This window comes from Hetaerina americana, unplaced genomic scaffold (assembly GCF_022747635.1).
Source record: "Hetaerina americana unplaced genomic scaffold, ioHetAmer1.1.p SCAF_10, whole genome shotgun sequence".
In the NCBI taxonomy this organism is placed as follows: Eukaryota; Metazoa; Arthropoda; class Insecta; order Odonata; family Calopterygidae; genus Hetaerina; species Hetaerina americana.
The window spans coordinates 32,506,341-32,650,519 of NW_027286070.1; the positions used below are offsets into that span (position 1 = coordinate 32,506,341).

The 144,179-nt window shown below is 40.4% G+C and overlaps 2 protein-coding genes across 3 annotated transcripts; both read left to right on the forward strand.

Annotated features, from left to right (window-relative positions):
* Positions 1–61,099: 61,099 nt before the first annotated feature.
* Positions 61,100–90,559, forward strand: LOC139700302 (protein dachsous-like). Its single transcript, XM_071598942.1, has 10 exons — positions 61,100–61,297; positions 62,446–62,818; positions 64,918–65,166; positions 68,447–68,792; positions 69,730–70,050; positions 74,368–74,653; positions 84,086–84,385; positions 85,131–85,428; positions 86,157–86,285; positions 86,695–90,559. Exons 1-10 carry the CDS (start codon positions 61,132–61,134, stop codon positions 89,591–89,593), a joined length of 5,367 nt encoding a protein of 1,788 aa, XP_071455043.1. The 5' UTR covers positions 61,100–61,131; the 3' UTR covers positions 89,594–90,559.
* A 5,374-nt stretch (positions 90,560–95,933) lies between these two features.
* On the forward strand, positions 95,934–109,022 carry LOC139698462 (pleckstrin homology domain-containing family A member 3-like). 2 transcript variants are annotated; one of them, XM_071597345.1, is made up of 7 exons: positions 95,934–95,962; positions 96,660–96,751; positions 96,966–97,082; positions 97,578–97,721; positions 100,194–100,328; positions 106,897–107,066; positions 108,260–109,022. In XM_071597345.1, the coding sequence occupies exons 2-7, from the start codon at positions 96,712–96,714 to the stop codon at positions 108,404–108,406; spliced, it is 753 nt and encodes a 250-aa protein (XP_071453446.1). In that variant the 5' UTR covers positions 95,934–95,962; positions 96,660–96,711; the 3' UTR covers positions 108,407–109,022. The 2 variants fall into 2 exon arrangements, with proteins under 2 accessions (XP_071453446.1, XP_071453451.1); XM_071597350.1 differs by lacking the exon at positions 95,934–95,962 and having other exon boundaries at positions 96,642–96,751.
* The last annotated feature ends 35,157 nt before the right edge of the window (positions 109,023–144,179 follow it).

Consider the following 144,179-nt stretch of genomic DNA (forward strand, 5'->3'; position numbering starts at 1 on the left):
CGAGCTATTTTGCAAGTTCTAATAAGTGCATGTCCCGTCCAGAGAGTCAAAGAGGGCAAGACTTTCAAATGGCAAAGTCTTAGCGTTGTTATTCGGCATGGCCGGACTGGAATGTATGCACCAGACGCCATTTGGCATTCCGACGATGCGGACGTTTAAGTCCCTGGTCGTAGGGACTTGAACGCCTGCGACTGATTCGTTACTCATTCACGACTTGGGCATTCACTCCGATAAAACCCACACCCGTGACAACTCCGCCATCATTCAAGGGAGACCTCTTCTTCTCCCCCCCCCTGCTCGTTGAGTTTCGCGGGTGGGGGGAGGGTGATGTCGAGGGAAGCCTGCAGTAGGGGAGGGGCAGGGCAGCTTGGCTCCGCGGGTGGCCTAATTCACGCCGGCGGCGGGCGGGGCGACGGAGCCGCTGTGCCAGCGCTCGCTGTGCCTTCCTTTTCGGCGTTCCCGGATCTGAGGCTCTCGATTGGCCGGGAAGGGAGGTGGTGGGCCGTCCCTCGACGGCCGCACGCCCTCAGCGCCACTTCCTCCCACCCACCCACCCTCCTCCACCACCATTCCTCCCTACCAGCCCACCCTCCCCCCGCCCCTTCCGCGGCACCTGCCCCTCCGACCGGAGGAATGATCCGCCGAGCGTGGCGATATCGTGTTTCTCGGCAGAAGAAGCTGCCCTACTCGCCCCCCTTGGCCGGTCCCCCGTTTCCTTCCTCCATTCCCTCCGTCGGTCTTCTCCCTCTCACCCCCCCCCACCCCTTGCCGGCGACACAAGTCCTGCCAGATAAGGTAGCGAGCGGACGAGAGAGATTAGTGGTAACTATGAATCCTCCATGGAAATGTGTCCGACCTCTTTTTTTTAATGCCTTAAATTGAGACGTTTGTCCTTTTTTAAATTCATCTCACCGGTGCGACTGATGGTATTTTAGTCAGTACGAATTAAGACTAATTTTTCTTTCATGAGGGAGGTGAAGAATCCTTTAGGAGAAGTGATTATATCATGGAGAAAGTTTCAATTGGCCGTTTTTTCTTTGTCGTAAATGACCGCATGAAAAATGGCTCGAGTTCAAGAGATACACTCATATGGAAGACTGTTGATAGAGACCTGTACTTATCATAAATTCTGAGAGTTTAATTAGGGCATTCGAAGTGCGCAATATTCATGAGTGACGATTAAAAATTTGGAAATGGTACCATTGTCTATTCAAATAGTTTTCAAGATCAAATGGTTGAATACCGTAGAAATACTATATGGTTTATCAAATAATCAGTACCTTAGGTCGTTGAAACGTATGCATGTAATTTTGTTCGTTTTTAGCTGAAGTGTAACATATTTTCACTTATCTGATGAGCTGTCAATCCCTCGCGGACTTTTTTACATCGGATTTTTATTACGGCCAATTAATCTAATATATTGCAATATATACTTTGAGTAAATTGAAGAGAAAACTTAAAAGACATTGACACCCGTTGAATAATCATAGTTATTTTCGGCAGGTTTTGATTAATAAATAATTAGTTGGTCATGTATTAGTTGAGATATGCCTTATTATTAATTGAAGAATTTCGAGATTTACATCGCTAATAGAAGACTTTGAATAATTATCCCCGGTTCTCCCACCATCGATATTACCATATCGGCCGGTATTCCTAGTCTTCTCTCCACTTTGGGTCGTTCATAAATTTTACATGCCAAAAACAGCAGTGTGACTTTTGACGCAGTAGGGCACTAAGCCGCTCCCAGTAGTAAGATATGTTTTTAATAAGCGTATTAATTTTTTCTTGGTGTTTTATCTCATTGGAAGTATACACACGGGAGGGTTACAATTGGATTAATCCATGTTAATGCAATTAAAATTGCCAAACAATACTTTACAAGAGGAATTTTTTCTGGTAAACCCTGGAGTCACGAGAGGAAGGCAGCTGAGATCCCTGGTGCCTGTCACGGACGCATCATGACACCGAACGACTTTGCCCTTGCACTTTCGAAGAAATTTAAATAAAGAAGTCTGGCGACCTTTTCTTTTGAGACTCCTATGGTCTTCGCCTCTTTGGAGTGACGGCGTCTCTCTCTTTTTCTCCAGTCTCTTTTTCTTCATCACCCTCTCTGAACCAGAGATTCTCTTTTGCCGCCCACCCCCCTTTGAGACCATTTGGTTTTCCTCAGGACAAATGGAGCAACGGAGATCGGCCTTGGCCCTTCTCTCGCCACGGATCACAGATTGAGCCTCAAAGGAGGTGGTTCCTTTCCATTGTTTGTGTGCTGCCAGGAAACGTACAAATTGTAGGCCCTCAACTCTGGAGATAAAGGCTTATGACCATCTGGTCTTTGTATTTCTGCCCTCAAACAACAGCTCTTCTAGCAAGAGGTATCTTTTTCCTTATTATCCTCCGCCACTTTAAGGCGATTTCTCCTCCTCCCCACCCCCTCCTCTTCTTCGCGAGTGCACATCTGCTGGCGGTGCATTAGCTCTCCCAAAAATGTCGCCTCTGGATCCAAATGATATCCCAGTTTAAAATGGAATGATCGTGAAGGATTATGAGAAAACTTGGATAAAAAACTGCTTGGTCCTTTATAGTTATGAGTATTAAACGAGTTCAGGACTTTTCGGACTAATACAAATTTTATGAACGGAAATAGTGGAGAACAATTTTGAAACTTCGGCCATTAATTAGGTTATTTTTACGTTTTCATACCACATGGTCTGGTGTTTTATTCGTTGTCCTGCATTTTTTGCGCATTCAGAGGCGTTAAATGCCCAAATGTAGACAGAGCGTCGGGCAGTTTTTCTTTAAGATTAATTATATCTCATCCTCGGTCTCTGAGTCAATTGAGAGGTGTGAGAGCTCAAAATTAGGATGATGTGGGAACAGCAATAATTGCAATGAAGTTTGGAGAACGAGTTCTTTCTGCTTACTTTTTAGCATCTTCGTCAAGTTCACTGTAGAAAACTGCGTTCAAAAGGCTAAAGGTCAAGCCATCTGTCGTCTCTTCCCAGTGACTGGCGGTTCAATAGAAATCATTGAAGCTTTTATCGAGGAAGGTTTTGAAAAAATTCATTTACATTAACAAGTGCGAGAGAAATGTCGTCCTTGCATCCTCGTGGTCTCTGAAAGTGATGGTTCTACGAGTCCTAGTCAGACAGCAGTGTTAGGATCATGAAGGTTGCGGGCAATGTGTTCCAGTCACGTGAATTCTCCCCAGGGCCTGGAAGGAAGAATAACGCGCGAAAAAAACCCACCAGCAATGGGCGGTTTAAATGCCCATTTTTTAATTAGTTCGTTGGCACATTACTCATCCATAGCATTGAACTACCAACCGTGATAGTTCGCTTGTTTTTTGCGGATCATAACGAAGAAACATGAAAGAATATATTAACCTTACCTCTCCAGAAAACACAAATTTAAGCTGAAATCTCTGCCCTTGCTCACAAGGGTTCTAGCTAATATCTATATTTCTTCATGCTTATAACGAAAAATTGTCGTTCTCGGGCTAAGAATATTTGTTGACAAATAAAAAGTCCTTTAATAATATTTTCATGAGGTTTAAGCAAGTTCGATTACATATATTAAATTCCCCAGTTTCATAAACATAACATCACCCAAGCTCATAAGTATGTCTTTTCTAAGTCGGGTATTTACATTCCAAATGTTATTTTCTCTTGGTTTTCGTTTATGCGCGTAACGGCTGAGATTTTCCCTCGGAAGTATTTTTCAACAAGCTTTGATACTTTCATATTCTTCACGTAAACGTTCTCCCAGCTTTTTTTAAGTTTACTATATATTTTGGGTTGAGGGAATCCCAATCGATGATCCACCCCCATTCTCTGGAGATGGTAATCCTTCGTCCACAACAGTGGTAAAATTGTCTCTTGAATGTGCTCACCTGCTGCACTGACCCTTTCGGTCGACCGCCCCTTGAGTACGACATTAGAGGCTGCCCCTCTCCCCCTCGACCGTTCAGAAGTCATGTGCAGAAAACCAGTCAGCCCACCCTCCCATCTCGACACTCCCTTCAAGAGTCGATGTGTTTCTGGTGGCCCCATATTTTTCGTCCACGTATTCATTTACGGGGGCCTCCTCTCCCCATCCACGCCATCCTCTTAATGACCGCGCGGGCGGGCTGGGACGAGGGGGTGAGAGAGGCGTTGTGTACGGGTGGGGGGTTGGGGAGTGTCGGGTCGGGAGGGTTTTCTGGTGGGTGGGAGAGGTGGGGGTTTATATGCATACAAGTGGACCTTCTCCTCCCAACCCGATTGCCTACTTGGGCTCACGTTTTTTCACCGGTCTCCCCGGAGAGCGAATAAACCGAGGAGCGAGGTGGATGTAATTCCCCCTCCCCTACCTACCGAGGGTGGTATTTATAATTTTGGGGACTCATTCCTTTTTATAAAGTTTCCCCCCTCCCCTGCTCCCAAAGCCCTCCGGGACCATATGCACAGCATCACGTCCTCCTTCGGCGGCCCCTGTGGTAACTCCCTCGAGAGCTACCCTCGGGAACGCCCCCGGTCCTTCGATGCTCGCCCACCCCTCAGCCCCTCACCTCTCCCTCGAGCGAGGCCCGAACCCTCCTCACCTCAAGTCGCTTTCCATTTTCCCCATTATCCAATTTAGTGCCTCCGGGGGCTCCGATCATCCGCGTTCGAGGGGTTGGCAGGGAGGGAGGGGAGAAATGACGCCATCACCTTCCACATCCCCGCCTTACCCTCCCTTCTCCGCCCTCCCCAGCTACTTCTCCACTGTCCCTCTCAATTTCCGTTCCCTATCTTTGCCCCCGTCCCTCCATCACCCCTTAACCCTCTCGCTACTCACCAACTCACCCACTCTGGCTCCGCCGGGGAAATTATTACTTCCAAATTAGACGCACCGCGTACTCAATTAATGCTCCTAAACGTCGCCCCTCCGTTGATAACAGTGCCGGGAAATGAGACAGACTGAGGGCGCGTTTCATCACGTCCTACCTTTCCCAGCCAACCTCCCTCTCCTTACCTCTGGCCCTCCTCCTTCTTTCCCTCCCTCTTTCTCACTCCCCTGCCCAACCCTCCTCCTTCCCTCCCACCCGAGCTTCTCCGACAGTACCCGCCCTATTCCCGATGCCTGCTTCCGCGCGCAAGATGGCGATGGCCGTTCTGAGATCTCTGACATGGCCCGTCTTTTGCGGGACGTCTCCTTCTCGTTTGATTGCGTCACAGTCTTCGGGATGGAGCGACCTAACGCCCTCCTCCAAGGAAAAGGCTTCATCCGTTGGTGTGGTTTATGCGACTGCTGTTTATCAAATTCTCGAGAACTATTGTTATTTACCTTAAGCATCTGAAATTGATGACCAGATGGCCAAGAGGGTCACTTGGTCCTTCAATATTGCCCAAGGGTTTCTTGAAATCACTCGATACGACGAAGAATCCAATAACTGGTAGCAATTGGGGAAGCACAGTTATCGCATAAAAATTTTTAAATTTCACTTTACTTCGATAAGCGTTAAGCTTGCCACAGATTTAGATATTGATGCTGGAATATTGAGCGTTTTTGCTAGGAACCAGCAAACCCATTATTCTTCATATGTTGTACGAGTAATTATATTTACCTTTCCCCATGCCATACCGAGTTGGGATATAGTTTTTTTAAACTCACTTTTGGTCAAGTTTATAAAGAAAACTCCTGATTTCCTGCTACGTCGTTTTAATTGACCTTTAACACTATTTGTACATTCTTCGTATTTGGAATTTCAGTGGTCGTAAAAAAAATTATAATTCTTGTCATGAACAAAGCCCCGAGAGAAATTTTCTGGACTAAATATGACATAGAATTAGGACTGTCAAGATGACGTAGAGCTAGGCTTTAGTGGTTTCTCAATACCACGCGGAAGATAAACATTCTCTATCCTTGCAAAATCTGCAGTGTCTTTAAGTCACTTCAGGTTATGTTATCTTTAATACTAATATCTTAAAAATCAATTTCAGGAATCATTTGCATGCGTTAATAAATTCTGTTAGGTATTTTAATTTGCTGGAAACACGGGCTTGGCTCTCAACGCCGTACTCCAGTCTGCCTTAGCCTGGTGCGTAATAATAGGGTTAAATATGTTGCAAGATTTATAATCTTATTTGAAAGTGTACACAAGATTTTGTTCAGTCTCGTCGACGCTTGCATACATTCTTCTGTTATCTCAGAATGATGTATTAGAAAGCACAGTTTTTGTAGTTTATTCTTAGTGACTTAAATGCAATACTGTATACGAGAATACTCGCAGGATACTATTAAGCTGCTAGGCCCGTGTTGCAATACAAAATTCGATTTACTCGGTAGAATTCGTTTACTTCATGACGTAAATCAATACTATAAAAAAAATATATGATTGAAACGAAGAGAAGTAGTAAAATAAAAAGAAAAAACACCAATTTCTGCAAACTAAATAATAAAAGGTATAAATGAACTTCTTCGAGCGATGTACGTATTTCTTGCGGAGGACAATGCGATGGGCACTAATAAAAAAAAACTAATCATTACGGATGATGCTGAGTTATTCAGCGGCTATTGATGCTTATTTTTGTTTTTATTTAAGGTCACAAAGGTATGTGAAAATATTTCCTATGTTCTCGATACGCTCAAACAAAATGGACTCACAGAAGGCATATATTTTGATCGCAGAATGAGGGTAACTTTGGCCCCTGTAATTTCGTGGGGTGTGTGCAATCAACCTATCCTGAGACGAGGCAGCGGACCACGACCAAGAAAAAAGTTTATTCCCTTGCACTTTCAATTTATTCCATGATTCCATGCAATCATGGTTTTCCTGGGATGACTGACAATTGAATGGCTCCAGTCAATTTGGAAGACCTCAGTTTTGTTTCACTTGACCTTCAAAGGATGGCAATATTAGGAAATTACCGTTTCCTGCGGTGGATTACGAACTGCAAGGCACCAGCACTCAAGATTTAAAAGTAGAAATATTTTTTTAAGTGAACGAGGATATTAGAACATGAGAATCAGGAAAATGAGAGTTAATTGCTAACAAGAATTCGTTTTCATAATTGATGTTCTGGGAATATAATAATGCGTTCATCAAAAGGAACCTCCTTGAGACGTTGGTCGCTTTTCACATTTTTGCTTTCGTTGGTCGAAGTTTAGGGCATATCATCCCGTCGTAATTAGAGTCTCAAACGCTTAACGCTCGCTGTCATGATTGCTGTGCTTCCTATTTCAACTTTTTTATCGAGATGAAATCTTTTTCAATTCCCGTCGGAGTAATGATTTCAACCTTTCCATAGAAATTGTAATTAACTATACAGCCGTTTTATTGGGCCTCTTTATCTTTGAGCCTTTATAATGCGTGCCCCTCACTGACTCCGGTGAGACCTTCCGTAATCCCGATGGAGCGGGCAAAGCACCTGCCACGGCCACTGTCCGGGATGGAATTCCATTTGGGAAGCACCTCGGAAACTGGTTAGATGTATTGGATTGCGAGGTGTATTTTTCCCTCATAACTGCTAATTGATCAAGATAATGATTACATCATCGCTTGTCTTTTCAGACAAACCATTGACTTGACCATTGCGACATCTTGTGCATTTCACTGCAGTACGGTGAAACAGAGAGCCATCCTAAAGCACTTAGCCTCAGTGAACAGAAATCATTTAACGTGCTAGATTCAACTCTTGTCTCTCTCTCTCATATACACACTCTTATTCGCTGGATACTTGGAGATAACATGGTTGTGCGATAAGTTGCTAACTAAACGGTAATCGGGGTGCCTAATAAGGCATTTAATTTCAATGCTCATCTCAATATGTCTCTAAGAGTACAGTCAAACCATGCAATAAACTTGAAATATAATACATTTATGTACTACTGCAAACGAAAAAGCTCACGTGCAACAGCGTGATGAATTAAAAGTTCGCCACGGACGTAAAATGTACTGTATTTGATCTTTCAGATAATCCTCCGGTTAATATTAAAATAGTGCCTATTATTTAGGTTGAGAATCAAAGTGAAACTCGAAACGGAATTTGATAATTGAGCAATTTGAGGTTGATTCTGTATTCGTCCGCCTTGGAAATAAATTTTGCCACCTTAGATCGATCTGTCATTCATAATATCTTTGTTCACTGTGCCTCCTGTCTTTATTTTTCATTTCGCCTTTTGTGACTCCATCGGAAAGCCATGAAGCTATTCGGACTCGTGTGTTAATCTTGTTTTGATGAACCTGTTTGAAACACCTTTCTTTATCAAGAAAAAAATGTTTATTATATTAAATATATTTTGATATTAACCAATATCCAATAAGACCATACGAGTCAAACTTTACGCACTCTGGTCTTGTCATAAGGAGTAGACTCAGTTTTCTTATCACTTATTTTATGTAAGCATAGCTATGCTTGTACATGTCACATGCTAGATACAAATCACTTGATTTTAACTGGGCAGTAATTTTAGCGCCTCAAAAGATTGATAGGCGTGATTACAATAAGCTTTTAGGAAAATTGATTGCCTCAAAACCGATCTAAGAAATCCTTTTTTCCCTCACAAAATTCGAGACCGTAGCATTAGGAAAAAAATGACAATTAAAACTCTCAAATTTTGAAATCATACTCATTGTTAATAATCACCAATTATCCTAATGGCTGTTGTCATGAGACTCCCTCGTACACGTCCTCCTGCCGGCTTGCGATATGAGGTGTTGATATATACGAGTTGATATATCGTAGTTGTACCCTGCAAGCCAGCCTTTGTTTTCTTGAGTCAAACGATTTCGTAGTTAAAGCAGGCTAATATGGTGAAGGTTTAGATTGTCTTCCTTCGACTTAAATTTTGTAATTTTTACTTTGTTTTGTAGTTACTTAGGTTTAAGTCCCACACTGATAATATGGTAATCGTTTCAAACTCTGATATCTTTATTAAATTCGTTCTATCAATTTAAATTGAAAATGAAATTTTTTTATTCAGACATAAATTTGTTAAGTGTAATAACGTCTTTAACTACACATTAGCTACGTTAGCGCTCGACACTGTCTTTCTATTTTCTCTTGGGATAGTAATTTTAGGATAGCGTTGAATGTGGGGATGATTCCACTTGGTTATATGAATTTTGCATGCTTAAAGCTTCGGAACTAATTGGAAAATGTGATGAAGATGATGGCAGTAATTGCGATTATAAGCAGCTTTACATAATATTCAGTAGTTAAGTTTAACTCTATACATGCTAGAAACCCTCTTAGTAGTCTTTGTAATGCAATAATAGCAACGGTTACAAAATAGGTTACCAAACTTAATGGGTTCTTCTTAAGTTATTTCGGTGAAAACTACTTCGCATACTCTGGCCCTTGTCGATCGTGGCCGTACAGAGCGCATAGCATTCTTGTGGAAGGCGAGGCAAGCAAGTCCCAAGATGGCGGGAAGACAATAAGGAGATGAGCAAAACGGTATTCAGTTCATACAACGAATGAAGGTACTGATATATTTAAATACTCGTTCTTGCCTTGGACAATTCGCGATCCCATCAAAACCAAGGCGAGGCAAGTAGTGTTGCAATCAGTAGTTTTGTAATCAATAAACCTTATTTTCATCTCCCATTCCGTTCAAAAACGATAAACGTTTGGTTGTAGTGTTGTCATAAAGGCTGGTACCCTTCAACACCAGCTACAGGATTTCATATTGACTTTAAGGAGATGACGTAGACGTAAATTTAAGCTGCGCATACGTTAAATCAATCAAATGTTTACTCGAAGAATTTTAACCCGAAAATTATTTTAGTAGTTGACACAATGAGTATAATGAACCTAAGGCTTAGCGCCAATCGTGACACCAAATACTGCTGCAATGCATTATGAGCCAGTTTGTAGTTTTCGTCTCCTCTAAGCGTCGCATCCGCAGATTTGGGCGCCGATCGCGGACATCCCTCGTCGAGGGCCCCCAGTGTCCTCAGGAAACAGTGAAGGGGGACGAGGGGTGAAGTGGGTTGGGAAATGCGGTTTTATTTTTCACCCTCCGATTAGAGCGCGGGCGATGTGATGCAACGCGAAATGCATGGCCGACGGAGGGAGTGTGTCTGGTTGTCGGTGGGCGACCGCTACACGCTTCTGCACTCTGGCCTCGGCGTGCCACGAACACCGTCCGATCGATGCAATTGATGGCGGTCGAGGGCACCGGGGCTGCCCGTGTCCCAATCCCGCCCCTACCCCCGCCGGGCGAGAACCCTTCGTCCCCGCCCACGGATCTTCCCCTGCCGCCCACGCGCGCGTTCAAGTCTCCCGCGGGTCTGTCCATGGTGCACAGGTACATCGCCACTCTCCCCACACCCAAACCCTCGACCTCAGGCCACCCGCCACCATCACGGAGGGGGAGACGGGGCGTAATAGGGCATCTCCATATTGTTTCGGTCCGTCCCATTTTAATCGCGGCAACCGACCCCTTTTAAGGCCTGTCTTTATGCTTCCCGGCGGAGCGAGAAACGGCTCTTGAAAAATGGAACATCGTCGTCCATCGCTTGGCGGCCGTTGAACGCTAAAGGAAGAGACCACATAGGCCCACCCTTGTGGTTACTTGTTTTGTGAGTTACGTAGTTAATACATGTCAAACGACTCTGGAAGCCTCTATCGCCGTGCGTGTCAGGAAAGAGGTAGTAGCCTTTGGAAGGGCGAATTTTTGTGCAGTCGATTAGACTTATACAAAGCGTTTTTGCATTAAAATGGTAAGATCCTAATTGTGAAATATTTGTTCATACATATCTTATTAAATGAGTAGAACTACATCCCTTAGGTTTGGCCGGTATGCCTGATGTCAACATAATCTCTAACAAATAGTTATTAAGGCTTTTGTAGCTTTGAAATTTACAGCGGTGATAGAATCCGTACCATTTATTGCTCTTTTTCGTTTAGAGTAACACAGAATAGATTTTTATTTGTTTCTGTCCTCACCTAGCCGAGGACTCTCAAATCATTCGAGCAATTTCCGTAAAACCTAATATTTAATTCAGTTGAATTACTTCCTTTCATAGCTTTTCTCTCTTAAAATTAAAAGATAGAGAAATAGTGGATGAATTGGCACTGTTCACTTTTTATAATAATGTTAGCATATAACACCAATGGAAAATAGTTTTGAGTACTATGGACATGCTTATTTTCAATCTTAAAATGTAACGAGCATTCTAAAATCAGCGATTCAATATCGACGGCTATAAAGCGAGCAGCTCGTAAATGAAAAGTATTTGAAACTCTTATTTATTTATAGTATAGTATAGTTTTTATTTATATTAATAATTGTTTCCTACGTAATGACTTTTCACCGCAGTTATGAAATCCTTAGACTGAGGAGTATTTTTCCGTTACGAAAATGTCGCTTGGTTGCAACCTTAACATCCCAACTTTAATTGCAATGGAGATTTTTCAGAGGAGAATATCTACGGAATGCCTTCGCAGTGCGCTAATGTTTTTACCTTTTTCTTTCTCTTTTCGCAGGCTCCTTGATGACTCGCGAGCCACTCGACCGGGAATCCAAGTCCGTGTACACCATGTGGGCGGAGGCGCAGGACGGCGGCGACCCGCCCCGAGGTGCCCGCGTCCCCCTCCGCGTCATCGTCACCGACATCAATGACAACTCGCCGTTGTTCGCGGAGCCGGACGAGGACGTGGTTGGGGTGCGGGAGCAGCAACCGCCTGGTACCGAGGTGACGAGGGTGCGGGCCGCGGACGCCGACGAGGGAAACAACGCCTCCATCAACTACTCCATCCTCAAAGGTGAGTGCGACAAACCAAACTATCGAATCTCGGCCGCTGAAACGCGGGCGGAAAATTTTGCTGATGGAGATGAAGTAAAGATGTTCTTCCCGTAAGCCACTTACTTTTAAGGGTTTCTCCTTTGCTCAACGGGACTTTTTGATTTGTAGTTCTCATTGAACTTTACTCAGATCCACAGGACTTTCATGGAAAATAATCATGCAATAAAGGTTAGGAAATTGCGACCGTTCTTCTTTATAGCGCTTTTTCATGTTGATGTCAATGAACAAAAATGATGACTTGAACGAGTTGTGGTGGAAGTAGCGGACTTATTTTGGCGCAGGAGGATATTTCTGAGAAAATAATATATAAAATAAACGGCGTTATGGCCGCTTGCTTTATCAGTTGTTGGATCGGTAAGCAAATAACTCGACTTTTATGTAAAACATATAGTTTGCGAATAATAATCACAAGGTCAGTTTTAACTAAGAGCACCAACTTGACAAATTATCGCGCTGATGTTTGCGTAGTACGTCTGCTGGCATACAAACTTCCCCCAACAAGTTTTAAAAAGGGGGAAATATAAGCAGGCAGTTAGTTACGCAATTTCGATCCGTTTTAAAATTTGAATGGGATGAACTACCTGTATGGATGTGCTTCTGATTACAGAAATAATTCCTTGCTCACGAAATGCCACTTTCATTTAATTGTATGGGAATTCCATACCGATGCTAATGGTTATAGACACTCGGCTCAACGTGAATATTTTTTCCCACATTTGTCCGCCGAAAATTAATGAAAACCCTAAGCGTCTTCAGCAACTGTCTTTAACAGGGAAGAATAAAATGCCACGTATTAGAGGAAAACCCTTTTCGACGAATAATATGTAAAGAAAAGGCTGTAGGATATTTTCCCATATTTCCTTATCGTAATCTCCCTTTTAATAGCCAATTTCCGATGCTTCCTATATTACCTACTACGATAGGAAATAATAATTTTGTTCATATACATAGGCAACCGTTATCAATCGCGAAGCAGTCAATGTCACATAACATCGATGCAATTATACACAGGAGTGTCCTTCAAATTTCTCTGGGCTCAATAATGAAAACCCGGCTTATCGGAGTGAATCAATTCAAAATTTATTTTGAAACCCTGAAAAAATGTTATGGACGGGAATTTACGTTATAGTTATACGTATGCCATATAAATATATATCCTAATGGTCATTAATGAATAGTCCTGACTCATGCTCACCTTATTTCCACGTCGTCTCCCCATCCTGGCTATTTCATTGGAATTACCTCACAGAAAATTCATTTTCGGTTATTCACGCGGAAATAAGTCATGCTATCAAAATACTGCGATGATATTCAATGCCGGAGGAATGGAGGATACCTCACTGAAAATAATACTTGTTCAAGGGGAAAGGAATTGAACGACGGTGATGGCAATGCCAACACATTCGTGCTGGCTGAAATTTTAGACGAAGGAAGATGGGTGTTGCAAAGTAATAGAATTATCCAACAGCTGATTGATGTTGGCGGCTTGTTAAAAAATTGAACTCAACTTCTTCTAAAGGTTTGCGATTCAAAGTAATGGACCGGAATCGGAGAGAAGATGGATATCTTCTGCCGTCCACCCATTCTGTTATATTTTTATGCGCCCGGATGTGATTTCTCTGGTTATCTTTTGCCCTTCCTCGAGGTCAGGGAAAAAATTGTCGGTATTCTGAAATGAGTGGGCAATACCTTCTCACCGGCCGTTCACTTGGGAATCTCTGTTCTTTCGCGCCTATAAATCATTCCCCGTCTCGTCACTTGCACACGTCTTCGCAAAGTTTAAGACGTTCACGCTCTCTCTCACCCTCTTTCTCTTTCATTCTTCTTTCACCCCTCTCCTCCTTCCCATCGCCGTCTGATTCTTTGACCTTTTTTTGTTTGCTTCAAACCCGACTCCTTCTATCGTCCACAACTTTCAACAGTCGGGTTTGCCGGTTAAGGCTCCGGTGGAGAAATTCATTTGGAGCAGTGTTGTGGGTTCATATTTGTGTAAAGATAGTGAGACAGCGCAGTTATGGCAGCTATGCTAACTAATTTTTGTTGAGAAACACTCGAGCAAATGCTCTTCTCTCTGCGGTCAAATTGTTGCGACCATTGTATGTACCTTATCACGTTTTGTATTATCACACGGTATAGTAATTTATAAATATGAAAGTATTCTAAGTCCAGGGGTCAGGAACATTTATTGGTGCCTCCTTTTAGCCATTCACTATTTATGTCCGACCCTTTCCTGTTGCTCTCTGGTTTTCCCTATGCCTACATTTTTTAGTATCTGCCGCTGTTCAACAAGGTTTTTCTCATTTTATTTTCTCTCTTGCCGTCTCTCACCCTTGGGTAAAACTTGTCAAAATCCCTTTGACTTATTGCAGGAATACGCCGTTTTGGTATTTTTAGTTAAAACGTCTTCCTCCCATTAACCATTTTCGCCCCCATTAACCATTTTCTCCCCCGATGTCCTCTGCCCTCGTGTTTTCGTATCTTCCGCGCTCCCCATCGCCACGCCGACCCATCGCGCGTCCTCTTCGACCGTACCGCCTCCTCGACCCTTCCGCCTCGAACCCTCTTTTCCAACCCTCTCGCCCTCTTTCCCGTTCCTCATTACATCCCCCTTAACTTCACCCGCCTCTCCTTAGACACTTCCTTCCCTCGCTCTCTCTCTCTCGGCATTTGACTCTTTTTAATGGCTTCTCACCCCTTGGCCTTTATAAGTGGGTTTGGACGTGTATGGACGGAGATTGATTGAGGGAGAAACAGGGAAGGTAAGAAGGGAAAAAGGACGATGAGAAGAAGAGAGTTTAGGAGGAATTAGGAGCCCAAAAAGGTGAAAGGGCTAAACGAAAAACCTTGCTCTGTTCTATGGATCTAGGGAAACCTTGATCCCTGTCAAAATCGGCGTTCTTTCACGTTGAGAGGTAATAAAGTTTCGGAATCGGGATGGCAATAGTTACAGTTTCATCCTGCGTCCATTCAACCGATGAACTTCAGGAGTCATTATTGAAGTTTGCATATAGTTCGTATTGTCGTGGTAATTGAAAACATAAAATATTTCAGTGCTTCAGGATGAGGTGATAATGGTCTGAAAGAGGGGAAATTATTATGATGATGTAATATTTGTTCGCTATTGTATCTCATATCTCTTTCCCTCCTGAAAATGGTTAAAAAAATAAAACTTGTGATACAGATAGGAGCTACTTATATATTCTCTGTATCAAACCAGGGAAATATTGTTGAAATAATTAATTCAACTTTCTGGAATGTTACTTCCTATTCTAATGCGGAAAATGTTTAATGTACACCGCCATTTTATCAGAATGAACTATCCTATTGTCTCTTTTGCTCCAGCTTTTACGTAATTTATACCTATTTGGAGAAACTGCCATTTGTAGCCCTAGATCACAGACGGTGTGTTCTTCTTTCAACCTTTGCAAGTCATTTTTCAATAATATATTTAGGAAAATGGAGTATTAACTAAAGATTTTATGTAATTCCTGTTACGGAACTGAGTTTACGGCAGCTATCCCGAGGCCAAGGTCATACTTAGATGTATTCCAATTAAGAACTACTGGAATCCGGTTGGATTTGGAGAAATCCTTTCATATTATAAAAAGTGATAATTGTTTATGAGCAACCTCATTTTTATTTTGGTTCTACCAGATTACAAAGTTGACTGTCATAATCTAGGTTCAAACAAAACTGGTGTCCTCGCAATTATACATATATACAGGTATGAATGCCTGCTAGTTGGAGAAGCATCTGTATCGTTTCCCTCCCCAGGCCCAACCCCTCCAACAAGTAGGCACGCGTTTGTGTGTGTGCTGGCCCAAACATTTGTTTGTACCTTGATGATGACAGTCAACCGTCAAAGAAGGGTAATACGCCTTTATAATATCATATAATAAGCGAAATTTCTGACGAAAAATGACTAAGCATGGATTTTTTCTTTAATACGTATTGAGGTAATTTTTTTATTGCTGGATATGAGGGTAATTGAGGAGTCGAAGGGGAAAAAGGAGAAAATACGGCTTGTATCCTGAATATTGCATTAGCGAAGGGTTGCAGGAAGTCTGATTTAAACCTCTTCGCCGAAGAACGGCGTGTTGTATCAGATTTTTATGCATAAAACCGTATTAAAATAGCCGTAGTAACCGCCTGCCTACTGATAACTAATTCTGCCATATTGGAATGCATATTCAGATTGGCGGCAAGGTGATGATGATGTCCCATAGTAGGCAAATGTGGTGAGATGCTACTGTTAGCTGCCGATTTTTCACTCAGATGAGTCGTGGTCAGCAAACCACATGTCTGGAAAATTTGGATTCCAGGTCCCGAAACCCTCGAAATGTTCATAGAAAATTTGTAAAACCAGAAAAGCATGAACATTTTTTTCAGTTTGAGCGAGCGAAATGTGGAAAGCCATTTAGAGTTGGATCAGCAGTGTGCCCTATGCATATGCATGCATATGAGGCGGAAGTACTGTCCTCTCTCCCAATTCCTCTCCACCCTTCTCCGTCATACATCCCCATTCCCTCGCCTCGGCCACCTCTCTCATCTTCCGAAGGAGGTGGGCACATGGGGTGGCTGCTGCCCCTCCCACTCCACCCTTTTAAGGCCGCCCTGCCTTAGAAAGCAATCAATCACTGCCAATGCGCTTCTGCCCATTCCCCTCGTCCTCCCCAACCCCCCGCGCCCCCTTCACTCCGGCTTCTCCCTCACCTCGCCTTACTCTACTCCTCAAGTGTTTTCGGAAATGAGGGACACCCCTCCCTTGACCCCTTTCCTTCCCCCCTTTTTTCTAACGTCCTCACTGCACATTCACATCCCTTCCGAATATTTCCCGCCCTCTGCTCACCATAACAGTTCAACTCGGCTGGGTTTTTGTTCTCATAATCCTTTTTATTTTTGTCACCCGATTAATTTCCACGAGAGGCCTCTTACTCTTATACACACTCTACGCCTCCCCGTAGGCTCTCCCGAATCTTAAGGGTTATCGGTTATGACTCTTATTTTGATCTCAACCTCTTCATCTCACTTAAAATATTGAGCGATATTAATTATTAGCATAATTAATTCCCAAAGAAAAATAAGTTATGCCGTCTGTTAACTCGTATAATTGAGAATCCATGTTTTATTTATATTTATCTTCGATATTAAAGTCGGGATGTGAAAATCCACAAGTTGAATACCTATATTTTTAAGTGGTTTCTGTGATTATTTCTTTTTAATTTAACCAGGGATTGGGACATATCTGTATGTTCAATGAGACTCGCTGGCCAGCTAACCTGAAAGTCTTTTATTCAAATTCAATCTCAGTATCTAAGTTGTGTTGTTTAACTTTTTTGTTTATGACAATAGCCATCATAGATTCTAAAGAATAGTAATAATTAGTATCAGGAGTTTATTAACGTTTCCTCCGAAATATGCTGAAATTGCGGGCGTTTAGCTTTCCGTGTCCGAACGCTATTCTTATAATGGGCACTGCAGTGCTGTGAGCGTACGTGTTTGTGTGTTCTTACAGATATGAGGCTGAATTTTTCTACAATCCGCCAGCTTTTTAGTTATTTTTTGGCCGTTGTTGGTTGCCGACGCTCTATCATTGAGAACAAGGAGCTAGAGGAAATGATGCTCATCCGTAATTTTAAGAAGCGACATCCGTGTATCCAAGAGTATCACATCGAATTTCGTTACATAATGGTGTTTTTCTTATGAACAACACTGATTACCTATAAAATTAATGGATCCTTCTATGTAAAGAAAAAATAAAATATCTGTTACAATGCGGGTTGATTCTTTTTCTCTGAATATATTACTATATTTATAAATGGAAATCTTTTTAAATCATGTTTTTGTATTATTTATTTGGGGGTCGAAATTATTTTGTCTCTCTTTACTTCAACTGTAATGCCTCGAGCATTCACATATTTCTGTGTACGGAGTATCAAGTCAGTGTGGAGAAAATCTTGCTTTCATCGTTCAAGTAAAGTTATATGACTATAAAGCATTATATATTGATTAGTTCATCGCTATTGAGAACAATTTTCTTCGTTTATCTTAATTTTCGGTGTGCATCTGTCGGGAAATCCTTATGATATGTATCACTTAAGTGTCCTTTTATCTAAATTACTTAACAGCAGTAGGTAGTATTATTATATGGCAAGATGTCTCATTAAATGAATGAATTAAAAATGATGAAAGTGAAAGGCGCCTGAGAAATCATTTCCCATCCGAATGAACCCTGGGCGAAAATTATAGTGGGCACCGCTGATGCAACGGAGACGACGGAAGTGGCCATCTATGAGGCGTTAAGCAAATTAAAAATACACCTTTGGCAGATTTGAATGTTGAGCCTCTAAACGTATTCAGGAAATGAACGCTCAGGTCTCCTCCGTCCCTTGGACACACTCCTGGTTTCATCCAAACTATTATTGGGGCAGGTGTGGTAGCACAACTTAGGTGCATGGGAGCGCCGAAAGCGATGCTAATTCGGAGCGACCCTTTACTAAATTAATTATGCTCAGGCGCATCTGCCAATGCAAGTCTGGCTTCTGCATTTGCCGCCGTAGTTTTGTATTTTCTCGGCAGGAGTGTCATTAGTGAAGCGTGCCCCTAAATGTAAAAATTAGGTAATAACTTATTTTTTTGAATATGGTGACCCAAGATTACATTTAATATGGCATTTCATTATAACTTATGGCGTATCCAATATTAAATTCTTCGTAATTTACAAAAAATAATGTTTTCACGTAAATGCGTTGAAAAGCTTTCGGAATTCTCTCAGTGAACAATGATGTTAAATCAATTATTCTTGGTTGACGGTCATGTCTCGCCTCGATTACAATGTCATTATCATAAGAATGTGTCAAAAACGGATAGATGGTGTACATCTATATGTAATTACTTCTGTTACTTCTCGTTATTCATTACCGATTGAGAGTGAACCACCTTCTGTCTATATCTGTTTCGTATTATCATCAAGGCCTTTGTACCTATCGTGAGATTGACCATCTCAGTTTCAGGTTTTCAGTTTTAGTTTCAGTTTTAGTTTATCTTTTATTGTAAGATTACTTTCGCTGAAATAGAACATTCATTAGCTATTCCTTTCTTTTAATCTCATAGGTTTATTTGGTGGTTGGTCGGTACATGTATTTATGTATGTATGATCCTACTTTATTTTTACTGATTCGTCCTGTTTATGCATGACACCATTATCTTTTTGCAGGCAAAGATTCAGACGGCGCGGGAGTGTTCACCATCGACCAAACGAGTGGCGTAATCCGGACGCGGGTGTCTTTGGATCACGAGGAACGACCCCTGTACAGGCTGGCGGTAGCTGCTACTGACGGCGGAAGACCTCCCAGGACTTCCGTCAGGTTACTCAGGGTGGAGGTCTTGGATTTTGACGACAATCGACCAACCTTTACGTCCTCCAGCGTAACAATGAGGGTGAGTGATTCAAGTCTTCCCTTTCATCAATCCAGAAATGTTTTGGCTAAAATAAAGCATGTCAATATGGAATAATTACTTTTAGTCGAGCTTCTTATCAACATGAGACCGTTTTTTGCACCTATTTATCCATGCAGTACATTTTCTGAGATCTGCATGGTAATTGGGAGTGTCTCCGTAGCATTTCCCACGCTTTGCAATGGATATCTAGGTTTCGTCATCTCCAGGAGTATTAGGAACCTCTCGTCAAGTTTTAAAGTTTCCCTGATTAAGTTAACATGTAACCCATCAACGAGCATTATTGCAATTTTCTAGGTGTTCTTCAAGTAGATACATTATTGCAGACACTCGCTTGTACGTGGAATTTTAATTCCCATACGATTCCCTCCTTTTCATTTCTTCCCTTTAATTTGTTGAAGGTTAATAATAATGCAAAAATGAAAATAAACATTGATGAGAGCATCATAAAACATCCTAAAATTAAAGTGAGGGAAACATTTTTGGTATGATGCATAAATGTATCATTAAGAGACGAGAAAAGAGGCTGCATTGTCTACGAATGCGTATCAACGTCTTTATTCGTGCAATAAGACTATTTCTCTAGATTTTGTACGTCCAAATTTCAATTTAATCATAAAGATTTTATAAAAATACACATATGGGCTCAACAAATATTTTATGAAAATTAGTGTGAGATACTTTTAATATAAATTTCTGAAAATATTAATCATGCACAAAGATAGTGAATAAGTAGACCATCGTGCAGATGCATTTTTATTTTCTCGGGATATCATTCGATATCAAGTATATATAAATTCGGAGATCACAGAAATCTTCAAGCAAGCGAAAATTTCAACGGCACCGTGTGTTTTTAGCCATTTTAAAAGTTTTTCCTGCAATATAAATGTGCGGTAAAAAAAATCGAACACGCCCATTGAACTTTTCTTCTGGTATGACCGTGGACTTCTGATCACACGATAGCTTAGTATTGCGGTGTCATCCGTCGTCGTATCGTGTATTGTTGTTTTGTCAATGTCGCGTCGTTGTTTTTGTCGCTTCCCGCGGTTTGGCCGAGTGCGCACGACCCTCCGGAATTCGAGTGACGGAGGGGAGTGTGCCCGCTCGAAAGGGGGGTGGGAACGATAAGGCCTTGGGAAGGTCCGACGACCCTCTTGGGGGCCTCGCAAACTGTTTGACGAGAAAGAGAGAGCGGTAGACGGGATGCGCGTACTGAAGGGAGGAAGAGCGCGGCCCACCACGTTGGTGTTGGGAAAATACACGCGGGGTGGGGGATGGGGTTGGAGGGGATGAATGCAAAGACAAAAATCATTTGTGGAGCTCGCTCGCCAACGATTCAGAGGAAGGGAGGGGACGATCTGTGCGGGGCGGAAAGGGGAGGGAGGGATCGTGGCGACTTCACCTTTTCATTTCAGGAGTGGAAATGAGTTTCAGTCCTCCTCATAATTGAATGGAGTGGGAGGAGAAGGGCGTGTGTGCGTTCTGAGCGAGTCATTGGCTGTGCGAGGTTTGCCTCAATAGCACTCCACTCCGTCTCCTCCCCCCTCCTTAACACCACTCCCCTGCATCCTGTCATTCCGACCCATACCACTCTTAAATTCCCCGATCTCGTGCCAGCAAAGCGACACCCGTCTCGCTTCGTACCTGCATATCGTTCGTTAGCGTTTTCGTCACTTTGGCGTAGATCTTCTCTTTCAAAGAGGGTCTGCCATCCAGTAGAATAATGACTCATGTTTAAATTAAGGACCATTTGTTTAAACCCATTACACTGATGAGTCGTGCAATCTCAGGATTGTGTTTTTGTAGCTTTCACACCAGAGTTTTTCGTTCTTTCCTACCCCTTTTGGATTTATGTCAAAGTCTCCCTCGCACTATTTTGCCCAGGCAAGAATATGTTTCAGACCCGTGGAAATATCATCCAGTGATCAACGGCGTTATCCAATATAAGTGATAGGAATTTTGATAGAAAACAAATTGAAAATTAAATGGAAGCAGTACTCATCTCGGTGGGCTGCTAGGAAACATTAATACTCACTGACGTATTAATTTTAAGCAAACATATGGGAGATCAAAGTTCTAATGCAAGTTAGGAAAACGTACCCTTCTTTCTTCTCTGTCTTTGGTATAATTCATAATTTTGTCAATGAAAAAATTTACGATAGCCATCTTAAAGAAAATTAAATTTAAAATGAAAATATAATCTAAACAAAATAATTGTGGATCAGATGAAATGAAAACTTGAGATTTTTATACCATAGCTGACTTTCTTCAGTATAAACCGAATTGGAATGCGTAAGATTAAAATATATAGCCTTGGAAGGCGTTAACAACAAGGAGGAAATAAATCCTTTGATCAATGGTTGACGCAGACTAGCTTACTGAGTACACTGATGGTGAATACGGAAAGTAATAACTATGGAGGAGTATTACCATTGAAGTAAACAGCACGGGTTTCGGAGGGTATCCGAGCAAGTAAAATACGGAGACGGCAAGAAGATGTTGGATTAGTAGGCAGTTTTATTCTTTATTCCTCGCATTGATGATCTGTTGTGAGGCATTGGCGGGTATGCAGGATGAGGACAACGTGAGAATTGGGCAATCGCTCGCACGAGTATTCTTTTACAATTAGGTCGGTGAGGTCATCGAGAGAGCTGTCTTGCTATTTCATTTATCTCAATTGAATCATCCTCTAGAAACAATAGCCTTCGTCGATAATATAAAGAAAAGAAGAATGAAGATCATTTTCACGAATTTTCAGTCTTTAGCCGAAGTTTTTTAAAGACTAGAAGCCCTCGAAACCTGGTGCTGGAGGAGGATGCTCAAGATCAAATGGACGGATAAAATTAGAAATGAAGAAGTATACAGAAGAATAGACGAAGAACGGACCTTATGGAACACCACAGAGAAAAGAAGAACCTGATGGATTGCCCAAACCCTGAGGCACAAGGGATTCCTGAAGTACATAATAGAAGGAAAAATAGAGGGAAAAGACCCAAGAGGAAGACCCAAGGGATAAATACAAGGGGAAAAGAGGGAAGAAATTATATTGCAAAAAATACCAGGAAGTAAGCCAATTAGCATGAGATAGGATGGGATACAGGGCTGCAGTCAACCAATCTTAGAATTGAACGACCAATGATGATGAGCCAAAGGTTTGGTTCCTAACTGTTTTCAGGTAAATCACCTTCAATCTGAAAGTACGTGATACCCTGTAAACCACCACTGTGTGGATGATTTTACACAAGAAATTTACTATCTGAATTGAATTTTAGTGAAAGGTTAGGATGTAAGAGCCTAAGGAATTCAAACGATGACAATGAACTTCTCGAACTCCGTTCCTTACAGTACCCGAGTGTCAATACTTTAAATACACAATCCTCCCCGCAAAAATGTGTACATCCATGCCTGGGCTCTTCAGAGTGCACTGTATCCAAATCCCCAGTGTTTAATAATAGTTATTGGGGGTGAAAACCGAGAGATTAGGTCATTTAAGCATCCTTGGGATATGTGGGTAATTTGGTAGGGGTTGGAAATCCAAGGAATGGAGGAAGGGTGGAAAGGAACCCGGCGTCGGTCTTACCCTACCCTTAACGGATGGCTCCGAGGGGTCCACATTTTAACGTCCCATCTGACGGTTGGCCTACTTCACTTGAAACGCTTTCCACTTAGCATCCCAAGCAGGTATCGGGGCGCCTCTGAAACATTCTGCCACATCCGGGATTCGAACCCGGACCTGCTAACGTTAAATTAGATGGCCGGAGGAAGCCGGAGATGGCGGTGTGGCAGCATCGTGCATTTTGCTCCTCATAGCAGACGAAAAGGACGACTAAAATGCGGCCGGGAAGGGTTGGGAGGGGGAAGAGGAGCGATGGGGAGTGGGATCGGGGGGCGTGGATGTATGGAGGGAGTGATGGAAGGAGAGGGGTGAGAGTGAGAGATGGGGAGGAGGAAGGAGGGTTTTTGTGAGGTGAGGGGGTGAGGAGGGATGGCCGACCGCCATCCGCGCATAAAGCTGTGAATTTATGAACACTCTTTGGGTTGGCTTATTCATTATTTTTTAATGCCCCGTCCGGCCCTTTCGCACTCCAGCTCCTCTTTTCTCTTTCTCTCTCTCTCCATATCTTTCTCTCTCTCCCAGCGGTCGTGGGAAGTGACCACCGGGTAGTTAAAGCGGTGGATATTCCTCGGGCGACCTTGCGATAAGTCCCCACATGATTCCTCCTCTCCTCCCAACCTCTCCCCCTTCCCTAACTTCCCTCCCGTCTCAAGCCAACACCACCCTTCGTAACCAGCCGCGCATCTCTGTGCGTCTTCTTGCTTCTTTGCTTTATGTTCGCGCCAACCGAGTGGAAGGAATGGAAATGCGGTGGGGGAGTGGGTTTTGAGGGGCGGGAGGGGATGGCGAACGAGAGAGAGGGTGCACGATATAGCGAGAGCATAATTATGCAGGAAAAAATTCTCGCGCGTTCCTAAAATGATGCAGGGACGTCTGAGGAGCCGGGAGATGCCCCGTCATCCAATTAGCAGCGCGTTATATTTTTTTTTACTAATTGAGTGGTTTTCGTGGTGACGTGGGTATTCTGCGGAGATCCATCTCGGTCCCCCCTGCCCAGTGCATCTCTCCGATACCCCGCTCTGGGTCCCCGAATCGTGGGTATTCGACGGAGGGAGGGTGTTTCTTCCGCCGCCCTTCTCGTAAACGCCCCACGCATTCCTCGGCTGCCAAATGCGAGTCGTCGCCTTTTTAAAAACAACGGTGAGATAACTACATCGGCGTGAGTGTCGCTTGAGGCGAAAAAACGCGTCCGCAATCTAAAAAATACCGATAGGAGTAACAGAGCACACATTGACGGACCTATCGAGTTGCAACGCACAAGTACTGATATAAATAAAGTGAAATTAAAACAGGGGCTCTTTAGTTTCACTTAGAAGGTTTATTTACGGCGCGTTTCGACGTCATAGCCTCAGCATCAGCTACAGACTTCCTTGACTTTATTCTGTATCTAATGGTGACGCTGACACGTTGAAAAGCATTGTATATAAACCTTTTCTGCGGAAAATTATGAAAGAATTTTTTTGAATCGATTGAATCATAAAAAAGTTTCGCTGTTTTACCCGACGCAGTTTCATTCAGTATTAGCTTAAGGAATAGCACCTTATTAAAACAGGCCTTGTCGATCCCCTTGATATTTGTTCATTCAGTGCCTATTTAAAAATTTTTAATGAATTTTTGTGCTCCACAGTTAACTTAATTTGATTAAATACCTTATTCATATATACATAGCTCGTTTTCTATGAAACGAAATAACGAGAAATTTACTGATGTAATTGATTAGATTAGCCATTTTTCCGTAAATTATTTTGCTTGATATTAACTTAAATCGGATCCTCACTTTTTTCCCATTATATCTAATACCAATTCTTATTCAAGTAATAATAGATTTGATTTGGGATAGAGTGAGTACGTGGAGATAAACAACTCCCAAAGACTATTAAAGGGAAAAATTTCTGAAAAGCTTCTACGGACACTACTTATAAAGTTCGATAAAATGCCTCTGCAAAATACTAGTTGGTTGCCTATCAGGCTTCAAAAGTCTTTTGCAGGCAAACAACCATCTTGTTTCTATCTATCAACTATCATGTTTCTGCTTAAGCGATTGTCACCCTTAAAAACTTGCCTCGTCATTTCCCGTCCACTGGTGGGAAAGATTATCTCAACAAGAACAAACGATTTCAAAATATAAGTATGTACGTCTATTCGTGAATGAAGTGCTCGCGGCTGCGAGTTTCCTAATTACCATTTCGAAACGTTCTCGGTTTATAATGTTCTTCAGGCGTTGTCATCACCTTCAATTCTACGATCCTGGAAAAGACGCGGAGATGTCAACTCTTTTTTTTATTTACTTGCTGACCAAAGGGAGCCGCTCCCCCTGTCTCCAGGACGTCCATTTTAATTGGCTCGGAACGGCTTGCTGTCTAGGAATTGCGGGGTAAATGCGAGGTGCGCTGCAATGCGTGGCGGAATTGGAGTCTTGTCGTTCAGGGTTTGCCTCGGGAGGCGAGCAGAAGATGGCCTCGCGTCTCATGTTCCTCCAGCCTCCTCCGCCTCATCTCCCTGTCGACCGACCCCGGATATCCTAGAGTTCCTCCCTACAGTTCGGCATCCATAGAAAAGATCTTTCAGAACATTAAGTGAAATACGTTTGATGTTTCTCCGTGTTTTAATTTTATTTGATAGAGGTTCCCCGGCATCATTTCATTTCAGCCCAACCCAAAAACTTGGCCGTATGATACATACAGATACCAATTTTCTGAGATTTACTTTTGTGCTACAGTTAAAATTTTAGTTTAAAAATGAAACCATGATCATCAACCTTCTTTGACCCCATGCATAATCAAAATTCTCGTTCACTTTAATTGTATCTTGATGTGAAAAAACTGCTCTTCACCGGGAATGAATTTGTTTCGGAAAAATGTTTATAATAGTTTATGACGAGCTAACTAAAGTGCTTTGAGCCGAGATTCCATTAAAAGAGATTACTCAAGTATAAAGACTTTATGGTGACTTCGTAATGTCCCTCGAAAATGGATTATTTTTTTTATCAATGCCAACAATCAAGGTATACTTTCGCGACATTATGTCGCATGCAAATCCTTCGCTAAAATATCTCTTTTTCCCAGAAAACTTCATATTAAAAATGTATGTGATTTTAATTTTTCGGATGAATATATGTATTATAGTTTTAGTCAGCAATGTTACTTTTTCATACAGGTCTCACCCATAATAGGAGCTTAGCCTATGAAATGATAATACTCAAATAACAATGAGTCAATAAGGCAGTGTTAATTTCTCGCTGGATGGTATTCAATTTATTTAAACGAAAGGGAAGTTTCTAAACGTTCATGTAATCCATCACGCGCTTAATAATTTTAAAATTTGAGATAAACCCAAGACAAAAAAAAATAATCGAAAAAATACCTAATTTTGCAGGACTCTCGCTATTTATAGTTTTTACTAATGTACTAATTATTGCGATACCCTAGCGTCCTGGGTCACATCATTTGTGTAGTACTCAGACAAGAGTAAAAATAGCAAACGACTGTTCAGATGGTGATGTTGATTTCGTCAGGAAGCACATAACTGCTGCTCCTAATGATAACCTGTCCAAGGGGAAGAGTAACTTTGGCGATTCGGCTCCAAAAAGACTACAGATGGAAATCAAATGTGAAATTAAATACTGCCAAGCTGGTGGCATTCCCCATTTACCGATTTTCCGCCTCTTTGCCATTGAAAAAAATATACTGAGCCCACAATATGTTTCCTTCGTTATCACTGCACAACCCTTCTCCATTGTAGCCAGTTAGGGACGACCGCTACGATGGATTCCCGCAGTTGGTCATCGGATGGCCGTGCGCATGTGAACGCCAACCACTACGTCATTCTCATTGGAGAAACATCCCGCCCTTCCCGCCAGCGCCGCATTCCTTCTTCCCCTGGGCACACATGCTCCGAGAACCACGGACTAGTTCCTGCGACAAAACCTCAGATTCAGAATGGATCTCATTTTATTTACTCGGTCTTTATAACCAACTAGTGTTTGCCGGAAAGAATAAACATCGTTAAGTGCTTTCTAGAGAGCCTATGGGAAAAGTTATTTGAATTTAAACCTTTGGAGAACTTCTGCAAACAACGCTTAATGCATCTGGTACTCACGGGTAGAGATTTCTTGGAAGAGGCAAGAGGGTCGCGACTTCATAAAAACACAAGTTATGTTTAGCTTCATCATTTTGGTTTAGCTCGGGCAAATAACGACGTTATGTCACTGGCCATAGCATCTGAATCACCGATCATTTTTTAGTCATTTTATTTTGAATGCGATATCCTGTGTACCTTATACGTGTAATTATTTCTCGGAAAATTTTTTCTTCTCTCCGTATTCATTTACTCACCATGCTTTTAATTAAATTTCCCTTGAATACGTGTACTTGTTACTTAAGACATCCTCTGACCATGAGAGGTTCAAAGTCATTGGCAGTGGTTGTAATAATTGCTCAAAATATCTTCACTACCGATTTAAGTTTAGGATCCACGCAGGGTCCGGAAACTTTAATGATAAAATTCCTAATGTGAATCCTCTTTAGTTGTCAATCCTGCGGGCAATCTTATTTATTGTCGTAATTTTCAAACTGGGAAGAAAAGTTTTTCAGCTCAGTTGATGCCTCGTTTTGTGGTCGATCGATATTTTAGTTATGTTTATCGTTAATAAGGTAGTGTGATTTCGATTAAGTGCTTTGAATATCTTAAAATGTAACGTCATCTAAGAAAAATTAAGTCGATGTTGTCTACGTTGAACATGTTTGGTTTTTTCCCAAATAAAATTAGTACAATGTTTATCAATTCTATTTATTCCCAAGTTTTATTGGTGGAAACTAATCAAATATAATTGAAGAAATAGCAGCAAGATACCTAAAACATTTTTGACTTGAAACTGGCTGAAAATATCGGATTTTGTACGGTAATGAATGATAGTTCTCCAAAGTAGACGTGTTTTCTGCCGTACTTAATCCTTAACTAAGTTTTTGTATTCAAGAAAATGATTTTTCTCATAGATGCGTTTCTCTGTTAACTCCCATCAACCTCTAATCAAAGAAAACGTCTGTCGATAAACTTTTGTTACCGTCCGTATTCAAAATACTGCATGCCTTTAGACGACAATTTCAATTAAATAGTATCGACCCCCGACGCCACCTGTCTCCATGCAGCCTTTTGATTTTGACACCTCCTCAGTTCCACTTTCGTCCATTATTCAGCTACTTGCTTTTCTCCCTCTCTCACCCTCCTCTCTCCTCACTGGATGCTTGTTTCACGCGTAGGCACAAGTGGACACCCTTCCTCGCCCCTCCCGTGTAAGATTCAAAACAATAATGGCCGGCAGCATTGATTTTTCCAAGCTACGAATGTTACAATTCCCTCGAGTTTCTCTACCGGCGACCTCATCTTCCATTCCCATTCCCAGCTCTCCTTCGCACTTACCTCTGCGGAGAACAGTGCAAAGCTCACCTTCTGTTTAAGCACGCCCCGTATATAGTAAATCTGCTCAGTTGTCATTCGAGTCGATATGGGATGTGACTAAAAAGAACCAAACTCGATCTTGTTCCTCGATTCTTCTTTGGTGTCCCCTCTTCCGCCTTTCGGTCTTATAGATCCTCATCTATCGAATCATTTTCAAACTCCTCTCCTTCTAATTAATAGCATGTCATAAATTTATGATCTGGGGTTTTTTTCATTAACGAAGTCTCAGCGATGAACATCCAAAACTTGTATACTTGTGCGTGAATAATTTTATGCCAGCCATTTATATCCGTCCATTCTGTCATGATTCCTAATTTTTTGTCCCGTCTCTGCATTTTTAAATAGTATGTCCATGTGAAGTTTCAAGAGTTAAAACAAATAACTTCCTGTCTGGTGTGGCGTGAGAAAATTAAACTATGTAAACTCCCATTGAAATATGGTTGATGACATACTAATACGCTCATCAGTATCATCTCATTTCATCGTTTTGTCTTAAATTAAATGGATTAGCGTGAGATGCGGTGAAAAATTTGCCATTAATTTATCATTCATTCAATATAAACAAAGTTGTCCTTTGAAACACTCTATGGCATCAATCTTGTATTGTTTCTTGTGATTTGTAATCCTTTCCCGATTCTTGTCCTTCCTCCTAACTCCCTCCAACCATTCATTCCTTTCCCTCACGTCTCCTTCAACCGCGTCCGCCGCCTCTTTTCAACTCCACCCTTACGCGCCTTCACCTATGGTTTCTGCGTCCTTTTCGTTTTTCCTTCTGGTAATTCCGTCTCTGCTCCCTTTCCCCATTTTTCTGCGCCCACGGTCGTTTGGATTTTCTCAAGAAAAAGAATCTCTCGGTAATTTTGATCGATTCATGAAATAAAAGAACAGATGATATCGAGCGAGGCGAAAGAGATGGATGAAAGCGGTTGAAAAAATCACTGTCGAAAACTCTCGTGGAGGTTGAAGGCAAAAGTTGCGTGGGTTTTTGTTTTGCACTGACAAGATTCTCTCATGAGAGACGTTTCACAGTTAACCGAGCATCAGTATCATGCTATCTTCATTTCAGAGGTGTGCGGCGTGTGTTAATTAGCAAATAAACGTGAGGGGTTGTTGAAGACGACGAAAAAGAATGTAAATTTATTAGGAAAATCTGGTTAAATATAAGATGCAGGAAATATAAAAATTGCCTAGGAAAAACCGTACTTGTTAATGCATTGGCTGATATATTTTTCATCATGTAGATCATAATAATTAGTGGTACAGGGTATTTTCTTCAGTTCATGTTCCCAGAGTTTTATGTAGGGTATAATATTTTTTTGAACTAATACCACAGATTTAGATGCTTGATTTGAGCATCGTTGCGTTTTGAATCGTAGATTTAAACCTGCTACTTGCTATACTGCTGATTAGGAGGAAATTTTAGTTCTGAATGTACAATCAAGCTCAAAGGAAACTTCGAATACTACAACATTGGTGTATTCATTGCTGCTTGCCTACAATATTGTTTTCATGCTTTTATATTTCCAAGTTGTGAGCGTCCCTATTCCAATCGTCAATCTTCGGTAAACCAAGGTCTAGAGTTAGAGGAAGGTTCTGCAACCGATGAACAATGTACTTGTAGCGAGAACTTTTGGCTTGAAACATTTTTATTTTTTGTATGGCATAATGATTATCATTCGTTTTGTATTTACTTAAAATTACTCGCTGCTATTTGTGCCAACAATTTTATTTTTGCCCCTGGGCTCCTGATCGAGTTTACCCTGTTGTTTCCTGCTCCCAATTCGACTCCTGTTTATGGTGGGCCGTGGGTAGGTAGTTTTCCCCTCGACTTAGGATCCGATAGCAAGTCAAGTGATTGCAGTTCCCTCCTCGGACTCTATTGCCTCTCATTACTCCGCGACTGTCGCCTAGCCGTGCGATGGTTCGATCTCGCCCCTTTCCATCTCTCCATCATTCCTCATCTCCCGTCACAATTGATCCCTTCGGTGTACATCTTTGAAACACCTCTTTCCCGGTCAAATACGTTTACATATCCACTCCCCTCCCGGTATGTAAATTGTCGTGGCACAATACTGGGAAATTGAACCAGTTTTCACCCATGGAACCGTGGGTTTTCTTGAAATTTACCTATTAACTGTTACCAAAATTAGTTTACCAATATGTATCATGGTAGTTCCCAGTCAAATGAATGCAAAGCAATTAATGATAGTTCACCACACTCCTTATTCTCCTAAAGCAGTACGTTGCGTTGCATATTTGAGAAAATATTGATATTCCAGTCGGTTTGGTATTAGATCTGCTGTGTATAAAATTCAGACATTCAGAGTAGGGGTACTGTGCCATTCCCCACCGCACGTTGGCTAGCTAGCCTAGGCCGTTCAGAGGTGTTCATTACCCGGTTTTGAATCCGGGCAAAAATGTAAAACTCTTATTCGCCATGATAACTAAAGTTAAAATAAAACTTTGCGGAGTGTGACCAAGATATTTCTGCCCTACCGAACTATTTTCGTGAAAATCAAGAGGTGTGAGGGGTCATATCCAGTAGTTAACTGTGGATTATTTATATTTATACAGACTTCGAGCATGCTTTGTACCTTTAAACCTTATGGTTATCAGCTCCTATGTATGGTATTCTTCGTTCATAACTCTTGTCTTTTTTGTTACATTTGTCTTTTAAGCTTTTTACCGATGCTATTCTTGGACTTATTTGAGTATTTTTCAGCTATTTGCTCAAATTATGATTAATTTTTCTCTGCACCTCAACACCTGTCCCGTTGGTTTTTCATATATACATTAACGACTCGATCACGGTTGATTATCTTCTTTGTTAATGTATCTATCTTCTATCACTTGCATGTCACCGAGAAAAAACTTTTTGCAAATAACAAACCAAGTTTAGTTATACGTCAATTACTAAAAACCCCTTCTTACAGGGGTCTGATCCTATCGTTTTCATCCTATTCTTCAAGGCGCATAAACGGCGTGTGGTAGGGTGTCTTAGACCACCTCACAATAGAATAATAAGTGATTACATATTACCATTTGGCTTCATATTATTTTCTGTGAGTTCTAATTTCCGATATTTGTGTTCCCTGCTACTGAGGTCGCTAGGGAGAAAGGATTCCTTCAATCCCTTTCTTTGAAAAGCAATTTCTCTTACTTCTCTCTATGATCTCGTCTACCAATGCTATTCGGAGTTAAATTTATTCCTTTTGGGTATCTCCATGGAGTGCGTACGGTATGTTTCAGCGCACGTTCACCCTAACGGTGGTTTGCAGAGTCGGGGCCTTGCAGATGCAGACGTGAAGAGTCACAAGGCTCATCGCGGCCATCCTGAGATAGGCATGCGTTGAATCTAGCACGGAACAGGAGATTAGGCAGGGATGTTTCGGAGTCATCATGGGCGCCACCCCAATCCCAATGAAACCATCTCGTGGAGGGTGGAATTGAGCAACCACCGAAGAATGGGATCGACCCGCGTGATGCCGTGGCCTCCCGAAGATGGAGAGCGACGCTTTTGCCGCTCTTCGAACGAGAGGGCCCTTCGACGAGGTGGACGGGATTCCGAAGCAAGAAACTCCGGGGAACTCCGCTATCACCGCAAGATCTGAGGGGGATTGTGCTTGTGACCGCCGAAGCGAATGTAAATCCGACTTAAGTGCTACAAAAACCGATCAAATTAAAACTATGGATGGGATTTATTCGTCGCTCGCGTGATTTAATTATGTGATTTCAGCGCATCGACTCGGAATGAGATCAGGACTTTTTCTGTCCTTCAGTTCTTTACTTTTACCGTTATTAAACGACTCCATCTCGTTATCTTCGCCTGTGGATCTCCGGCGAAACGTGGAAAACTTGTTTGTATGTCTTGCAGTGGAAGAGAGCATTAGAGTTCCTTGCCTTTTTTTTGGAAAGGGCATCAATAAATGGAAAGAAACAATTCCTTTGTGTTAGAATCAAAAGTGTGTTCCTAGTCACGATAGTCCTGGCGTCCATTTCTATTGTGTGGTCCCAGGGACATAAATGCTGAGAGCATTGTTCAGAATTGATTGCGAGCGAGTACCCTTGAGAGTGCATGACTGTTACATGGCAACGAATGCAGTTATGCTGGAAATTCAAAACCTTGGATTAGTTAGTATTGGTGTCCATGTAGGTACTCGTAGAATACGTCACCGGCATATCTCGCACGGTCTTCCGCTAATTACCGGAATGGAAAATATGATATCCCGCGGAAGTATTAAGTAAAGATTAAAATCAATTCCAGCCTAAAGTGTGGATATGTTAAGATAGGCGTTAATGGAAGGCGGGAGGGCATTATTTCCCGACTTGGGTGATGGCAGGGTTGAGATATTTGTAGTTTTCTGTCTTTTTTCACCTTCGGATAAAATGTTTCAACTTACTCTTCAGCTTGCGATCACGATATCTTTTCGACTCGCATCTGGGGGAAGTGTTTCTCCGCTTGCTCCCTTCCGCTTTGTGAGCGCAGATGCTCTCACGTGATCGAGTGACCGCCTTGATTACTCCGCGACCGTCCAAGTTATAAGCTCAATTAAGTGGAAGGTGGAGCGGCCCTGTAAACCTCGGAGAAAAAATAGCATACGCGTCCGCTGCTCTCATTTCTACGCAATTTCTTCTGCATCTAAATCACAAGCGCCATTTTGTAGAAATTATGTTCGCCCTCTAAAAATGGGTGCTTGGGTAAATTTAGCGAGTTCTACTCAATAGTTTTATTACTTATTTTAAAATTTGCAAGTAAAGACTAAAATGGCTCGCTCAAGATATTAAATATTTGGGGCCATTTGATTATTTTATTGATTATTCCCAGCAATTATAAATAAAAGTTGTAATTAGGTGGCGTAAACTTACTGGTTTCTTTTTTTTGTCGCATTCGTTGAGTAGTGTAAAGACTTCCCAACGACTGTATTGACAAACCATAATTGCACGAATTTTTAGGGATAATTATTTCTGCCACTATTTATTAAAATGTATTTCTCATTGCACGGACGATAAAATGTTTATTTCAACGTGTAATCAGTATCAAGGTTTTTATACAGAAGTAATTGCTCTGAAGTTCACATTTTTCAAGTATGCTTATGATTAATTTAATTTTTATAACCCCAATAATAATAATTTGTTGACAACTGGTTACTCCTTTTAGCCTATTACACATTAATACATATTAAATAAATCAATCCCGTTACACTTGGATATTTATAAGATCCTCTTGGTGAAAGGCAAACATTTACCTTTATTACTAGGCATATAGAACCGCCATTTATAAACTTCTTCCAATTTCTGATGAATTGTAATAATTTCTCCAGCATTAATGTATTTTTAAGGTATTTCACTATCAGAATAATCAACCATCTTAGATCACTTTACCCCGTTGCTTCCAAACTACTTTTTCTATGTCGCGGTCGTTGTTTGCACACAGATAACACCTTTGTTTTGCTATGTTTGGCAGCAAATGTAGATTTAAAGACCGTCATTTCTCCCATGGTATTTCCCTTGGATATTACTTGCTTTTTAAAAGATCTTTACCATGGAAGGCATTAAAAACGCGTCTAGTGCTCAATTACCTTAACTGTGTAGAAATTAACTTCGGTGGGAAACACGGACACTCGGTGGTAATTCTTACTGTAAAATATATATATTCAGTCGCAGCTTTCGTTCAAATCCCTTGAAATACTTTCACCGCATACGATTTACGCATCAATCCCCAAGATGTTTTGGTTTGTTGGAACTGAAATTGATCACATAAATGAGCATTGGATTGGATGGTCGGGGAACCGGTTTAGAATAAATCCTTTCGGTATTTTCCCTCGATGATCAAGATACGTAGAACCATAAAGCCGTCAACGTAGGCGTGTGCACCGCCGTTCGATGCCTCCGGGAAGCGATATTGCAATTAATATTTTCCGAGAGGTTTATCGCCTTTGCACTGCGGCCGTGTGTGTTGCGCGGGCAAAGCGTAGGAATTTTAAAAGGATTCCGACGGGGCAATTACTTCCGTATTAATGGCCAAGAACAAATTACTCTCCTCGCCAAAAACTCGCCTCGTATTTATTCTAAAGAATATTCGACTCGACTTCAACTGCAGGTAGGGGTTCTGAAACTTGCTGAACGAATATAGAATAACTCTACTATCTCGAGAGCACCCCTTGCTTAAAACAAATGGCACAGTTCGAAAAATATTTTCCGTTACGATATATTTCATGGCCTTTGACTGAAGCTGCTCATTCTGTAAGCAGGGAGTTCTGTTTTATTCTCAAGCGACTTACACACTAAATGACTTGCTGAGTAAATTGCATGTATGGATTTTAAATATTAATTAGGAATCGAAGTAGCTCCTCCGCCGGTGATTACTTTCGGCAGTCATAATTCGTGCTCTTGTTTCATAAGCGTGTTAAGTTCGAGCACATTAATGATACGACTCGGCCACAGAAAGGAATAAGGGCGACGGACGAAATGAAAGTTGGGTAGAAGTCATGATGAATCTTTGCTTTGGATGGATAATATTTATTATTATTTCTCTATCAGTGGGTCTATAAACTATAAGTATTCTAAAGCGCGGCTGTCGGGTCTCTCACCCATCATCATTTCCCGAATATGCCGCGTGAATGGTTGCGCGCTTTGCTGTTGACGTTTTTTAACCTGCACCTCCGCGTCGCCATGTATTCTTAAAAATCTTGTGCATGTATACCCGGGCAGGTGTTAGAAGAATTGAAACGCCAATCATAGCCTATCATACTCGCTTTGGCGGCAAATACATTCACTACATTGAAGCCTTTATCTAGAAAACTGCCGAGTGCCGGATTCATTGAATTCAGGCTGAAACTAAACACGTCCAGGCTTATCAAGTCTTCCAATAATAATCAGTATAAGGCTCACGGCTGAGACGACAATATCATCCTTTGTAATTAAAACAGTAATTTTATGCAAGAATTCAACTATGCATTTAAATCGATGCGCTCCTGACTTCTCTCTATCTCTCTCACACACACACTCACTTGCATTCTGGCGGGAACAACCGAAGCATATGGAAATCACTTTCAAACGAGTCATAATTAGTCTTTCCTGCCAGGCCGTGCTTGGGAAAATTTTCTGAAAAGTCCCCTCGATGGAGCAAAGGGGTTCTTCTCTCTCTTTCGGTCAGAAAAAAAAGTGAGTGGAAACTTCCCCAAGTGCGTAAATTTTGTTTATCCGTGCCATAATTGCCTCTTTAACCACGCTCGGACACTGAAATGTTATCCGGGTCATTAAAGAGGCTCATGTAAGGGCATTCTTAACTCCCGGCCGTGCATACGGGAGAAGCGGACGACACGGCATTGTCTTCCCCTCCATGGGTGCGTCTCTCTCTCTCTCACTTCAGCCGGCGGGAGAGAGAGAGAAGGAATGAGTGTCCGTGTGAGCTCGCTATTCCCTTGCTCACTCCACCCCGCGAGCAGTAACAAGTGCGAGACAAATGACGGTGACTTTACACCTCGCCATCTCATGCGTCCCAAGCCGCCCGCAAAATTCTCCCTCCACTACTCTCCTCCCAGGAATCTTGGACATGTGTGTTTGCGTACGTGCAATGCGTGTGCTTATTTCTCCCACCACGACCCAAGTCCGTTCTTCTCTCACCTCCCCCTCACTTTGAGCATCCCTCGGGTGTCCCCCTCCCTCTTTCCCGATCCCCGCACCGTGCCCGCCTTTGCCAACCTGAGGGATCCCGGTGAAGTGCATGCGGGGCCTTGCGGAAGCGCGGTTCCCGCACCAAAGGTCCCCCCCGACCATGACGTCGGTAGATGGCGGGATCTTCCAGGGCCGCTCCAGTACTTTTAAGAGTTTAAGCGAATGGTCACTGCGATGTGTACGTTAGCACTGTTATCCATAGGTGAACGTTGAAATCGGCCGAAAAAAAATAAGTTCTGGACAGGATGATGCTCTTGCAGTATATGGAAATGGCCAAAGATACATAACGGAATTATGAATCAAAACTTCAGAAACACGGACGCATTCCGTATTTTAGTGTGGGGTTGAGACCTGTGAGCCTTGCTGTTGAATACAATTTATGTGCCCAGTGAAACAAAATATGAATTGTCGGTAGTAACCAAAGATGCAACCCAATAAATGGTATTCACATTAGTATGGTACAGTTAGAGAGTAAAATTCTGAAGTTTTCTTCGCATGGAGCTCTTTGTTACTCAGCTTTTCTCCTACCTTTGTTTTCGAGAGAAAAACAATCGTTTACACTCTTTCTCCTCCTTATACACTTTCATTTTGATTGACCTACGTTCTTGGACGTCAGCTTCAGCGTCCGGGAGATTCATTGGCGTGCATTGTGTTCCAAAATATGGAATAATTAATTGGCCGAGGAGACTGTAGGTAGCAATTCTTAGAGACAGCTTCACAAAAATCAATCCGGAAATTTGGATTGGATAGTTGAGGGTAGATGTCTTCCCAGAAATAAGCTCAAAGGGTTTGAAATTAGCTTTAAAATGTCAAGATAAGTGGTCAGATCCTTTTCCCATGCCATCAGTCGGTTTCCCTGGAAATTCTAGTTATTACAAAACCGCACCTCTTCTATTTCTGGATGGGCTTTTAGCAATCACTCGGAATCCCGAGCCAAAACTTGGTCGGTATAGTCCAAAGCTCTATTCAATAGGTCATGGCATCTACATGCTAAGATCAGAAAGAATAAATTAGTGTTTTTTTCAATTCAATGCAATTTTTCTGCGAGATATTCGCACGAAAAACTAGTTGGTAGAACTTTTGGCTAATGATTGGAAGGTCTAGGTGTTAGCATCGCGTCATGACTCGGAGTTCAGCTAAAAATCACCCTAATATTTATTCATCTCGATACGGAGCATGGTGGCAGAGATAATAGTTATATTTTCGAGTTTAAAACATCCCATCAGGTGAGGTATTTTCGTTAACTCACGCAAAGAAAATAAATCGTATGAAAACAGCATTCATGATCTAGCCGGAGCCGGATGCCGGAGAACACGCTATTCATCGGAATGGATGATGAAAAAATATATTGCATATAAATGATAGAGTTGTCAAGAAAAAATTGCAAACAAATTTAGGACGCTCGAAATCGACAGCTACGTATGGCGAATTGTGTAAAAGTCAATTCCTTCCATGCCATGCGTCACCTTCCAACCGTTCATATTTCTGCTCCAAACATTCATCTCTACCGCTTCCTCACCTATACCTTTGGAAAATACATATACACGCGAACACGAAGTTTGGTTATTCTATTTTGTTGCGAATAGAATGAGCCAAGGGAACCGCGATGGATGAATCCCGACCACATCATATTCAAGATTCTCAGTATAGACAGGTTAAAACAATGCGTGTGGGTGTTTCCGCGAAAATATTTAGTAAGGGTATGATATTTTTGTTTTAAACTGGCACTTAAAAAAACCATACCCACAGCCATAAGAATTGAGTGTCCCACTTGAACGGATAGTTTTACCGTACTGCCTAATAGAACGTATTTGCACACCCTATTAAATTTGTGTTGTCGGATCAAACCAAGCCACTCTGGGTTCCTCATGTTACGCCCGATCGCGCAGTGGCGTCATTTCCCAACTCCAAACAGAAGTTTTGAACCGGGAGAGAAGTAATAGTAGTGTGTGGAGAACTGTAAGCAACTAAAAACATGGACTACCTGGAAAATTTCATTTTTCACTTGGCATTTCACTGATTAAGAATCATTCAATAGAAGAAAAACCAAACATTAGCCCTTCCGTCCGTGCCTCATATGTAGTTTTAGACTACCCGAAGTATTTACTTGTGAAAGTAGTGAGGCATGCTTGTGCTGCGATTCCGGGGTATTCAGGTTCGACGAGTTCACGCCTCTCCCAGATTTTGACTGGCTTCGCTCGGGAGTTTTCATTAATACCCCGCCCACGTTGCATCGTTCCGCTTAGGAAATTAAGAGGGTGGGCTGTGATCGGCTCCGCATTGGCGATCTATGAAAATCCGCAGTGCAGTCTCCTCCTTCCCCACTCTCTTCCCTTTGATCGCACCAGCCCCCTCCGTGTCATCGCATCCCGCTAACGCACCCTCCCCCTTTCCCCGAACCTCCCTTTCCTCATCCGGCCGTTCTGCAGCCCCGTCGCCGCAATACCCTCCTTCCCGCCGAGTCGGCCGAAGCCTCAGCCGTCGCCGCCAATCTCTCCGCCCCCCGATCCTCGGGAACGGGTGAGTCTGTGGTGCGCGCTCGGGGCTGCTTGGACGCGAGGGTGCATCGGCACCGTTTGACCTCTCTCTCTCTCTCTCTTGGGGGATCCCATCACGGAGATCCCCGTGAATGGGACTGGAAAGAGTGGAGAGAGGGAAAAAGTTAATCGCTTCGCCTCCCGGATTGTGCTCTCTCTCTCTCTCTCCATCGAGGTGGAAATAAAGTTAGCGGTCTCTCCTCCCCCTCTTTATCGACTCGTCCTCTCCCGAGTGTAGAGTTTTTCGCTGATATTCCTCTCCCCTCCCCCCTTATCTTCTGTAGTGTTTTCATGCGTGGAATATACTCTGGGGTGGCCAAGGTTTGCTCTTGGAGTGAGTATTCAGTCGTTTTTCTCTATCTTCTCCACGCGAAAACAGCTGCCGTGAGCACACGTTTCAGAAATGATAAACACTAACCTACGGAAAGCATTCACAAAAGAAATATTTACGATGAGATTTAAGTATTTTAATTATTATACTTAATTATAATTTCGACTGGCATCGTAATCAGAACGCTTCTCACCTTGCATATTACCTCTTTGAAATTGAAGAGGTGGCACATTTTTAGAAGAAAAAATAGGGAACTAGATCAATAAATACATTTTCACAAGGGAAGAATAAAATTAATTTGTATTCGATTGAAGACTGGTGGATCCAAATTTAAATTAGGCATGAGTGCTCGATCCTTGCCCCGATAAACTATGTCATTTAAAAATATAAAGTTCATGTATTTGCATCTTTCAAATGATTTTATGGCTTATAAATAACTGCTCTTGTAAATTACTTTTTTAAATTGTGTGAAATATTAATTGTGAAAGAAACTTTTGGAGGAACTGCTCTTGAAATCTTTTCGTGTGACCATGTATTCGTTTTTTCGTTAATTTTAGCATTACCAATAAGTTCACAAGTAAGTTATTTTATAATCTAGACTTACAGAAGTAAATTTTCATTCAAATTGTGAAAACAATAGTTGTTTTACTTTTCTGTTAGCCATTTATAGTTTATTTAGTTGTTATTTCATGTTTATCTCTTTCGTACTATTTATTTCATCATGGCAGTAAAAGTGTTTCGAGTATTTAACAGTTTCCATGCAAGTTTAGACAAAGAGTTAAATGGAATTATCTAAGGTAATTTCCCCTTTAATTATCATGGTAACACTGTATTCATACTGGTAGTTCATGAAGAATGGCACTCGTCAAATTTCTAGAGGTGAACTCCCTTCCTTTACCTCATCCAATCCGCATTCCTCCTCCTACCTGTTGATTCCGAAGAGTTTGAGGGAATCTTAACGGCATACCATTTGATTGGGCTAGCGGCCTCTCTGCCTCTATCTATCGACTAGGAAAAGGAGATCCCATTTCACAGAACCACTATCGTTCCTCATTAAAGGCGTGAAAAGTACAAGTCTTGCGAACTTTTTCGTCCACCACACCTGTAACTCGTAGCTTAACTAGATTCTCCATTTCACGGGAAACATTGACATAAGTGTTGCGCGTGCGTGTACTTTTATAGGACATGCACACAAATATATGTATAATTAATGTAATTTTAAGATTTTGGAAATTGTGTTTTTTTGCGTTAACTGCCAAAATATAATGAAATTGAAGCTTAATTTCTCAGTGTTTTTTCCGACCAACGGCATTTTGTATATATATATATGTATGTGTGTGTATATATATATATATATATATATATATATATATATATATATGTATAATATATATATATATATATATATATATATATATATATATATATATATATCTTGCATACTGAAGAAATAAATAAATAATATATATTCAGTTTACCAGAGACTATATTTTTTCAATTCTAATGGTGTCCTGTTAGAGCTTGCCAAATTCAAACTATAAGGCTAAATCGCCTAATATATACATCGACAATGGTCAGAATTACGGCTTCACATCCCGTTTTGTTTGTAAGACCCCTACTACTTCTGTGGTCATAAATATTATTTGGCTCATTTATGTATTGGGTACTTATGCCTAGGTTGAAAATCCGATGGAAAGATATGGGGCTATTTTTTATAATTAATTTTCCTTTAAAATTTATTTCATCCATCTCTATCTTACTCTCTCCCAATATCTGTTTGGGTTTTTTCAATGAGTTGGTTTTGTGTAAATGATATGCAAAAAGTTTCTTTCAATACATTTATCCATTTGAGGAATCGGATGCTTAAAATTTTTTTAAAGGAATCCGAAATATTTTGAAAATATACATTTTTTAACGTAATTAATATATTTTTTATAATTATATTTACCAGGGCAATTTGGAGCTACTATTCTAAATTCAAAACTTGAAATGTATGCACGTGTACCCTTTCTATCTATGCAATTTAGGAGTAATTTGATTCTAACACTGGTTATCGCGTTTCATGTAAATGAAGGATATGTTATTAGATTTATGTACTAATATCTCTAATGCTACCGCATTGCTGAATGTAAATTTACGGATAGAATGTTCAATAAGCGTTACTACTTATATCTGTGTAGTTCTATTTGCGGCTTCTCTGATGAATGTACTCATAATATTACATTTTAAAAAGTATATTCTTTCATTTTTAATCACATGGATACACCAATATTTTATCACTATAATTTCGAGTAAGAAAGCAAGATGAATACTATATCCCCCTTCAAGTATTCTGTTAATTATCACATTTTGACTCCCGAATTTGATTATTCAAGTATCTCAGTGGCCTTGGCATTAAATTCCCTTGCCAGCATGTATTCTGCCCCTGCATTGTTACATTTATTACAACGAAACGAAAATCCTTGCGATTGACTCAATTGATTGACTGATTGATTAATGGTTCCCTCTTTCCCTCGACCCCGCAGGTGAAGGAGAGCGTGCCGGTGGGCCACGTGGTCGGGAGGATCAAGTCGGGTGGAGAGAACGGCGAGGGTGTGGTATACGCCCTGAGTGGCGGCGGCGCCGTCGCCGCTCCCTTCGACGTCAACCGCACCTCGGGCGTGCTCTTCACGACGCGGGAGCTGGATCGCGAGAGCGAGGCAGAGTATCGCCTCGAGGTGCGCGCCTTGAACTCTGGCATCGCGAACGGGCTGACGGGAAGCGGCGGTGGAGGCTCCGGGGGCTCGGGCGGAGGGGGCGGTTCCCCCGTGAGCAGCCTGATCAGCGTCCGCGTGGAGGTGGAGGACGTCAACGACGAAGCGCCTAGGTTTGAAGAGGATCCGATTGTGTTTTCCGTGGCGGAAGACGCACCCCCGGGAGCCGCCGTATGGAACTTCTCCGCGACAGACTCGGACGCGGGGCTCAACGGACAGGTAAAGGCACTTGACACTTTTCGCCTTCATCCATTCGGCCCAATGAAGGAAAAGAGAGGCCCCTTGGTTGTATCACAACCCCCTTTTGCAGTTTTTGCTCGGAGTTGCTCAATAAGCCGTTCCAAGTTCATTATAAATATACTATTCGAAATATACAATTATTTTGATTTTGATATTTATAAGATTCCTATTTATCAATAATTTTGTGAGGTTTATGCCTGACGATGAATATTATATTCTTAAATTCAAAATTAGATGGCATTGTTATCGATTTTTTTAAAACAGAAGTTGATAAAAACTTGTATTTCGGATAATGCTCTTCTGAATTTTTTTTTTTTAAGGAAGAAGAAAAAGTTTTTTTCAAAGAACAGTATAATGTCAAACGTATTGACATATTGAAGACGAGTTTTTTCATCTCTACTAACCTGTTAATTAAATTTCATCTACCCAACAGTATTTTGTCCAATTTCTGAATAAACGTCCTTTGAGTGGTTAGGGGCTTAGAGTTGTTTTTACCACGAATTAGATTAAAATCGGTATCATTAAGTAAACTTCTTAATCATTCATCGCAGCGTGATTTTAAGTGTAGATTACTTGAATAATATCCTATACGCGATAAGGTAAATGTTTCTATTGGGTTTCATTCATTTCTCAGCAGGGGAGTCAATCAACATAATTGTCTTATCTTGCGAGAAATCTCTTTCCAATCGGATAGTTTATTTTAGAGGGAATTAATTGGACTTAACTGCCTAGGGATGGTAATACTACCCAATAAATATCTTTGAGTTATTTTTGTTTGAGTTGCTATGCTGAATCAGTTTTCTTTCGTAGGATTTCTGATGTGCATACATTTTATTATTTTATAAAATACTCCTGTTCAAATTTCGTAATTATTCACAGCCATGTAATTTGAATAATAATTCAGGTTGGTATTAGTTTTGTCCCGTAGGAATTATTCTAACGTGCGATGGGTCTGCCTTTTTAAATTCAGGAAATGGACTGATTTTTAGTCTCACAGCTCCTATTTAAATTCGCATTTAACTTAAAATTGTGTTCCCTTCCTCAAATGGATGGAATTTGATAAATTTTCTACGATAAACACGCGGGTTTTTGGCGTCTCAATGAAGGCTAAGAGCACTATAGAATATCTTGGAGCTATCGGCAATGGATCTTTCGGTTCATCAGTCTCTTTGAAGGGTTTGATTACACTGGGCCATAAATTATGGACAGTATTTGAGACCACCTGCGGGGTGCTAACAAGGCCCCGTATTTTTTTCCATCCGAAAACGGGGCGTCAGCGTTTCCTCCTTGCCCGTCCAGGTGCATTCTGATCGACAGCCACCGCGACAGACACTTTCGCCGCTCGTCTTTTCACTTCCTCGGGAAACCGAGTGGGTCGGGTGTCAGGGACCTCCCCCTCTAAGCACCTCTGTATAAACGGCGCTCCTCTGACCTGAGCCTCCTCTCTTTTTCTCCCCACAGGTGAAATACTCCATCACGCAGCACTCTCCACGCGAAGCCTTCACCATCGACCCTGAGTCCGGCTCCCTCACCGTCGCCAAAGAACTAGACTTCGAGAGCCACGCCGAGTACACGCTCGTCATCACGGCGACGGACCAGTCGGAGAACGCCTCCATCCGCCTCTCCACCTCCGTCACGGCGCGCATCCTCCTCGAGGATGTCAATGACAACTCACCCGAGTTCACGGCGCCCGTGACACAGGGTCGAGCGCCCTCCAAGCGCCACCTCCGGCGTCTGTCCCTCCGGGGCGACGAGGCCGTGGGCTCGACGCTGACGCACGTGATTGCTGTAGACCGGGACTCTCGGGACAATGGACGCGTCACCTACTCGCTGGGCTCCGTATCCGGCTCGTCTACGGCCGAGCCGGACCTGGAGGGCATATTCCGACTGGAGCCGGACACAGGCCGCCTGTGGCTGGCCCGGCCGCTGGACATGGAGCTCGGAGACGGTCCCGGTGTTATGCCCGTTCGGCGGAGAATGCCGCGGCGGTACGTACTAAACGTGACGGCGACGGACCACGGCCCCACCCACCGAATGTCAAGTAGGCTCCTGGAACTGGCTGTTGAGGACTCCAGTGACAACCCTCCGCGGTTTCAGCAGGCCGTCTATGAGGCCAACATGACGGAGGACACCGTTATCGGCACTTTTGTGTTGCGAGTATCAGCGGGCGACATGGAATCTGGTGAGTGACTCTTTCTTTTGCAGTACAATCATTATAATTGATCAATGAAAAAAAGTTTTTAAATCTCCTGATTATTTATATTTTTATCGCATTTCTGAGATTATGATGTTTAGAACCGATAAATTCTTTAGGTACCTCCATTGGTAAACATTTTAAAAACTATTTTATAAAGAATATTCTGTTGAATAGTAGTAGCGTCTGGATTTCCGATTAGAGATTTTTTTTCCACTAAGGAATCCAATTAATTTTCAAAACTGTAAAGTTCTGTCAAGAATTCAAGCATCGCAAGTTGTTGAAATTTTATTTAATATTTTCAAAGATAGTTTAAACTCATCCCAAAATCATTTTGCAGTATGTTGTAATTGTAGAAGATGTTCACCTGGTTTTGTCAAGGATAATACCTACTCCACTTAGGATGTATTCCTTATTCGCTGTTTATTTAATTTATAATATGCAAATAGCTTAGTATTTTTATATCAGTTACCTGAACTAATATTATTGTAATCCCTATTAATGCCACATCGGTACTATACAGGATGTACACCACAAGGTTGTGTCGGAGTTTCCCTGAATATTAGGCATCTCCGCGTAATACATGCTTTTTCCGATATTCTCCCATCACATGAACTTGAACTCACAAATCAGGAATTTCACTCAACTATTGCAGTTACATTCATGACCATCATTTATTTTAATTACTGATCAAATCAATTATTTATACTGTTGTGATTATTTGCCTGGGTAGTCTGTATTATCCCGGCGTAGACATTTTCTCTTATTACGAAAAAAATGCATAAATATGTATCCTTGAAACTTACTGAATATTTGGCTTTTGAATGAGCTAAGTAAGGGGAAATATTGTTAAAAACATCACTTGCAAAATAGAACGTCATCAGATATTATCCATCCGATTATTTGGATTCCTCCTCTTGAAGTGATTATACATTTGCGTAACTCTCCTGTGAGTCCATTTGTTTCTTACTTCAATGAGGGTTTTGTCCAGCATCATTTTCGTTCTTAAAATATTGTCGAATGCTCAGGATTAAAATGGAGTTACATAGAAATAAATAAAAATCCGTCTAGTATTTTCGAGGAGGAACGACATGTTTGTAAAATTAAACAAATGTTACAGAATATTCGTTTATTTTGGTCCGGTTGTTTGATTTCCGTACATGACTAAACAGAATCATACCATCTCAAAATAAAACTTAAAACTCCAAAGAGGATTCAACTCCATCTCTTTGGTTTGACTAGCGTGTGCACTACTCATCCAGCCTAAACAGTTTAAAATGTGGCCTCTTGCATGACCATTTTGTTGAAAGAAATGTAAATTACTCGAAGTCATAACAGGAAAAGCTCTTTAACAAACCTTAGAAGGGATTTTACACAATTGACCAAGCCAAAATAAATTTTTCTCTGATATCTTGTTTTTTTTAAAGCTATAATATTAAAATTGCGACAGTATCAAAGGTGGGAGATGGTGATGTGTGGGGAAATTGTTGGGATGTTAGGCGCAGTCAACACCATTTCTCATTCGTACTTGGACACTTAAGATAATGTCTCCGTAAATATTTCTGGGCCATCTCTTAGACTATGTAGCACAATTGAGACGATCTTCGCACTCTCCTCTGACCCTTTCTTACATCCCTTCCTTGTCTCATACCCCCACACACTACATGAGAGGCCCTTACTCCCTTTTCTCATCCCCATTCCGTACATAAGGTTTCCCATCATCCTGGCCTTGTCCCCTCATTACCTCACAGCGGGAAATGGCACCTTACAAGTGGCAACAACGCACTCCTAGATAATTACCCCGACATTAAATATGGCTGCGTTCTTTAATTTACGTCCGTTTTCAGCCTTCCACGCCAATGGGAAGATATCTTTCTTTATTAGAGCAGGAGTATCCCCCCACGAAAGAGGATAGAGCTTTAGTGGTGTCCCCTCATGTTTTTCATATAGGAAACGTTTTTATAAAGGAGTGGGAGGATAACAGCGATCGGGGGTCGAGATTAGAGATGAATCCATGGTTATGCGATAAGGACGATGGCATGCCCTTGTAGGGCGAACGTTTTAATAGTCTCCAACGCCCTCTCGCCTTCGACGAAAACGTTTTTTTAGGTTTTTATGGGCCTCGCTGTTTCTAAATTTCCATCAAACGATTTATTTATGCTTATTAATGTTGGGGAGTTATTTCTGTTATTTTAAAACTGTGCCCATCCATCGGATGTCGACTAACTCTTATCCAATCTACACATTGTTTTTCCCCATTACTCTAACACTGGCTCACTGCTTCCACTCGTGATAAAAATCCACGGAAGAGAGCATTTTTCTTTCATCCATAGCGCCGGATAGAAGCACAATTGTGACTGTTAGTCCTCGAAAGTTACCGCATCGCATTGAAGCATTTATTATTGAAGTGGTAAAAGCTACTCAAACAAAGTTCAATGTTGATTTTTGAGCTATTCGTTGCGCTATTAAGGCTAGTCAATGATATTATTGTAACGGACTCGATTTAGTTTTGGTTTCCCATTCAGAAGGATCCACATGTAGGAATTATAATTCTGGAGGCACTACTGTTGGGATACGGTCCGTTTATATTTCCCAAGGGATAATCTATTTTCGATGAAAATAGAAAATATCTTTAATTTCGGCTTCATCTTCAAAATAATCGATAAAATTTGGATTATATTATCCATCTCTGCTTTGTTATCAATGTAATTCTGTCGAGTGTTTTGACCGATGGAATAAAAATAAATTAGTTGCACTCGGCGGTGACCCCCCTTAGAGTCTTGGAGTAGCTACCTGAGGTAACTTCATCGGTAGTGATTGAATACTACGCGACTCTTACAGGAAAAAATCAAAGAGGTTTAATTTTTGTGTTGGCCGATGATGGCGTGTTGAGTACTTACGAGAATGTAGGAGTCCGAAAAAAATCTTCGAGGATCTGTCGGAGCCTTACGTCACATCCAAAGCGGTGGAAGGAGAGGGATGCTGCAAGGAGTGGCACAGCGAAAAGGAGATATTACCGAGAGCGTGTTGTCAGATGAAAACAACCCTAGTTTTCACGACATCGGCGTAGAAAATACTCCCATATCGTAGCGCGTAGAGACTACGAATACTAAGCAAGCTGTTAGTGTTATTGATTCAGATCCAACATGTTTTCGGAGATAAATTGGTGAATGTGATGTGGGGGCGTACATTTTGCTGGAGAAATGATTTGATGAATCCTCCGAAATCTTCCCGTCTTTTTATCGGGCAGGGGGGGCGGGAAAGAGCGGGAATGGTTCATCACCGCGATGGGAGGGGGGGGGGTTATACTCTAGATCAGCGCAGAAAAATGGAGAACAAATTCGAACCGGGCCAACAACCCTCTATTACTTTATGGTTTCCCCGGCGACCAATCACTGCAACCAATTTTTTTTTCTCTATACTGATATAGAGAGAGGGCACTTACTACACGCCCACTTTTCCTATCATCCTCCATACTGAGTTAATTTCATCAGAAACTTTCTTCATTTTTTTCCGTTTGCCATTATATTTCTACTGTCTCGTGGAACTACCGAGCTGAGGAACACGTAATTATACAGGCAGAAGCGGGCTCCTCCTCCTATTCCAGCCTCCTATCGCCCTTTCTCCCCCACCCTCCCCAAAGGTCCTCTCACGACGATCTCTCCCTTACCCCTCCTCTCAGCCAGCGTTCGCCCCTCCCCCTCTCCTCCCCCGCCCACCTCTCTCTCCCCCCCTCTCCCTCTGTTGGAGCACGGGCCCGCACGCCGGCCCATCCCAACCAAAAAAAAAACCCAAAAAGAGTCCTTTCGCTATTCTTCAACGCGCCACGTCCTAATTTGAAATTTTTGAACTCCGAACTCATCAGCGGTCTACGACCTCGATAGTCGTTTTTTGACGGCCCGAGCGGCTCATGTGATCAAGTTTCCACCGTGAGTTTTCGATTTAACTCTCCAGCCTTCAACGGATTGGTCGATTTTTCTTCCGCCTAATTACTCTTTAAGACGTGAGGAAGCGTACCTTTTTTTCCTCTTGGCCATTGATCTTTTTTACGGCACCAATTTAATCCGAATAATGAGATATTTAAATGTTTAGTTTAGTGGCATTAAATTGTAATGTTTTCTTATCGAAATGTATCGTTCATAATTCTTACGTGGTTAAGCGTGATAAGAGACCGTTTCCCCCCAATCCATAACTGATTTATGTCTTTGTGGGATTTATGTCTTACTATTCTGCACATAAATGCTTGAAAGTTTTGCGGAATCCGACGGATAAAATTAATTTCTTCGTAAATAGTCGTTTTATGGCGAAAACAAAGGGTCTTGAACTGTAATTCATTAGATCAAATATCCATTTCTTTATTCGAATAAAACTTTCAGTGATGGTTGAAGATGAGATGTATTTGAAAATGATTTTCATTTTGATGAAATGATAATTACTTTTGCTAACTGCTTCTTTTTATTGTTTTACGTTTTGTCTTTCCTTGGAATTAGAGTGAAACGAAGTAATACGGTAATTTCCATTGTCAACCACCACATAAAACTAACTACTAACTTGGATCTGAAAATATCACCAGTGAACTAGGCGTGTCCTTGTAGTTGACCAGAAAGCAAGTCTCCATAACGCATATTATTATTCCACAGTGGCTTCATTACACCCTTCTGAGAGCATTTCTGAGTCCACGTCCCGTACGAGCGAAGCCTAGCCATTTCATTCGATGCATTAACTTTAGAATTTCACAGGCGTTTGGTCATTATACTCTGTTGCATTCCCTTCGCTCATTCTTATTGGGCATAAACCGATCCGCCGCTTAAATATACCAACTGCGACTTGTGTTTCTAAAAGAAATTGAAGCGAGGATTTGCACCCGGCAGCCGAGATTATTCGCAGATATGTCGTAAAAATCTTTTATCGCCTAACCCACCCGCGGGTGGATCGCGAAGGGAAATGGAAGCTAGACCTCAACGAAGCTCTATTTCATGCTGTCCAGTTGGAACGGAACGGAAAAGACGGGTTGATGACTGAAGGGGCCGGTATCGCTTGAGAAGAATGTCTTAAAAGGCCCTGAATGCCTCCAATCGCATGACAATCAAGGATGTGGAAAAGAGATTCAAAAAGTTATCCTCCGCATGTTTCGTTGCTTTTAAAACCTAAAGTGGATGCCGTGTTTAGACATCCATGGCGTTCCCTTCTGCTCTGTTCACTAAATCCAGTTTTTACCTAGCATTTAACGGTCGTAATCTTTTGTAAAAGGGAGTTTTCATGTATTGAAAATAAAATCACTTTGCAGGTTTTTATTCCTTTTCGTCGTAAAGTGTGAATGCTTTACGAAGCAATTCAAAGGTAACATTTTGCCAAAAGTGCTTTTTAAAATCTCTCAGCCCCCGTGTAAGGCCATTTCAGATTTAATAAAAAAAAACTCCGCGAAGGGATATCTTTATCTACCGATGTAGACATCACCAGATATGCATACAGTTATTTCTTTTTTTAGATAAAATTAGCGATTATAATTTTTTTTGTGCCGGGCGTTGACGCAAAATGAGCACGTTTACTGTAAACAAATGCAAAACCACTTTGGAATTTCTAAAAATCACCAGCCGAGCGATGAGATAATTCCCTCGGCTTTTTTATGGTGTGATTCTCAGAGATAGTTTGTACCCTTTGTACTCTCTCGTATTGTTTTCTAACTCTACCATTGCGGAATAAAGTTGCATAACTCGGAGGTATGTAGACTAAGTAAGTCTCGATATCAGTTCTCAGCTTCATTCTATTATACCATGGAGAATATTAATAGAAAATTATGTATGAATATAAGTAGTATCTCTCTCACATCAATACCTACTATGCGTATATTAGTATCGCAATATGTTCAATGACATTATATAAAACATTTTTCATTTTATTGATAACTTAAAATCCATATAAGAAAAGGGGAATGGCGTTTTGTTTAAGGTTTTTCTTCTGTGTTCAGTATTACCATTGTAATATTACGAATGGCAATGCCAAGAGTTTAGATTTAATATTACGGTTCTTATTTCCGAATTTCTATTGCGAATTGAGCTTTCCAGATGTTTCTTTCTCATAGATAAATTCTTTGGCAAGGATTGTCCAGTTAAACTGACCGCATATATTCTTCGGAGAGGTGTTCCCTTCCCTTAATAGACCTGTTTCACTGGTGGTTAAATTGAAAATGTTTCATTTACTTTCATTAAATCACTGCGAAATATGCAAAAAATTTCGAACACAAACGCTGTCTCTGTTCTCCATGTGTTAGAAGTTAATGAATGCGTGAAGCAACGCTTTTGCCCGTATAAAAATATTCCTGTTCTGATAGCCTCACAATTCTTAATACTATGTATTGAATTATACCTTCTAGACATATTATAATTTATAGAAGTCTAGCGATAGAATCCGATGGAGTTGGTATTTGAACGTCCGATCGGACATGCAGCATATAAATTGGTCGGATGCTCAGGAATAGATATGTTCTTCAGTCGCGTTAACCCATTCTAGAGTGAATTTCGAAATATAAGGTTATATCTTATTGAAACAAATCAAGAAGTACTGGGAATGATGCGGAAGTAAAAGGGTTGTAGAGAGAATTCAAACGAGTTGATAAAGAAGGGTATATTAACCCTTCTTTGAAAAATTAGAAAGGTGTGACGTTGTATCAGCGTAGTGAGGTTTTTGCGGTGTTTGGTCAGTTTGTGTCCATCCATAACCAAATCTTAAATGGTTGATAACCATTAATTATTATTTTGCATGAAATTATTGGAAGCTCTTTTCGGAATTTTTCGTGAGTCAGTAGTCCCCAAAGAGCTTAGATCATCGTGCCATTAGACGAGCCCGTGACGAGCTCTCCGAGTTGGCTGATTCACATAAGTGAGCTCACTTTGGCGATTAAAAGTGCGTAGATATTTCATGTAAAATTTAGATGAACTAGAGGATGACAGAGGATAGAGGATGATATACTGTTTTTTTATACGATCAGGTGGTGTAACTATAAATAATGGGTAATGAATAAACAAAATTAGTTTAACCGCAGATTTCAGTATGACGAGCTAGAAGTGGTAAAAAATATTCGCCTATTTGGGAATTTCATTAGTTTTGATGAGGGTGGAAACGTTAAAAAAATAATTGCGTTAGGTAAAGAAGCGTTTACAAAGAAGCGGCACTTAATTACAGGCACTTTGATTAAAGTTATAAAGAAAAGACTAGTAGTGAATAGGAATTTTGAATGGAATTACGGATGGTAGAAAGTATGCAGAGCTGAAAATTGAGTAATATTTAGTAAGTAGTTACACGGTTTTCTTTTTTTTATTGTTTTTGTCATCATTTAGCCTGGAAATGAATAAGTCCTCCCAGTACCTTTCTTATGCAGCTTACGAATCATCTAAATTTTCATTTGAATTCGGAATTTTTCGGTTAGAAATGTACTTTAAGAATAATGCTGCCGGCAGAACCCTTTGAATTGTTGCTGCGTGAATGGATCTTAAACCACTCTCCTAAATTTACTTACTCCTGAGTTTTCCTTGCGCTTACATCGCGGGATGTCGGTTGAGACATTTGACTGTCGCCCATTCGGAAATGGTTACGTTACTTGAGAAATGGGGGAAACATGTTGGAATATTCCGTCTTGAGTAGGCATAAAAATATTTTACGCACCCGTTCTAGTCGTGGAAAATCAATACAGCGACTCTTGTTTTTGGGCATCGAATTTTCTACGGACGGGAACCCAGTAATGATAATGCGTAAATTCCTCTCGGGAAAACACCAAATCTTTTATCAGTAATGATAATTCTTGCCGGTGACGTGTGTTTTTGTGACTGTTGACCCCGCCGAAGCTGGAAGCCGTCGCTCAGTCCTGTGATACTGTCGGCGTAATTTCCTCAACGCATTGTATTCGGGAGAACGGTGAGTGGGTCGTGAGGGGTGGCCCTGGTGCCGGGAGATGTGCTGTGAGTGGAAGGCCGAAATGAGGCACTAAAGGCTCCACGAGGACCAAGATTTTAAAAAGAGTTTGAAAAAATAAATTGCCATCGAGGTCGTGTTGCGTAGGCGTAACAAAATTTTGCTCTTTTTCACGCTGAGAATCTGGGAAAGGGAAGTAGTCCTACACATTTTTATTTTGCAGGGAGCAGAAATTTAAACTACTACTCTAATAATAGTGCAGGATGCAATTTAAATATATGTCAAAAGAATGAATATTTTTAATTATTGTTTTAAATTGAAGATTTCTCAAGAATACATAATATATATGTCCGCTACGTGGCGGAAATGTATTTCTTAGCCACAGTTGCTTACATTATGAGTGTAAAAATAGTAGCGATAGTACTGCTTTTAGGAGGTATTTAATCGAAAAATGAATTTAATTACATACGAGTTCGTCGTATATCAGAGCGTGGGAAAGAGATGGTAGCGCTAAGGAGACAATATTCTTCTATCCACCGATCATATTATTATTAGAATTTGCTAAAAATCCAAGGTTGAACATTTAGCGCGTGATGATAAATTCTCTATTTCGTATTATATAAAACCCTTTTCCTCATAAGGAAAAGATGTCCAGGCCCGGTGATACTTTCTCGCTTCAAGAGGTCCTCATTTTAACGTTTCACCCGATGGATGGGATACTTAACTGTACCTGTTGACAGTGCTTTACACTTGACGTTTAGGATCGAGAGTACCAATAGGCTCCTCCGCCCGAGTTTGAACTCTGGACAACGAACAAGGATGAGGTATCAGTAAGACCAAACACCTCACAAATGCGATTCCCTCGAGCTAATCAATGGACGTAAACGCGCATTTTGAAATGTGGGGAGCAACCTCTCAATCTCTTTCTCTCTCTCTCTCTCTACTGGATACATTTGGGAGCACCTACTCACAGAAGATGAGGAAAAGATAAGTTCCTCGAGGACATAAGGAAGGTCCAGTGGAAAAGAAGGAAGCGGAGGGGAGGAGTGAAAGGGAGTCTGCCGGCGGGAGAGAGGGAGGAGGAGAAACAGAGAGAGAGATTCTGCAAAGGAAAAAAAAGAAGTTTGAAATGCGACGTCTTTGGGATCTCTAATCGGGGAGGTTCTTTCATCTGTCCGTGCCATTTGCTCACTTCCCAGTGTCTCGGCAATATATTCCGCGCCCTAACCCCCACCCCTCCATTCTTTCCCTGCACCACCCCACCCTTGGGCTACCCCATTCCCCGTCACCATCCAACTGATCCTCCTGTTCTCTTGCGTATGTTTTTTACTCTCTCTTTCTTTCCGTTTTTTTCGCGTTTCACCGCGTAGGTACTTCGTAAAAATCCGCTCCCCGTTGTCATTTGACCCCCCCCCCCGATGAATTCAGTACCTAATAAGAAAGATATGAAATATAAGAGGGGTCTTTTTAATGACGGGAATTCTTTTATACGCCGTACTTAGCCGCATGAAGTACTCCCTTTTTTTCGCTGAGCATAATGTTAAAAAATTAGGGGGAGAGTCTAATATGCGCATATCTCGAAATTTTAGAAGAGGAATGAGACACAGAAGAAATAATAACCCTCAGAATGACCGCTTTTATTAACCCACTAAAATAATATGAAAACATCGGGGACTTGTATGTATTTTTTCTTGCAATATAACTGCCTGTTGTGTTCGTCCGTGTCGGCAAGACACTCCGTCCGCACGTCGCCAAAATATCAAGGCCACTTGCCGAAACAATATTTAAGTACTACACTTTGTTCTTGAAAAAATAGCGAAGAGTCTTACATGAGATTGGGCCTAATTTGTTAGTCGGTACGTTGAGTACGCACGCCACAAAAATGAAGGGTTAATTATAACTTGCAGGTTGTCATTCGACCCGCCACTTGTGGACTTGCTGGTAGGCATCTGTCGTGAAGAAAAATTTGCGTAAATTTCCTTTCGTGCGTTTCTCTTTTTTCTCAAATTTTATAGAAAAACTAAGTTTTCATGCCATGAATAATATTTGGTAACGGGTGTTGGCGTTTTCTAATGAAGATTTATTTTAGATTTAGCCTTCCAAAAAGTGAGCCAGAACCTTTACTTTGCTCCCTTTAGAGAGTTACCCTCGTAAATACCAGGGTGATACTTGTAAACGTGAACGATCGCGGGCAAAGCACTAGACGTCATAGCCACAGCGGAATTCATCGTTATTGCTAATAGTCTAGCGAAAATTTTAAATTACATTCAATCAAATATAGATTCGTATTATACATACTAGGGTATATTTTTCATATTTTTTCTGTTAAAGCATTGGAAAACAAAATTTATATACAGTGAAGTGTGTTTATAGTATTAAACAATTGAGTTTTCGGTTTGCACGAACGCGATCCAATGTACAAAGAAGAAGAGTTGCTCTAATGCAAAAATCCAAAAATAAACTTTATCGTTATTAGACCTTTGCCTAAATACATTGCTCATTATTAGTCAATTTTTCGTTTACCACTGGTGTCTCAAAGTATCCCTGCGTTGTTTCCAACGTACGTATATTTATTTATATCCAGATGGCCGCGCTTGTTGGTTTCGCCAGAGTGGATATGGGCGTTAGGCATCGAAAAAAAATGTTTTATCTTGAAATACTGTGCATCACATTCTATCATCCACGATCCTATCGCTGCTTAATTGGCTCTACTTTCTCGTAGAATCGACAGATAAGCTATTTCTGAAAATGTAGCTCTATAACACTTCATCGATCGAAAGAGCCAAATCACAACCCGACTGCGCATATTCCCTCCGAATACCTTAACACAAACGAAGAAAAGGAAAACAGCAAAGAGGCCCATCGCCCTCCCAGAATATTCGCCATATGAGGCAGGTCGCTTCGAAGCTGTTTACGACAACAACATGAAATCACCCGAAATATGTCTCCCAGAATATAACCGTTCCGTCCATTCAAATGATTCCCACTCTCCCGCGTCTCGAGGGAGTGGGGGAGAGTCATAGTCTCCTACCTCGCAGCCTCTGCCTAAGCATCCGCTTCTTTGCCTACCTCCCTATCGCTCCCTAATTCTTTCTCTCGGAACTGGATTCCGCCATTTGTCGCGCTTTTTACTGCTACACATCCTAATTTCTCCTTCTTTATCTCTTCACTAGCCACTCGGCACCCAAGACCCTCCCATCTTTCAGTCCGCCCGAGCCCCTCGACCGCTTCTTCATCCACCTCCCCCCTTCGCCACCCGCCGTCCCCGCCCTACGCTGAGTCCTTTACTGCTTGTCCCATTAGTCCCCTCCTTCGCTTAATCCGCCTCTCTTCTCCCCCCCACCCACCTTCCACATCATTCCTCTCTTCCCTTCGTTGACCAACCATATTACCGAGTACAAAATGAAGCCGCCCGTCCTGAGTCTCAACACACTGCCTAAACGCCAGGGGTGGTCATCTTGAGGAGGGTGAAGTATTGGGCAGAAGTGATTTTGGGCAGAGTTCAATGTGTACGCGCGCCAATATTTCGGTCCCCGTACTGTGTATGCGTTCTCCTGGACATCATTTAAGATCTTGCTCGCAAACTTTTGGAGCAAGCAAGCACGGCGTTGTCCCCCACAAAAAATGCATTATATTATTTTAGGTTCTGCCTCGTTTTGTCAAGGGTGTGTCGCAGGTTTGCTATTTCTCTGCGCGCATCACAATTTATTTTATTTTTCCTTGATTAACAGAGTGAAAATTAAGAATCATATCTGAGGAATGACTATAAAACCATTATTTTCCCTTTTGGAGGTATGAGAAGCAGCTGTGAGAGAAAGTTAAAAGGCTTTAATTAACTTTTAATCCTTTGATTCCCTTTGTGTTTACTTTGTGAAATTATATCGATTACATTTGAATTTTAATTTTTAGGGATTACCAATCTTTCACGGTTAAATGTCACGAATTATATAAGTTTGAACAACCTAATCAAAGGCGCAAAATATTTTTTTGTATGTTAATTTTTGGAAACGTTTTCATGGTGAAGTCTCCTTTAGCCCTGGCTACGCTCATGCTCGGTATCCTTCCAATCAACACCACCATTCCTCACCAATGAGAAGGCCACCATATCCTCTCGCTGGCACCCCCAGTCAGTTCCTCACTTCCCTGTCGACCCCACTGTCTTTTCACGTGCCTGCCTCGTTCTCAAAGCACCCACTCTCCCCATCTCACTCCTCAATCCCACCCTCCCGTCTTTCCCACTCAAAATGCCATCAAGTGTGCGGCAACGTCTTCATCCCAGCCCACCATGGCGGTCGCTGTCTCGTCTTCACCCTTTCCCGCTTCCTCTCCCCCCCATCTTTATTCACTCCCATCTCTCTCTTTTCTCCTTCTCTCTCCATCTCCTTCCCTCCTCGGTGTCCTCCAGGTTTGCCAAATCGTAATCTGCCCTGTAGAATCATAAAATTACAGGAAAAACAAGTACGTGTTCGCATTTTCGCGGATCATGGTTTTCATTGCTTTTTATTTCATAGTTTGATAGAAAGTCTTAAAATTTCTTCAAAAAATCTGTGCACAATTCTTGGCCAAATTTGGAAAATAAAAATTGATAAAAGAGCAGTGATTAAAATAAATTAAAGAGAGGTGTATTGATGAGCAATTCATAGAATGAATATACGCTTTTTGATTTGTTGATACACTTCACAGTTTACGTCCGAGTAAACTCATTTATCATTTAATTTAGATTTAAATAATAATCACGTCATCTTTTTTCGCTTGGGTTCAAATTTCTAAACGATTTTTGTTAAGCTCAACATTGTTGCTATGAAAATGTAAATGAATTTTGCATAAACATGCAAATGTTACGCGAAATTTCCTCCACGCTCGCGGGTACAAAACCGGTGAGCCTACAAATACGACAAAATAACAAAAATAAATATTGTGGAGGTGCATAGGAAGGTGTAACAAAACGTCCCTTGAGCGCGTTGCAAAAATGTCAAAGGCGCTGGCAACGCTGCACCCGTGGCCTCACGTCCTACCGGCTCCCCCTCCCCCTCTCTCCCACCAGTGTCCCAACTCGCACCATCGGCCGGTCGTCCGGCCAAGCCCATACGAAACCCACCGCCCTCTCTGGAAGCCACCCACGGTGCGAGAGCGGAGTCCCCATCCGCCAGAAGCCGACCACTCTCCCACTCTCCACGTGTCCCCTTTGATGTTCCCATTCACCACTCTCCCTCCCCCATTTTCTACCCCCACGTCATTCCCCGCCCCAACCCCCGTGCCCTTGAGGATTTTTATAAGCTGGTAGGAATGCACTGATGAGTGCATTTTCCAGAGTTCCCGGATAAGTAAGGAGGAAATAACCTTTTTTACATCTCTTTATCGAACACTCAAGCCCCTTTAAACGGCACTCGAAAAAAATCGTCGATACACATATATTTATTTGAATATTCGCATTCCACGAGTCCTGTGTTGGATGGAGCTGCGCTGGAGACCACCACGACGCCCGTGGGCTCTCTTTGACGTGTTAATTAGAGGCTCCGGTTGAACGATTTCAGTAAATTTCGTTTCGCCGCGAATCTATATTCCTCTCCCCTCCTGTCTTTATCTCTCTCTTTCTGTCCTTGTCTCTTTCTCTATTCCCCCCTCCTCCGCTGCTGTCTCCCGGGAGATGGAGACGTCTCCCACGGATTATTACCCCCGAATGAAACTGTTGTGCGGCCGGGTCGACCTAAGACTTTTAGATTAGTTCTTTTGCGTCATCGGAGATCATTTTGAAAAAGGGAGTTCACGCTTAACTGCCCGTGCGCTGAATCAAGGAGAATTTCTACTAGAGTCCAAATGCTAGTCTGCAATTTTTTTTAACTTGGCTCGTACTTCAGTTCTTTATGCTGATTATATACTTTTGCACCTAACTGATTAGAGCTAGAAACACAAAATTGGAAATTGAGAAACGTTTCATGAGAATATGTCTATAAAGCATGCCATTCTATGGCTGTAAGGCAAACAAAAGTTGTGGAGAAGAGGGAAAAAATGCTGTAAGTACCTAGGGTTGTACAAGATATGCAAGTATAAAGATTAAATGGGCGTGGCGAATAGGCAAAGAAGAGTTCTATCTATATCTATATCTACTTAATACCCCGCAAGCCGCCACAAGGGCGTGTGGCGGGGGGTGTTAGGACACCACCCGTAATTAAGAAAGAAAAAACCCCATGCAAAACCCACAAATTTATACCATCCACACAAAAAACATGGTATACACTCATGCAAGAACACTTACACCCCACACACAGGCAAACACTCAAACTACCAACTAATATACATATGCACGTACAAATACACCTGATGTCCTTGCAATGTTTAATTTTGTTCCGACTTGTATAATCAATATTTTCAATATTTCTAAAGGGACTTCGGCTTCTTACTATTACGATTTCTGATTGTTTGGCGAAAGAATGAGTATTTGTATCTTTCTGTACTTGAATCTATCTCCTTTATTTTATCTTTGTGGTCTGATCTACCCAAGTAGTGTGGGGCCATAGTAATTGCTTCAGTGTCATGGTTAAACCCTTTTGTTCTGAACCTTTCTAAAATTCTAAGTCTCGTTTGCTCTCTTCGTATCTCAAGTGGTTTCCAGCCTAAAATACAGGGTCTGAAAGAGTTTCTGCGAGGAAAGCGTGGCAACGCAAATATTTCCACAAAAGTTGTCGAAATCTTTGCGTTGAAGCTACCTGTTGGATATCTTTTCAGGCGTGATTACCTCCTGACTATGCTAATTGAATGGAAGAACTACGGATTGTTATGAATAAAATACTTCAAACTATTAATGAATTCAGCAACCCTATATTCGGTGTAATAACTCTTGGTGACGGACGTATTCTAATGCCTTGAGTTTTTATTGCCTTCCAAGGTATTGTTTCCTCTCATGAAAACAGTTGTGGGAACTAATTTTATTAAATGTGCTGTCTAATTTTTTTCCCTTGTGTGCTGTCTACTTTTTCCTAATATTGAGGAGATAATTGGAATAATAATTAAAAAATATGGCAATATGCACGTATCAATATTTCGCGTAGTTGTTTCGGTTCGATCAAAGGGTTCAAGACGGGAATTGATATTTCTAAGTCTGTATGAAACGCATGGTCTTTTGATTTCAATCTCAATAAAATACCTGATGGATTTTTACGAATGTGTCACAAATATTCACGAAAAAGGTAAAATAGTACTTGTCTAAAGCAAAAAAATTTAAAACATATTATAAAAACACGGCCCGGAATTCCTTTCTCATTAAGTAAGTTTGGAAAGCGGAGGAAGTATCTTCGTTTGCGATATTCTAGAAAGTATTCGTTTTTTAATAATCGTAATGGAAAACCAAAACGTTTGTACTGCGTACTTTTGAAGAGCCTAATGTACGTTATATATGTTTAGCATGAGAATTGGTTCGTCAACGATGAACATTAGATGGCTTCGCGGATTTATTTCTCATGGATAGTGCTGATATCGACGACGGAGACCTGAACACGTCGTTGTTTTCTCCCGGAAAATCCCAATCGATTCATTGTGAATTACTTCGCAACTTGTCACAATGCGTTTGTTCAGATTCTATTAGTCTCATACTGAGACCAACATGCAGAAAATCGTTTGTCTCCAACCTCCGTATGTATCCATTTGTTATCACCCGTTCCTATTTTTCGTGTTGCTGTCCGATTCTCCTCGGATCTCTATTCATTACCCCATCAGTCCTAATTCCCGCCTGCTCTTGCTAATCTTCTCGGAAGTGTTTCGTCACGTCCCCTCTCCACGCCGACGAAGGCGATTGGCATATCACATGCGCAGCGTCGTCCTCTCAAAAAGAAAGAATAGACGTCTCTCAAGAGAACATGGGCGGCAAGCGATGATACTCCTTCCTCCCCCATATTCCTTCCTCGTTGAGGTAAGGGCGGAGATATCAGGAGGCGGACGTCGAAGCTTTTACTCGCCTCCTGCCACCTTTAAAACAGAAAAATAAATTCCCTCCGTCCAGCTTCTCTCTTTTGTTTTTTGACTCTTACCGCCTCCTTTTTTTCTCCTTCGCGTCCGAAAAAGTTATCCCTTTCGCCGACGTTTAAATGCAAATGCGCATGGGCTCTGTAGATCGGCAGCTCCGTTCGCCCATCCATATCTCGTCTTTATGAGACATTCGCCGAGGAGACCTCTGGAGTGCGAACAGGGTCGCATCCTATTGATTTCATTCATGGCCGGGGTGAGGTCTCTCGAGGTGGTTCCGTAAGGCAAGTATGTACATGAATCCGAGCTCACTCCGCCTCCTCTGCAGGAGCGCCACTTTATTATTCTTTAGGATGCAATTCGGTTTCAAAAATAGTTTTCTGAGTGAGACACCTCTTGCCACACACAAAGCGTTTGCAAAAATTCTATATTCCGGCTTGGTAGTGGAGGAAATCTCCAACGCCAAGCAAGGGATTAAATATTATTCATTCAGTGAATATCTATATGCATTACGTAATACCTAGTATAAATAGCTACTCAGGAAATGGTTAAACTGGAGGCTGAGGATTCGCTCCCCGCCGTTTTCATGGCTTTTATTATCCTATCCTTGATGACTCTATCCTCTCCCAAGCCAATGAGAAACGGTCGGTCTTCTCATTGGATTAGATCGACCAATCACCTCGAACCAACAGCTGCACTCGCTAAGAAAAAGTACTCGTATTTTTTCCTCAGCAAATCCACGATGCTGTGTTGTGAAGCAGCAAAATTCGCATTCCGAAACGTTATATTCTTTTGCGAGAAGGTAGTTAGAATATATTTAATATTTTAAATTTTGCAATCGTATTCTATAATTAAGGAAAACTAATCAATTGCGGTCATATACTTCTATGCATAATAGTAATGTTAATCTTATCACATTTAATACTACAGTTTAACCCCCTGGGAAACTCCATTCGGATCGACACCTCTCCATCTGTTGCATGGTTGATAGAAAATTTAACATGTCTATTGATTCTCCTCCCTAGGTGTCAACGGATCGGGAAGCCTGAGGTACGAGATCCCCCTTGGGGTGGCGGAAGACGCGTTCGTTGTGGATGCCCGGGATGGCGTCGTTAAGACAGCTAAGGCGCTGGACCGCGAGCGGGCCTCCTCTTACTCCATCCCCGTGTACGTGAGCCGCGACGGCGGCGGCGACGGAGCGGGCGCCGGCGTCACGGACACTGCGATGCTCGTGGTACGCGTGACGGATGTGAACGACCACGCCCCCGACTTCCACTCTTCGTGTCGCCCGCTCTCCGTGCCCGAGAACAGCGACCTGGCCGTCATCCACACCGTGGTCGCCACCGACCTGGACGAGGGGCGTAACGGGGAGGTCACCTACAGCATCACTGGTGAGTATCAAAGATGACACAGGCGACCTGCATTTGTTAGATCAGAGAAACCATAAGAAATGTACGTAGGTACTGCAGCGTGTATAGAAAACCATTTGCCTGTAAAGCCATTAAGGGTGCTGGGCATTTTTATTTGTTTGCAAAAATAAGATTATACACTTATTCTACAAAGAAAGCTGATATTCATGTTCAGTTTGACTTACATTACTTACCTGTATGTATGGACCTCCAAACACCTTGCAGTATATAATCCTATGCTCGTGGACCAAAAATATAAAATAGTAGATTTCAACTTCGAAGTAATGTTATTTTTGAATTTTATTAAATTAAAAATTATTCCCAAAAAGAGGAATATATTTGGTTTTAGCTTGGACAATTTCGTCTCTTGCATCCATCACTGATTGGTTGTAAGGGTTTAATATGTAAAATTAGAACACCACTGTCCTATCCCCATTTAACACGTCGAGAATGTATCAAATAGCAAGAAACAGTATAAGTAACTCAAACAATAGGAAAATTTAAAGAAAAATCGTACCTTATTCGATGAGCCTGGTGATCTAAGCTTAATTATGGTAGTTAAACTCAAGGGTTCACCCCATTATGAATAAACTACTGATACCTTAGACTACCTCCCTGAGTGATTAACCTAATTTTCGTTGACAAAATATTAGAGGAAAATATCATTTTCGTAAATTTTCACGGTAAATAATTAACTATTCAGAGTTTTCAGCGGTTGAATAAAAAATTATGAGTTGAGTTGTAATGAAGGACTTGAAAAACACAAAACCCCTTCAGGGTGACCATGATAGCTTTACGTTTGAAACCACCGAAAGAAATAGGGCTCATCGTGCTCATGTTGCTGTCATAAAATGAATCGTCTCCTCGAGACAAAGGCAATGAGCTGTGAAATTTAAGTAATTTTATCCGGGCCATACGAATCGTCAAGTACCCTAGTAAATGCCGAGACCATTAGTCTTAAAGAACGTAACTTTTGACCTGGTAATCATCCAAGAAAAAGACGAACCCAGATTAACGATAACGCTGAATGTGCCACTCCTTGGAGTTGTCCATAACCATGGGTGCTCACCACATCGCATTGTACTTCTTCGTGTATTCATCCTGTTCCTTCCCTCTTTTTTTCGCAACAGGCGGCAATGTGGGTAATAAGTTCAGCATCGACCTGCACACGGGGGAGTTATCGGCCCGTCCCCTGGACCGAGAGGCCGCTTCGCGGTATACACTGACCATCACGGCGCAGGACGGCGGAGGGGCCGCTGCGCTTTCCGCCTCCTGCACCCTCATCGTCTCCGTCGAGGATCAAAATGACAACGACCCCCGATTCTCGTTGCCTCGCTACGCGACCACGGTACCCGAGAACGCGGCCATCGACACGACGGTCCTGGCTGTGGAGGCAGTGGACGCCGATACGGGCGTCAACTCCCGACTCGTATACTCTCTCGCCAACGAGAGCACTTGGCTGTTCCGAATAGACAACAGGACAGGCGTCATAACAACCGCAGGGTAAGTACGGTTGATTGATTCATTGCCATTGATTGATCCATAAATTTGTTTGTTGAGAAATATAGAATTTTTTTACTGGTGTTTATTCGGAAAACATCTCGAGAAGGTTTGATGAATTTAAGATGAAAGTAATTAGAATCAATCCCTTGTCATACGAGAATATACGTTAAATATGTTTTGCTTGAATAAGATTTGGATTATCATTTCAAAATAAATATGTTTAATGTCATTCGTGTTTATATGGCTAACTTTCATTCAAGGAGGCTTTTGTAGAAACTTTTTCTTTTCTGTCGGTCGCACTTCCTAACTCCATCTATTAGATTTCAACTAATCTGTTCCCTCCCGTCGTCATTCGGCCACAAAGCAAGGAAGTAAATCTCTAAAATCATCTCTAACGATTGGGTTAGGTTTTTGAGTACCTGAGACCCTAATCAAGGGAAGTATACGCGCGGAGCCAGCCGCCGATCTCACATCTCCATTAGATAGCCCATGTTATCTTTCAGCACTTATCATCAAGCGAACACGAATCTCTATTTGTCCCCTCACTTACCACCTGCTCAACCTTCTGAATTCCTCCCGTTCCCTTAAATTATTTCCCTTTTCCTTCACTCTCTGATCCTCCCTCCATACTCTCCTATCTTTCAATTGCCCTCCGCGACTCTCTTCCCTTCTGACCTGGCGCCAGCCATCAATCTACCTTAATATGCCCGACTTCCTACCTGATAGAGTAGACCCTTGGCATCGGGTCAGCTGTTTAATGAAAGGCTTTCATTAACCGAATGAAGGAAGGAACTATAACACTAGAATTCGGTATACTCTACAAGCTTCCTCCTTACCTTTTCTACTTTCCATCTCCCGCCGGCTCCGACCCAGTGACTTCCTCCCCGAGAGCCCGTCAGTCAATCGATGCCGGCGTGCGAGCACCTTTCTGCCGGCGAGCAATCTTTTACGACTATATTTTCAACCCTCAGCTGGCGTTTAAATCTCAAGTCTTCCGAGGAAACGTAATGTTGATAACGGCCTAGGCGCCTTTCGTAATTATGTCGGCATATGTGGCAATGATTTTTAGAAATTCGTAGTAAATAGATTTATTTATTGCCCATACAATATGCATATACTTTGGTGTAACTAAAAATAGCTCTTCAAAATTCGGGAAATTTAAATCCCTTCATCCAACTTAATGATTCTGAATGAATTAATAAATAAGTAATAGTTTTAAGCCGTTCTGTGTCGTATCTAGTCGTTTTGCAGTGTTTTCTGCGGCAACTTGGATCTCTCAAGAATCTTGCATTCCAATTAGAAGCAAGCTTCTGGTCATCTCAGTAAGTAGTATCATAGCTAACTTAATGCATCCACTTTGGTGATGAAAACTTTTTTGGTGAGAGATTGCAAAGGGCAAATGCTCTTATCCCTAAATACGATACACGCACTCCTTGTGCTAGCGCTAGCGGATAGTTATAAATTCAGAGAACCTTTTTGCACCTTTCTCCTTTGCTTGATCCTAGAAGGTGAGACGTCGATCTATTTGATACACTAGTGTTCAGGGATCTCACTATTAAAGAGTGCTTAGAAACAGATAAAAAAGGAATTCTCTCAATGAGTCGGGTGTATTCACTCTTTCCTCTCCACCACTATAACCAACGTTTCGGCATTAAACTCATCACCCTTAAAATATTTACTTAAATCTCTAGGGATGATATCTCTAGAATACGGGAGACTAAAATGTATTTGTGTGACCTGCATTATATACTCAGTTGCATGCGACTTTTATTTCCACTTATGATCTGGATATTTTACGTTTGACAGACAAAGAGTTATTTTGTATTTGACTTATTGGGAACTTTATTAGCCGACTAATCTTATTGAATTTATAATGCTGTCTGATTTCAGGTATTTCACTTGTTTGCGGGCCAGGTCATAAAAGCCCAAGTAGTTTTTATAAACGGCTCTCCTGATGGGGTTTCGGAATTTGATTTTCAGTGTATTAAAATTTTCAAATCATTGCCCAACTTCATTCCTTTCCAGATACTTACCTCTGTATTTCAACGATTTCTAAGGGACGACAAGATAGTGCTAATCCTATTTTTCTTTTTCCACAGGCTTTTGGACCGCGAGAAACAGAGGGTTTACAACTTCCAGGTGGTGGCCACGGACGGTGGCCTGTACGACGCTCGGTCACAGAGAGCGCCCGTCACCATCACCATAGGCGACGTGAACGACAATAAACCCGTGTTCACCAAGTACCCGTTCACCGCTGAAATGCCCGCATACACGCAACCGGGGCAGTTCTTATTGCGGGTGTCCGCCGAGGACCGCGACGAAGGTCCGAACGCGGACATAGTCTACAGGTGAGAACATTCGTGACTATTTTGGTGACAATCGAGATTCCTTGAAAAACGAACCCTAAAAGTTCACTAGAACTATGCTGATCTGCATTTATAAATATGAGGCAGGTTCAAGTTAAATTGAAATGACAATAAGCATGAAAAGATGCTCGAAACATACTTTAGACTAAATTACCAGAATAATTTACAAGAAGGTGGCTTTGATAGATTAGTATTGAGCTTACCTAGTGCTAAACCCAACGGCGAGTGAAATGCACCAATCATGGTAGAGGATATGTTCCTTTCCCTGTACCGTCTGCGGTTAACCGGGAAGATATGGTTCCTAAAAACTCACACAGCTTGGGTGAAGCTGAGGGTGCCCAGATGCGTTCTCCCGCACGAGTCCACCGGGGTCCTTCGGTCAATAACCCAGCACTCTACCCACGGCACTTAAAGTAACACATTCACAGTACAATTAATCAAGAAAAAAAATAAATTTTCACGAAGAAGGTTTTAATATTTCATCTCTTCAATGAGAGATGCAGAATAAAACTCTTAGCTTTGCAAAAATGATGGTCCTCACGGGGTAAGGACGACTCCCAGAGCCTACTGGGACAACTGAGATTAAAATACAGGAAAGCGGTAGACACAAAAATTTTTTTTCTGGAGTAATCATAAGTTGCGGCAAGTTAGTTCAGACTGTTGAAACCCGGTTATACCTATATACATTTTCAATGGAAAATACAAAGTTTTGTTCCGTTCTTTAAATATGAGATTCCACAAAGTTGAGCTTGGTACCGTGGAATTTGCGAAGGATGATCCCTCCGTATTTCGCAAAAATTCAAACTGCATTAGTCATAGACATAAATTTCTTCCCAATCGCTAAAATAATTAGCATAGATATTAATTGAAAACTGAAAACTCTATTGGTGAAAAGAAATCTGAAGTGAATTTCTAGGACCAAAAAAACATGCGTATGCACTTAAAAGAGAAATATGATTATGCCCTTCGTATATGTAGCATAAAATTGTGCAGGTCTCAAATGGACTTCTGTGAAGTTTGCGAAAGAAAAAAACCTGCTTTTTTGCTCAAATGATTTGCTTACTTACTATTCATGAAGGTAATTATTTTAAAATTGTATCTCTAGCGGTGACGCCGGCAATTTATCGTGCTATATTAATGTTTCTCACCCTTTCGGCGACAATGTTTTCATACCTCTTATAAAAATGTCTTCATATTAATGTATTTTTACTGCCATCATAATTTATTGACTTTCCATTTAATATTAGGACATAGTTGACCATTAGCCTACATATTGTAGATATTCAAAAGCATTTAGCCCGACAATCATCTATTTTCGTGCTAAAAATAATTATTCAGGACTCGCGGAAATGAGTTTTTTGAACTTTTAGCGTGTTCTCCCGGGATTTCTTGTAATTCTTCTTCTTCTTCATTATTTCATTCCTCCCCACGCACGTGCGCCAAGTGGCAAACGAGACGTTTTACGAGAAGTGTCGTGGGTCTTTCTTGAGATTGATCATGGGCAGTAATTTGTCAATGAAAGCGGGGGATTGTCTTGTTTGGTCGTACACTAATTCTGATTTCACATAGGATTCGAGAAAGATATCAACGTTCCAACGACAACGTTCGGCCGTAGTTATTGCATCGACCACCACCGGACTCAGTGCATAGTGTAGACCCCACGAGTACGCTCGTTCAGCAAACCATGAGGTAGTGAACTGGAATTCCTTTAAGTCTGTCATTAGTCGTGACTAGGGAGTCAAGTCTTAGAAATAAGACGACGTGACTGTTTGAAGAGTTCCAATAATTATACCCGAATATTGGACCGTAAACCCAGTTAGGGGCAGATATCATCACCACAACGGCCGGAATATTCTCGTGCACGGCCCCCAGTCCAAATTGAAGTTGCAACAACAGAAGAAAGGGCGCATCGAATACTCTTCATTCGTCCCCTTGTGGCATAGTCCTATTATTTCTTACGTTCAAACATTAGTTTTTTATTGCCTGAAATCACTGGAGAAACAACACAACAGAAACTCTTCAATCACACCCACTTCCACAAACATTCCATTGTTTTATGCTTTTTGGTCGGAAATAGTTTTTAAAATTTTGAAAACAATATCAAGATATATAAATTGACATAAAACGAGACCCAGAGGAAAGAACGGACGTAATGTTGGATTTCGTCGCTAAGAAAGGTGAGCTCTATATTCAAGTGCTATTGACAGCCGTTATGACTGTGGATTCCCGAACCGGCGGACTCAAATCTTCAATTAAAATTACGTTCCAGCGTGCTCCATGATCGCCAATTTCTTATCTTAGATTATACCTACGAATAGTTTCTTTCTTATTCGTGTCATCGGAAGCGAAATTGTTCGGGTGTGTCTACCCCGCAGAGGGAACGTTATCTGTTATTACCCCTCATCTCTTTTTTCTTCATTCTCGATCATTTTGCAGGTTCAGCGGTTAAATGAGGCATGTTGTGGTCGGTCGAATGACAAGTCGAATTATATGAATTATCCCTCATTCCTCGTTCGGCATTCTGTGAGGGTTACTCTGTTATTTTCCAACCTTTAAATACGATCATTTGGATACTTAATCGAGACCAGCCGCTATGTTCTTAGTTTGAAAACGAAAATGCGTCACATTGCACGCGTATATTTTTACTCTACTTCAGGAGTCTCCAAGGCCATTTTGAATTACCTCATTTTGTTATCGAAGGAAATGGCATTTGCGAGAACACCTCCATTTCATATCATTTTCCTTGGCCATGAGAAATGTTTATTTTTGTCGCCATCAGTTGCTTTCCATTCTTCTCAAGAATTCAATGCTTCATAGTTTAGTTTTTTCGATTTTTGTGGGATAGTCATTGCTACAGGGAACATAATTTGACCATTCAGTGGGTTTTAAAATGCCTAATGCAATACTTGGCATTCTATTGTGAAGGTCTCTTTGCTATGAGCATCAATAAAATATTACGGTTTTTTCACGTTAATAAAGGGTTTTTACTGTCGGCAACTTTTTTATTAGTCACATTGTGGTACTATATTTTTAATAATTAATTACACGAGTAAGTATTTGTTATCCGATTTTCAATCGTCCATCGCTATTTTTTCCACAATCTTGGACTTTTCTTTTCATTTTTATAGAAGTGTTTTAGCCATTGCATTGCAGGAACTGCTTACGAATAAGCTCAAAGAAATTTAACTTTGTGTCCGACGTCGTTACTGCTCCTGTATTACATGGGAACAATACATTTATTAAGTTTCCTTGTGTTCCTTAGTTTCGTCAATGAACCAGCCAACAGCAAGTTCCGCATCGCAGCCAACACGGGTATAGTGACGGCGACCAGCAGCCTGGCTATGGAGTCGGGGAAGCTTTTCCACTTGGAGGTGCTGGCAAGAGACAAGGGCAACCCTCCGCAGAGTGCTACGGGACTTGTGGAGATTCGCGTTGGGGAAGCGACGTCGGGCGCGGTGGGCTCCTCTGGAGGCCTTGGGGGTGGAGGCGGAGCGTTGGGGGGAGGTGGAGGTCTCGGGCTGGAGCCCGCGGCCTCACTTCGCTTCCACAATTCCACCTATAGAGTCCGACTTTCGGAGAATGCCCTTGCTGGGAAGGACGTGGTGCAGGTGCGTATGGAGGCAAAAAAAGTAAGCCCTCCAGGCATGATAGGTGCTCAATCTGCCACGACGGTCATCCACGTTTGACCGGGATAATTCTTTATTCTGCCGCAGCTTGTTTGCACTAATGCGTTCATAAATGTTGAAAAAATGAGATAGTTATGAAACTTCAACTAATTTCTTGCAATATGGTCTCATGATATAGAGGCATTTTATTGAATAACATTGAATTTAATATAAATGATTGTATCCATTGAAGATAATACCTGTCATTTTTGCACAATATTTATAACGTGTGTGGGTAAATGAAAAGTAATTGATAGAAAAGTAAAGAATTGAGCTAAATATTATTGCCTACAATCAGAACGTTTAACTTTGTACGGCAAAGCAGATAATTGTTGTCATTAATATTCGCAATTTCTCCTTGGATGAAATTTCCGATTAACAAGCGGTAGTAGATCATACGAAGATGCAAGCAAAAGTACACAGTCAATAATTATTAGGGGAAAACAATGAATAGGTACTCAATCTTCTTGGATAGTGTCATATGAAATAAGGAATCACTGTGAGTGAATCAGCCAGCCAGAAATGTTGATACTTATAGCCTATCCTTGAAATCATTGCCAAGAGATAAGCAATTGGGAAAAGCATTTTTGATTTTTTACTCTTAAAAGATCTTAAAAACTCTTGTAGATCTTACTAGTGTGAAAAATATGTGTATGCTGCATTAGGTTCTTCCGTTTCTGTTTACCTTATATCTGAACAGTCGCAGCTATATTGACAAGGATTATTTTAATTCGACATAAAAAGTAAGAGGACAGCCTATAGTAAAACTAGGATTTTCATTGAAACTATGGAATGGAGAAGTGTGGCTTCTTTAATCCTCCGATTTGTTGAAACGAGAGTGCAGATGTTTAAACCGCCGTTCGGTCGTTGCCCTCGGCAGGTCTCCGCCGTCCGCACGGATGGCCGCCGGCAGAGGATCACGTACAGCTTTGGCAGCGGCAATGAAGACAACACCTTCGAGATCAACTCGAACAACGGCTTGGTGAGGGTACGCGATCCTCGGAACCTGGACTTCGAAACGACGCCGCGTCTCCGCCTGACGGTGGTGGCCCAGGCGGACGGCCTGTCGCCCACGCTCTACGCCTACGCCTCCGTGTGGGTGGAACTGACGGACCAGAACGACAACGCTCCACGGTTCACCCAAGGGCTGTACTTCGCCTCGGTGTGGGAAGGGAACAACAAGGGCACCTTCGTCATGCAGGTAATAAGGGAGGCTGAGGCGCGACAAGCCACGTCCTCCCCAGTGTCACTTGTGGAGGGAGGCTGGAACGAATTTCAATTTGATACTTAAATTCTATCGCATAAATACGCATAAACAGAAGGTATTCTAATGTATAGAATGGCATGACAAATCATTTTGCTCTCTGTGCCCACATTTAACTCCTTAGGTCTAAGTTGGCCCGAGACTTCTCCTCACTATCCACCAAGATATAAATTCACTATTCTCTTGTGTATGAGTGATTTCCATTTAATAGCGTTACCCCATGACTAAATAAAATAATGACGAAGAAGAAATATTTCTTGTCAAATATTTCTGATTAACAATCTTTATCGAATGAAGTAATCAAAGGCCAAATGCGGGATTAGATTTCCACATGCCAACATAATAATAATTGCTGTTTGCTCATAAACGAAAATATGCGAAGGACGTTGTATATTATCCGCTTAGTGCTGTAGTCACAACGATACTAATATTCACTTTATAAAAACAATGAAAGAGAATACATGTAGTACCGGCGGAATATATGTTATTTCCGTCATTTTATTTTCAGTAAGAAATTCAAAGGGTGATGAAATATTTTTAGTAAACGTTAATAGTGAGTGAAGTAAGTTTTTGCTTATTTATGAGGTTTTTAATGTTTTTCTGTTTCATGAAATCGAATTGCCTAATTCTTTAAATGAATTCTCACATGGTGGAAATATATATGAAAAATCTACAGTACTTGTACATTTGAGGGATTCATCACATTTTTATTCCATAGCCGATGTAATTAACCTTTATTTGTTGATCCTGAATACTTTCATTTATTTATATGCATACTCTTATCAAATACTGAGTCAGAATTTGTGTTAAATGTTGTTCACTACTTATGTAGCAGGATTAGGCTCAAGGAGGGAATTGCAAAACACCTTCCTTGTTTCCCTGAATATGTCCTTACAGGAGTTGAAGAATATTTATTTCGGAGAAGAACTTGGATATGAGGATCATTCGATGTAATTACAGTCATTATCTTTGAAATATGAAGTACGGCGACATACTCTGTAATCCACGTGGTTGTGAGAGGGGCGGACCGTATTCTGCCCATCTCTCGTTCCGGTGAACAGCCTTTTGTCCTTGTTCTAACGAAGCCGGTTATTTAACACCGCTTAACGTTGAGTCTCCCTTCTTACTCTTCTGTTTTTGGGTGTGTGTGTTCCGCAAGTGACCCCTAGGAAACGAGTCGCACCGTGGCAAAAGGGTGTATCTCATGCACCATTGCGGACTCGCCAATCTCTTCCAAGCCTTTTGTAGAGTCAAAGCGATTTCCCTCCTAAGTCGAGCCTTTGAGCCTTGCCTTGCCCCACCCCATCGCTAATGAAGCCGTCACTCATAGAGCCGCAAAGCTCCCTTCTCCCTCCGCTTCCCCTACCAGCACCAACGTGTACCTTCCCGCCCGCGGGATCAGAGGGGAGAGATGGGGGGCATTCCCCCATTCCGAACCCTTCCCCACCTCCTGGGGACCATCTCTTATGGCCCTTCTTCCCCTCCTTCTCCTGATGCGAGTCCCTGCCCGTCTGGACCCTCCCCCGCGACCCGTGCATTCCTCATATCGCCTCGCAATATCCCTCTTTTGCGATTCTCCACCCTCCACTAAACCTTCCCCACCCATCCCCGTCCCGATGGGTTTTCTCCTCGTCCCCCACCCACGCGACCTTTCTCTCCCTCCCTCATTCCTCTTTGGTATGTGCTTCGTCATCTTCTCCCACCCTGCCGAGCCCCTCTTCCTGATGTGCGCACACAACGCGGGTAACCCGATCCTTCCCCGGGCGGCCCGGTCCCCCCGCGGGTCGGCGGGTATTGAAGTCTCCTCTCGACAATCTTCTCTCTCGCTGAGCGCCCTCAGGGTAATTAGCACCGTTCCGACCCTGCAACGATTCGTCAATTGAATCACTTCCCTTCCCCCCCTGCCCACCCCCCTCAGCCCCCTGCGTCCTTTTTTCACACGGATCTTCCCTCCTCAAAATGCTTCACCTCTCGGCTTCACAGCCTCCCCATTCTCGGCCATCATTCTTCTTTTGTTGGCCGTCTCCGGGATTGATAACTGTCATGGCAGCGGGAGTGTGGAAATACGTTTTGCATAGTCAAAACCCATTTCCCTGCAGACGTTTTTAGATGGCGTTTACGTTGTGTAAAGTTGTTTGTTGTTTCAAGACTTATCATTATCATCGTGAGTATCACCCCGTCCTCGAGTGTAACTCGAAACTGTTTCGGAATGGAGGTGCGCTTGTCTTTTTGTGATGCTCAGTAAAGTTTTCAATTTATTTCAAGTCGTTGCTAAGGCTCACTCATGGAGCTTCTACTCGACTCCTGGACCAATTTTCTTTCCATTTAAATTCGAATGAATTGTCTCTTTGACTTAGCCCTCTCAATGTTAGGAAATTATAACCTCTCCTTCGTAAATCACCAGATGATAAATTTAACGATTTCATTGCGGTCCTCTGAAATACCAGGAGAATATAGTTTTAATCTGTCTCCTGGAAGCTGTTATTTCACGTGTAAACAAATCTTTATTTGTATAGGAAATGAAATCTTTGTAATATGAAAGTTTTTGATAACCCGTTCCATCAAAAAGATTATTTTTCATGGAGCTCGGTCAAAAATGTTTGTCGAGTTTTGATGAATGGACGCTAAAATTTAAATTTCCACGCCTTTTAATCATGCTTTTCCCTGAATAATGATTTAGATATCGGTGAATAAATATTTGTGAGTAAAAATTCATAAACCGTCCTTCGTAATTACTTTTAGTTCAGTTCTTGAATTGATATTAAGTGTTGGTACGAACTTAGTTCATTATTTCCTTTGAATTTAAATTCATGAACTCAGTTAGCCTCATAGCTGTTCGTCGAGTGTTATTTTGATTCAATTTTGAGTACGTGCTTCTTTAATTAAATTTTTTATTTACTTAGTCGCTTGATGTAATGGTCATGTAGTATTTTCCAAGATATTCTACTTAATACAACGGTAACTCTAAGACAAAATATTTGGAATTTGACTGAGCATGGGCCCATTTTGAGAGCCCGAATTCTTCTGTGGGGTTCGCGCTATTCTTAAGGGTGCCTGAAAAAATCCTTGCGGAAGGCAAAGGTTTCCGCTGGCCCGAGGCACAAAAGGTTCCGTAATGTGGTGTTCTCCTGGACAATGTTCACGAATCGTGTACGACTCACGTCGTACACCTTTCGGCTGTGTAAGATTACGACGCCGGGGACCCACAGAGACATACACACACACAATTCGCTCCACTCCGCCTTCCGCAGCGCAGTCCTACCATCCACATTCCCTTCCTCTCTCTCCTCCAACCCTCCCTCACTCCCGTTCACGATCCCGGGGAGAACAGCGGCGGAGGGTCGGACGCCACCGGACGCGGCTCAGCGGTGCTCTACAACGCCATCCGTCTTATTTGCGCTCTCGCTTTCCTTGTCGCCCCTTATCGCGAATTTTCACGCGAGCGGCAAAAATATTTAAGTACTCCAGCCGGGACGCCGTCACCATGCTTGGCGGCGGCCGTTTTGCTGCTCGGTCTCCTCCCACTCCTTCTTCACCCCCACTCGCTCTCTTCTCCCCCCCCCCTTCACGTTGGTCTACCTGAGAGAGGCCCAGACATACGAGGGCAGCGAGCGACCTACGGCGCAGTAATTTGTGCGTGATGGATCGCTCCGTTTTTGCCAACTCTCGGTGAAGTATGGAAGGAATCGGGATGGGATTCCGGGAATCAAATGACGATGAAACCCTAGTTTAATAATTAAAATGTAATATCTTAAGTGGGGTTAGCATCATTCTCTTTTCTTTCCAGATATCTTGGCCTTAGAGATTTTAAATCTTTAATTAAGAGTCAAAGAAGCCGATCTCTTGTGCGTTATTAAAATGAACAAGGAGAGGTAGCAGGATTTTGAAATAGTATACTTAGACGAATTTGCGATATTAAGGTGCATTTTTAGCTACCAAGTGAAATCTAGCCGATATGCCAGTTCTCTCATTCTCATGATATAAAACGAGATGTTTAAAGGTACAAAGGTAAAGTATATTATTTAGTTAATTTCCAAAACCGTAGAATTGAAGACTAAGGGATATACAAAAGAAAATATTAACGACTCAAAATTCCCCAGACACATGTTACATATTGTAATCTTCACTAAAAATATTTTCCGTAATTTTATTATGAGGATTTCAATGGCGAATCCTTTTAAAAGAAGTATTTCTAGATACAAGATGTTGTGGAGTAGCCCAAACGGGATCTGACTGGGATTTTGTTCTATTCAGGTATCCGCCACCGATGCTGACGAAGGATCAAACGCCCACGTCATCTATCATATTGTGGATGGTAATCATGACAACGCCTTCGTCATCGAACCACCCTTCTCTGGCATTGTGAAGACGAACATCGTGTTGGACCGTGAAATCCGCGACGCTTACCGATTGACCATCATCGCGACGGACGAAGGCGTACCTCAGCTCACCGGTACCTCCACCCTCAGGATCAACATCGTGGACGTGAACGACAATCAGCCGGCCTTCCCACCCCACAGCGTGGTCAGCGTTGGCGAAGGTGAGTGTTCCTTCATCTGCATGCTATTTTATTCAATCCCTTCATTATTTCATAAGTGGAAAATCCATCGCTGTGGTCACCGAAGTCGTTGGATAAATCGCCAGAGTATCCTCTAAGTTCCAAATTTTAAATCTTACGGTAGGTTATGTTGATTAGATGCGCATTCTCAGTTATTTGTGAAATGGACTTTTTTCCTTAAAATAAATTGCTCATGTCAGCCATGAGAATCCCGTAGTCTTGCCTAAGTCTTTGTAGTATCAACTAACTCTATGTAATTATTAATTAAACGCTGTCAATACAAAATGTTCTAAAAATTATGGAAGGCTGATATTAAAATAATTTGATATGTCAGTTTTACCTTGTAACTGGTGTCGTAAATTTATATGAAAAATTATTTCGGCTGTAACGATAGTAAGTTGTCTGAAAATCAATATATTTAATCAATCCAGGCTAATAGAAAATATGTATTTTTCTGCGTGGATAACGTACGTACTTATATTTCCGGAAACGTCCAATTGTAGTCTATTTCCACGATTCCTACCACCTTCCACTTCCACCGCAGGAATTCATTCCCTTTTCCTATCTGAGGGACCCTAATGTTAAATCAATCGCCTCACCTTCGCCCGATTCCAGAAATCCGGAAAGAGAAGGAATGGGCCTCGAAGTTGAGTTGGTCTCGGTCGGCATCTCTTTCATCCTTTCAACTCCTTCAGTCTTCAACTGCATCTTATAGTGCTTTCTGTCTCCTGCTAATCTCAAACCCATCGTTCTCCACCCCAAGCGGTAAACCTATTTGATAGCCGATATTATCCATCCGTTTTGTCCTTTTAAAAGGTAAATCACGGAACAATCGCTGCATATCTGTCGTTTCTCAGGTGTTCAGGCATTATAGCCTAATCTAAAAATCGAAGCTGCATGCACATTGATGTAAATGGTGAATTGAGATCGCCCTGTCCCGTCATTGATGAAATTATTCGAATTAGTTTCTCCTAATGCTAAATGATACGACTGATACTGATACTTTGATAGACTGACTGATACTTTGATGATACGAATATTTAACTATTCTATCATCCTGAGATTTGTTCCAGTGAGTCTGGAAGTGTTTTCTCGTGGCACCTGAGGGAATAAATATAAAAATTTGCTTGAAAACAGGCGATGGATGAAACAGGCGGGGAGACGAAAGAGAGAAAAATGGGAAAATATGCCATGAGTGAAACAAATTGGGAAGTGAGGATGCTTGGTTGTTGAATGAGGTTGCCTTCTCCAGTTCTCAGTCCCTAAACCACGTCTAACTATGTTCTATGTTATTTCTAGTTATCATTAAGATGGAATTTCATTTTGATGACATATAGTATATTCTGGTTATCACATGTTTTTCTTATATTCATTCAATTCATTCACGGTGTCGCATTGAAGTTATAACCTGGCGCAGGTGACGCAGCCCAGTTGACTGTGACGCAAAATAAATGGAAGGGGAAAAGATCAGCAGGAAGGTATCGGACCGGTGAACAATATCGGTCGTAGAACTCTCCCCATTACCGCCCGCAGCATCGGCGTGTCGCGGTGCCTAAGTCGGTGGGGTTGTAAGAGAGGGAACGCCGAGACTCCCTCTTCGCCCTCTTATCCTCACTCTCCTCCCCCCATGTCCATAACCATATCCAAACTTCGCTTTCCCCCACCAGAGAGCGAACCCAACCTCTCAGCAGGGAGGCTGCGGCGAGCCCTTCCCCAAATCTCTCGCCCCCACACTGCCGCAATCCCGTCCCGCCCCTCCCCACACAACGGCCCATAAACCATGCGGTAAAACTGCCTCGGATTTCATCGGTCAAATTATCAGCTATCATAAACCTCTGCCCCACCCCCACCACCCCCGGCATCACCCCCCTCTTGCACCCGGTCCTCCCCTAGGCAAATGTCCTAGAGACATCGTCCAGGAATAATAAGACTATCCCTCCCCCTCCTTTCTCTTCGACCACCATCCACATCCCGTCCTCCGTCTCCTTCCCGGGAAAGAGGGGACCCGGAGAAGAGGCTTTGGATTCTCTCTCTCTCTCTTCTCCCCACCACGGGATGTTTTCATGACTTTTTAAGTACCCTTCCCTATGTGGGCGATAAGGTGGTGTGAGGTGTGGGGGGTTGGAATGGAAAGGGCGCAGTGTAGCGGGGGAGAGGGAAGGAGGAGGAGAGTTGGGTGGTATGTTAGGGTGTGGAGTTGTGGGCACTTGGAGGGGAAGCGGCGGCGGAGTGCCTTGATATATGGGAGCAGGCAGTGGCTACCTGAAGGGGGTAATGGACTCCGCATTGCGCCGGCGCGCGCTCTTTTGTTCTGCTCATTCTCTCCCTCTCTTTTTCCCGCTTCCCCTGCCACTACCTCCCCGCGAACATATATGAGAGTGTTTGCACATAAGCAAATTTTTAGTGAATGGTTCTCGACTTTAGCATTTGGCTAGCGTATATCTATGAATTGAACGGAGAACCTTTGTCAAGTGAATGTACCATATGATGAATACAAGGGGATGCTGCTGACCTGGTGATCGTCCAGCTTAAGCAAGAATTTTGCCAAAATACAAGACAATCAAGATCGTAGAATTCCAGAGCTTCATTTAGAGGGGTAAAATAGTTAAATCTGTCATATTAATTAATTAGTTAATTCACTTAATTATTTCTTACGCGGGAACTCGTGTGGCGAACAATTACCCACACTTGTACCCAATTTTATCTCAATCGGTGCCCTAACTTTATGCGTCTTAGAGTAACATGCAAGCAGGCATACACCAACGCATTTTTATATATAGTAATAGCATAAGAGTTATGTATGTAGCTGCATGTACATACAAGTCGGGTTTATCCGAGAGACGGTTTGTTAATTCTCCAGATTTCACCTTCGAAAAGCATCTGCGTTCAGATTTTGTATTTATCTCACTATGATATTGTAAAAATTATAATGTAACACAGGTAAACAATGCTTCTGCCTCGCGATGGTGATCGAAAAAGTCGTCAGATAGGTGCTGTTATAATCAGTAGTTGCGCAGCGAATCACGCTGTGAATTGCTCGGTTCCCTTCCCTACCTCGTAAACTGACAGGACCAGTCCTTTCCCGAAACGAGGTAACTTATCATCATTAAAGAACCACTCAGGTCAATCTTTGTAGGCAAAACCTCCCTGAAACTTTTTATGCGCATGTAATGTGCAAATGTCTGGAATAAATCACGAACGTGGCTGGAGAATATTTGAATAAAAGTCCGCATTTACTTTTAAATGCCTCGCAGCAATAAAATAACTGCTAGTTTCCGTTATTTTGAATATGGTAATGTTTTTACAAAAATATATTTCAACAGTTTTACGGTTAACTCCCGTCTCTATTTCCTTTCTTCGTCCCGTCACGGCATCTCGCATTTTAATTTACATTTGGAAAACACATCGCATTTTGGATAAGGGGAAATTTATCGATCGTGTAACTTTGTATAAAAGCATTCTAACATACTTGAAAACTTGGTGCGTAATATTGTGATTGCTACTTAGTGGCGTCTAATTTACCAGATCACAATAACTGCTTCTCATGAAAACGATGTAATTTGGAAGGAGAAATACGTTTATAATTTCTCTCTGACCGGGCGTATGATAGCTCGCGTATTACATACAGCTCCAGTATCCCCTGAACTGTGAGATCGTCGCTTGCTACAGGTGTCGCTATTTCGACAGTTGTTGAGTGAACCGCGGAGGGCCTCGATGAGTGAACTAAGGTCCACCAGGTTAGGCAGAGGGAATGGAAGATATCGTTGAAGTGCAGAGAGGGGCGTAGTCCTGGAGGTCCAAGGGGTCCTTTTCGACCCAACCGTTAAAAATCCTTCGGTGGATGCATTTTTTTCATTGCTATAAATTTTAGTAATTACGCTCCCTTCAATGGGTACTTAGTTTCTCGCCGGCCCTGTCCTCCCCTGCGCTAATAATGCTTCGCCCTTCCCCAAAGACGTTTATGGGCCACAAACTCCCTCTTACCCTACCCAGGGTCACGTCTCATCCCCGCGGGTGGCGGAAGACTGCCAGCCCGCCCCTTCCCCAAACTCCCGTCCCCGCCACGTCCCAGCTGTTGTTGCGCCACCTCGGGAGCATTCCTCTTCTTGCTCCATGTGCATCCATCCCTTGGATGTGGAAAGGGGTTTTCATTCATCGGAGAGTCGAAAAGGACCAGTATTTTCGCTTCTTTGGTGACATTAATGTGATTGAGATACTTGCCGAGAACAATACGTACATGTCACGCTAAAGTTACGTTTGTCCATGGCGTGAAAATTCGTTCACAGCTGCTCATGGGGCTACTATGATAGGAGAATCTGACACATTTTTTTTCTTTCGAGTCGTAGTGAAATGAATAGAGTGATTTCCAATGAAGTAATTTCACTAATATGCGCCGCGCCATATGTAATCCGTTTACGATAATTTTCGACCTTACAATTTTAATCCTCCGAGTTTTTAAATAAACAGGTGTCTACTGCCGGTGAAAAATGTTTCATGTAGTCACAATACTAAAGTAGTGGTAGCGAGGTGTTCCTTGCTACCCGAATGAAGACCTTCACGTACTAAGCACTTCTTTCCGTCATCAGCTTGCTGATATTTTAGAAAAAATCATTCAGCTTTGCTTTTCAATATTGATATACCTATTGTAGCTGTCGATGTTGATCGAAGCTCTCTCGTTTTTCAGGAATCCGCGGCCGTGGCACTCGCCCCACAGGCATGAAATTACCCGAAATTCTTGCTTCGGCCGTTGAAGTCTCTTATGAATATTTCGATTCTATTTCTAAAGCGTTCTTGCGGCTAAGGACTCATTGCACCGTTAACGCAAGAAAATCTATTTAAAACAACAAACGCGAGAAGGACCTCGAACCACGACCTTTTTGCTAGTCGACGAGCGCTTTTTCATCGAAGTTCTCTGGTCCGTTTCTATTGTGAGGTCAGGGCAGGTGCGGAAAGCTTGGTTTGTAAGTAGCTTTTGAGAGATAATATTTTAAGGAGTTGTGCAGATTCCCGTGGTTGCTGAAACTGCTAGGTCAATTATGTGAAACTTTCATTGCAGGGATTGCGTACGAATTTCCTTATCTTTCGAGTACATTTCTCTTAAATTTTGAATAAAATGTATTTGATAGTATGAGTTGCTATTTTGGTGGAAGCAATTCTATATCAGCATGAGTTCGTGCCGTGCTAGGAATCTCTCGAGTTGATCCAAGTTGTAAACTCAGTTGTTCAAAACGTACTTCAAAGCAGTCATTATTGGTACGGTTCCACACATCATTTTTATTCGGAAGGGAAGCTTTTACGAATATCGGAGAAGTCTTAGACGAAATTAGCGTTTGTTGTCGGTACTACTTCGATTATTGTCCAGGAAAATGGGCTCACTCTACTTAAAATTACTTCCTCAAGCTGACATAGAAGGGATTGTATATATGTACAGAAAATGAACTGAATAAAAAACAAAATAATACCAATTTGTTTACCAGTCATCGAAAAAGCTGATGATTGTGAAATAATTCTACATTTTGCTGTAATAATCACTTGCATATCCAAAAGAGTTCATTAATCCTATGAGGCTCGTGAGTTTTTGACCGTACAAATCGTATACCAGTTAGAATTTGTAACATTTACATGACCTTAATAATATTTACCTCATTACTCAGCGGATTATATCGCGTCTTTTAGGCAATACTAGTTGGTACTGTTATAATTTATAGAATAATATTTTCTCCTGTATATTATTCGTAAGAATGAGAAACCAAGATGGAACCCAGTTAAATATAAACAAATATATGTTTAAAATTTCACTCATCTTTCATCGTCGGCGCTAACTACGCAACAGCAGAATAACTGTGAAAAAATTGACAGCTGAGATAATAAGAAGGGATAGGGTGGGGAGAGGGCAGTGGAGGCGTAATAGTCCTCCAAGAACTTGAAAGATCCCTGCGTCTATACGGTCGTCCTCCGCCCGCCCTTCACCCGTCCACACACCCCCGCCTTACCCTCCCCTCCCAATCCAACAAACAATGGGATTTTCAGGAGCTGCCAGCGCTCGCTCGACTGCCCTCGGGAATGTGGGCGGCGTGTGTGAGCGCGCGCCCTGATCGTCTTTTATTGGTTTATTCACTCCCTCCGTTTAGCCTCGGGCGTGGTGAAGAAGATCTCAGCCTCAGATGCAATGGGTGGTGGTGAACCTTCGATCCGACCTCTCTCTCTCACACAAACCCACCCGCCCTTTCTTCCCCTTTCCTCCTTCCACCCTCGCAACCCCTTCCACCCACCCCGCCAATCGTAACTCGGGACTTCCATTACCCGTGCTGCTGCTCTAGGGGGCGCCTGTCCCCACCCCTCCCACTGTCCGCATTATCCCCACGCCGCATCAATATACGTGCTCAATGAATCATTCTACATCATCGACGGGCTCACTCCCCACCCCTACCACTACCCTTCCCTGCCCCCTCCCCGGCACCTTCGCCCCCCACTCCCCCGCCCTTCCTTATCCCTCCTCTCTAGCCTGACCTCGCCGTCACCACTCCCGATCCCATTGTGTTCATAACCTCTGCTTCCACAGCCCTCCCCCTGAGTGCAGCCATCGAGCTACCGTTTAAAGCGCATGTCTTCTCCGCCAAAGGAGGAAGATCCAGGCTTATAATTGCATCTCCATCTCCTCCAAGTTCTTCTCCTCCTCCCTCTTCCTCCCCACCTACCTCAACCTGTCGCATCGCGGGAAACAAAGGGTGTTACTTCTCAGAGTGAGCCTTTAGAGGAATTTTACTTGTGCCCCAAGTCTCCAATTGAGGATTGAGACCATCTTTCACCGCGAAATTATCTTCGCATCGGATACTTAGCGTTGTTGAGCACTAGCGGAATCTGTGATCTAAATTGTTCATTGACTTATTGGAGGGATAGTGGGCTGGCGTTATTGATGGTTCGACGTTTGCTAGATATGAAGACTTTTATTTGGGTCAGACGGTATGGCGATGGCACTAATTTTAAATCCCTGTGGTTTTATTTTTCCCTTACATTTTCCACAATACGATGGTATCATACATGAGGCATAAGCTGTATAACCGCAATGGGCCAGAATTAAGTGATTTCCTTGCGTTTAATTTTTCCGCAGTTTGCCATTCCTTCGAATTCCAGCTTCAAGGTATTTTTGCTATTCGATTTTGCACAAATTTCTCATCACCTACATAAATACTTCAATTAGTGATGCTTAGCACTTTTTGCCCTGTGTGCGGATCTTTCTCAAAATAATAATTACGAAATCCGTCCTCTCACATTATAAATGGTTAATTTCAAGGAAACTAAAAGTTTCTTCAAATTTTCCATCTTTCAGGAATTTACCGCCGTCATATCTAACCTATATGAAGACGAAAGCTTAGAATGCATGACGAACTAACTACGTAACGTCAAAACCGAATGAGGTTTTACTGAAATCAAGAAAACAATTAGTGAAAGGAACTCCAATTAATAACATTCTCTCTAATAATCAGTCCACTATTTGAAATTAAATGTGTTGGACATTCTAAGCAATCAAGTTGGTGCTAACAGTTATAAATCATTATAATCGTAAGTCCTTGATTGCTTGTTAGAATATCAAGGGTTTTGTTTGTATTTTATTCTTGTGCCGTACTTTGAAAGTATTTAAGTGTACTTTAAAAGCGTTAAAATATTTTCACCATGATTTAAACAGCTATTTAGTTGTGAGCATTGATTTTTATTATTTGTTGATTATTAAACTCTATGCTCTATAGTTCATGGAACTTGATTACTGAAAGCCATCTGAAGTAATGCGGGAGTTTCTTTCTTGCATTATTGCTTTATGAGTTTCTCATCATTCTACCCTATTCATTCCGCCCAAAATGTCTGTTCTCTCTCTTTTCCCCACTTCACCCAGCACTGTCCCTTCTATCGTATCCTTCAGATCCCGCTAAGTCTCATTAACTCCTACACCCTCTTCTCCTGTCTGCTTCAAGGTTTCCCCACCAATTTTCAGCTCTTCCCCATCCCGTCTAACACTTCTTCATTTGTCTTCCTTTCTACCTGGCATACATTTTTCATCTCTCTCCACATCCGCATCCCAAAAGCTTTCAATCTACGTTCAAGATTTTAGACTAATCATTTCTTTACGGAATATACTCGGCCCTGATCATCAATTCCCTGCCTTTAATTAACCCCTATTTTTCCCATAGCACTTCCCTCACAAGACTCTTACTGCTCTTGCAATTTAAATCGAAGGCACTGATTTTTTTTAAATACCTTTAAATTGGGACTCTGAAGTCTTATTTCAGCTGTCAGACGGTGTCTTAGTGATTGAGATTTTATGTTCCTACTCTCAATAGTGCCGATCTCAAAACAAATTTCATATTTTGATTTGGCAGCAAAAATCTCCTGTCCTAACTTTTCATTTTTTTATTTAATAACCATTGAGAATGGAGAAGCTTAAGGACGCAGTGACGACTTAATATAGCTTTTCACACCCTCTCCAATCCGTCCTGTCTCCCCAATTACCATACAGCTTACTTCGCCCGCAAAGAATAGTAACGATAGGGACGCCGGCTTTTGCTAAGGGCCACTCTACCTCTCTCCCTGTTTAACGAGGGCGGAGAAATAGGACGAGGATAATGTTAGTGGAGGTGAAGTAGAGAGTGGGCATGGAGGGCCAACCGAATGAGCGGCCGAAGAGTTAAGCGGCTCTTAATGTCAAAGTGGCACGAATTTCCCGCTTATCCGGTATTTTATTGCCAGGTCGTCCTTCCTGCAACTTCTCGCCTACTTTCCTCACTTTCCTAGGAATGCAATGCGCTGCTAGCAGCGTCTTCAAACAAGGTTCCATCATTGCCTTGTAAGATGTTAAGAATCGAAGTGGAATGGAAATGGCGCCGATATAAAGGACGTCGAACTGTTTTTGGCCGTTTCATCCTTCCTCTCCCCATTACCACCACATACCATTCAGCCAATAATTTCAAGTTACTGTCATAATGCATTCCCCTCAACCTTATTAATTTCGCAAGAAACCCTTGCTTCAGCGTGGTGGCTGAAATTCACTTTACATTTTTGTGTCAGAAGATGTGAAATAATTTAATGTTGAATAACTGACAGTACATGTAATATTTGATCCCTTAAATAGCTTAGAATGTGAACATAATTAATAGTTATGACTTTGTCTAAAATGATTTGATCAAATGTGTTGCCGAATATTGTGTGCTAGTACTTAATCCGCATCTCATTCTTCGTTTTTAACATTTAAGAAATTTCAATGTTTGTGAAAATAGTGCTGTAATTTAACTTCCTTAGTTTCTTGAAAATTCCTAGATTTTCCACTATGTCATAATATCATTTCAGATAAATGCTTTTTTGAGCAAAACTGTATTTAATGTCTAGCATCACTTGTTACACTTCTCCATCTTCATCTTCCAGGTGCTGTTGAGGGAACTGTAGTGACAGCCGTGACAGCCAATGATGTGGATACAAATCCTGCCTTGACATATTCCTTTGCTGAAGGTGGAAACCCAGATTCTGCCTTCTCCATTGATAGATTCAGTGGTCAAGTTGCTGTGGCCAAACCTCTGGACAGGGAGTCCAGGAAATCCTATCTTCTCAGGGTTCAGGCTTCTGATTCTGCCCATGTGGCCCTCACATCACTCACAGTCATGGTCAGCGATGAGAATGATAATGCACCAGTGTTTGATCGTGTTGCATACGAGGTTGCTCTGCCTGGTGAGACATTAATTGGTCACCTTTTAATTTCATCAGGAACTCATTTTTTCCAGAATGAGAAAGGAAATCCCATAGATGAATTATGTATTTATTCAATCAAAAGAATCATCGTATGGAAATTCTGTTCAATTAACTTAATATGTAATGCCTGCTCTTTTCTTACTCATTTTTTACTCCCTTAGGTTAACTTCACTTGAACTTTGGGGTACATATTTCTTAGATATTGTTTAATTCATTCTCAGGACTTGATGGAAAGTCTTTCACTTTTTGGTGAAATTATTCCAATGATTAACATTTATTTCTTATAAATGACCAAAATACTGCTATGAGTTAACCCAATTTTCTTCATTTAAAACTCCTTCCTGTGGTTGAAGATTAAAAAATTTGGTTGTGCTATACCTTTGATTTGTAATTTTGGAAGATATCTCTGTATTTATCACATTAGTACATAAGTTCCATAAATAGAGAACATTTCATTAAATATGTACCTTAAGACAGTTCCTCATTATTATACTCAAATTCTTTATATGCCACCTCTTCTAGCAGTGGAAACTATTATCTAATTATTCGTTTTTCTGTGTTTTAGTTCCTTTCATTTTTCTATTTTATTTATTGCCATTTATAAAATTAATGAAATACATACCATTGTTATTTGAGAATGACTATTATTATCAATCATTGAAATCTTTATTAAACTGTTGATTTTTCATTTCATTAATCAACCTAAAATAATGACTTTTTTCAGAGTTAACCAAAAGTGCTACAATGGTGATTAGGGTAAATGCCAGTGATGCTGATTCTGGAGATAGTGCAAAAATTCGATACAGCCTTTCTGGAGCTGCTACCAGAGGTTTCAGGATGGATGAATTGACTGGAATTTTGCGAGCCAATAGGAGTCTTGTTGCATTAGATGCCCCAGATGTTCATCTAGTGGTTAAAGCAACAGACTCGGGAAGGCCCCCAATGTCCACTGTAGCTGCCCTCAGGATCCATGTCACTGATATAGGAAGCAGCACTCCTAAATTTGCGCAGGAAGAATACAGGTGAATAGTGGCATCTATAAGTGCCTACCTATGCTGAATTCACTTGTTTCAGTTGATGTTAGCCTTTGATATTATTGCTGTTTCACTGACTGCAATTGACTAATTTTCAAGTTCCCTGGAGGAAATGAATTTCTTAAATTTAGTTATATTTTCCATAAGCTAAGGTGTTGGTGTTAAATTTAGTCTTTCCAATGATGAACAGGCATAACATTTTAAAAGCTTCTTTGGAAAGAGAATACTGCATTTAAAGGGCTGACAGTATCTCACTTAAAAATTGTTTTAAGGAAAAAGCTCACCTCTATAATTCCATGATTAAGATTGCTAAGCTTTAAAACTCTTTCCAATGGTACAATTTTTGTTTCGTCTAGGTTATAAACTTCTTATCATCATGTCTATTTTGAATGACATTGCCATCAAATGATTGAAAATGAACACATTATAAATAAAATATGACATTTTCAAAGCAAATGAATTAAGATTGAAGAGTCATGGCTAGTTGTAATAGAAAAAACTTAAAATTTATGAAACTTTATTTTTCTTGGCAATAATATGGGATTTCTGTCATTGTTAGTATTTTACTTAATTAACAATATTTCTTGAAAACTAACAAAGTTCTAAAAACTGAATTGATCGCCATATCTAGTCTATCCATGTATCATTATGTATGCCAGAAATAATATATATTAAGGCACTCCTATTAATTACGAAACCAATACTTCACTTTGCAGAGTCCATGTAAAGGAAGATGCTTCAAGAGGAACTACTATTCATCAACTAATGCCTTCTGAAGCAGAGAATGGAAACATTGAACTTACTATTACCAATGGAAATGAGGATGGCTGCTTCTATATTTTGAGGTAAATGTTCTCTCTGAAAGAAATTCATATTTAGTAGGTTTTATGTATTTATTTCGTCAGTATGTGACTATATACACAATATTTCAAATTGGCCTGGTTATAAAGGCTAGCTAGTGAAAATTATTCATTTAAAATTGCAATTTCAACTTCAGAATATTTCAAATCATAATAGAGGGTGATTGAAAATTGAAATTAGCCACTTTGGGTGCTGAAATCAAATTTTTGTGAAATAGTCAACATATGTTAAAATATGCATTATAATAGGTCATTTTAATTATTAAATTACAATTAATTTTTTTACTCAGGACAAATTTAATGGTTTTAAATGAATAAAATAAGTAAAAAAATATATACTTGCAGATAATAAACTAGTTTCTTTTTCTAATATTTATTTTGTTTTCTTCCACAGTCCAAGTGGTGAACTGATCCTCTTACGAGATATGGACCGTGAAAATGTGGACATGTACACACTAAGAGTAGTTGCACGGGACAAAGGATCACCCTCAAGAAATGCTAGTGCAGTAATAGTAGTACAGGTTGATGATGCCAATGACAATCCTCCCCTATTCTCTCAGCCACATTATGAGGGTCGTGTTGGAGAAGGAGCATCAATTGGAACGTCTGTTCTTCGTCTTGCTGCATCAGATGCTGATGAGGGGACAAATGCTGCATTTCTTTTTGACTTCACTTCTGGTAATGATGAAGATCTGTTTGCTCTTGACCCAAGTTCTGGAATCCTATCATTACGTCGCAAGCTGGACTATGAGTTCTCATCTAAACATCATCTTGTGGTTAGAGTTACTGATAGGGCTACACCTGCTGATAGGCAACTATCCTCTGTTGCAACCGTTACTATTGTAGTTGAAGATGAAAATGACAATGATCCAAAATTCCCACTATCAAGGTACCTTGCAACTATAGCTGAAAATGAACCCTTGGGAACATCTGTCTTCTCAGCACTAGCATCCGATGCAGATAAGGGTCCTTTTGGAGTGTTAACATACACTATTACTGAAGGTGATGGTAGGGGAAGATTCAAAGTAGACTCGGCTACAGGACTTGTTTCTTCTGCGGCAGTGTTTGATTATGAGGCTAGAGACAGATATTCTATCACCTTGAGAGCCACAGATGCAGGTGGTAAGGCTGCCACTGCAGTAGTTGTTGTGGAGGTTGATAGTCGAGATGAGTATCCTCCTGAGTTTACTGAAAGAACTTATCATTTTGTAGCACCATCAATGGCAAGAGTAGGGCATATTGTGGGGCATGTTAGAGCTGTTGATAGGGATAAGGGACCAGATGGTAGGGTGGTTTACCAACTAACCAATCAACACCCATTCTTCAAGATTAATCGAACTACCGGTGCTGTGATGGTTAAAAAGAAGATGGGATCAGAAACTGGTCCATCAAGTGATGTGAGCCTTGTAGTTACTGCAAGTTCTGGGCGACCTGGGTCTTTGACTAACATGACTGTTGTTGAAATAGCCATTGATGGAGTGGACAGAGGTTCAAACCTAGCCACTACAGATATGGGTGGAGCTGCCACTGCAGCTGGAACAGCTACTGGTGGTTTAGCTGATTGGGCCCTTGGACTTTTGATTGCTCTCATTGTTCTTGTGCTAGCATTTGGGGCAACTTTCCTTTTCCTTCATGTTCGGCATAAGAGACAGGGGAAACCCTCCATTAGTGCAGAGCCATTTGACCCATCCTCTTTTGACACAATTGACATCCGTGGTCCCCCAGGGTCCTCATCAGCTGCAGCTGCAGCAGCAGCTGCTGCTGCTGCTGCCGCAGCCGCCGCTGCTGCAATGGCACAATTCCCACCAAAATATGATGAAATACCAGCTTATGAAGCAGCTGCTGCTGCTGAAAGACAACAGAGGGACAGGAGAGGAGGTGCAGGTGGTGGTGGTGGAGCCGGTGCTGGTGCTGGGGGTGGTCATCATCATCATCATCCACACAGACACATGGGAAATGCAGGGGCTGGAGGGGCAGCATCAGAACTCTCAGAACAGAGTCAGTCAGCATCAAGTGGCAGGGGATCAGCTGAAGATGGAGATGATGTTGAAGATGAAGAGATTAGGATGATCAATGAAGGACAACTCATACAACAAAGAGAGCAGAGGGACCAAGTTGCCCAAGCTGCAGCAGCAGCTGCAGCTGCTGTGGCCTCGGCCCAGGCACACCAACAGCAGCAACGTCACAGATCCAGAGAACGATTGGGTCTCCCAGACTCAGGCATACACCAAGGGGGTGATGAGGATAACCTCAGTGATGTGTCAGTCCACAACACACAGGAGTATCTTGCCAGGCTTGGCATTGATTCCTCAAGGTCAGCCACTGGTGCAGCTGCAGCAGCTTCTCCTGATGCATGTTCCTCTTCCTCAGACCTCTTGCTAAAAGGAGCACCCCCAGAACTTCTCCCTCATCACAGCATAGATTCTATCCACTTGTTTGAGGATGAGGGTGGTGGTGAAGGAGATGGGGATATGGACATCTCCACACTCATTTATGCGAAGCTGAATGAGGTGGGGGGAGCTGGTTCCAGTGCCAGCGGTGGAGGTGCTGGAGGGGGTGGAAGTGAGGAGTGTGTTGGTTGTGGTGGAGGTGTGAGTGCTTCTGGTGCTAGTGCTCCTGGCAGTTCCTCAGGAGACAGGCATGTGATGGAGGGAGGTAGAGGAGCTTTTGGTTTTGGTGATGAAGGACAGCCATCCATGACTGGTTCCCTCAGTTCCATTGTGCACAGTGAGGAGGAACTTACAGGTAGTTACAACTGGGATTATTTGCTGGACTGGGGTCCGCAGTATCAACCTTTGGCGCATGTATTTTCAGAGATTGCACGCCTTAAGGATGACACTGCTCCCAAAGGTGGTGGTGGAGGCGGTGGAGGTGGTTATGGAGGTGGCCATGGGAAGAAAACACTTGCAGTGCAAGTGAAACCATCAGCCCCTCCAATTCCTCCTCTCCTAACAAGTGTTGCTCCCCGTTCCCTGGCACCCGTTGCTCTGACCACTGTGCGTTCTAGTCACCACCAGCTGCCTCGGTCACCTATCAGCCACGAGTCCAGTGTTGTGGGTGGTGTTGGTGGAATGGCAGGTGGTTTTGCATCTGCTGCCATGTCCCCAAGTTTCTCTCCTTCCCTGTCACCCTTAGCAACCCGCTCACCCTCCATTTCACCAATGGTAGCTCCTGGAGTTGCTGGTACCCTGCCACAGGGAAGTTCAACACCTCATCATGGAAGAGCTCCATGCCCTTCTGGCTTAGTTGGTGGTAAGTGTTCAGCAGGAAAAGACACTGAGCTTAGGATATGATGGACATGTGAGATGAACTGTTGATAATTAATTTCAAAGTTCCACTTATGTAAAATATTTCATGATGTGTGTGAAAGCAGGGCCAAGAGAACTCACTTTAAATGGAACTCCTGCAAAAAACTGTTAAGTAGGAAGGTGAATCTCCATATTTATTTTAAAAGATAGACTGGAAGTGTATTATCAGTGGTGCAAAAAATATTTGTGATATTTTGTTCGAGTGAGATACATTAAGTTCGGTGTGAGTTCTTTATGGGGCATAAAGAAAAATTGTAATTTCATTTTGGACCTTTTGGCTCTTGATGAAATGCAGTTGGATGAGCTTTCCTATGTAGAGTGGGAACTGTTGTTTTTACAGTGATAAAGAGTATTAGGTCCTTACCTATATTTTTCTATGTTGCCTCCAGAGTATGAGTGCATGTGAATGTTTTCAAGAGTGTGATTGTGTAAAATATGATGTTACAAGTGAAAGAACAAGAAAAGTGCACAATATTGCTTTTGGGATGTGTAAATATTGTAGTAAGACAATTAAGAAATGTGGAAATAGGAGAGAAGTCAAGTTTCACATTGAACTTGCAATTCCTGTAAATTAGTGTGAATTTCTCAAGCCAGTGTAAATAATGTAATTCATCATTCCAAGAAGCATGGTTAAGTTGTGTTGACTCAGCCATGTAGCCATCAGTATGACACGTGAGAAGGGAAAGCCTGCTCATTGACCTCACTATTTTTTTTAAGTTTTAAATTTTGGAATTTTAACAAGAGGGAGCTGCAAACAAATATCATATTGCTCAATGTTACTGCCTTTTGTTTTGCCCATTTTACATTGTGTTGATGTCAAATGGTTTATTCTAAGCTGTCTATGTAAGACATCAAAATTAGATAAATTTGAGGAAAGGCAGATAGCATTCTTGGAAACAAATGCAATGAAAAAGTATGTCATCTATTCCCTGTGATGATTGAAAATTTAGTGATCAGAAGATTTGTAATAAAATAATGTTCACAGAATTAGATTAATATTAAATAAATGGCTTCATATAAATAACTTTGTTTTATTTATTTTTCCTACCGTAAATCATACAAATGCAGTGATGTATCTAATTTTCAAAATACTCTTAACATTAACTTGTGCATGTAAATATATTATATTTTTTTTAATAATCAAAATCAGGATTATTTTATTCTTTACAGTAGGTATTTTAAAAGGTATTGTGGATATCTGGTGCAGAGGTCGGGGGCAGAAAAAAATGCTTTGTAAGTTAAGAGTTTATTTTGTTTAATTTTCAAGGCATGAGTGCTTGATATATGTTTTTGAGAAATCTTTTTGCACATGAGAAAGGCAGTGTAGAGGGGGCTTTTGTGACCATTGATGATGTTATAATATTGATGTGGTCATCGCCTTTCAGCTTGGCACTCTAGTAGTGATAATTTTGGTTTGAAGGAAAGAACATTGTATTTTGCCTTACAAACAATGAGTAGAAGAGTGTATACGAAGATAAAATGTGTTGCCTCAGGCGTAACTTTATGGAATTTGCATAACATATTGAAATGAAATGAAATAATTGACTTTGTAATTCCACACACTTTATTTTAAAAAACACTGTGTTTTTTAAAAATAAAGTGTGTGGAATTACAAAGTCATTCATTTCATTTCAATATAGTATATACAAAGATTTGAGAGAACTTAACTGCACCCAGAGATTTAAAGAGTTATATTCCTGGTATGGGGTATTTTACCAAAAGTAAACATTTGATCACTTGCTTGTATATACTTTTGTAGAAACATTAATAGAAGCACCTTTTTTGCCTCCAATGGAAAATGATTTCTATTTCACACTGCAATACTCCTTTTTTTTTACAACCATTGAATGTTGGCATTTCTTTCTAAATATCCCCCCCCCCCTATGTTCTCTTACTTTTCAGGTCATATCTTCTTCATTTTCATTTTACCATGATTAAATAAAACAGTTTTCATATTTGTGATGACCTATAAATTTAACTATCTCAGAAGTGTTTAGGACAAAATGGCCAGGAAGTAGGGACAAAAGAAGAGTTGCATTAAGCAGAAAAGCTTTCACCAGGAAGAAGGAATTGCTAACAGAGACATTGAGAGAGTGCGTTAAGAAAAAGCTTGTCAAAACTTTGATATTTAGCGTGGATTTGTTCAGGATGGAAACATGGTCATTTAAGCAACGTGATTAGTGTAGATTGGAGGATATTGACCTTTGATTGAGGGGAAGTTTGGAAAAGGTGAAACAGAAAGAAAAACAAATTATAGAGTGAAGGAGGAGAGGGATTTTTGGGAGAAATCCTTAGGAGACAGGAATTATGGATGCAGGGAATTTTGATTGGCAATTGATTGTTGAAGACTGTGATAGAGGGAAGAATCGGCAAACAAGAAGGGGGAAAGAGAAAAGACATGGTGGATAGAATAAAGGGAGGAAGGAAGTATGTGGAATTGAAGAAGGGTTTATTGCTGTATGTGATATCGGGTTGTGTTTTGTTAGGAGAGGCAATGAAGTGCATTGTTGGTCAGTCTTTCCATCCAAAAAATACCTTAAATTTTAGAATAATAATAATGATCTTCAATCATAAGACTGAACAGGCTTAATTCCTGTAATCAACCTTTCTTTTTATTTTCATTACATTTATCCCATATTTTTTATTGAATATTAATAACAATCTCATATACAGGATGTGGCAGCATAACTTGATGATTTGGATTGAAATCAGCAACTTATGCAGCTTTCCATCCAATCAATGACTCTGTATGAGTTAGGCGTGTTAATATAAGATATATATAAGATTTTTGCCCAGGACTCAAAAGTGATTTATGTCTTCCGGAGAATATTTTCAGCATTACTCAAAAATAATGTTGCTAGAGGAAACGTGAGGTCAGTCTCTCGTCTTATGTAGGATGATGCCACATTTGGGAAGAACAAAAGCATGAAAGTTCTTCAAAGAAATTGACCTCCCATTGCTTTTAATTCATAAGAAGAAAGTTTTTGCCTCCAAAGAGAGTTAAATTAATGCATTGAAGTCCTCAAATTTATTTCCCAGCCCCAGTTTTTATTTCAATTGAAGAATTATTTAAGTCTCTTAAAAGTAAAGAATACAATGAATATATCTTCCAATTCTGACAATTTTTTTGTGAACTTTGGACGGGCAAATGCTAAAATTTAATACTACCACCGGCAAATATCCAGATTGGCAAGATCTCATCTACATATTAGCTTTAATTGGTCTATTTTCCTCTTGGTCATGACATTAGCAATTTGCCTGTCTCATTTTTTTCTGCACTATTGTCATAATATCACAGTTATTATTATGAGGTAATATACTGGTTTTGGATGAACAGAACTACCAAATAAATATCTTATGCCTCCAAACAAAACACAACCCAACATCCTACTCTACAACAAGCCACTCTTTATCTCCATATATTTTCTTCTTTCGTTCATACCATCCAAAATCCCTATCCTATTCCTGCCCTTTCCTTGTTTGCCTATTGTTCTCCCCAATATCACTGTCTTCAACATCCCACTGCCATTCAATCTACTTTTCATTCATTTTACCTGTCTTCTTATGATTTATCCCAACAATCCCATATCCTCCCCCACCATACTCTTCGTTTGTTTTCCATTGCGTCCGCTTCGCCTTCTCCACACCCACATTTCAAAAGCATCCAATCTACCCCTATCATCCTGTTTCAGTGACTATATTTCCACACCATACTATACTATATTATGCTCCATATCAAAGTTTTAAAGAACCTATTCTCGAAATCCTTACTCAACGTCCCTGTCATCAATTCCCTCCTTGTAAAAACCTCTTTGCCTGATGAAATTTTTCTCCTTACATCCCTACTACTTTGACCATTTTGGTCCAAAACACTTTTGAGATATGTATACTGTTCCACCTGCTCTAGTTTTTGTCCTCCGATTTTAATGTTAAGCTTAGCCTATCTCTATCTGGAAAATCGCATATTCTTTGTTCTATGTATATTGATTCTCATTCCATATCTATTGTTCCGAGTTTCCAATTTACGCAGCAATACTTGCAACTCCTTGGCTGTTTGACAAGCAAGAGCGTAGTCATCAGCAAACCTAACTGATTTTACGAATCCCCTCCTACTTTCATTACTACCTTCAGTTCTTCCCTTGTCTCTTTAATCATTTCCTCCACATATACTTTGAACAGTACGGTGGTAATGAGCATCCCTGCTTTACTCCTCCTCCTAACTCTGCCCATCTGGGCTCTCCATCTCCCATAGAAGTATGCAATGAATCCATGCATCTGTGCAGATCCAATATAGTACCCACCTATCATGTCATTGGCTCTCATCTATAATAAATTCTTTTGTTTTCATTTAAACTTGGGTGCCTTTTCTATTAATTTTCAATAGTGAGTGCTATACCTGTAACAACTATCCTAATTGTTTTCCAACATTATCATAAATATTGAAGTTGATGGTTCACATTTCTGTGCATTGATAAAAGCAGCCCCGCAATAAAAAATTTAGCTGTGTGTGTAAGTTTGCATACACCATAAAATAAAAATTATTTTTTAAATTTTTAGTGCAACCAAATTGGTGAAGAAGTACGCCAAAATGCCCAACTATCTAAAAGGAACACCATTTATACAGTTTTGCATAGAGATCTGGAAAATGTGGTGACTTTGTCCATTTTTTAAAGATCTTTCACAATTTTCAAGTAATTTTGTTTTGAATGCCCAGACAAACTAAATTTAATGGAAGTATACATTAGTATTGCAAATATGCCCAAAGTTTTACATTAAGCACATAATATTTTATAAACAAATGCAGTGACTGAAGTCACCCTGTACAACAGAGCGACTTTGGCCAAGAAATATTTTTCCTAATAACTGTCCATTGAGTAAACTGAATCAGGTAAGTCAAATTAGTCATTAGAAGTGTTTTAGAATGTGAGGAAAGTAATAAGGGGATTGAAAAAAAGAACTTTGCCTTGCAAAGAAGCTTGTACAAAGAGGTGGGAGTTAGTGACAAACATCTGATGTAAAGATGAGTGAAAGGGCAGACCCAGGAAAGACAATTGTAAACTTTAATATATATTGTAGCCTTGTATGGTTTGGAAACTTTGCTATTGAGGCAAAAGGATTACCATAGATTGGGAACTTGGGAGACTTGGAAGTTGCTTGAATGCTTGAAGAATATTTGAGTTGCTTGAATAATTCAGGACAAGTGGATGTCTAGGTACTGAGAGGCTATGGGATGCTGGAGATGGCGATAGAGTGGAGAATATTGGGGTAAACAAAGGAAATTAAGAGCTCTCAAGAATGACCTAAGGAGTATGCAGAGTTTACAAAAATATTCTCTTCGATTATTTTCTGAAAAGCCAGCAAGGATTCAAAATGTAACTAATCGAAAAAAGAGCCTTCCTTTTATCTCCACCTTCTTTATAGCTATAATCGTTATATTACTTATTATTATTCCGTAAATTATAAGTCATAGGACCTATTTTCATGGTATCTTTTTCTCACAATACTCCGTTAGTCAAAGTACTACTCTGAATTTGACTTGTTATACCGTAAAATTTGTCCGACGAGCAGTGGCCATTTGCGTCAGCCACCACTTTGCGTAATTTTAAATACCAACTATCAATGGCTCAGATAACGAACTTATCGATGGCTGCAAGAGGATTCGGAAAAGTATGACTGTGTTCCAAAAGCAGAATCGTCCTCGGTCGATTTATTTCTGAGTATCAATGAAAGACATACGAGTAGTAGTAGTTTTTATGGGAGGCGACCGACAGCTAGGGTTATTTGCGCCATTAGGGATGGTAGGGAGAGGAAGGGTGAAAACCTGGCGTCGGCATTTGCGTCGAAAGGTGCCAAGGGGTCCTTAGGTCAACGTCCCATCTGACGGACGTCGTATTCACTCAAAGTGCTCTCCTCGAAGCAGATCAAGTAGGGATCAGGATACCACTAAAAAATATTTGTTTTTTCCTGTCTCCAGGAACCTTGACCCTCTGGGTGGGAAGCCTGTATGTTAGCCAATACCCCATCCCGATCCCCATAGACGTTCGAGTTCACAGAAGAAATAATTATTGAAATAGGATTACGGCATCATGCCCAAAAAGGTATGATGAAAAAAGTAATCAGAATTAAATGGACACAATAGGAAAATATTCAAAGCGAGAATTTTTTTACGAGTATTAATTCACTGGTAAAGCAAAATTGATTTAAGCCAGTTTAAAATGGGCACAAAAACATCCGCTTCACAGGTAGCTCCTGTCGCCAAAGAATTATTTCATTCTATCTTCGAGTGCGGAGTTACCTTCCCTGCACTCCAGGCATGGGCCGGAATAGGTGTACCTATAGGTAAATCATCTTTACGTAAGTATCATACATACGCATCACTCTTTTTCTTAGCTATTTTTCCCTTGTGGAGGACTTAAGACATTAAAGTGTAGTTATTCCTTTGAAGAGTTATTAAATAATTCATATCTAACATTAATGACTTCTATATTTATTTAACGTATGATTTCGAATGCAATAATAGCGATTTAGCTCTTAAGTATTTACGAAAGATTGTGCTTGCGGTAAGAAGGAGAGAGCACCCGAACTTTCAGTTAAACGAGCTATAATGCCTTTGTATTATTCTATATTCATTACTGTCTCTTTTCTCCTTTCCTCCTGCATCATTTGTTCTTATCATAACCTATTGGATTCCTTAGTTAAAAATGGTTACAAGGCCTGGGAACTAAAGCAGTAGCTATCCCTCTTCGATATATACCATGCAATTTGTGAATTAGTCTTAATTTAAGTGAAAGGAATACATGAAACGACAGTGAAAGCGATTCCACTTTCCCTTAGCTCCGATATTATTTTTGCTCAGGTCGTTGCCTCCATTTTTTATTATTTTGATTCCCTTGGGTACATACTTTTCAAAAATCATTTGAGAGGGCAATGAGTTATTGTAATCGGACAATATACTCATTCCGATAGCATTATTCTGCTCTTCACCAATCAATTTTGTAAGTTCGTGTTGGAGTCTTATAGATCAAGAATAATTAATGGCGCTTCGTTGCAGTGTTTTGTCTGGTATTTTCTCCAGCTGGGCGATCGCTTAATAACTTGGAAACATGGAGGGTGTGTTGTGGAAATGGACAAATTACTGGAATGGTAAGCCCGATTATTTCTAATCATAGATCATATGTTTTTTTCGGTCAGTTGAGAATATATAAGATGATCCTTGAACGTTCATTAATTACGCTCCAATTAAATGTCCCATAAAGCATTAAGGGTTTCTCACAATAAAATATGTTAACTCGGTTTACGTGGCATTGTTAGTGTTAAATAATTGGCATTATGTTAATTTTTTTAATAAATATCGCAGGTTGGCAAACTAGATGGTTTGTACTAGAAAATTGCGTCCTGGCATATTATAAATCACAGGACGAAGTGAATCAAGGATGTAAAGGGTCCATTAAAGTCAGTGCCGCAGAAATTATCGGTATGTTATGGTTTTTTATCATGCTTTATGTTTATCAAATACTTCACACCGTGGCTTTATAGTGAGTGAAGTATTTACTGTGGAATTGGTTGATACCTAATTGTATATATACTCATTATTACTCGCCTTAGTGATTTATATTTGTCCGATGTTAGAAATAGTAATTTTGTATTGTTTTAATGTGGTCGTTATGTTCGGATATTACCAATTAATGACATCTCGTTCAGTGTGAACTTGGAGTCATTTTCTACGCAATTGAATTAACCGTATGGAATGTTAAGCATGTTATATAATTAATTTCGTACCATGTTGTGTTAAGATTTTGCTTTCTTTTTGAAGCCCCCCGAATCTTAATGCCATCATATGATTAATTTAACTATATATTAAAGTAATTCTTGAGATTTCCATTTTGGTGAACGAATTATTAAATTTCCTGTCTTCATACCTTTGAGCAAAACAAACTGAATTTTGGCGCATATCTTCTCCATAATTCAGTTCATCCTGGCGGTGAAGGAACCCGATTGGACATTGTAGTTCCAGGTGAACAACATTTCTACCTCCGGGCCCCATCCTTTAAGGAACGGCAGCAGTGGTTGGTGGCATTGGGAAGTGCAAAGCAGTCGCATACCATCGGAGATGGTATGAACAACTTTTTTTTATTCAGACCTTGCCAGTGTGTTATTTTTTAAACATTTCGATGCCTGCGTAGCATTTTCCCTCTCATCGTAATGTTTGCCAATTAGAAAGTTAAAAAGGTTATTAGTTGAAATGGAGCCCCTCAGACTTCATATATTTAAATGAATGGAAGACTTGTGATTTAGGCTGTCAAAATTACAATTGATTGCACTAGTGAGGAATATATAGTTAACAGAATATTGCAGATAAAGTAAGCTTTCTATCAGAATAAATGAATATTTATACAGCATTGCAGTTGTTATGTAGATTTAAGGAAAAAGTTCATTAGAAGTTATGCATGAATTGTACTTTTCTGTGGATGTGAGACATGTCAATAGTAGCAGTGAAAGTGTGAGGAATATAAAATGGATACTGAGTAGTAAATGAAGAAATGCTTTAAGTGAGTGAAGGGGGGAGCCGTATGGAGGATGCTGAGAAGAAGAAAGAATCTAATTGGACACATACTCAAGCACAGTAGTTAATGATGACCAATGAATGAAGGAAAGTGGAAAAATTTCAGAGGAAGGCTAAGGACAAAGTGCATGAGATCGGTGATGAAAGATGTCAGTGTAAAGAACTGTCAATGAATGAAAACAATGCCATGGAACAGAAAATCTTCCTTTGATTAATACCAGCAATGATGAACCTACCACAAATTTGTTCATTGATGAATTTTCTATTGTCCAGTTAATTTTTTGATATTTTCTTATTCTCCTTGATATTTGTAAATTTCTGAGAAACTACCAGCAGCATAAGGGAAGGGCCTCTGTACCTAGATATGTAAATTCCACAAGCCATCGGGCTTAAGCACTAGGTGAGGGTGACACTCATCTCAAACCAAACTTAGGTTGATTGCTGTGGTTTTATCCTTTTTTAAACCATAATTGTAAGCAGAAGCAGGGTTAAATGAGGTAATCTGTTGGAGAAAAAATGCTTCCTAAACCACGTCTTTGATGAAATATGAGCATATACTTTAGGCTTTTCTGATTTTTTATGGAAAAAATAAATAAAAATGGACAGATAAAAGAAAATAACAGGAATGATGGAGAAGATAAATGACTTAATTTTTTAATGGTGGAGGAAATGTCAAAGCTAAATTCTAATAAGGAAGAGGATCAAGTGCATATTGAGACGTAATGGAATGCTGAAGCTGTGGAAGACTGTGATAGAAGATATAATTTAGGTTAAGTGGGGAAGAGGATGTGATAGAGTTGTGTATTTAGGTGTCATAAAGGTAATGACTGAAAAATCACAAAATGTAATGCTAATGAAATCAGTTTTGGACTGTCCAAAGCAAATTTCAAAATACTGAGTCTTCTATGATAATGATGAGAAGACAGAATGATTTGATAATTTGGAGGGTATTTGATTGACCATTTGATAATGAGGCAAGGAAATTAGCATGAAAGCACTGATGGTAGTTATTAATGCTTATGGTTATCTGGTCAGAGGTTTGATCATTATATGACTGCCATTACACAACTTTTGAGGTTAAGTTTTCAGGAGAGCACTAGTCAGTTAAAAGAGAGAAATATGTGTGACAGAGGATATCAAGAAGGCAGAGGAGAATTTAAATAATGAGTATTGGCACTCTATGCTGTAATGGCTGACATCTATAATCATGCCTGTAGATGGGCCAGCGAAGGTTGTTTTTTTCCTTATGTGCATGATGCTATGATAAATGAATAGGCTATCCACACAAAATTACTGATAATAATTAATATTAATCATATAACTTCCCATTCCAAGGCAATTAATTTCACACTTATAAACCACTGGCTATTGTTTCAAATCCAAATAAATAGGTCCAAACAGCCAATGTACTTCTTTCACTTCTGAGGATATCTGTATACTTTATAGAATTTAGAATGAAGAGATAAACGGGGAAGAGATTAGATAGCGGTGCTGCTACGAACCAATTCTAGGATTAATGTCCCATGATGATGAAAAATATGAAGTTATATCAGCTAATGGAGTATCCTTAAACAAAGTCACCACTTATGAGGCACACCTTATTATTCAGTTATTCATGCTTGGCGAGGTTTTTTCAAAATGTTCTCACCACTGGTTTTAGTTTTTAGTGCAAGTTTATAACTTCACCTTTATCTAAATAGCTCCACGATTTCTACTTCCTTTCATTGATTTATTTCTTTCATTTTGTTTATTACTTGGACTATTTTGGTACGGCATGGTTTATTTTATTCTGCTTTACATTCAATTTATCTATTCATTTTTAAATACTGACAATAAACTTTTTCATAAATTGTGTATGTAATTTATAACAAGGGTAATTTAGAAGGGATGGTTTTTAGTCGTGCCGTTTAAAAATAGTAGTCTGCCATGATGTCCCACGGACAGCTTAAGCTGATTAGATTTTAGAGAGGTATTGAAGGAAACAACTCGTGCAAGTTTTGATTAGCCATCTGCTATTTGTAGGACCTCCACCCGTTCCTTTGTCACTTCCATTCAGCAATGGAGGAGAGGCAATTGATGCAAGGCGGGAGAGCAGCGCTGGCAACCTAATGAGGAGTGGACGAAGAAGAACGTCATCCTCCTCAACAGCTCCACCTGGTTTGTAATCCCAAATATTTGTGTTTTCTTTATCTTTGGCATGTATTTTTACCAGGCTTGAGAATGAGAAATCAAAAAATATCAACCCCTAACTTAATTCATTTCACATCGGTTAAGTGAGAATCTTTTTTGCATTATTAAACTTTGAGATGTGATCTTGAGTCAATAAAATAACTTGATTTTAGACCCATAGAAAAGTTAATTTCAATCAATACATTAAATATGGAGAAATTTGGTCATAGAATGATGTGAGCACCTATAATCTTTAGTCAGTTAGTACAGTAATTAATGATAGAGATCACCCTTCTCATGGAAAACACCCTTGGTGTGTTGGAATGACCTGTGCATTCTGATGATCTCTAGAGCTGTGCTGGCGGGAGCAATGATATTTACTCCAAGTAGTAGGAGCAGCTTTACAGGAGGTGACCTACAGCTGAGGTCATTAGTGCCATTAGGGATGGAGGAAGGTTGAAGGGAAACCCTGTGTCGGTATTAGCCTACTCTTAACAAAAGTTCATCTGGGGTTTGGAATGTGATGGTAGATGAAGAGAGATATGCTAGTGATGTTTGGGGCTTTGGTTTAGGAATAAAGAATAACTGTGCGGAAATCTTGAAGTAAAGAATTTTGCAAGGGACAGTTTTATCATGAAAAATAATAATTTAAGCAACACAATAGGCATAGGTATTTACAGAAAATGTCCAGCGAATTGAAAAGATGTCTATTAGGCTATATTATGCCTGGGCACATTTAGGAACAGTGTGATTAATTTGAACAGCTCCCTCGGAATAAATGTGGATTTAAATCATAATTTAGTAATGATGTAGTCTCATGTCAGATTCAAAAGAATTAAACATGGAAGACTGTTTAAGAAATTGAATATAGAAGCATTAACAGGATTGACAAAGAAAGAATATAAGCAGGCTTTAGAGAAAATCATAAGTAAGGTAAGGGGGATGAGTTGTGGGGTCAAGGAAAAATCGGAATATATCAAAAAAGGGTCTTTGCAAAATGAGGTGCGTAGTGGTTGTTTTGGGGGAGAGCGCTGGACTACTGATCAGAGGCCCCGAGATCAATTCCCAGGCAAGCATCTCTGGGTATTTGCAGCTCCACCCAAGCTATGTGATTTTTTGGGTACCAGATCTTCCAGGGAAACCATAACCGGCACAGGGAAAGAAACTGGCCCATCTACCCTGATGTGTGAATTTTACACGCCATCGGGCTTAGTGCTGGGTGAACTCTACCAATACCTGCCAAACCGATCTTAGGGCTGATTACTGTGTTTATGGTTTTTGTCAAAAAAGGGGTATCAAAAGCTGCAAACAAAACTATAGAACTATTAAATTGGAAAAGGACAAGGAAACAATGGATTTCAAAATTAAATGATTCAAAAGATAGACGAGAGAAGGAAATGATAGAATGGAAACACAGAGATAGATGGAAGGAGAAAGGGTTGAATAATAAACTTCGGATGGAAAACTGGACGAAAGAAGCAAGGTGCAGTGTGAGGATATGGAAAATTTAAAAAGGAAGAATGAAATTGGTGTAATATACAGTGAGGTGAATGTACTGTCAGGAAGCACGAAGAAAAAATCTTTGCAAGCAATCAAACTTAAATCTAGAAAGTTAATAATTGAACGAGGAAGGTTCAAGAAAGTTGGAAGGAATATATAGAAGACCTAAGTGATAAGTCCAGAACGTACATTGCATTCAATAATAAAAACTAACAAGTTGAGATACAGAAAAAAGGTGTTGCAAAAAAAGTGTAAATCTGAATTATTTTTCTACATAGCTCCCACAACTTTCTTGGCACTTGACAAAATGACACAAGTTTTTCTGTGCCTTCTTCATAAAACATAGTGGCCTGCGTTGTCAACCATGTGGTAACATGTTCTGTGAGCAAATCATCATCATTAAATTTTTGACCATCAAGGAACAAAAGAGATGGAAGTTGCTTGGGTCATGGTCATGGTTGTATGGAGGGCAGTGAAACTGGCTCTGGCCAAAGTCCTGTGAACTTTTGATCTCTTGGACCCATCTCCTTACCATTGAATTACTCATTGCATTTACTTCATAAATCTTGCAAATCTATCAATGAATTTTGACTGGTTTAGTGTTTTTTTGCATTCAGAACAAGAATTTCAGATCTAATTTTAAAACGGTGGGATTTTCAATTAACTTTGCTATTCTAACCAAACCGTATAAAGTGTAAACAACAAACAGGGATCTCAAAATGGCATTATCTCCTTTTCTTTGACTCAGAGCAACTACTGGGCGTGCACCAAACTGCGATTGCATTGCTGCCTCAGCAAGAAATACAAATGGATCTTAAGTTCTGGATGTACCATGTATATGGTAAAGACATTAGGCCAGCAGTCTTAGAAATAGAAAAAGAATATGACTTTGATGAGGATATCTTATTTCCAGTCATTTTGAGTTGAATTAGAGGGAATTGAAAGGCCTAGAAATTCCCAGAGAACTGCGTGAAGGTTTAGGAAATTTATGAGGAAGAGTTTTTATGGACTAATTCGTAGAATTTATGAGGGAGGAATGTGGCCAGAAGATTTCAATAGGTGAGTGTTATTCTATTCCAACAAAGGGAAAGGCAACCATATTGAGAACTACAGAACAATAACTTTGATTTCATAGGCAGCATATATGGTTCTCAGAATCATCAATAAAAGGATAGAAAGCAGGAAAAATGACTACTTATGGGAGGATAAGTTTAGGTTCAGAAAGGGGAGAGGCTCGCATAATGCTATAGAAGTAATAAGGTCACCAAGAGAGATGTACATATGGTACAATCAGAATAATTTTTGTTTCCTATATTTTGGCTAGACATTTTGCTGGGGGTGAATTAGGTGCATCTGTATATTGCTGAATATAGGAGTAGAGTGGAGGGATAGGAGACTTATTCCCAACCAATACATGCCTCAGACTGCACAGGTTCCTGTGTTGGATGGAGAGTTTAAATGGGCAGTATTAGAAAGGGGAAGTTGGGCATCCATTATCACCTTTGTTTTTCAAGTTATTTGTTGAGGAAATGGTTAGAGAAACATTGGAAAAACTCAAGATGGAAAATGACAGTTTGTGGGAAGTTGATAAAATCACATTTTCAGATGAGTTAACTAAGTTTGCCTGTTAGCCAAGGGATTGCAATCATTGCCAATTGCATTGAAGAGCCAGCGTGATAGGCGTGGGATGAGAATAAATACAAACAAAACACATCTTATGAAGTATTTGTGAAAGAAGCAAGCTAATTAATTATTAAAATAGGAGTTTATGAACTTGAGCTGGGGGATCTTATGCAGTATTTGTGAAAGAAGAAAGCTAATTAATTATTAAAATAGGAATTTATGAACTTGAGCTGGGGGAACAGTTTATCTCGGAAGTGGTTTGGACTTAAATGGTCCCAGTAATCCAGAATTGCATTAGGAACTAGCTTTCACAAGAGGAAGGGAATTGGTAACAGGAATGTTGAGTATGGATGTGAAAAACAGTTCTTCTTAGCATTTTTATGGAGTATGTTTTTTTCTGAAACAGTGACATGGTAATAGTAGGAAAAAATTATTAGGCAATTTTGTATTGATTGGATGTTGAAAAGTCGTTGAACATTTTGTATAAGCTGTAATAGTTTTATTATTTTAAGTACTGAGGTTAAGAATGGGTATCCTGAATATTTTCAGAGTTAATTTAATTTGTTTAATTTAAGTTGGATACTTAAAGCTGGATGTGCGGCTTAAGGCCATTTTTACTGTTCAAATTTTAATCCAAGAAATGCCATTTTTTGTAAATTTAGGTGCACAATACACCCTGAAGGACATTGAGTAACAGATTATTTTTTTCTGTGATACTGATACATTTTTAGTGTGGCAGTAAAAAAGCAATGGATATTGGAAATCCTTCATCAAGAAAAAATATCCTCTCTAAGTTGTGACATTTTCATAGAGTTGTTTTTTAGTCCCCAAAGAAACCCATTTTGGGAATTTTTTTCAAATCAGAAGGGCATTGAAATACAAAATCCTTTAAATAAAATTTCAAATGTAATTTCAAAATGAAATCACCTTGTTGCTGGCAGAGGTTGATGAAATACAGGACTTACTCAATTTATCAATGCCCAATTCAATTGAGAAATGGACCCCATCAGTGGCAGAAAATTCATTTTGGTAAGTTAAACTCTTGAAAACTAAGAATCTTGCTCAATGGTATTGGAACTCCATGTAAAAGAGAGTAATGAAGATGGAGGTCAAAAAGGGGAGGGAGAGAGGGGTGACCGGAATGGGTAATGGGGATGAAGATTTTATACTGACGTGAAGGTAGGAAGGAGATTAGAGGCTTATTTGACGCAGTCCAAAACAGTAATAAATTATTCATTGAAGTTTAATGCGTGCTTGAAAACAGTAAAATGCATTTATTTGGTGGGAAATACAATTTAATTTGTGGTGTCATTTTTCAGGATTACTTTGTGGAAGCAGTCCATGACTTCAAAGGATATACTATATATTTCCATATCATATATTTATTAAAACAACAAAGGTTCAAATGTGTACCATTAAACTTTGGGAATGGAGCTCTTAGTGTCGAGCAGATGTTTCGCAAAGTTGGACTTATGGTTTCCAGTAAGCAAACAGGCCCCATGCTCCTTAACACTTTTGTTGAACATCTTTCAGTATGGCCCACTTACACCTTAGTTTATGCACTCCACTTTTTTCCAAAAACAGAATTTTGTCTTTTCAGTCAGAGAGAATGTTTTTAATGTTGTTTTTATTGTAAAAGAGAGTTTTCATTTTATGTTTAGGTAAAGATTTGGTCACACAGAGATAGGGGCCATAAGTATGTGAATCTATGCCATTTTGCTTGGTTCTCTGTGTCAGGAGTGCTGCTAAAAATTGTTTAGCCTATTGCCAATTTTTCTAAATTCTTGTTATATAATATTTCCATTAATTTCTCACTACCCATTGTTTACTGCAATCTGATCAATGGTTGCCAGTTTTCTTTTTACTTGGTATTAGAATGTCTCCTGAGCAGTGAATCATTGAATGGTAGACTGCTAACTTGTGTGGAAAATGGTGTGTGGATGTAGAATGGATAATCTGGTCTGTATATGTCTTTTCTGAAAATTGAAAACTTAAGCTATTTATGATTCTTCACAAGGACTATATCATGAAAGTTCAGTGAGGCATTAATTTCTCTTTCCATGGTGGAATTTGTTGACCTGTCTAAGGAGCTTAAAATTTGCAAAAAATCATCTAGTTATCTCTTCTAGGTACTGTGGCTGACCATGGTCATCTAGGTAAATCATCTAGGTACTGTGGCTGACCATGTACAAAAAATATTGTCTACTTGCTCAAACCAAATTAGAATATTTTTCACTAAAGGTTCCCCCCAAAGGGAATAAGTTCTGCTCCACATTGATCATGTATATTTCAGCTAGCAGTGAAGATTAGGGTCATCCCATTGCCAAGCCTTCCTGTTGTTCAAACTTATTTTCCATCGAATTTGAAGTAGTTTTGTGAGAGACATATTTTCAAACCTTAGCGCAGTGCAGTGATCACTGATGGTGGAAGAGCCTTCTCTATTAGGATGTCATCTGAAAGATGAAGGATTTCTTTTCTGGGGACACTAGATAACAGGTTATTTACATAGAAGGATATTCAGGTACACTTGGGAGGGAGAATTAATGTTGCCAACTGAAGGGCCAGGTTGCTGGAGTTGGTGACACTATAATTTGGGGAAAAACCCAAGTGTTGCCTTAAACTTTCATTTAATTTCTTGACTAAATAAAATGTGGTTGGGGTCTGACACATTTGAAACAATGTGATGGATCAGAATGTTCGGTTTACGTGGCTATGGAAGGCCAAAAATGTGGAAATAAGGGGTTCATTTCAGATAAATTAAAACCGTTTTCCAACAAGGCTATTTGGTTAGATAAAAGTATATATCCTGAAAAATTCACCAGCCTCTCCCAAATGAATGAGAAGTGAAATCTGGGGATTGAATAACCTGAAAGACAGATAATGCATTCTTTTATTTACCATAGATCTGTTTCTAAAAGGTTATTCCTTTTTTTCTGGAATGTCATAAATTCATTTCTTGTATGTACACCTGAATATGACAAAAGAAGATGATGCATTGAAACCTAGGTCACTTTAGTAAATATTTTATGTGGAAATACAAAGTGAATCTTTGGAGTCATTTCAATCTAAATCAAAAATGATGAGACAATTTTCATTTGCTGAATTATCATAGAATGAAAAATATTATTCAGTTACACTATGCTCTGGTCATTTCATGAAATGTATCCCCCCTAGATAGCAGCTTTATGTGCCCAGTATCATGACTTATATGCCCTATATTCACTGAGTATGGTTCTTTATTTTGAATTTAGTCTCCACATTTAGTATAGGACTGCATTTGAATGTGTTCACCCAAAAGATTAGAATAATTAGGCATTACTTTAAACAAAAGAAAGGAGGATCTTGAACTTATGATTAGAAGAAGCTAAAAGTGAATATAAACTTTGGAAAATTTCTCATGGTGGAATAGTATAATTATAATTTTATTTCGAAGGAATCAGTGATCCAAAAGGTGTGTATGCAGCTTTAAGATCCCGGAGAGGAGAATTACGTCTGTACTGTGATCTGATAATCCAGCAAGTACATGAGATCCAGTCTGCTTCAACATTCATTAAGGATAATCAAAGTGCTGTCACTGATGGAACAGCTAAGCCACACCTTGAGGTAAGGTTTGTTTAAGGTTAGCCTCCCTTTCATATCACTACAGTGTTCAACTTCTTTGTGTTAAAAATCCTGTGCAATGAAATACCTTTTTTTTTTGTGTGTATGAGGGGGATCAAGATGGTGTGGGGGCAAACATACTGGCTTCCCACCCAGAGGGCCCGGGTTCGAATCCCGGCGGTATTGAATATTTTTCAGAGGTATCTCAATCCCTACTTGAGGTGCTTTGTGGAGGGTACTTGGAGGGCGCTGTCCGTCAGATGGGACGTTTAGCTGAGGACCCCTTGGCGCCTTTCGTAAAAAGTAGGCTAATGCCGACGCTGGGTTTCTCTCCACCCTTCATCCTTTCCTGTCCATCCCCTATCGTGCAAATGACCTCAGCTGTCGGTATCCTTTCCTGTCCATCCCCTATGGTGCAAATGACCTCAGCTGTCGGTCGCCTCCTCTAAATACTACTACCACTACTTGTGTATGAGTTACATCAATGCTTTTAGTGTGTCTTGCACATAACTTACCCTAATGTCCTCTTCCCCAAACCCCAGAAACAGGCTTTTAACTAGGCTGTGGTGCCAAATGATCCAGAAATAGATACTGTAAATACCCATGTCAACTGGAAATTTCATTTAAATATCTACAAAAGGAGATTTGGAAACTGAAGTCAAAATACCGATGTATCTTTCTACTCAATTTTATTTGGTACAATTAGTTTCGATGCATCGACGTCATCCTCAGGTAGAGTTAAACATGCAGGTCGGTTATATATGTATGGTGGAGGTGAAGAAGGGAAAGGGGTGGCTGGAATTGGTTGAAGTTGGTGGGGGTGGTTTATGGAGGCAGGGGCCGTGGACGATGGCAAGTGGGGAGGGTAAGGTCCGAGTAGAAAGGAGATGGTCAAGAAGGTTCATGGTTTGGGGTCACGAGGCATTTTCTTAATGAGAAAGAGGTTGTTATCAGTGGGAATATCTTTGAAAAACAATGTCATTAAGGATATGCCCTTTTTCCACTAGCCTTCTTTTCTCCAGCCCTTCCAATATGTCCATTTTACTCCCTTTTTCTACCTCCCTTTTACTCCCTTTTTCCCCTAAAACTAGTACTATGAATGCATACACTACAAGATTTATTGAATTTGGGAGTTGGATTTTGTTAGTCACCATCATTTTGGCTGTGACTGAACGTGGCTTGCTATTCTGTTACAGAGAATGCATGAGGCAGCATCCGTCCTTGGCCCAACATGTGACTCATTCTTTGAGGCACTTGAGGAATGCCTTGAGACAGTTTCTCCAAATACATCGCAGCACCCACATCCACTAACCCACTCTGGGTCAAATCAGTCATTCCACTGAAACTTGATTCCTGATGGGAAGATGTAAATTTTTAGTCATCTTTCTGTTGATTACCAATTTGTGTGCAAGAGAAAAGATTTAAGTGAATGAACGCCAAAGTGACTTTATATAAAAATATATAGAATTATATATGTATGTAAAATTATGACCCAGCGGTTACCCTCTTTTATATATATTTTATTTCCCCTGCCCAAAGAATATTTTTTTTTAATGTTACCAAAATATGTGAGTGATATTTCTGCAAATAAAAATGTTGACCTTAACAGGGTTGTTTATATCTTCTAAGCTTTTGCTGCAATTTATGAATTAATTTTAAAGGTTCATAAGAGTATTATGTACTTAGCATGATGAGAAACCACCATAATATCTCATCAACTCCTGTAAGTCATAATAAACGTGTTGTACATTGTTTTAGTGACATTTATATGTCTGTCTACCTGTGGATTTTTCCTTCTCCATGTCATCCTATTTTGGATGTGATAATGAAGGTGATGGTCTCAATAAGTTGTGGAGTGTACCATAAACTCAAGTTTTCTGGTTTGTTTTGGCCAAGAAACGGAAAGAGTTTTCCTGTGCAGTTGATTCCTGTATGAATGAGAATAAAATTTTCCACGCTGACTAATCTTGTCATGGCAAAATTATTTTTGGGAAATGACCTTATCTACCTGGGGTAAAATTTTTACTGTTGATGGTGACTATCATTACATACCATATTTCCTGGACCATAAGGTGTAATTTTTTGCTTCAAAATGTGCTCTAAAATCAATCTGTATGTTATAGGCTGAGATTATTCAGGTATAACGTATAAGATTCAAGACTATTTGCCGGGAAAAATGGTATTAAGTATATTTTCACTATCAGGCTTTGAAAACGATTGCCTTTATAACAAATTTTAATGACTCTCTTTTGAGCCAGTGGTAAGCAATAGAATTTAAATATTTCGTTGACTGTACTTTGTAAAAAATTTTCAAATAGATGATGAATGCATACAATATAACACATATATTTTCATCCTGCATGTAGTGCTGTCGTGAAGTTAATGCACATTGGGCTAATGAGAATGTTGCCCCTCTGCTACAGCTAACTGACCTCGTATCAAATTGGATTTAAAGAGAGGAGGTTGTCATACAATATTGTATTTAAACTTGAAAGTCATTAATTGAGACTGTCATAAAGTCTTTTGAAAAATGTGGAATCATCCATGCGCTAAATAGGAGTGAAGATGACAGTGTTTTAGGAAAGTGACAATTCCAGGAGAAATGATTGTACATGAGTTAAGAAGATGGGATAATGAATTTATGGGATTCTGCACCAAATAATCATTGATATAGTTACTAATTTTGTAATGTGAGAATTCCATTTTCTTTGTTTAAAGTGTTAACATTCAAATACCGTTATTTCCCATCGATAACGCGCGCGTTATCTATACGAAAATGTTCAGATGATCGAAAAAATTACGATGCGCGTATGTAATGAAAATTGAAAGATTCCAAGCATTGACGTTTTTTTACACACAAACATCCGATATAGACGTATTTTCGCACACTATATAATTTTTACGCGCATATATATATACAGATGCGCGGTCTCTTTACACATTCAAGATAACTATGAAACCAGACCAGAACCCCATTTTGTCTGGGCGTTTGCCCTATCTTATAAAACTGCTTCGGTGCGACATCGTCCACCCCTTCAGCTGTAGTGGTTGTACAATATGCACATAGGATATAATAACGAACGAAAGTGTAAGTGACGAACGTACCTTTCCAGTGTTAGTGAAGGAGAAGTTGAAAGAAAGACCACTAGTGGGTTGGCAATTGGCCGTAAATTAAGAAGAGAAACTTAATTAAATTACCTTAAATTAAGGGCTGGAACATGTTGCCCATTAACACGTCAACACGACGTAACATATTTACTAATCCTAAATCTTTTAAAATTAAACATCAAACTATAACTCTAGTCTACAAACTACTTTTTTTTCTGTTTTGCATAAAAATATATATATATTTTTTTAACTTTAGCTTTTTTTCAATCTTTTATCATTCATTTTTTTTCTGTTTTTTCTTTTCTTTTTTTTATTTATTATTATTGTTGTTTTTTTTGAGAACCATCTTTAGGCATTTGGTTGCCCGACAAGCCCGCAACATTGGTTCGAGTCGGGGCCAATCGGCCAAAATGTTTTTTTTTTGGCTACATGATGTAATCTACTTATGATATGATTACAAGTAATAGTGAAATATTTACAAATTGAGAACCCTTGTTTAAATACACTAACAAGTATTGTAATACTTAAAAATAAAGAATAAGAAGTAAAAGTCATAGGAAAGAATTCGGTTTTGTTACCGAAATATAATTTCTTTTGGAAGTCTGTAGCTCGGACGGCGTTTTCTGTGTAGGGAGTAATCCCATATGTTTTTTGTAAGCGTGTTACGTGGAAGGGACCTCTCGAGTCGTTCAGCTTGCGCTCGAATGAAGTCGTGTACTTTAGGTATTTTGTGTGCGTTTCTGATCTCCTGCATTGGCACGAGTTTACTCTGGTTTGTGAGGTAGCGAAGTGTTTTATTATGGAATGTTTCTAAGCGATTTCTATCTGTTTTTGTCGCGTTTCCGAAAATTTCGCAACCGTACAGCATCCTGGGACGAATATAAGAAAGGTAGAGTCTAATCTTTGCTCGGTGCGTGAGGCGCAATTTGGTGCACAAGAGTGGGGACAGAAGTGCTCTTGTGCCCATTGCTATTTGTAAGGCATTCTGTACGTGCGTGGCCCATGTCAGTCTGTAATCGAAATGTATCCCTAAGAATTTGTGTGAGGATTTCGTCGGAATACGCACGCATTGAAAGGTTAAAGGTTTTTTTGGGAAATAACTTCGTTTTCTCCGAAAGTCGACAACAACACTTTTCTCGGCATTAATTGTGACTTTCGAGTCGACGGTCCACTTTTCAAGTAAAGAGAGGTGGTTTTGTATCTTTCGGAAGGCACACGTGCCGCTCCAAGATCTTGCCGCGATAGCAGTATCGTCGGCGAACATGAAAGTTTGAGTTTGTGGAGAAGAAGGGAGATCATTAACGTAGCAGTTGAAAAGCACAGGAGATAGTATGGCACCCACGCCACAGTTTATCTGTTTCCCGGCTGACAGAGCTCCGTTTTCGGCGACATGTATAGCTCGTGAAGCGAGAAAACTTTGGATCATCTTGATGAGATGTATTGGTACCCCGATTTTAATTAACTTAAATATCAATCCATCATGCCAAACTTGGTCGAATGCATTGGCCACATCCAAGAACAACACCGCAATGTGTTGGTTGCTCTGCATGCCGTGGCTGATATACTCTGCTAGTCTGAGTATTTGCAGGGAGGTGGAATGTCCTTCCCGGAATCCCATTTGTTCCGGTCGTATTACGTCGTTGGTCCGTAGGAAGAGGTCTAGACGGGCATTCAAAATTGATTCAAACAGTTTTGAGATAGAGGAAAGTAAAGATATAGGTCTGCGGTTAAGAGGAATTGTCGGGTCTTTGCCTGGTTTAGTAAGCAGGCAAAGTTTTGCTATTTTCCAGGAATCTGGAAAGTAGCAAGAGGAAAGACAGTTGTTAAATAAGCCCAACAAATGACGAACGGCCGGCAGTGGCGCGTTCTTTAAATGCCTGTTTGAAATGTCGTCAATACCCGGGGCTTTTTTCGGGTTCAAATATTTAATGGTCATTCTTAGCTCCGTCTCTGTAACTGGTTGGAAAGGTGGAGTCGGAAGGAAACTTAGGCTACTTACAGCAGCTTCAGCCTCCCCGTCCTTCACAGTTCTTGGCCAGTCGTTTCTGAGAGTCATGGTTCCCTGAAATGCGTTGGCGAGGATTTCTGCCTTGTCGTTGGCGTCAAAATACAAGTTGTTGTCGAGCCTATGACCACGCCAAAGCCGCCCAGCCTTACCCAGCTCGGTCTTCCCTACTCCCCGGTGCCTGAACCCCATTCCTCAAAAAGGGTTAAATAAAGACTCATAAACCAAATACTACTGCATCATTTTGTGCTACGCTCTCGCGGCCGCCAACTACGCGACATCCTATGCATAGAGAAATAATTCATATTTTACACTGTTATTCTTCTCTGCTTATACTGGGTCGCACCCAAAAGTGGTAGGACTGATTTTTTTACAAGAATTTTATTGACGATATACTTACATCGACTTAATAATCTTCAAAGTATGCTCCTTGAGCTGCTACACGCTAAGTATAACTTTGCTCCCATTCCCCGTACGCCCGCTGGAAATTTTCTTTGGGGATGCCGTTGATGACCCTCGTCGAAGCATCTTGAACGGCTTTTATCGAGTCAAAACGTCGTCCCTTGAGCTGTCTTTTCATCAGGGGGAAGAAGAAGAAGTCCGGTGGTGCCATATCGGGATAATAGGGCGGGTGCGGCACCGTGGCAACGCCGTATTTGGCCAGGAGCTGTCTGACGACGAGCTCGCCATGGCAGAATTTTTGGCACCATCTTGGCGCACACCTTGCGCATGGCCAAATCCTGTGAAATAATGCGTTAGACGTTGGATGCAGACAGACCCAACTGGTCTGCGATTTCTTCGCTGGTTAAGCGTCGGTCTGTGTTCAGCAGTGTCCTCACTCTTCCCACATTCGTGTCGGTTCTTGCCGTCGACGGCCGTCCGGAGCGATGGTCGTCTTCAACGAGCTCCCTACCCTCTTTAAACAACTTGTGCCACTCAAATACTGTGGAACGGCTTAAGGCAGTGTCCCCATAAGCCTGCTTGATCATATCGAGGGTCTCAGTTGCCGTCTTCCCGAGTTTCTCACAAAACTTCACGGAATAACGTTGCTCTAAATTCAGATTCATTTTGTTTTTCGACGCGGACAAAAAACTTGCTTCACTAAAAGCTGTGTCCTCACTCAACGACAGCCCGCAGGCGACTGAGGTTGGTGTCGGTCTGTTGCTAAGAGCCCCCTCCAACTTACCCTGCCAGGCAGACCCCCCTCCACTGCTCCGTTCGCGCCAGAGAAAATCAGTCCTACCACTTTTGGGTGCGACCCTGTAGGTATTCCCTATTGAAATATTTATACAGAATTTTCTGTTGAAAATTATATAGTTAATTTCATTACCATTGCATTTTTGTGTCTAAACTTGTTTGTTTAGTATTTATATTGTATCAGCTCTGCTAAAATATTTTATTACAAATGTCTGTATCAGTATGGCTATCTTGGTTTATTTTTTTTTTCATTGTCATTTTCTACTTTATTTCTTTATAACTCTATTTCACTTAGTATATCAAATAGCCACTATGAATTCTTAAAGCAAAACAGCTAACTAATGTAGTCTATTCAAATATTTCATTCCATATTTAATCATAACAATAAGAAGGAGAGTAGCCATTGTAAGAATTTAATAATATAATCAATAGATAATGGAAGCTTAAATGTGAGGTACCCCTTAGCAAATTGTGCCAGAATTACTGCAAAAAAGTGTAATCCATGGACATCTTCCACATAGGGAGCGAGCTGAGCAAGGGACATGCGGTTGAATGTGGGACTTGACATCCCTGATTCCGTCAACTTTTCATGTTATATATTTAGTACAATAGTCATAAAGAATTATAATTATCTAGAAGTACGAAGTGCTTATGGTGAAAAATCATTTTACATACCACTGGTTGGTTTAGGATAAAGTGACATATTCTATCAAATTTTGTATGTTTGACATGCAATTGTAAATCTACAGTGGTTACTTTTTAAAAATTTTCGCCACTTAAAAAAATATTTTAGACGCTAAAAAAAAATCCTGGGTTGTAAAAGAAAACTTGAGCTGAGAAATTTCCCCCTTTATTTTTGATATTTCAAAATCTGAGTTTCCAAATGTTCATTATTGTAAAAAAATACATTATAAGCAAGAATTTTAAAATTAATAGAAAGATCGAATCTCATTGAAAACTAAATTTACGGGAATAAACTTAATGGTTAAACAAGTGGCAGCAGTATGCACTCGTTAATTTTTTCGCCGTGAAACTTTGAAAATGAGCGACAGTTTGTCAACATTTAAATTGCTCGTAGAATATATCGTGCAAAATTGCCGACTTACGCGCGTCTTTTAATGTATAAAGTTCTTTTCTATCAGCAGGGCTCGCAATTTAAAAGCATCAGCAAGCTAAAAAAATGGCCAATTCTGCTCTATTTTCCAAGTTGCAAATCATACTATGGCGGATAAAAAAACTGCCACAGCCTATTTTTATGTTCATATGATTACAAACGACTTTTGATTTAAGTATTGTCCTTTAGCTTCCCTTCTGCTGAGTTATCGAGGAAAAACTGAAAGGTAATTTGTTCATAGTGAACTACACCGCTTATGACGGCGCAAAAAGATATAATTCTAAATGTCATTCAGAGCGGAATTAAACAAAAAAAGTATAATCGTAACAACTTCGTCAAACATATTTTAAAGCCACGCTGACTGGAGTAGGTCAATACGATGGAGTCCTACAGTGGCCGAGCGTCATCGTCTTTGCGATCTTGTGACGCAACTTTTATGGATGCCACTTTGAAATCATGAGGTCGTCGCTGAATCATAAAAAGAAATATCGGGAATTTACCGATGGGGCAAAGTTTGCTGTTGTCACCGTCAGCTAAACAGAGGAGTTTGTCACGCTTGCAAACAATACTCCGACGGTTAACTGAATGACGTCTAAGGACGCCGAGCTCGACCAATCTGATCAGCGTTTTCTTCAATGATTGCTTCCGAATCCCCACCAGAATTTAAATGATTAAGTACTTGCTGCCCGATATAATCATCTTAAGTACTTATTTTTTTTCTTTTCCCAAGAATACCTCAACTCTTTTTCTTTTATGCTCTCGTTTCGTATCCCATGTCTCATTTTCTGTCATTATTTTATAAAGTTTTTCACAAAATGTTAGACTTAGTGGAAAAGAATTTGACGGATTTTTTTGATTCGTAATCCAGAGGCTCCCAGTGACTGAATCGGCCGGCGCATCAAACCCTATTTGGACGCGGCTAGGTTACATCAAAATGAAAATCGTCGATTTCCTGGCACGTGTGTGCGTGGCTGTCGATCATTAGGCGAGTGCCTAATGATCGACAGCCACTGGTTGTACACCTCTCCTCACGATTCGAGAAATGGTTGAAGCCGATACTTTGTGGAAATCCATTTGTAACACACGTAGAAAGACTGAAAGACTTTGCGTTTCCACAGAAAACCTCCCCACGACACTAATTACTGGCCTTCGGATCTGAATCCCAGATTTTCTTATCTCAACTCACAGCCATATGGCCCTCAACTCATAAATCTCATTATATAAGGGTTTTGCAAAACGAGAACGCAGAAAGGAAATACTCCGCGGCCACTTGTTCGATCCCATATCTCGACGAACGTCAATGTCGTCCACTTCAAAAGTGGCTGAACAAGGCTGACATTCTGGAAGAAAGAGAGGAAAATGGATGGGGCCTCCAACACCAACGACTTTTTCCCCTCCCGTTTGCTATGCACTCTGGGATATCTCTCGATCTAATGCCAAGCGGTTTCCAATCCGAATTTTTTTCCGAATTCTCGCCACTGAAACGTTCTGAGTCATTCTCTCAACGCCTTAGGGAATGACTAATCTTGGAGTAAAAAAAGAAAATCAGAATGTCATCATCATATTCCTCTTGACCGACGTCCAAGGCATTAGTCCTGCTGAGAAGCCAGAGAGAAGAGCAGCTTCCGACAGTGCACACCAGAATCATGTAAGTAGGTGCTGGAGAGTTGTTTTTTTCCGATTAGTAGTCTGTCAATAGAATTAAATTTATATTCTTTAGAGTAAAATTTACCTTCTGTGGAATAAATTGTGCGCTGTGTAATTCTATTTTAAGGCTATTTTATGGGCTTTTCAAGTTGAATGCCACTGTTATGCGTTCATGTTTTAGGAAAATAGAAAACAAAGCCAAAAAAATGTCTTCGATACTGTCTTAGATCTTTTTACACAAACTTACCAGCTCATATGTAAAACCACTGGCAGTATAATTACCATCTGCGACTTCTTTGATATTACCTGAACGGTCCATAACCTACTCCGCAAGGATTCTGGGATTATTTCTCTTTACCGAAGGTCACACGGGAATGAATATGAATGTCAGGAAAGAGGCTATAGTTGATCAGGAGAGTGGTTTGCATTTATATTTTGCTTTCAATTTTAAGTCGGTTTCTTCGCCTTCAGTCTTCATCATAATACTTATTTCAACTTCCTGCCTTTTTTGTGATTTGTTCTACGAAAAAAAGCCGAGAACTGGGAAGAAAGTGAACAAGAGGGATCAGTACGACGCGGTTGCTAGCATACTGCCTTCACATCGAGGGGGCCCATGTTCGAATCCTGGAGACAGATATTTTTCAGTAGTATCCCGATCTCTCCTTGAGGTGCTTTGTGGAGAGCACTTTGAGTGAGTACGCCGTCCGTCGGATAGGACTTTAACTGCGAACCCCTTGGCGCCTTTCGTTAACATTAATGCTGACGCCGGGTTTCTTTCCACCCTTCCTCTTTTCCCATCCATACGTAATGGTGCGAATGATCTCAGCTGTCGGTGGCTCCCATAAAAAAATCCACCACTACTACAGTGAACAAGGAATAAGCGGTAGTACGAGTACTAGATAGGCAATTAGGGAGAAGGTAGTACTGAATAGCAGGTGCGTGATAGTATTCTATTGATAGCAGTAAAAATGGACCTTATCTATCTAGTGGAAATCTAAGAGTCTAAGAGGCGAAGATACGTGTGGAAAATTTTGGGTGAAAATTCGGCTGGTACCTACCAGTCCTGTTATCATAGTGTTTTATAGGAACTGCATTATCAACTCACATAGCTTCCCGGGAGCTGATGGAGATTTGCATCATAATTTAGTTGTCATGAAATGCAATTTAAAATTGAAAAGCATTAGGTGTGGCAGGGTACTTATTTGGAATTGTAAATCTTTGAAATGGAGTTCCAAGAAGAATTTAATAAATATTTAAATCAGGATACTGAGGTGGAAACGTGGGGAAGGTGGATGCATCTTAAGAAAGGGGATAGAGTGGACAAAGATACAGAAATGCTATACGATTAGCGAATAAAGAAACTGCCAATTACAGGGAAATTTTTAAGGGGATGGATTAAAGAAGGAAAAATACCATTAAACATGGAAATACATGGTATGCTCCAAAAATAAGTAGAAGGATATTTTCCCGCCGACGCGGTCGGTCAGAGCGATTCGTGGCGGGAAAGGTGGTGATGGTCGGTGGCCCCCTGTCAGTTCCCTGGCCGTTGTCCAGAATTTCTGAAGTATTCAGAACTCTGAAACTATTCTTATTATACTTATAAATATTTGCAACACGCTGTGTAACTGAATTGACTTATCACGAACTTATGGAATGAGGGCCTAATTTCGGGGGTACAAGATTCATGTTTTGATAGAAGAAAGTCCACCAGCGTTCGACCCTCTTCAACTGATCCTTAGTAAACATCTATTTTGCTTTTTAATGGAGTCAAACATTCCGAAATAGTATTTTATTGCAATAATAACATCGAAGATGTTGTTGAAGGCGATCGAATTATTGTACAACTCGTATTCTTTGACAGTGCCATTCCGAAACGAATATCAAATTTTGAAATTCTCATAATCGTATGCACACCTACGGGTACCTCCGCTAAGTTTTCTGTTTCAGCATTTTATTAGCAAAAATATATTATGGTTATGCAATATTGGAAATCATAAGCATACATTTAAAATATAGTGGTAAACCTGACTTTTGTTCCAAACTATTATAGATGCCAACAGTAATGGAAGTCAAATATCCAGACCCAATTGAAAGGTTTTGACTCACACAACAATCCGAAATCTTTTCGCTCCTTTAGGAGTAGTACTAACTAAGCATGTTGCAATTGTTTTTAACCTGGCATTAAATACTCATTCCTATTGAAAGCGTATTGAATGGTGCATATCTCTATAATAAACACCTGGCCGTACCTTGCAGTAATCGGGCTAAAATAAATTTGCAGCCAATTGACTGCAATATATTTGTCTTCTATGGTATACGTTTGTGCTGTAGTATCCTCGTAATATTTTTCTCCTCCTTTTTATGATTCACTCTGGAAAGTGTGATTTCAAGGCCACTTGAGTTACGTCGTTTGAAAAAAATTCAGTCTCCTAATACAGTTAATTTTTGAGCAAGAAAGAATGATTAGATTGTCTCGGAGATAATGAATCGGGCGTATTATTTTTATTTACCAATAAACCGAAAATAGACACCCCGCCTTTTAAATCTGATTCTTTATCATGAAAAGAAAAGTCGTAAATTCCGAGCCCTAGGTGTAATGAAACCCATCTCGGCGGGAATCTAACCCGCCACCTCTGGGTTGGCCCACTCCGCCACCGGGAATGGCATTTCTATACAAGTCATCGTTTTACAGGTACGATTCAGAGCTAGCATACTTAGATACCTATTATTGGTAGTAGTAGTATTTAGGGGAGGCGACCGACAGCTGAGGCAATTTGCGCCATTGGAGATGGACAGGAAAGGATGAAGGGTGGCGAGAAACCCAGCGTCGGCATTAGCCTACTCTTTACGAGAGGCGCCAAGGGGTCCGCAGCTTAACCTCCCATCCGACGGACGGCGTACTCACTCAAAGTGCCCTCCACAAAGCCCCTCAAGTCTACTTATTATTCATATAGCCTTTCTGAACTGCACAAGGCACATATGGCCTTACCGTATCCACTTACATACGAGCATTCAAACGTTGCCTTCCGAATACGTAGTGGAATATTGCTTTCCTACTAATTGTGTTTCACCACTAATCAATTCTTCGCCTAAAAGTTTACGCCAGGAAGTTGAAACTTCTGATACCTCTCAATAAAATCTTTCTGTTGATGAATAAAATTTACATATCGTAGACACCATGGTTCCATGACCACCAAGAACGCCTCCGTATTTGCCCAATGGAAAAACCGGCTGGGTAATGGCTAAGGCTTTTTGGGTTCGTAATAACACAACGTTGCATTCTTTGAACTATCGCAGCCACGAACTCACATTTTTCACATCCAGGACACCATCAACGCGTGTCTCACTCAATTGACATGACTTTAGATGGGCGTTCAACCATGCAAGTGGGGATAGGTATCTTGATAAGCAAAATGTATCAGGATCGGTTCTCAAATTTGTATGTTAAATATTCAAATCCCATTATTTTTGTCATACAGCGTCCTGCAAGTTAGTAAACATGATTAGAAAAAAAGCGTTCTTCCCCTTTTCACAATATTTAATTTTGGAAGTAATTTATTATATGTAAACGATTGTTTTTAGAGAGCATGTAAATAGTCATGAGGAGACCAAAAACTGCCCTCAGATCATCCAATATTTACATATTTCAAACAACACATACAACGGATCAATTAGAATTTAAGTTTTTAGATAAATCTCGCTCCTTTATCAAACTGGGTTTATATCCAAATTTGGCCTTTGAATTTTACTTCGAGAATCTTCTCGAGTGCCCTCTAGGCTACAACTCTTTCAAACACTCTCGGAGCATTAACGACACGCCGTGAAAGCCATGAGCGGCTAAGTGAGCTTATTTCATCATAAAATGGTGCAAATTATCATGAATATGAACTATTTAAGAATTGCCAGCGAATCAGATTACTCCTAAAACATTTATTAGACTCATTTTCCATGAGAAAACCGAAATATTGAAATTTTGTGGAAGTCTGATCTGTCGAGTCACACACTACTTCCAGTCGAGGAAATAAGAATAGTGAAGAACTTGAAACTTATTGTTTCTTTTATTAGTTCATGGATAACTAAGAAATTTGAAGGATTGGAAATTGCCCTTTTGATATTTTTTTAAGTTTGGAAACTTAAATTATAGCCTTGGTGAATTAGGAATTGTTTATGCATGCGGTTTACATCGTCGGTGCAATGATTATAAAATTGAATCATTGGAAAGTTCACCTAAGCTTTTATTGCGCATATTGCATGATTCAAAAATGATTGCAATCTGGCTGCACAATTGAGGTAATAGTGTTTTCCATCTGTGAATTGTGGTAGATGTAGTCTACCTCAAAGGTATTGCCATCGGAAGATATCTTGTAGAGAGTTTTCAAAAGTTTAATTCATAAAAAAGTTTTGCATGTGTAAGGATTCGACGATAAATGGGAAGGGGATGTTTCACCCTTCCCTTTTCTCCAGAAATTAGACCCTAACTGCAGTAGACTGTGCTTTAACTTCGTTTTGCTCGACCCAAAAGACCGAGTACGTAGGAACTTACGTCCCTAATATGGAACCCGGGATCTTTCAGGCCGTTGCACTGATAAGTCATCCCGCCAACACAAACAGAATTAAATTTAGATTGTGGCGCGAGGAGAGGCAGTGAATGTGAGCGTATAACTTTCGACGACATTCTGGTTGATAAGCTGACCTTTTTGGGGCATACGTCAGCTCCGGACAGTCAATGTATTTTTGTTTACATGCTCAAAATGGTATTACCAAAACAAACGTATTCTTGCATACTATGTTAATCCGGAAAATTAATTGGTGCAGGAACTCATTTTAGCGCCCAAGATTAGAGTACAGCTGGTATTGAAGCATTTAAATAAGTGATCGTTGTTATTCTCAGGTTCTGGGAGATTGCATTAATTTTTACCATCGATTTCGATGGGCAATTGCAGTTTTTAATGAATACCATTCAACTGCTTGATTATCTCAATTATCTATTAAGATAATTTATCGCATAAGCGAAATATAATGTATTATGATTTTATATTATTATTGCAATCGTCATTCGTGGTTTTCAGTGGCTGAAAAAGAAATATTTCTTGCAGCCTGAAGGTGTACGTGTATAAATTATGAAGTTGACCAAGGAGGAATTTTATCTTGGAATGGCACAAATAATTCGTTTACAAATTGCTTTACTAATCTATCAGTTTTGTCGTAAAGGAAAAAAAGAATTGATTTCATTCTGTCTGTTAAAATATTTCCTTCATTTTACATTAAGCACGTTTTGCATTTTGGTTTGTAATCATTCATTTGAAGAAATCGCATCAGCCGAAAAGTATCGGATATCTTGTGAATAATGGGCAAACATTTTGCAGTACTTTTTTCTATAATTACGCAACTTATTAAAGAAACTTTTGTTTTTAGGAAACGGACAATTTCTGACATTTTAGAGAAAAATATAAAAATCCCTTGTTTAAGTCATTCATTAATCAGAAATGAGAGTTTCTTTTTTTTATGCATAGCCATTATTATTATCAGTAATATACCGTTTGAGGTCGATATTTGCATGGAAACGAGCTGCCAAACGGTGCAGCAACAATTCCCTTATCTGTCTTAACAAGTCAAAACCTGTCATCCAACATTACAACAATTCCCTCTTCAATTCTACATGATTTGTCCTTAAACAAGTAGGACTGAGTTTATAAAAAAAATATTGCCAGAATTGATACATTCACTCAAAAGTCTTTGAAGCTGCACCCTTGTGCATTCACACCTTGCTGGCAGTGGGTTTTCCACGCCTGTTACGCCTTCTGGAAGGCGGCGACCTGAATGCTGCTACGATCTCTCGTCACGGCCTGTTGTCACGCTTCCACTGAGCCGTAGTTACATTCTTTCAGCACAAATTTGAGGCAGGGGAAGAGGAAGAAATCTGGTGAGGCAAAATCAGGGCCGTAGGATGGCTGATGAAGGGTTTCCACGTCGTGCCGGGCCAGTTAGTTCGCTACGAGCACTCGCGGTAGCAACTCAGCACACCTTTCTCATACCCACGCTTTCGGTCTCAAGTCGATGAACATCACACTTAAGGATTCCAGATTCATCAGAAACCATACGAACTCTTCATCTGCGATCCCTGTCCAACAAAGTCTTCACTCTTGCAAGATCTTCATCACTCTTTGAGGTCGAAGGGCGTCCTGAACGCTTGGCATCTCCAATCTCCGGAAACAACTTGTGTCGCTCAAAAACACCCAACCTAACTACGGTGTTATCACCATAAGCTGCCTTGAGCATGTCATGTGTATCTTTCCCGGTTTTGCCCAATTTCAAACAAAATTTGATGGCGTCGTGGTGTTCCAATATACGGTTCATAACGGAGCGTAACGAGGCCACGTCATAGAAGTTTCGCAAACAAACGATCTGCCCTCCGCATAGGCTGGGAGCCGACTGCCATCGGCCTCCAGCCTTTCCCGAAACTCTCCTCCCTTGAACCCAGCCACAGAACTTCCGCCCGTTCATCCGTCTGTCGGGGAAAAAATACGTCGTGCTAGTTTTGGGAGAGACCTTGAATGTATATGTGGGAGAGATTAATATTTTCCCTGGGAAGTTATCTGGGGCGAATGAATACTTGTAAGCTAAATGTCAGGTAAGAGTTAAATCTTGAAATTATGGCTTTTAATTTAAGTTTAGTGTAAGGCCAAATAAATAATGAAGAAGCTGAAATACGTAACTTGTGGAGAGAGTTTGAATGACTGTTAAAAAGGAAAAGTTGTTGGTGATATATTGCAGTGAAAAAGTAGTTAAATTTATTTGCGAAGTTGAACGTTTAACGTGTAAATAATTCTTGGACTGAGTGATTACTGAGAGAGTTAATCGATGGCATTTCCCAGTTGACTTGGGTAAAATATCTCATGTAAGTCTTTTTGGCAGACTTTTATCGGAAAAATCTTGTGGTTAAACAAAAGATAATCAATATGTTAGTAAAATTGCTAATGATATTTGTCCTCATGAATTGACCATACACACTTTTTCAGTAGGTAAAATTGTGCATAATGGTCATTTTGTGGTATATAATTACCAAGGGTATCGTATTTATAAAAGATGAGGTATTAATATCCAGTACAGCAGAATATTGCATAAAATATTCCTACAATATTCGTAGTCGCAATGGACAGTGAACGGCAAGTTGACGGATGGTAAGCTGTGTAAGAAGGATATATTTTCGTGTTGGAAAACAAAGCTTATATATTAGTAATGAGTTCAGAGAAGAAAAAATTGTAAAAAATGATTTTTTGCTACAAAAGTTGATAGTATAGGAAATATTGACTAGGTAAAAAACCAGACTAGTAGGGAAAGGGATTTTGCTGCTGCAAGACGACGAGAAGCTCTAATCTCCTGTTATTTATCATTTTACACTTATATGTTATTTATAGGTATATTTACCTGCATAACTTCTGCAGTGCTGAACTTCTTACACTTGATGTAGCCATAGCTTTTGTAAATGGTGAACTCCAATCAAATGTTTACATGGTCAACCAGAAGGGTTTAGAAACAATTGAGAAGCAAGCTAAATGACGATTAAGTTTGTCTTTTACATTGAGAATTGTATAAGCTTAAACAAACCACTCGAGTATAGCTGAGAAAGGTGCGATAACTGTACTCTGAACCTTGCTTATTTTATAGTTCTTCTGCCATTGAGATAATTGCATTGTACTCGTATGTGGATGACATACTAATACGATTGAGGAAAAGCTGATGAAATGCTTCAAGATAAGACGCAAAAAAATTCCTTGGTTTGAGCGTTGTGAGAGATAAGAGTGATTAAAAAAACCAAGTTTGATCAGGAATAGTAGACTGAAGACTTTTTAGAGTAGATTTGGATGACTGTTACGACTGCCTTGTGTGTAAATCAATTATTAGAAATTGGCAATGAACGAGTAATAAGTGATATCCTTTTTTAGCTACTATTTCATTATGTAAGTTTGAAGCAGTATGGACAGCACCTGATATCGTTTGACCACTTGGTCTTTTAAGTCAGTTGAGTGCTCGAAATTTTAAATCAACATTGGAAATCATTTAAATAAAATGAGTGTTACATAATCTCAATGTTAATGCAGTTTGGGATAATAATGTGCTAATTGGAAATCCTTTTCTGGCTTTGAATTAATTTTAGACAGAGTGGAAATTTCCTGGGAAGCTAAAAGACAAATCATCTAGTGCTTAGGAAAAATATGTAGCACTAGTAGAAAAGGTAAAACAAGGACCAGGTAAGGTAAGCCAATGAAGGTAAACCAATCAGAATGAAGCATATCAAAGTGCAACATCATTTCATTCAAAATTGATTAAAAATGACGAAAAAAGTTTTCGTGTGTGCCTACGCGGAAATTGATTGCAGATATGTTTACAAAACAGGCGAAAATTAATTTTCAGTTTATTGAGCGTAGTTTTTATCTGATTTTTTCCATATCGTTGCCTAACGCTTGGTACACCATAGTACGAAAATGCTCACAGATGTCATCAATTGTGACGCGCCGATCGTTCCTCACGAATTCGTCAACTGAGCTCACCAGTTGGTCTGTAATGACAGACGGTCTCTCCGAACGCTCATCGTCGTGTGTGTTCCCCCTCCCCATGTTGAAGTTGCGACACCACCGCCGAACAGACGACTCGTCCATTACATTGTCTCCATACACCTCCTTTAATTGGCGATGAATATCACATGGGCGAACGTTTCTTGCATTGAGGAATTTAATCACTGCCCTCACTTCACAACTGGCGGCGTTCTCAATTTTTTTAAACATTGTAAACAATCACAGAAACAACACAGGCAATGCTAGCGTCACGCAACTTGGCTCAGAGAAGGCAGACAAGCCACTGAAGCTATCTGACCTCGTCCAGGGGCTACTCGCGTCGTCAGCACTTCATGCGGCACGAACGGGTACTACTTTCCGGATGTCCCTCGTAGATATAATTTTTTATGTTGATAGCGCAAAATTGCTTGTTCTAATTTCACGTGGTCCTATTGAGGGATCATTGAAATGCCCTCAAAAATAGAGATAAACTCTTTGAATTTTCATTTAATTTGAAAATCTATTATATCGTTGTTTATTTATTCACATTATACCCAATTTGTTTCTTCCCTTGTATTTTGTCGAACTAAATAAGTTACTGTAAGTCCATGCTTTTCATTTGTCTTTGCTTACATCAGATATTGCATGGCCAAGAAAGCAGGACATAGCAATGACTTAATGATTGAAGTTTTTTCTTTGAAATTCTACGAATTAACTTGGACACTGAAGGCCAAATTAGAAGGGAGCGAACTGAAGAAGGAAGTGTTGTCAAGGGACAGATAGAAATTTCACTCTCCTAGAAAGAATTCTCCAGTATCGGCGACAATAATGATGCTTTCAGCGCAATGGATATTATTGAAATATTATTGGTATTCTACCATTAAATGTAGGTTTTGGCTGTACGCAGCCTATGCAATGGTGCAGGGATACATTTATTTGCCTTCTCTAACGAAACAAAACCTGACATCACGCACTACAGTTAATCCTGTTAATGCATTCTTTATTCCTTCCTTCATTCCATCCAACATGTCTTTCCTATTGCATCCCCATTTTCGTATACCCAACCTTCTCCCATCTATCGATATCTTGCACATTCATTCCATCGCCATTCAAAAGACTAAATCTCTCTTTCTTACCTACTTTGGAATCAAAATTCCCTTCTTCCCCGCCCCTGCTTCCTAGGTTGTTTTCTTTTCTTTCCATTTCTCTTTTTCCTTCTTTCTCTGCACCTATATTTCAAAACTACATGCACCATCGGGCTCCCACGACCATGTTTCCTCAAATGAATGGAGAATATGATAGATTCTTTCCTTACGCAATTCTTCTCGTACGCCCTTACTACTTGGACCATTTTGATCCAAAATACTTACGGAACAGGCAAACTGTCCCACCTGTTCTTGTTTATGTATTCCTATCTTAATATAAAGTAAGCTTTCTTCTAACTCGAAAAACGAGCCTTTGTTTTGCTTACATTGATTCTCATTCCAATTCTATTGCACTTACTTTCCTATGGGCTCAACATAGGTTGCAACCCCTTGGCTGGCTTCTAAACTAAAACTTGAATACCCGCAAAGCTAAGTGAATTATTGAATTTTTCGCCGACTTGTATTCCTATCTCCAGTTCTTGCGATCTCCTATTTGACATTTTCTCCACATATTCGTTGAAAAGCACGGTTAATAATGGACACTACTATCTTTCTCCTTTTCGTAAGACTGCCCATCCTGACATTCTATCCCCTAGTGTCGCCTTGACAAAGCAGAGTTACTGAAATCTCCTTTTTAATCTCAATGCCCTCTGTAAAGTATTTGAGATTTGCTCAAAAGATTTATCCTGACTACAGATAAAATAAAAAAAAGTGAGAGATCCTTGTCTTACTCCCCGCCGTATCCGAATTTCATTCGATAATCCCCATTATGTACTTATCTTGGCTGATTTATTGCAATATAGATCTTTGATAAAGTTAATTTAATTTCGTCAGACCACTTCTCATTTAGATTTCGAATATTGTTGAATTTTGGACTCATTATCAGCTCAGGGCCTTCGAGAAATTATTACTGTACTCACGTATTTTTGTTTATCTATTCATTCGAGCATACAGACAATTAGATTATATAAATTATATCTTATCTCTGATGTTCAAAAGTTCAAAGTGGTCATACTCCTGGATTTTGTCATATAACTTACCTGGTTATCCACGCCCTTCATTCATAACTCTTAGTACCCCAGCTTAAATGCTTCGGTTACAGTTTGCGTCTAAATTTCATTTAATGTGGCCCATTTTCAATTTGCGTTCCAAGGGTCATCCCAATGGGCGATCGTCATTATATTGATTAATATATACAGAAGACTTTTTCCCAAGAAAAATGTTGACATGATTCGATTAAGCCATCTTTTCGGGGTATATTTTTTCACACTTAACTGTCGGCAGAGAACAAGAAAAGTCTTGGGTCGAACGCCATTGAGAACCAGCACCACTTATCAAGGCATGGTTCAGCTGTAAACGGCCGTAGAATGCGCTTTATCGACGAGGCAAACGCAAAATGAAGTAAGAAGGCATGTGAGTTATTGGCAGTGAATGTGAAGTTAGGTTAATTCCTATGCCAATGATAAGATACTTAAAAGGCTCCAATGACGTTATTTCGGTCAGTCGGTGAACATCAACGGGGAGAGGTAAGGGCTTGACAGCAAGAAGACAGCAAGTGACATCGAACAATGCTACGGTACTGACGTCTCCTCTCTGTCAAGCCCTTACCTTACCCCGTTGATGTTCATCGGCTGACCGAAATGACTTAATTGAAGGCTTCTGTTTCTTATTATTGACTATAGGGATTAACCTAACCTCGCAAAATGAAGTGTTTAGTGAAGACCTGCGGGTAGATCTATGGGATATTGTGACTGCAGAAGATTCCCTTCTGGTTAGAGCAGTGACCTTTATATGAAGATCGTTGACCACAAGTTTGTCTTAGTGCGAAAATCACACACAGTTTATAGATACTGGTAATGGGACTGTCAAGAGAACATTTCTGAAAAAAGCGTCCGATTTGAGACACTAGGTCGCTTATTGATGTGAGGACATCCTTTTCATTTTCGTACCAACTAAAAAAATGGTTTTGGGTTGAAATTCCAAGTGTAGATTTCGCATGAATATAGGTTACACTGGCCTTTAATGCTCAATGGGGCCTCCATTCATAGTTAGTCCCTGAAGTGGTTTTTCCTGAAGACACTTGGCCTAGTGCTTAGAATGCCTGGATGGTTGGCGTTGTCCATTCCACATAGGGAAAACTGAAGTGGTGTAAGACCCAGAGTTTATTTTAGGCCTATCTTATCAGGGAACAGACTTTTTGCAGCCAATTTTTACCTAGAGAATACTACCTTGATCAAAAAGTTCCCGGAATAACCACCGTGTGGCGCTCCCATCGTTCCGATTTGAGTTCTGTTTTTTTTTGTTAAATTGGTACATCTGTTGTTGATATTCCCTTTAAATATTAGTGTCATAACTTGACATTTGCAAAAGTTACGTAGCCAAGAGTACATCTATCTCTGTGTGTGTTGGCGATTTTTTACAATTGCAGAAATGGATTTAAATTTGCAACAACGAACTTGTATTAAATTTTGCGTAAAAAACGGATTTAGTGGCGCACGGACGTTGGAAATGTTGGAAAAGTGTTTCGGCAACGATTCTCTAAAAAAAACGGTCGTTTACCAGTGGCACGAGCGGTTCAGAAGTGGTCGTGAGTCAATCGAAGATGATGAACGCAGTGGCAGACCATCGACATCGAAAGTCGGTGAAAAAATTGATAAAGTAAAAGAAATGTTGGTCAATAACCGCAAATTAACCATCAGAGAAATAGCGGAGGACTTGAACATTGCCTATGGATCCGCCCAAGACATTGTGGTTAATGATTTGGGTTTCCGTCGTGTAGCAGCAAAGTTGGTGCCAAAAGACCTCAATTTCATGCAAAAAAGAGACCGTGTTGACGTCGCAAAAGACATGATTTGCGAGGCTGAATCCGATCCCACATTCATCAAAAGGATCATTACTGGAGACGAGACGTGGGTTTATGAGTACGACACGCAATCCAGACATCAGGCAAGTGAATGGCGTTCACCAAATGAGCCGAGACCAAAAAAACCACGTCGTTTTCAGTCAAAAAAGAAGTCAATGCTGACGGTTTTCATGGATTACAACGGTGTAGTGCATCATGAATTTTTGCCAGAAGGCCAGACAGTAAACAAAGAGTATTATTTGGGCGTTATGAGACGTTTGCGTGAAGCAATTCGCCGAAAGAGACCAGAAATGTGGGCAGAAAACTCGTGGATTTTGCACCATGATAACGCACCGTCGCACAGTGCTATCATTATTCGTAATTTTTTGACGAAAAATGCAACAAATACCATCCAACAGCCACCGAATTCACCTGATTTGACTCCCTGTGACTTCTTTCTGTTCAATCGAGTTAAAAAACCATTACGGGGAACGCGTTTTAGCAGCCGAGAGGAAGTAATGGAAAAATCGCAGGAAGCACTGATGGACATACCGAAAACCGAATATAAAAAATGTTTCAAGGATTGGATCAAGCGCTGGCATAAGTGTGTTGCAGTCGATGGGGATTACTTTGAAGGGGACAATATAGATTTAGATGAATAAACTTGTATTTTTAATTTTCTGAATAAATTCCGGGAAATTTTTGATCAAGGTAGTATGCTTATTACGCTGAGTACTATATTTCAGGACTACTCCCGACAATGATGGGTATATAACCCACCTATTGGGGTTGTTTGCCCTTTTAGAATGTCGGGTTTATTTACCGCTGCCGTTGGTGTTCTTTTGCAGCTACTTGCCAAGTCTGCTAGTACTTCTCATGTTGCATTCCGGAATCCAATTATTTTTTATTATTACACGCATGCATTCATCCAATTATTTGTTATTATTACGTATTCACGCATCCTTCAGTACTCCTCGAGCAGCCGCGGGTATCCTGATAATTTATTCAATGGCAATTTTCTACCCATCCCTCCTAGGTATGCATGCGCATACCTCGGACCAAAACAAACTGCCCGGATAGATTCTATAAGGGCAATGCTCCTTAGCAAAAAAACAATGAATCCACATCCCTCCTCGGTCCAGTGAGCACCTCCATCTCTTTCAAACGTCCCGCAAACTTGAACCACTTATTTAAATCCTCAAGGATTCAACTTCTCTCCTGCTCCCCATCCTCTAAAGTCCTCACCCTGCAACCGCCTTAAGTGTGAATGCGCCCTCTGTTCTCCATAGGCCACATGCGCTTCATGAAGTGCCATCTTCCGCTTATCCTGTAATTTCTTTACCTATTCTTGTACTCGTAAAGGCAAATGCGTCACCACACTTTCCATTCATATCAGCATACGAGCCATGTTATTTCACAAAATCTACCGTATTCCTCGACCTGCTCATTCCAAAATACGTCGCTTCCCAGTTTCGGAACTTTAATAGCTGCTTCGCCATTGCTCTAGTCGATGCCCTCCCCGAATTAGCAGGGAGCATTGAGGTGGAAGTTCTTAAATGGCGCGTGCATAAGTTCTGCACACATTCGAACCACCAGGTACCAACTTGGCTCATTTATCGCCATAGTCTCCATTCCCTGCCCCTCCAAAATTTCGTCCTGAGACCATCACCTTTCCTCGTCCGACCGAATAACCCTCTAAAAAAGATGAAGAAAAAGTTTTTGTGAGTGTTATTTGTTATGATTTTCTATGTTTGTTTTACCCTCCCCGTGGACTACAAACTTGACGTGGTGGAAGGGCTTATGAATTCCGATGACCCCTAGAGCTGAGCTGGCGGGAATAATGATAGTTACTCCTGGTAGGGTCACCCATGCCAGTTAGGTCAAAGGATAAGAGCCAGAAGAAAGGTAGGTCGTTCAGCGTCTGTTCCTCAGTGCGGCGGATGCAAAGGCATCCTGAGGTCTGACCTCAGTGGGGGCAATTTTAGCGATGGTGTCAAGTTGAAAACACTATTTAGGAGGGCAACGGGAAACCAGCTGCATCACAAGGATTGTATTATCCCAGGAGTCCGAGCAATTACGTAGACACAGAAGATAATCTAACCAGTGACGATTGGGACTTGAAATTTTAGGATGATGCTGAGAATAGGATAATTAGCGAATTTAAGTGAGAGATAGGGAATACAGGAATTTTAGGTTTATGCGAAGTGATATGCACGGATCGTGGGGATTGCTAGAGAAATAAACAGCGGAGAGGAAGAGCAGGTGAGGGCTGGCAATAATAATGGACAAAAAGATAGGCATAGCTAAGCGGAGTAAACATAGAACAAGCAATTGATATTAAACAATTAATGGTAGTAGAAGCTGAACCAATGAACTTTTTTATTACTCAAGTCTTCATGCCGTCAATTTAATTGGAAAATCATTTTGGGTCCAAGAAAGGGAGAGGGTGATGCCATAGAGTTATGCCAATGAGGCCTAGATTAAAATCAGGATGTACTTTATTGTTTTGTAGATTAAGAGATGACATGTGGTAGATGGAACTAGGTGGGATTAATGAATATATTCTAGTAAATAGGAGTCGTTTGGAGTTATACGCGATACATTAGCGATCCATGCATGGCATACTACTCAGGTGCGTGTAATGTTTCCGCTATTTTCTATTTTGAGTTTTTATGCTGTTTGTTTGCTGTCATTTAAATAGGCCGTAATGGAGCAAATGTGTCTGTGTGTGAATGCATAATAATATATGGGAAAAAACCATGGATGGTGAGATGAGGAGATTGGAGATATTGAATCCTGTGCTGATGGTATCAGCGAACCTCAATTGCGGCACAATAGATGCTAAACTTAAAGTAATCGACAACTCCTGGGACGCGTGATACGTCTTAATTGTTAAGAATCGTGGCTGCTTTTAATCATAGGTTATTTGAATTTATTTCATTTATGATTAATGGAATACTGCAGTTGTACTGTATATATGTAAAAACGCAAAAATATACTACCATAGTATTTTAATAAACGAATAATCTAGTGATTTCGCGGAATAGATTAGAATGGAGATCTGTAGATATTCTTACTTAGTATATCTTAGCCGTTATGATATCAAGTTGTACCCGATGACCCCTTCAGAAAATGTGTCTGTCGTTTTGTAGTCATGACTGAGCAATCACTGATAACTTACGTAAATGCACTTGAACTCAAAGACTTGCATAGGTTAGGCCATCTATCCATTATTTCATTTTGGTGAGAATAAAGGTAAAAAGATATTTCTAGAATCCACCGTGGTTAAGATAAAGAGATACCCTTCTATTTTTAGGGTAATTCGTAGAAATAAATTGACGAAGAACTAGAAGACTTTTCTCACCTCAACGTAAAGATGTAATGGCTTTCTCGCGCTGAGTTTCTTTGGTCATTAATCAGCAAGGGGAAATGTCTATTATTACTGGAGTTCATGTTATGCCCATGATCTATTGGCTTCTCACAAATGTGATTAATGGATTGTGATTTTAGGATTGTATACGTCAGAAGAGGCAGAAAACTGTAATGAGTAGCAACAGTGTAATATCATTGAATTCCGTGGCTACTTTTGTCATAAATTCACTTATTATTAGATGTATTAGTAAATAGAGAAGATAAAACGCCTTGCGAATCACCATCACAAATATGCAGTGAGCAAATATCCTCTTTATGACTGAAAATAAAAAATACATATTTGGAATAGACAGGATTCAAATTTATGCATACACATTTACGTTAAATCAACGTAAAAACGCAAAAATAAAAAATAAAAAATACATATTTGGAATAGACAGGATTCAAATTTATGCATACACATTTACGTTAAATCAACCAATGGGCAGCTTTGTAGCAAGAAAAATTTACCTAAAGTCTGAAGTCTATGAGAAAGACCTTGGCGAAAATTAAGTGAAACGGTGGGAAACTCTACTATAAACGTTTGACAGAACTCAAAATCTTCCCGCATCAAGATGCCATTCCTACGTGCTATTTAAATTTATACTAAAATTAGTGTGTCCCGTACTTTGCCCTGCTTCTTTCTTAAAACCATAGTCAGATAAACTTTGCTCTAATATACTTCTTAGAAATAATAGCTGAAAATCTCTTTAAGATCCTCAGAGATATGGATATATGAGTGAAGTAATCAGTCATATGCCTTGTGTGTTCACAAGCTGTCCGTTTTCACATGAGGAGGAATTCATTAGCATGCCTGATTAAGTTGGATCTATTGACACGTTTCATTTCATAACCATTATGTTTTTGGGAAAGTTATCACCGTAGAAAACTACTTATTTTCACGGTATAGGCATGGATGGAGGTGATACCTTCACCTGAGCTTCCACACTGCCCTCGGAATGCACTCTAGAGTAGAAAGTTTCCCGGAGTGAAAGTGTGAGCTACCAATTCACGGTTAATTTAGCCGTCGAAATGCGTTGCCTTTACTTTCTCCGGTCGTTCAGTTGTGCGTAGGATTCATGCGACGACTAGATGCTAGGCTTTGGAAAAAGAAAAAAGACAGTGACACATAGGTTGACCATGTATGGAGGAGATGATTTTCAAATATTTCTTGCCAGTGGGAGAAAATTTCCATTCCCATAACTTCCTGGGTGTCTATAAGTTACACCTGAAAATTTGTATCAAGTTGAAATTGAAAATAAACAAACTGGCTTTTCCACAGAGAAATTTTTTTTATTTACGACCTAGGTTTCGTCATGGTGTAACATCGTCAGGTCCAGGACTTGAACCATTTGTGAAGTGCGTTTCAATGACTAGGTTTATACTTTCAATTAAGATAACAACAATTATTACTTCGGAAATAAATATTAGCCAACATTTTTCTGTATCAAATTGATAGTGTAAGCTACAAATTTCATGGTTGATGATAATAATGAATATGAGAATTAAAGTTGCCTCATTCACACTAGAGCTGCAGAATCGATGAAATTTAGGTTTAACATTGAATTTGGAAGTGACTGTCAATCGACGGCCATTATAATTGTAAGCTTTTTAGAGAAAATTTGAGCACACTATGAAGATACTTATATGTTAAGTTATGACAACTCGACAAGTAATAACGTATATATAAATAGACATCTCCAAAATTGTCCATTTGAAACTATCGAACGTCCCATGTGGAGATAATCATCGACTCGAGTGATAGATTTCATAGAAACTGGTTTTTCGAACTAAAGCCAAAGTTTTAAAGTAATACACCACAATGCGCTAATTATATTTAACTCAACCTCAGCGCCACTAATTCGTTTAGAGTGCAGTCAAAACTCGGACATCTGTCTCTTCTACCGGGGCATCAAAGCGTGCACCTCCCGCTTCAAGCGGGACGCCTGACATTCCCGACGCAAAGAGTTTGAGGATGAATCAGGTAAAAATTTTATTTCATTTCTCTCACCCTTTTTTAATCGAACTCAATACGCTGTCGGACAAATGAAGAAAAAAACATATTTATGATCGTTTTTTAAAGACCTTGATCAAAACGATCCAGTCGTTGCAAGTATTACACTAGAAGCGTGGAAGCATAATTCTTTTTCATTGACGGTGTTGCTGTGATAATGCTTTTACATTGTCACATTTCCGTGGGAATTTCACCTATCATTTATAACTAACAACTTTACTGGAAGGTACGCCATATTTGGAAACCCCATTCTGTTTTCTTAACTTATGGAAAAAAAAGCTTCGCATGAACTAACTGCTAATAATCTCGCCCCCTCATATTAATGTTGATTTGCATGAACTGGTGTAGTGACCAAGAAAGTTTCAGTCAGATGAAGTAATCATTAGAAGTAGGTGACCTTGTTCGTGGTCACCTCTTGGCTGTTAGTTACGGCCTTGTACGCACGTGCTTGACCAGGTAGGAGTCACAAGGAGCGATGGGAAATATGCGTGTTTTTATTATCACCTTGGGAAATAAATTTTCAAGTTTATGGAAGGCGGTTGGAAGTTCTTAAACCATTATATTCTAATTTATTGAATTGTATAATTAATAAGATGAGGGGCCTGCCTCAAAAAAGTACTCTAAATCTAAAAAAAAAATTATTGCAGATCAAAGTATAAATTACTAAAATTCTTTAAAATTCTTCAAATTCCCGTGGGTATCGACACACCGATGCCAGCACTTCCGTGTGTTGCAGTACACTTCCTGGAAGACGTTGACTAGAAACTCGTTCGGATACCTCGTCATGTTCTCTTTGACGTTATGCGTCGCTTCTTTTGCCTCTCAAGCTCCTTTTTTACTCTTGGGAACAAGAAGAAGTCCAGCGGTGCCACATCGGGGCTGTATCCCACTTTCACAGTGGTCCAAGAGATCACGCGGGATTAGCACACGACCAGCCTTCTGATCTTCCGACAGCACCCTGGGGGCCATCTTGGCACAACCATTTCTCATGGCTAAATCTTCTGTAAGAATGCGATGCACTGTGGTTTTCGGAATATTGCACTCTTCTGCTAACATTCTGACATTCAGGTATCAATCGGAATTGAGCATGTCCCTCACTTTTGTGCACATTTTCATCACACTGTGTCGTTGATGGGCGTCCAAGTCGTTCCTTCCCGTCAACCACCTTTCTACCCTTTCGAAACAATTTGTGTCAGAGGTAAACCATTCCTTGGGACGTTGCGTCATCTCCCGAATCCGATTTTCTGGACTTAATGCAAAATTTATGGCGTATGGTTGCTCCATGGAACGTGGTATCGTGAATTCGTGACTCAAACCTAAAAAACGGTTACAGTTTAGAGTAATACTCGCACGGTAGCGGCCCGCAGACAACTAATATGGATTATGTTGCTTTCCCAAGACCTCCCACAATATTTTTCGCCAAAAATCACCCCACTCCATCCGTCCGCGTCGGCGAGAAAAAAATCTTTCTCCATAATTTTGGGACAGACGGTGTATTAAGTAGCCGAAAATGTCACGACTAAGGTAATCACACTATAGGAGCGAGATTTAGTCATCTATTTGCATATTTTTTTGAAAATATTTGCGATGCGCTTTAATGGCTTCTTCAAGATTTGAGGAAAGCGGTAGGGCAACGATCAGTAACGAAGGTGCTAACGTGTTATTCTAGCTGTCGCTTTCTGTTCATCCTTTCGTTGAATGAAAATTTCAAAATTTGTTGAAAATTAACTCTTGAGGTGGATTAATGTGGCCTAAAATATATTTTCCTTACACGTACATTGTTTTTATCATGTTTCCAATGATATCTACTTGCATATTATCCAGATTATCTCTAGTAAATCGATTGCTTAAAGTAGAATTCTTCGTATTACTTCTCAATTATTGCTAAATATTTACTAGAGCAAGCTTTCAAATCTTCTGGTTTTGGAGTATGTTTTCAAATTGACTAGATGAAAAGAAAAGAGCACTATTTCCATGGAGTCTATTGTTATTTCCACATAACCTCGTACTTAATTATACATTTATAAAAAATTGTTTTCGCGGAAAACTTTTGGCGCAAGGAAATGAGCATTGAGATTATTTTTTGAGAAATTCATGTTCTTAAAGCACACTTCTGATGCTATTCTCATATGCTTAAGTGCCAATAATAATATTTTACTCAAAGGTTTTGCACGAATAAAGACTTGAATTGTATGGCTTTTGTTACGGAGATTGAATTAGCCGTGAGGCAAGCAGCATCAATATCCCTATTGTGTTTCCATTATTATACACGCACTCATTCTTATCACTCCATTGTGTTTGTTACCTTACCTTCTCTTATTCATTTACACAAGAGAAATTTTCAAAAATTGCTCTCATTACTTCTTAAGTTAGCATATCTTCCCGGGAAATTATAGGTGGTACAGGGAAAAGATCTGGTCCCCACCACCTTTATGAGTGAATTTCACACCTCGCCTCGACCTCACATTACCTACCAACACCACACACTACCCTCACCTATCAAAATAACCTCCGTGTGTGTGTCAGGTAATCTACCGGTTAAGGTAGGTTTTTGGATGGACACAGCTACTAAATAAATATTTTGTGATTCCTAAAAAAAATACACAATCCAGTATCCTACTCTACATTAGACCCCTCTTCATCACTGAGTACTTTCTTCTTCTCTTCATCCCGTCCAACATCCCTATCCTGCTCCTTCTCTTTCCTCGTTAGCCTAACATTCTCCCCTCTATTATAGTCTTCAACATCCCACTGCTGGTTAATACCCCCTTCATCCACTTTTCCTGCCTCCATTAGAATTCTCACAACAAACCCTTCCCTTCGCCCACCATACCAAGTATTTCCTCATTTGTTTATATATATATATATATATATATATATATATATATATATATGTGTGTGTGTGTGTGTGTGTGTGTGTGTGTGTGTTCACATCGAAATGGATATAATGAAATGGATAAGAAAACATTTAAAGGACAAACACAGGACACAACAGAGGTTGGAGCATCGGACCGGTAACTCGAAAGATCCGGTATTCAAGTCCCGGTCAAGGAAATATTTTTGCACTTGTGATCTGCGCCATTCCGCCTTCCCCATCTCTCCTGAGTTCGTCCTTTATATCCTTCATACATATTCCTAGCCCTTTCCTTATATGTATTTCAATGTTAAAGAATATTTGTTCGCCACATGTCAGGTTTTCGTGTTTGGATGTATATATGTGCATACATATATATATATATATATATATATATATATATATATATATATATATATATATATATATAAAATATCTTCGAAATGGAACGCTCTTCGGCGACGCACAAATATATAAAAACACAGATGTAGATTTTTAGAATATAGAGACACAAAGAAAGGACACTTTGTGAGTGTCCTTTCTTTGTGTCTCTATATTCTAAAAATCTACATCTGCGTTTATATATATATATAAATATATATATAAATATATATATGTATATATATATATATATATATATATATATATATATATATATGATGATGAAATTATCATATAAAATATATCTAATCTCTGATATTCAAAGAGTTTAAATTGATAACCATACCAGATTTTACGACATTGCCTATCAGGTTATCCATGATCTTTATCCTTTACTCTCAACTCCAGCTGCGTTTTGTGTCAGAATCTTTAATGGATGCAGCGGATCCTTACTTTGCGTTCCAATGATAGCACTAATCGGCAATCATCATTATATAAATAGCAGATGCCAAAGACTGTATACATGTTTTATGAACCGATAACGCCACCTTTTTGTGGTATATTTTTCTTCACACTCAACTCTCAGCACAGTAAATTATCGCAAGAGAAATATTTTGCCTTCCTTCATTCCATCCAACATGTCTTTCCTATAACATCCCCGTTTTCGTAAACTCAGCCTTCTCCACCCTATCGATATCTTGAACATTCTATCGCCAATCTAAAGACTAAATCTCTCTTTCTTACCTACTTTGGAATCAAAAATCCCTTCTCCTCCTTAACCCTGCATAGCACTTCCTATGTTGTTTGCCTTTCTTTCCATTTTTCCTTCTTTCTCCGCACATATATTTAAAAACTACATGCACCATCGTGCTCCCACGACCATGTTTCCTCAACGCAGAAAACCACGCTCCATATCAAAGTAATAGCGAATCTTTTCTAATCATCTTACTCATCGTCCCAGTCATTAATTCCCCCTCCTTCTGAAAGCTTCCTTAAATAACGCAATTCTACGTCTTATGCCTCAATGACTTGGCCTTTTTGATTCAGAACACTTCCGAGATTGCTAAACTGCTCCACCGCTTCACGTCTGTTCAGAGGTCTTGTTGTTGATCTCTTTATTTTAACATGACGATGAAATGATTATATATAGTACGAGGGTCATCCGGAAAGTAGTACCCGTTCGTGCCGCATGAAGTGCTGACGACGCGAGTAGCCGCTGGACGAGGTCAGATAGCTTCAGTGGCTTGTCTGCCTTCTCTGAGCCAAGTTGCGTGACGCTAGCATTGCCTGTGTTGTTTCTGTGATTGTTTACAATGTTTAAAAAAATTGAGAACGCCGCCAGTTGTGAAGTGAGGGCAGTGATTAAATTCCTCAATGCAAGAAACGTTCGCCCATGTGATATTCATCGCCAATTAAAGGAGGTGTATGGAGACAATGTAATGGACGAGTCGTCTGTTCGGCGGTGGTGTCGCAACTTCAACATGGGGAGGGGGAACACACACGACGATGAGCGTTCGGGGTGACCGTCTGTCATTACAGACCAACTGGTGAGCTCAGTTGACGAATTCGTGAGGAACGATCGGCGCGTCACAATTGATGACATCTGTGAGCATTTTCCCAATGTTTCTCGAACAATTGTTCATGAAATTGTTAAACACCATCTGCATTATGCAAAAATTTGTGCAAGATGGGTCCCTCGCGTATCTCAATGAGCTGGCGGCGAAGGACTATGCAGTAGGAATACAGAAACTTGTCACACGTTATGACAAATGCCTTAATTTGCTTGGAGATTATGTTGAGAAGTAGTTTAAAGTATCCTCTTTCAAATAAAATTTTTTATGTTTGTTAATATTTACTTTTGTGTCTTTATTTCACGAACGGGTACTACTTTCCGGATGACCCTCGTATATCTAATCTCTGATATTCAAGAGTTTAAAGTGATAACGATACCAGATTTTGTGACATTACCTATCAGGTTATCCATGATCTTTATTCTTTACTCTTAACTCCAGCCAGATTCTGTACCTGTATCTTTAATGGATGCAGCGGATTCGGATTTTGCATTCCAATGATAGCACCAATCGGCAATCATCATTATATAAATTAGTAGATGTAAAATACTGTATTAATGTTTTATGAATCGCTGACGACACCTTTTCGCGGTACATTTTCCCTCACACTCAACTCTCCGCAGAGTAAATTATCGTAAGAGAAATATTTCTGTCAAATGTTGGCCACTGTGAAGCAGCAGTATTTTAATAAGAACTGGTATGGTGTTAAGCAGTCTTAGAATGCGTATTTTGGATTAGACAGTTCCAAACTTGCAGTTTTAACGAATACCCGCCATATATCTATGGATATATAGTATAGGGGGTAGGTTGTGACTGTGTTATATTCCATACCCGGTTAGAGTAGTGTCTGTCAATATGGAGACGATAGGCTATACGTTTGTTTCAGTTCGAAAACCATACATGCTTTTCAGATACAGCGTCGGTAAGGCTATTTTTAAAAGAATATTGATGGAAAAGCGTCCTATTTGAAACACATTAGATTGCTTACTCTACGCGTATTTGATGTGAGGAAATGTCTGTTGCATTTTCATGTTAACTCTTAAAAAATAGTTTGGGCTACCGGTGAAAACTGTAGGTATACGTTTTACTTTGATGAAAGATACGCAGGTTTTTTGTACTGGTCACGGTAGATTTTCGGTGAATTTCCTACAATTATGTGTCTCGAACCAACCTATGGAGACTGATAGCTTCTGTACGTAGTATACGCCACCGGTCGATAGCGTACTTTTACAGCTCTCACCAAGTCTTCTTGTCCTTCTCAAGACGTATTTCGGAATCCAATTATTTGTTATTATTGTAAAAATCATTTTCAGTACTTGAGGACACGTGGCTGCCCCTACAAATCATTCAGTGTCAAAATGCGTCCCCTAACGGTTAGCTATGCATGCACATTCTTCGCACCTAAACAGAGCGCTCGAATAGTTCTAACCACCTATTCCTCCCCGACACTCACAAAATTCGACAGGTTTTTAAAGGACAATGCTTCGTGCTGAAAGAAACAATGAATCTACATCACCCCTCGTACCAGAAAGTACCACCGTCTCTTTCAAACGTTTCGCAAAATTAAGCGAATGATTAACATCTTCAAAGGCCCCATTTCTCTACCCTGCATTCCCTCCTTCACATTCATCATCTCGCAACGGCCAAAGGTGTCCCATTTCCTCCCTAGACCACATTCCTGGTTGGGTCACCAATGCCAGATAAGTTGAAGGGCATGAGCCAGACGAAAGGTAGTTCACGCAGCGTATGTTCCTGAATGAAGCGGCTGCAAAGGTGTCTGTCCCTAGTGAGGCGGCCGTTGAGTGATCGTGTCACGTTAAAAACACAATTGAGGATGGCAACAGGGCACCAGCACAGTTATTATCCCATGAACCGATGGTGGAGAGAACGATAAGGATGAGTGTTGGCAAGTACGTGACTCGGCCCACTTGGCTATGCGTCGTGCCTGGCAGCGGGAGAAGCACTGCTTCTGCGGTCGTAATCTCATGAAACCATAGCAAAGAGAAATAGGCGGCATCAATTGAGATGAGACATAGGAGAACCGGACCAGTTAGAATATGGACATGGAATTTTAGGACGATGCTGGGAATGGGGAAATAAGAAAATATAAAGCAGGAAATGGGGAGAGGAAATGTCGTAAAGATAAGAGGTCGGTCCGGAAAGTACCCAGCCAATTTTGAGGCAAGGAGACAGAAAAGAAAAAGGCATATAATTTTTTTTCAATGGAATGCATTAAGCTTTGGAAGAATGTAAATCAAGTGAGGTAGAGGGAGGAAAAGGTGAGGCATATTGGACGGAATGAAGATAGGAAGTATATATGGTTTTTTTAAGATAATTTCTCTCGGGAATAACTTCACCCAGGGTCAGGATTTGAAGATTATTATTTATCCTTACACTATTTTGAGGGTAGAAAAAGAAACTGCACTTCTACACAAATATTTACTGGGAAGTGCAAAGTTTCTTTTTCCATCCTCATCATGAAGGAATTCCACTAAGTTAAGCCTGAAACTGTTATGTTTACACTACTTTGACATGTAAACCCATGAACGTATGGTTACGACAATATAAATATATTAATCTAACGGACACGTTTTCTACTTATACTTATTTCAAAATGAGCTAAAATTGTTATTTAACAGTCACGTTCTTCGATTGATACTTCTCTAAGTATTGCTTAGTCCTATTTTCAAAGATACTCTAAATATCACTGTGTAAGTAATTTGATTCAGTTTTACGTAATTCGAGAAAAAAATCTGGTCCGAATTAAATTTTTTATTGGTGCAGTTCAGCAGTTAAAAATAACTACAGTAAGTTAACAACGTACAATTGGCAGGTCTATGACTAGTGTCTTACATGTTTGCGAGTTATTCCTGCCATAGCTCTAGTCATCATTTTGTTAAATGAAACTTTAGAAATTCGTAGGAAATGAACTCCGGCAGTACTATTACGTGACCTTACCCATGTTCTCATCGTGCATTGTGCTTATCTTCTTTAAACTAATGAAATCGAAATAAAAACTACCATCATAACTCCTGATATACTTCGAGGCTTTGATTTATTTCCCAGGAAAACAATCAGAGATAAAACAAAAGATAAAAAGAATTGTGTAGTCATGCAACGTCTGTTCAAAAAGTATCGCGACTTTCGTGTTTTTTCAAAAATTATTTATTAATTCATGAATATCTATTTTGTCCCCTTCAAAGTAATCCCCATTAGATATTATACACTGCCAACGTTTTTTTCAATTCTTGAAGCACTTCAAAAAATCATTTTTTGTGATCTTATTCAGCTCCTCCTTCGATGCAGTCTTTATCTCGACAATAGTAGCGTAGCGACGCCCTTTCATAGGCCTCTTCAGTAGTGGGAACAAGAAAAAGTCACTGGGGGGCAGATCTGGGGAATACGGTGGCTGCGGCATCATTAGTGTGCTATTTTTGGCCAAAAATTGGCGCACAAGTAACGATGTGTGAGCAGGGGCGTTGTCCTGGTGCAAAAGCCAATTTTTGTTCTTCCACAAATCCGGGCGTTTGTGTCGGATTGCTTCGCGCAAATTGCGCATAACATGCAGGTAATATTTCTTATATACCGTTCTAACCTGTGGCAAGAACTCATGATACACCACGCCCCTGCAATCGAAGAAAACTCTAAGCAAAACTTTCGCATTCGACCGGACTCCGCGCGCTTTTTTCGCTCTTGGCTCGTGCTGCAGCTTCCATTGGGATAATTGAGCTTTAGTTTCCACGTCATAACCATAAACCCATGATTCGTCACCAGTTATGACCCATTTGGGAGGAGCAAATTTGGGTCGTCGCGGACGGTGTCTAACTCCTCATTAGCAATGTTACTGCGTTAATGTTTTTGGTCGGAATTGAACAATTTTGGTACGAATTTCACGGCGATCCGTGTCATGCCCAAATCATTGGTACCGCGCACTTAATTTCGTTGTCCATACAAAATTTGATACAGATTCTTGGATCCATTTTTTGAAACAGGCAAAATTCGAAGACGAGCCAAAACACGCCCAAGCAAAACAGCTGTCAACAATTAACTGAGCGTTCAAAATGGTCGAACTGTTCGTCATAAGTGAGAGACATAAATATCAACATACAGCCACAAAAAATCGAAAATCAAATAAACTTAACCCGCGAAAATTCAAAATTTGCGATACTTTGTGAGCAGACCACGTATGACCATCGCTTTGTAAGTTACTGTTTAAAGATTATGTAGGAAACAATATTCACCGCGCTGAAAGATGGCTTTCAGGATCTAACATTCAAGAACACGGTCATAAAATTGTGAACATTTGCAACAAAATGTGTGAACAACTATATTGTTCTGCAGCCTAAGGAGGGAAGGCGACGTTCACCTAAAACCTAAAATGGAAAGATTTGATTATCTCTGAAAGAATTTTGTCAAAGGAATTATCATAAAAATGAAACATTTTTCAGGCACTATGTCGGAAGAGTTAAATTCATATGGAGTTAACTTTTCCAAGTCTGTAGAAGCATACGAAAGCATCATGAAATAAAATTACCAGAGGCTTAGCCAATTACCTTAAATCTTCATTTCCACCCTCCCATGGAGTAAAACCTTGAGGTGGTGGAAGGGCTTGTGCTTTTCGATGACCCCTAGAGCTGTGCTGGCGGAAGAAATGGCAATTGGTCCTATTAGAGTCACCCAAGTGACTTGGGTGGAGCCAGGACTCGAACGTTAGCGGCCAGACGAAAGGTAATCCACGCAGCGTCTGTTCCTCAGGGAGGCGGCTGTAAAGGCGTCTGAACTCAGTGAGGCGGCCTTTGAGTGATACCACGTTAAAATCTCTATTGAAGAAGACAACGGGAAACCGCCTCAATAATCACTCCCTAGACTTTTATGATGGACAGTATGGAGGAAATCAGTCCTGGCAACTTCGGAAATCGGCCCAAACACCGTCTGTCGTTCCAGGCGGCGGGAGAGGCAAGGCTTCCGCGGTCGTAATCTCACGAAACCCTTGCGAAGCAAAACCGTCAGCAGCATGACGGAAGACGATGAAGTTGAAGACCGAATTAGTTAAAATAGGAATTTGGTATGCTAGAACAATGTTGAGGGTAGAAAAATTAGAGAATATAAAGCGAGAGATGGAAAGAGGAAATATAGATATTTTAGTCTATGCGAGTTGAGATGGAAGTATAACGGGAGTGATAGTTATAGAGTAATATACAGCGGTGGGGACGAGAGCCAACGATGGGTAGCCATAATATCAAATTAAGAGGTAGGAAGAAGCGTAGTCAAC

Coding starts and splice junctions, on each gene's coding strand:
- LOC139700302 (XM_071598942.1), top strand. CDS start 61,132: ATGCTCGTGGTACGCGTGACGGATGTGAACGACCACGCCCCCGACTTC. Junction 61,298..62,445: donor GGTCACCTACAGCATCACTG/GTGAGTATCAAA, acceptor TTTTCGCAACAG/GCGGCAATGTGGGTAATAAG. Junction 65,167..68,446: donor AACGCGGACATAGTCTACAG/GTGAGAACATTC, acceptor TGTGTTCCTTAG/TTTCGTCAATGAACCAGCCA.
- LOC139698462 (XM_071597345.1), top strand. CDS start 96,712: ATGGAGGGTGTGTTGTGGAAATGGACAAATTACTGGAATG. Junction 97,083..97,577: donor CAGTGCCGCAGAAATTATCG/GTATGTTATGGT, acceptor TCCATAATTCAG/TTCATCCTGGCGGTGAAGGA. Junction 107,067..108,259: donor CAGCTAAGCCACACCTTGAG/GTAAGGTTTGTT, acceptor ATTCTGTTACAG/AGAATGCATGAGGCAGCATC.